The sequence below is a fragment of the Lytechinus pictus genome, chromosome 2 (genome assembly GCF_037042905.1).
Source record: "Lytechinus pictus isolate F3 Inbred chromosome 2, Lp3.0, whole genome shotgun sequence".
Classification (NCBI taxonomy): Eukaryota; Metazoa; Echinodermata; class Echinoidea; order Temnopleuroida; family Toxopneustidae; genus Lytechinus; species Lytechinus pictus.
Window position 1 is genome coordinate 35,093,470 of NC_087246.1, and position 135,862 is coordinate 35,229,331.

At 36.8% G+C, this 135,862-nt stretch overlaps 3 protein-coding genes and 1 long non-coding RNA gene across 4 annotated transcripts; 1 reads left to right on the plus strand and 3 right to left on the minus strand.

Annotated features, from left to right (window-relative positions):
- Window positions 1–40,036: 40,036 nt before the first annotated feature.
- LOC129254345 (probable ubiquitin-conjugating enzyme E2 7) lies at window positions 40,037–67,806 on the plus strand. The gene is made up of 6 exons (XM_054892802.2): window positions 40,037–40,195; window positions 46,650–46,752; window positions 48,409–48,506; window positions 53,167–53,345; window positions 54,227–54,349; window positions 59,709–67,806. Exons 1-5 carry the CDS (start codon window positions 40,147–40,149, stop codon window positions 54,305–54,307), a joined length of 510 nt encoding a protein of 169 aa, XP_054748777.1. The 5' UTR covers window positions 40,037–40,146; the 3' UTR covers window positions 54,308–54,349; window positions 59,709–67,806.
- Window positions 67,807–75,333: 7,527 nt separating this feature from the next.
- LOC129280930 (clathrin heavy chain 1-like) lies at window positions 75,334–90,956 on the minus strand. Its single transcript, XM_064115608.1, has 8 exons — window positions 90,792–90,956; window positions 85,961–86,085; window positions 84,460–84,633; window positions 83,851–83,964; window positions 81,894–82,067; window positions 79,775–81,481; window positions 78,402–79,436; window positions 75,334–77,803 (listed from the first exon to the last, which is right to left on the minus strand). Exons 1-6 carry the CDS (start codon window positions 90,886–90,888, stop codon window positions 81,371–81,373), a joined length of 795 nt encoding a protein of 264 aa, XP_063971678.1. The 5' UTR covers window positions 90,889–90,956; the 3' UTR covers window positions 75,334–77,803; window positions 78,402–79,436; window positions 79,775–81,370.
- A 9,264-nt stretch (window positions 90,957–100,220) lies between these two features.
- LOC135153295 (uncharacterized) lies at window positions 100,221–113,676 on the minus strand. The gene is made up of 2 exons (XR_010292750.1): window positions 113,512–113,676; window positions 100,221–105,182 (listed from the first exon to the last, which is right to left on the minus strand). It is a non-coding gene; the product is annotated as an uncharacterized LOC135153295 (long non-coding RNA).
- Window positions 113,677–119,669: 5,993 nt separating this feature from the next.
- On the minus strand, window positions 119,670–131,134 carry LOC129254344 (uncharacterized). Its single transcript, XM_054892801.2, has 2 exons — window positions 129,312–131,134; window positions 119,670–122,802 (listed from the first exon to the last, which is right to left on the minus strand). Exons 1-2 carry the CDS (start codon window positions 130,796–130,798, stop codon window positions 122,676–122,678), a joined length of 1,614 nt encoding a protein of 537 aa, XP_054748776.2. The 5' UTR covers window positions 130,799–131,134; the 3' UTR covers window positions 119,670–122,675.
- Window positions 131,135–135,862: the final 4,728 nt, after the last annotated feature.

Here is a 135,862-nt window from a genome sequence, read left to right on the forward strand (position 1 = left end):
AGTTCTCACGATAATGATGTGCATATAGATGCTGATTTTGTTTTGTCGTTCTTGGTTTTTCCTACTTGCTGAACTGCCTGTATGTTGCCAGAAAGAATAATCACATATGTCATTGAAGTAAACCACACCTCAGCGGGGGGGGGGGGGGGGGGGGGGGGGCCGGCAACTGTCCCAGAAATTGTTACAACTTGTATTTTACTGAAAATAACATATATATAATTGACAAAAGTAAGCACGACATCCTTAACTTTCACTTTACAAAATGCAAAAGGGCCCCAATTGTAAGCTCAGAACAGCACAGCACCAGAATTGTGTAATCCTTCTTGGCTCCAGAGATAGAGTAATGGTCAGAATATATCAAATCAGCATAATGACTGAAATAGTTATGCGAATAAAAGTAGACTTTGATCATGAAGAACTTGTGGAATTTAGCTAGTAAAAATGATTTGAAGATATCTTTTACCTTTTTAAACTTGTTTCCTTGCCCAAAACACTTCGAAGAGTGCATTGCGCCCCGCCACACTTCCCCCCCACACCGAGGCCATCGTGACAATATTTGCTTTACACTGAGCTGTGATTTACATGATTTTGTTAATCATTGTAAAGCTTGGGAAAGGTGTGGAGAAACAAGTATTAAATGAAAAATGAAAGTAAACCCACTTTAAATGATAACGACTTAGTGAAAAAATGCTAGAGATTTCTGATATAAACTTTTGTTCAGATTCAGTTTTGTCCTCAAATCAAGCTGCACAAAAAAGGGTAAAGGTTGTGCTTACTAAGTGTTGAACGTTCAATTTGGGTGGCAGAATTGTTACAAAATGCTTGAATGTATCCGTTTTATTTCAACTGACTAAAAGTGCAAGGGAAACGTATGAGAAATGTTTCGCAGGGTAAGTTTGATTTCGCCCATTCCCCTTGACACAGCGTGAAAACGAGCATTTCTGCGCAAACAGATTTCTGCGAGCTTTACAAAAATGAACAGTGCTCACTCAAGTGTAACATTCTGACAAAACTTTTACTTTCATTGGATAGATGAGACCCAAACCCAAGAATGTATGCCAAAAAATTACCCACATGTTGTATATTTTTTAATTCCCAGGGCTTTTTCAAAGTGTAAACTTTTTTATGATACGCACTGTATAATGTCTTCTTAGATAGCGACTTTTCAAAATAAAGAACCCACGAAAAATAAGACTTCTAAGATTCTAACCGCTTTTAGTGTATTTTGTCAACCAATGAAAGTTCGTTGACCTTTCCCTGACCTTGTCTTGACCCTTTATATCTTCTGGATAAGGACTTCTGAAGATGAACTTATCAAAATCGAAAATAAAATAGTACACACATGCAAAAAAACAAAAAAAAAAAACACGAAAAATAGCTTTCTTAACACCTTCAGTGTAATCTGCCATACAACAATTTTAAGTTTGTTGACCTTTTGACATTTCCGGTCATGACTTTTCAAGGGAAGGTCACGAGTACATGGTCGTGTATATTTTCTTGTTCAGTATAACAAGACAAAAAAATTAATGTGTCACTCGACAGAATTGAGGCAATTTAAAAAATTGACCCCTATTGACCCCTTAACATGGTCAAGATGACCATTAGAAATTTGTCACCAAGTTGAAACTTGTTCCTTGTGATGTCACCAATCACATAAAAGTGAAACATCGTACTTAGCCAATTTGTCGAAGTAGCCGGTAATTCATGACATATGCTGCCTGACTACATGGTCCTGTAAGAAAAATACGTGGGATCGACTGAAACTTTCAAGCAATGATCCACACTGGCTAATGATGTGTTAAATAATGATCTTTATTGGTAAAATTGCCACTTTACAGGGAACAATTTTCCTGGTATCGCATCGCAATTTGCTCCACATTTTTGAAAGACTGCTATGCAAAAAGTCTTTTGTAATTGTATAACATATTTTTACATACGACTGTACATTACTTAGTTGAGAGCTTTTCTCTTATGACCAAAAATGCTATTCAAATTTGTAAAGCAAAATTATTCCCTGCTTTAAAAAATGATTAGAAACCTTTGTGTCACAAGGCCCTGGACTATATATTTTTTTCTAGTGCTAAGCTTATTAGTAAATCCTTATCAATACATAATGTGATATTAAAGTGATTGGTTAACATTGTTTGACTTTAAAAAAATCTGAGCTAGAAGGTCACACTTGTCACCTGTGTCTGTGATATGTTACAAAAATGACGCCCAGAAAAAATTGCGTTCAAAAACAATTATTTAGTGCTTCAAAAATTGAAATATAAAGTGACCGAAAACACCATCTTAATTTCATCCCATACACTTATTTGTACTATTTAGGCGTCTATAAGACGCCTATTTACAAAATCGGGGTTTGCCTTGTAGTTTTAGCTTTTCATTCTCAATAATGGATATTTTCAGGGTTTATTAGTTCTAATACATGCACTTGTACACATGTTTCATCTTGGTTTGAGAATTTTTTAAATCGGCTGCTCACAAAGTTAAACAATACCTTTAATGAATATAATCATAATAACCCAATCTACAAGTTCAATTTACACTGTGGTCATAATGCAGAATATATGGCAAAGATGAGTAAGATTATTCCTTTTTTTCAGAATCCCATCAACAACAAAAAAAATAGAAAAATACATCTTTCAAATAAAGGATGCTCATTGTCAAGTATGTTCTCTTTGTAAGGAATTGTGCTCGATAATGTACATGTATGAACATGTACACTGTATGCATGAATTCAAGTTTATGTACAACTGGTGATATTGTAATTGTCCCTTGTATTTCAACATGGTTGAATTGAATTGAATTTAAAAATCAATAATGAAATGTTGAAAGCTAATAAACCTTGGGTTAAAATTCTTGAACGTTGAATGAAGGAAGATCTACAACGATATAAAGATTTTGAATCATTAAAGATTGTGATGGAAATCAAACAAATCAAGAATCGAATCTAGCCCCCAAGAACAAACTGTATTCCAATTACATGTACCTGATGTGTGAGGTTGCACCAGCTTTATAACCACTATTTCTAGTCTAAAATTTGATGAAGCTAAATTTCAAAGTTACACCTGACTTCACAAACATTGTGGACATGTTCTAGCGTGCTACATGTACATGTAAATGATTTCCAACTAGATCAAAGTTGACAACACATACATTATCATCTTTGTAATCTTGTTGTTGATAATGATTCTAATGCAAAGTTTATTATTTGTCAAAAATTGATTACAGCTATGGGATGTTATTAAAGTCCAACTTTGAAAGACACCATGGAAAATACATTCTCATTTTGCAGTTTGAACATGTTTCAGTCATTCGTATAAAAAACGGTCATGGATAGCATTCACTATGGGATCAAATAAAGGGGGAGACCAGGGTCAATTATCCAGGATATCTGTAATTCACAAAACACCGAGCCCCATATTGCACTCATTTAAGAACAATATTTTCTCTGGAAAGTAGATAATCATGCACATATGGATCTTTAATTTCAAGATGGGCAATTGACATACATGTAAGTTTCAGATCTAACTAGAGTTTCTTCATGGTGAAATGGTTGACGAGAGACACCCATGCGTCTATCCATGGATACGTCCAAGCGAATGCTAAGTGTGTCTTCCAGCATGCTGGACGGCCAACAAAAAATCCACTACTAAAAGAGTCGTGATTGATCCAATTAATCTCAACTCTATGGAAATCCACCCATACCATAATTTTTAGACAAGAAATTTGCAAAATCTCCTTATTAAACAAAAAGAATCACACTGAATCTTCAAGAGAACAATGAATGTATGAATATACATCATTGTCTAGAAAATATTTTGAACAAATTTGCATTTTAGATGGTGACGTTGCTGGCTGTCAAAAGTTGTGACTGATCGGATCAATCGCAACTCTTTGTAAGAAGGGGCCCAGGTGTGACAGTTTCTGATGTTTTGGAGCTCTAGATTTATTCAAACTTCGTTATGCAATTTTTCCCAAATTTGCTTTAAAGAAGGGGGGGGGGCGGTGAAAAGGGATCAAGAGGTACTTTTATTTTCTTTTTAAATGATAATGTTAGTTCTGTGGGTTCTAATAGCTGTTCCCCTTAATTTTGTTCTTTTTACCCCCCCCCCTTTATGTCAACATACACTGTACATGTACATATGTAAATGCAAAGCCACACTTTCAAGATTACATCCAATGGGTGATTTCAAGTACAGTGTTTGGTGTTGGTGCTGAGAGCGTAAAAAGGCAGCTGAACCGAGCTCCAACACAGAGGTGGGTTCAGAAGAACGATACTAATTGCGTTATCGATAGCTCATGACGTCATACTTCTGCGCTGTGCTGCTAAATCATCTCAACTTTACTTGAGAAGTCTTGACGACGAAAGTGAAATTTGAAAGATTTTCTGAGAAATTCTCATCGTACAGAATGCCAATGCTTTAATTAATTCAAGATTTTGAAAGAATAAACATCATTGTTTTATATCAAAATGTATAAAACTCAAAAATGATTTGTTCTCATCTGAACTGTAAAAGCTGATTTTACGGGGATGTTTCATTGTGTTCGCCGCCTGTTCGCGAGCTTGAGATCGCCAACACCAACATCGAATTTGAAATCATGAGGTCGATCCCAACACCAGCCTGATTTCAAGTACGGTGTTGGTGTTGTCACAACACCAACACCAGATTTTAACACCGTACTTGAAATCGCCCATTGTGCAAAGTGCCAAATGCAAACTGTATTTGGAAAAGGAGGGAGGGGGTAATTACATACAGGTACAATCCATTTCAGCAAAAGACCTGCCAACCTTCTACAACAAAAAAAGCTATTAAAGGAAAAAAAAGTATACAGAGTATTTTTAAAATTTGTCTCAACATAACTATCGCCAGCCTGTTGTAGTGAGATCGGTGAAAAAAAAAGTGAAATGACTCTACTTGAAAATTTGATAATTCACGCTTTTAAACATGTGCTCGTAGGCAAGAATTTACTTGTTCTTTTCATGCTACATGTTACTGGCCTGACAGTTATTTTTACCGGTCTGGGACTGTCGGACTGGCGCTAGTGTCACGCGCTGTGTATGATACATACTCCATGATCGGAAATTTTAAAAACAAGTAATAAATCATACAAAAAAGTATTGGTGCATTCATAGCAAAGAAGAGGAACAAATACTCTAACAAGTGGAATGCCTCTGGCCGTCTCACCTGCATCACGCGATTCAATATAGCAGCAGTGCTGATTTTGAAAACTACTATAACTTGCACAAGATGTTCAGTGATACTTGGATACTCTTATTTCCACGTTTTATGAACTAGACCAATACACTTATAGAGATATGATGGCAATTCAACAAATACCCCCAACGTGGCCAAAGTTCTTTGACCTTACATGACCTTTGACCTTGATCATGTGACCTGAAACTCGCACAGGATGTTCAGTGATACTTGATTACTATTATGTCCAAGTTTTATGAACTAGACCAACACACTTTCAAATTTATGGCTGTAATTCAACAAATACCCCAATTTGGCCAAAGTTCATTGACCCTAAATGACCTTTGACCTTGATCATATGACCTGAAACTTGCACAGGATGTTCAGTAATACTTGATTACTATTATGTCCAAGTTTCATGAATCAGATCCATAAACTTTCAAAGTTATGATGGTAATTCAACAGATACCCCCAATTCGGCCAAAGTTCATTGACCCTTAATGACCTTTGACCTTGGTCATGTGATGTGAAACTCATGCAGGATGTTCAGTGATACTTGATTAACCTTATGTATAAGTTTCATGAACTAGGTCCATATATTTTCTAAGTTATGATGACATTTCAAAAACTTAACCTTAGGTTAAGATTTTGATGTTGATTCCCCCAACATGGTCTAAGTTCATTGACCCTAAATGACCTTTGACCTTGGTCATGTGACATGAAACTCAGGCAGGATGTTCAGTAATACTTGATTAACCTTATGGCCAAGTTTCATGAACTAGGTCCATATACTTTCTAAGTTATGCTGTCATTTCAAAAACTTAACCTCAGGTTAAGATTTGGTGTTGACGCCGCCGCCGCCGTCGCCGCCGCCGTCGGAAAAGCGGCGCCTATAGTCTCACTCTGCTATGCAGGTGAGACAAAAAGGGAACGGTTGGCATGTCTGTACATGTAAGATAAGTATTTACCTCATAGAGGCTTCGTGGCCAAGGGGGTCCATGAGGAAGAGCTCTAATTTGAGATATATGTCTTCCAAGACTCCTGTGAACACTGCAACATTCATCACAGATCAAAACACCTCTGTTTAGAGATGCCCATCCGGGATCTAATATAAAGAAAAAAAGATAACAAACATTTTGTAATAAATACATGTACGTGGATATGTAGATTAAAGAGCAATTACATACCCCGGGGGGGCCAATAAAATACTTTGCTGTACACACGCGTGTTTTTTTTCAGTTTTGGACGTGGTCCATGCATGGACTCGTTAAGGGTGTCAAAAACACCACTTTCAAGAAAAAGGGTGGTTTTGAAAGACTGGTCAATGGTCAATCGCGGGTTCAAACGAACTTAGGGTATATTTTTTTCCACAAAGCTTTTTTTTTAAAGGCAAGCCAAATGTGTTCAGGGTATGTTTTTTTCCCAGAGGTCATATTTTGGCGACAACTTGTTAAGGGGCCAAAATGTGTAAATAAAGCCCGCGAAAAACTTGTTTAGGGGGTTATTTTGCACACAGAAAAACACTCTTTAGGGGGTGTTTGGAAATTACTTGGTCACGCGTGTGTACATCAATATATTTGACTGGCCCCCCCGGGTTACATACAGGGATTTATATGGTACCATTTAGAAATATTCCATTCCGAGGCTCATACTTGTAGTGTATGCAGATTGATAACGATTGCTTCAGAATGGTGATTTAGCCCATAAAGGAACCCACAATTTCACTTTTCACAGAAATATTTTGAATATGAACAAAATATAAATAAATACAAATAAAAACAAATAAAAATAAAACAATACCAACAAAAACCTTGATGATACTGCTTTGGCTGATATTGACGATAATAGAAATAATAATAAAAAATAATAACAATAATAATCATGATAATAATAATGATAATATAATAATCATTGTCATCATCATCATAATAATAATAGTAACAGCTAAAGCAAACAAGTGAAAGTAATAATAATAAAAAAACAATACTCAACCTAATAAATATTTCACAGACTTTTAATACCATACAGTACAATCACAGTCTCTTGAGACTCTATGCCATCTGAGTTCAAGTAGACGAGAATGTGATCCTTTCAACATCCAAAGCACTAGTCATTACATTTGGAATTTTAATGAAGTCAGCATCGATGCATTTAAGGTCAATGACGCATCTGGAAAGCAATTAAAGCACGTCTGTTGCTCATGCGTTGTATTATTTTGGACAAATTCAATTGAGATAAAGTGTACTTTAAGGAAGAATAGGGGAAGTTCAAATTGACATTTTGTACAGCAACAAATTTGTATAGGAGACAGTCATGAAAAAGCATTGTACATCTCTACAGTATTTTCCAAGGGGGGGGGGTTTATATATGATCAAAATTCTTTTTCAAGTTCATGGTTTCGCTATCATTATCACCAATCTCATTGCATAGAAGCTTTAGTGACAGAGCATCCACTTCATAAACATAATCACACTGAATAATAGTGTACATGATATAAAGCAAACTGGGATGGGAATCTCTAAACAAGTGGAATGCCTCTGGCCGTCTCACCTGCATCACGCGATTCAATATAGCAGCAGTGCTGATTTTGAAAACTACTATAACTTGCACAAGATGTTCAGTGATACTTGGTTACTCTTATTTCCACGTTTTATGAACTAGACCAATACACTTATAGAGATATGATGGCAATTCAACAAATACCCCCAACGTGGCCAAAGATCTTTGACCTTACATGACCTTTGACCTTGATCATGTGACCTGAAACTCGCACAGGATGTTCAGTGATACTTGATTACTATTATGTCCAAGTTTTATGAACTAGACCAACACACTTTCAAATTTATGGCTGTAATTCAACAAATACCCCAATTTGGCCAAAGTTCATTGACCCTAAATGACCTTTGACCTTGATCATGTGACCTGAAACTTGCACAGGATGTTCAGTAATACTTGATTACTATTATGTCCAAGTTTCATGAATCAGATCCATAAACTTTCAAAGTTATGATGGTAATTCAACAGATACCCCCAATTCGGCCAAAGTTCATTGACCCTAAATGACCTTTGACCTTGGTCATGTGATGTGAAACTCAAGCAGGATGTTCAGTGACACTTGATTAACCTTATGTATAAGTTTCATGAACTAGGTCCATATATTTTCTAAGTTATGATGACATTTCAAAAACTTAACCTTAGGTTAAGATTTTGATGTTGATTCCCCCAACATGGTCTAAGTTCATTGACCCTAAATGACCTTTGACCTTGGTCATGTGACATGAAACTCAGGCAGGATGTTCAGTAATACTTGATTAACCTTATGGCCAAGTTTCATGAACTAGGTCCATATACTTTCTAAGTTATGCTGTCATTTCAAAAACTTAACCTCAGGTTAAGATTTGGTGTTGACGCCGCCGCCGCCGCCGTCGCCGTCGGAAAAGCGGCGCCTATAGTCTCACTCTGCTATGCAGGTGAGACAAAAACAAAAGAACCAAGAATCGCCTCATATTCTTATTCAAATATGCTTTTCACACTGCACTTATTTTCCTTAACCCCGGGAAATAGGTGGGGCTAAGGGGGGGTTCTTAGCCCCACCGATTTCCCGGGGTTAAGCTTAGCCCACTTCATTTTCACACTATGTTTTAGCAAAGTGGGCTAGCACGGTAAATAGTACGGTACTATCTAGGCCTGCAAAAAAGCAGGGTTAGCACGAATGCGGTGGTAAAAGATGCAGTGTGAAACGAAACCGGGCTAAGGAAAAGTGGGGCTAAGCATCACAGAAGTCGAAATTGCATGTTAATCATGCTCTGTGTGGCAAGATCATCAATATTCATAAGCTGTGCAATTTTCCAGGGTTAAGGCATTAACCTGGGCTAAGCAAATAGTATGGGGTCAAGAATGACAGTGTGAAACCGAAAAAAAGATAGTATGGGGGGTTAAGGATAGTCCGGGGTTAAGGATAGTCCGGGGTTAAGGATGGTATGGGGTTAAGCAAATGCAGTGTGAAAAGCATACAAGAGATCCATCAAATCTAATATGGATCAGACAGCTTACAAAACACACTTCATCCACAAGCATTATGCTTTAAATGCACTGTAATCAGGGCTGACAAACATTGTTACAAATATTCCACATGTATCCGAGGACAATACAAGATTGGGATTCCTTTCCACAGGCAAAGTTAGAAACATTGAAATTAAAAATGCATATTAGCAGCTTCTGCATTGTGGCTTAAAAAGGAATAAATTTCTGTTCTAGATTTATGGATTTCAGACGTTTTCCCCTTTTTTCCCCCATCAATCACGGATGGCTAAATAATGCAATCATCCTTTGAGGGGATAGCATTCTTGACTTTCAAGGATTTAGACCAGACCTGCCAACCTCTGGGAATGAAAAATTGTATTCTGTGATTTAAAAAAACTTTATTTTCCCCAAAAAACTGTACATCATATTAAAATGCGTGGCGCGCGCCCATCGCGGCGCTCAAGCTGCATGCAAGCTAAAATGCGCACTGCTCTTGCAGATGAAAAAAAAACATTGAAACATGTGTATATCTCATCCTGGTTTTAACAAATTGATTGGAAAAAAAAACCAAGTACACCTGTAACCTGAAATAACATTGATCCAATAACTATAATTTGTGTAAGTTTCATGAAATAGAAACATATAGAGATAATAGTTCTCAATAAATTACGATTTTGTAAAAAGAAAAAAAACGTACTAAATACGCCCAAAACGTACTGGTTGGCAGTTCTGTTAGACCCCGTTCTCATTACGCTTTCTAAAACTAGTTTACTGGAAACCGATTCAGGAAACCAGTTTGGAAGATCGCTTTGCTAGTGTAGGGAACTAGTTTGTACATTATTCAAGTTTATTGCAGTTTTGTTTGTTTATTTCAGTTTGGGTTACAAGTTCATTACTTTTAAGCCAGAGTCCAAAGTTCTTTAACCCCTCTCTCATTTACAGGACATTGCTCTACTCTATAATAACCCTAATTCACATTCCCCTTTTCTTTAGTCTCCATCAGCCTTCTTGCCTTTGTTATCCCCCTCTCCTTTGTTATACATCTTAAACTTAAAGATTGATATAATTTCAATTATTATTACGCCTCACACACTCCTTGTAAATATTTGTAAATAGTTGTGGCACATATAATTTGTTTTTTGTGCGCAATCATTAGTTTTTAATTTTTAGTATTCTTTTATATATCCAAAGGTGTGACAACAGCTCAAGCATCTGCTTATATTGTCATACCACTGCATGTCTGCAGCCTTGGTTTAATCAGTTGTGTAAATGATCATAATTATACATTATTACTATGTAAAATTTAATGTGTTTAATGTTGTGATGGTCACACTATGTACATTGTCATGACATGCAGAAACGAATAAATAAATAAATAAAAATAAATAAATAAATCCTCATCCATCCTTCATTCCTTGCACCCCATACTTGACCATTCCTTTTGTTATCAAATTCCTTTATCTCTTGGTCCTCTCCTCAGCTATGTTAATTACTCCCCTCCTCTCAACCATGTGTGATTGGTTCTTATCCATGATGATGCGTTACTTTCTTATTGGTGGTTTCAAACCGCCTCGATCATAAGAATCCCCGTTAAATTACGAGAACTTTTTTAGGCTAAAAAATACCCATTAATTATTCCTGCATTCACACCGCCCCCAAACATACTCTTCGGGATAAGTTCCTGAAGTTATGAGCATGCGCAGTATGGTCTGATAAGAAGGCAAGGCGCGAGATTCAAAATCACTAGCCCAGCAGCCACCCACGGCGCCCGCACCCAACGACACGCCGGGCTAAAAGTTTTCGTAAATTGCTTTCACATTGCCAAAATACCTGTGGCCTTAGAAAAATCCCAGCGAAAGTTCTCATAAGTTCGCCAAGTACCTACTAGTTATCGGGTATTATGCGTAGTTTGCTTTCACATTACCAAAATACCTGGAACTGACGAACTTTGAGGCGGTCTGAAACCACCTATTGTCATCTTCCAAGTTAATTTGAATATGTATTGAAATCTAGTACCTTGTGCAAAGAAAGCCTAGAGAAGGAATGAAGAATAAAATATGCCCTGCCAAGCTCAGGCAGTTGAGCACCGACCCTCAAACCAGCAACATCTACCTCTTCATCTGTTTTTGTTCTCTGTTGAAAAAACCCGCGTATACTTAGAGCTAATAAAATATAAAATATGGCAGCTCTGTTAGACCTCGTTCTCATTACGCTTTCTAAAACTAGTTTACTGGAAACCAGTTTGGAAGATCGCTTTGCTAGCGTTCCCACTTGATCACACGGAAAGTGGTTTTCAAAATCACTTCACGTAAAATGACCTTGTTTCTATGGAAACGCTCTCATTGGAGTGACACGTTTCGCGCGAAATTCGAATCCGCAGCGTAGGCATTCTACACCTGTTGTGTGTAGTAGCGCGCTCAAAATGTGCGTAGATCGCTTCCCGAAGAACGGTCGAGTCCTTACTTACACTGAAACCAGTTTAACGAGGCAAAGCGATCTTGAAAACTACACCGCAACATGGTTTTCTGAACCGATTTGGAAGATCGCTTCCAAGATTGCTTTGACCGTTCTCACTACATGTTAAACTAGTTTTACTAGTTTCCAGTAAACTAATTTTAGGAAGGTAGTGAGAACGGTGTCTTAGATTCTAATTTATAGACCACGAATGATTTTGGATAGACTCATGCAATGGTCGGTCTTACTCCTAACATTGTCTTAGCATCCGACGCCCTGTTATGGATCTCTGTGGTGCCTGGTACTCTCTGCTGACTGCAGCTCAGTACCCCTACAAACATATTGTACATGCACAGAGCTCGGCCGAATCATTATGTTCTGCCATTGTGCGTATTGCTCAAGGATAAAATGCACCTTTTCAGACTTTTTTACACTCAAATATTACCTATGACTAAAACACTGACTAATAAAAATAGTATGATGCTAAAAGAAATCAGAATATATTCATGTATGAAAATATTAACTTGGCGAGAGAGGAAATTTTTAAATGAAATTTAACCCCACTACTAGAAAAAAGGGTTAAGTTTTATACCATTGAAATGACCCTTACAAATAAAATTTGAGAAGAAAAAATAAGGTTTTCCCCAAGTTTTCATGGTAACACAGTTAAAGTTTTCAAAGAAGACAAAATTTCATTTCACTGATCGAGGATACAGTTGTTCAAGACATTTGTTTACTTCTAGTGTACAAAACATATTATACCAGATCATAAATGAACTTCCAAAAAGTGCAAATTTTGCGAAGTTTCTTATGATTTCGGGCCATTTTCTATTCTATGCGTTTTAAAGACTAAATTTTTACAGACTTAGAAGGAGACATCATGGATCATTAATTATCTGGATGGAAATGAAAAGTGTAAAAATTCTGAATAAATTTTTGACATATATTTTTAAACATGATATGCTACTCTAACTTTGAGCCACAGTTATTACTTTTATGCAACACAGTGGTTACGTTTTCGGCAAATGTGTAGGGGCGATGACTCCCAGCGCCCCGAACCACTCACTAGTCCCGAGCTCTGCGCTGGATGTTTGATCAGGAAATCGGTGGGCTACATGCCGTTCGTGCCCTGGTGGAACAAGGGCTTACGTTACCTGTCACATTGAATTTTGAAAACATGAAAACTACCAGTGCCAGCTATTGGCATAATGGCATGGGAAGATGCCTGGTCTGACTCGGAGTCGGCAAGAGGCTACATTTTCTTTTCCACCTAACCAACAGTAAAAACGGCCTAATAACGCAAATGACCCCAGAGAAAAATGTATTTTGAACAGAATGATAGTAGGAAGTTGCCTACTAAATAAAACCTTTTTTCAAACTAAAAAGGGATGCCAATGGGTTATGGGATCAGGGCAAAGAGTTGGAAACTGTAAATCGCCCTTTTGCACCGAGTATAGTCAACAAATAAAAAATGCGAGTTGGCAAAGGCCTTAAAATAAATGCCTTTAATACTCTTCAGGCGGCCCTGGACGGCTGGACCCATCTGCAAAAAGATAATTACTTACATTCTTGAAAGTCACTGAAAAATATGATAGCATTCATTCACGAACCTTTCTCAATGTTGTACTTTTATGGTTTTTTATCAACATACTAATTTGTTCATGACCTCTTTTCAGTGCATGATTTGCTTTCATTTGTATGATTTTTTGTTTCAGCCATTCCATTGTGACTCGCATGACATTCACACAAAATCTCAACTTTGTAAGGCTACAGTAACGACTTGAAATTTTATCTTGGAGACCTGTTTTTCCTATTTATTTCAATCATAGTATTGACATTGTCAAACAATTTTTTTTGAATTTTCATCCCTTTTTGTAGGAAATATATAAGGAGTCAGTTGCGTGATCTAAAATATCAATTAAAATCATCCATTTTTAAAAATAATCTTCTCTGACTCTTCATTTGAAAAAAAAATTAACAACAATTTTAATAAGATGTATTTATTTAAAAAAGTTTTTCCCTTCTAAATTTGAATGTTTTTGACGACACAGTAATTGATCGCAAAGGTAATGATGGGGCCCGGAAGGTTTAGCAAAAAAAACTTGGGAGCAAACCACACAACACTGCCGCTGCAGCACCTAGAAGCCTATGTGCTAGACCTATGCCCTAGTGCACTTTAGCATCCTGCGATGTCAGCGAAATAACTTAACATAAATTTTTGTCCAAATCAATTCCCAAGTATCAATCTTAACCTGCAACCACATCGAGCATCAGGAACAGATTTATTTTGGCTTCGATCTTGATTTAATCGTTCAAATTTTCAGATTTAGGGTCTCGGTCCGCCGTATATATGCTTAAATTAGCGATTACATACATGTACGGCTAACACGAAGTCAACAGTGTTGCTGCCCTCTACGTTTGTCTGGCGAAAACTCGAACGAAGAAGTCAAGATCAAAGCCAAAATAATGCAGTTTCCGATGCTCAATAGGGCTGAAATTCATGTTAAGGATCAATTAAAGGACAAGTCCACCCCAACAAAAAGTTGATTTGAATAAAATGAGAAAATCCAACGAGCATAACACTGAAAATTTCATCAAAATTGGATGTAAAATAAGAAAGTTATGACATTTTAAAGTTTCACTTAATTTCACAAAACAGTTATATGCACATCCTGGCTGGTATGCAAATGAGGAGACTGACATCATCCACTCACTATTTCTTTTGTATTCTATTATATGAAATATTCGAATTTTCTCCTCATTGTCAAGTGATACAACGATTAATTCCTCCCTGAACATGTGGAATTAGCATTGTTTAATACTATATGGTTCAGTCAAGTTGGTCCTTATTGTCAAATCTATAAAAAATGAAATATTGTATAATTCAAACAATAAAAAAACAAAAGAAATAGTGAGTGATGGACATCATTGACTGACTCACCTAGTTGTGCATATCACCGTTTTGTGGAAAATAAGCGAAACTTTAAAATGTCATAACTTTCTTATTTTTCATCCGATTTTGATGAATTTTCAGCACTATGCTAGTTTGATTTTTCTCTATTTATTCAAGTCAGCATTTTCCTGGGGTGGACTTGACCTTTAAGTTGGATTATTTGGGAAAATATATGAGCTCAGTTCACACATGGAGGTAAATGGCCACATTATCTTATTCTTGCTATTTGGTATTTTTTCTAAGATATAACACCTTCCTATCTTTGCTGTCTTAGCACTCAACCAGGACTGGCTTGTCCCGGGGGAAATCCCCCCAACTCGCCGGTCTCCATGTTCCAGCCTGCCACGACTCCCATCATCACGCAAATGCGATGCAGATGGTCCGCTAAAATCAGTTCATTTAGAATTTACAGCTGACAGAGTAAGCAGTGCAGTGCAGTGGAGAGCGGATCCCCGGCCGTCTTCTAAATCCTTTTCAATTTTTATTATTATTATTCCACAAATAATAATTTTTTTTTAAATAACACATTCACCAAACTAAAAAGAATTAGGCCTAACATTACAAGTAACGTTAGGTCTATAAACTTAGGCTAGACTTCAGTTTCAGCCATGATTTAGATCTACACATTTTTTACTTAAATTGCTGGATTACTGGAACTTAGGAAACGTAAAATCCAAACGTGGAAAATCGAAGGTAAAGAAAGCCAAAGGTGCACAATCGATCCTAGACAGCTGGCAGCTGTCTGTTTCGAGGAGTTGTTTATCATTTTTAATTTGTTTTATTTCTCCTCGTACACAGACGGCTCGCTATCGTGCAGCCACCATTAGGCTAGGGGGTTAACAATGCAAAATCCCCCCGACGGAGCTCATAGATTTTTATCTTTATTTCATAAAAATATATTAAAAGAACTGTACCAAAATAAAGATTATTATATTATTCCGTTTTGGCCTGAAATGCACCAAAACGGGGAAAATTAACTTAAAAGGGGGAAAAAAACAGTGACTTACTTCGGCTTTCGCGCAACTTCACTTCCCTGTTTTATCTAACCCAGAGAGCTCCCGTCCGCGCAGCGGGCGGGAGCCCAGAAGCTCACAGTGTATTCTACCATTGCCACCGGACAAGGGTGATTTATGGTCTAAATATTTCTCCAAATGAATTGTGAAAACAAAAAGTGTACAATTACCACGATTATATGGATGAAGGTCTAGCGAGTGGCAGATTCCTGACATCTGAGCACAGTCTGGAACCTCAAAAAAACGAAAAGTTCTCTGCTTCTACCCCGTCTCGATCGGCCATTTTTGTTAAAAATCGTAACAAAACGGCCGATCGAGACTGGGTAGAAGGAGAGAACTTTTGGTTTTTTTGAGGTTCCAGACTGTGCTCAGATGTCAGGAATCTGCCACTCGCTAGACCTTCATCCATATAATCGTGGTAATTGTACACTTTTTGTTTTCACAATTCATTTGGAGAAATATTTAGACCATAAATCACCCTTGTTCGGTGGCAATGGTAGAATACACTGTGAGCTTCTGGGCTCCCGCCCGCTGCGCGGGCGGGAGCTCTCTGGGTTATGTTTTATCCAAACTTAATACATAAACATATGGCCATTGAGTCCCTGTACAGATCGAGCTAGAACTTCGGTCTTTGTATTTGGTGAGTGGAGCCAACGCCGGGCAACGGAGTTCAGCGGAACAACCAACATACAGTCACACTCACAGAGACCGAAGCTTTTGTTTTGGTCTAAATCGATCCTGGCTCCATGGAGAGTAAGTACACATTAGTGGATGATCTTAACTCTCTAGGAGCCTTCTGGCTACGCCTGGGTGCAGCTGTGGAGTGTGGGAGTGTTGCTTTAAAGTTCAGTTACATGTGTGAAATGAAGTGAGCCGGGCCGGGAACGACTTGCACACAGGCCTGGCCTGGCGCGATTCGCCAGAATTTACGGGAGGAGGCAGCGGACACCGTATGGTTCGTGGTGGGTAGGCAACGGCTGGCATCGACTTCTCAAAACGCATAAACTTCTCAAAAACATATCACCACATTTCTCATCTAAAATAAGCAGAATTTCTTAACGAACTGATATCATGTCGCAGCAGCCTTACCTGTCATTCCACAATCGGCACATATTTCTCCTGGACTTCGTTGTTTTCCTCTCATGTTTGAAACGATCAGGGAAGTGGATATGGTCTTATTATGGTGTATGGATTCCAGTGATTTTGCAGCGCGGCTGAGAAACCGGAAGTTAGATTGACGCACACTCCATATATCGCGCGCGCCGTATAGTAGTTTGCATACATGTACTTTGTTTATGAAATGATTTTGAGTAATGCTCTAGGACGTTCCACAGTTAAAGTGAAATCCATGTCATTTTCACCAAACTTTGCACATAGATACTTTAGAACCTTAATATTCGAAATAAGCAAAAATTAACATAGGTCCATGTGCTTGATTTTTTGCTATAGAGCTTCAAAGTTCACCCAAATTGATGTTTTTAAAAATTGCGCATTCAAAAGAATTTGGCATTTTTAGACCACCCAAGATTACTACAATGAGTTTAAACCTCTATTACTCAGTCAAAATACATGAAAAAGTCATCAAATTTTGCAAGAGAGTTAATAATTGTATCGTTAGAATGGAGAATCTATTTATAGTGCTATTTGTTTGCGATTTTAAGTTTAACAGCACTGCCATTTCTTAAAAATTGCGTAAAAGATAACAAAATCCCAATAAAAAAAATGTGAAATTTCAGTTACAAACTACAAACTTACAATAAATGCTGCACTTTATTCAAAATCCATGTCATTTTCACCAAAATTTGCAGAGTTGTAGAGGAAGGTATACCTAAGCGGTAAAAACATTAAAAAATAGGGGTTCATGTGCTTGTTTTTAAACTATCAGCATTTTTATTAGAGCAAATGTGCTTTTTAAAACACCAAAAATGCGCCGAATGCTTTGTATCTATGTGAAGAAAAAATCAAAACCACTCTACCATTTATTCAAACTCGGGGTAATATTCGTGATTCTTGGCAGCACTGCAGAGTAAAGTATTTTGAAATTGTAGAGAATGTTTTTTTGAATGGTCCATGGAATAATTCCACTTTATAGCTTCATGAAATAACACATCGGATCTGCAGTTAAAGTGCAGAAGATGAGAAAAATCAGCTCATACCCGCAGCTAATTAATCACCTGTTCATCCATTGTGACGTCAGCGCGCAGAGTGTAAACTATGCGCAGATCATAATGCGCACAAACATAACTGTGGAACGTCCTTAACGAAGGAAATTGCCAGCAAACTAAAATGGAACGTGCTAGGAAATTTCGGTTGTGATCACAATGTCATCAAGTGCTCACTGCACGAAATAGAATATGTAGATCATAATATCAATCATCATGAAAAGAATTGGTCCTTCAAGCATGTAAACTGGGAAATATATCGGGAAAAAATGAAACATAAATTTAGTAAAATAAAGATATTACAATTTTCACACGATCTGAATATTCAAGATAAATACAATTTGATTTTGCAGTTAATTAACGAAGTGGCAGAAGAAACCCTTCGCAAAGCAGGCCGAAATCGAAAAGCCAAAAACCCAGTTCCTTGGTGGACACTAGAATACCAAGAAGCAATTAAAGAAAGAAAGAAATATAGAAATCGATTAAATAGACATTTTAGAAAGGAGGACTTGGAAATGTATAGGAAAAAGAAAGCATATGCCCAAAAAATAAAGAGACGAACACAAAAGGAATACTGGTTAAATTACTGTCAGTCTTTGAAGAGAACATCCAACTTAGGAAAAGTATGGGAAATGGTAAAAGGACTACAAAATGGTTCTGTCTCAAAACATATATTTCCCAATTTATTAACAGAAAACAATACACCAGTAGCTAATGCTCAAGAAAAGGCAGAATTGGTTGCTAAGGCTTTTAAAACGATAGACAATCGATTAGACAATGACGAGATTATTAGAAGAAATTCATTTGAAAATTTAATACAAAATACGATCAAAGAAAGCTGCTCCTCTGAATCACCTCTTGATGATGAATTTACATATGATGAACTAACAAGCGCTGTTAAAGAAATGAAAAATTCTGCAGCAGGAACAGATGGAATCAAATCAATTATGATACAACACCTACCGAAAATAGCTCTTCAGTTCATATTAGTTTTAGTAAACAATATTTGGAATTCCTCAATTCTACCCTCAGATTGGCATTATTCTACCCAGATCCCTGTAATTCCAGGTAAAGACCCAACAAACCCTTCTTCATATCGACCTATTTCCTTGACATCAACTTTCTCCAAACTGATGGAAAGAATGGTTAAAAATAGACTTGTATGGTTCATGGAGCGATGCAGTATCCTGACACCAACACAGGCAGGATTTAGAAAAAATAGAAGTTCTTTAGACCAACTCCTTAGATTAGAAACGGACATACAGAAAGGATTAGCTAACAAGGAGTATGTCCTAGTTATTTTCATTGACCTTGAAAAGGCATACGACCTTTTATGGAGAAAGGGAATAGTATTTAAATGTCATCAAGCTGGTATAAAAGGAAAAATGTTACAGTGGATTAATTCATTTTTACAAGATCGATATTGCAAGGTAAAAATTAATGGCCAGTTATCTTCACAATTTGTTCTGGAAAATGGAACGCCCCAAGGTAGTGTTATTAGTCCAATTTTGTTCAATTTAATGTTGAATGATCTAAAACTGATAGAAAAATCTGTTAAAATCTCTATGTATGCCGATGATATTGCCGTATGGTGCTCAGGCAGAAATCTTGACTTTTTACAAAAGAAAATGCAGAAAGCTATAAAAGAAATTGAACAGTGGTGCTCAACCTGGAGTATGATTATTTCTCCTCAAAAGTCTGCTGTTATGATTTTTACCAATAGGCAGCATATAGAGGTAAATATTAAGGTTAAAGGTAACTCTATACCACAATACAAAGAATATAAGTTTCTGGGTATTTGGTTTGATGTGAAACTCACCTGGAAAAAGCACATCGATTATATAAAACTCAGATGTTCAAAAAGAATCAATTTGTTACGGTGTATAGCAGGAACAAGTTGGGGAAATAATAAAACGATTCTTTATATAATATACAAAGGTCTTATTAGATCCATATTAGACTACGGATGTGAGTTATACGACTCGGCTAGCCTTTCGCTAAAACAAGAATTAGATTCAATCCAATATCAGTCACTGAAAATAATAACTGGTGCAATATATAACCCTGCACTTGAAGCACTGCAGGTAGAATGTGGTGAAAGACCTTTACAACTAAGAAGAGAACTGTCTGTTGACAAATACATGTTTTATCTTTTAACAAACAGAGATAGTCATCATCCTACTTTAGAAATTATTGAACCTTCCTGGTATACTGATAAATTTACTTGGAAATCAGGTCGTGGACCCTTTGTAGTCAGAGCATGTAAGCCAAATGAAGAGATCCAAATTGAACAACTAAGCCAAAGAATATTACGAGAACCTTTTTGGTCATAATATGAAATACCTAGTATATCTTACTATATCCATAAGATTATCAATAAACAACGTAACTTAGTACAAGATATGAAAAACTGTGTCTCAGAAAGGATACATACAAGCCCGGGGGGGGGGGCCACTTACATTGACGAGTGGATACCATGCGCGACCAAAAAAACACGTAAAAAGGATGTCCTTTTCACGATAGGGCACGTTACGTACGTAACGTGATAAGGGTGTCAAAAACACAAAAATAATGAAAAAAAGGGTGTCTATTTCGCTAGGAAAATTACGTGTTTAGGGTCGAATTTGCGGGAATGATAAAACAAAATTAAAATGTTTTATAAAGGATGTCCATTTTGCCCCAACACTAAACAGTACACTTCGTGTTTAGAGTCCGATTTGCGCGAGGTGTAGAAAGTGGGGTCGTACTAAACCAAATAAGGTAAAGCCGACGACCGAAGGACCCGTAACAATAAAACATTTCTGTACTTGTTTAGGGGTTCATTTCAGGTAATATTTGCCAAGAGTATCGTTTTGTTTCCAATACTTGTTAATGGTAGGGTTTCACGCGCCAATACTTGTTAAGGGGTGCATTTTCAGAATATGGAAATTACGTGTTTAGGGTGCTTTTCGAGACCCCATGGTCGCGCATGGTATCCACTCGTGAATGGAAGTGGCCCCCCGGGCATACAAGATGGAAAGGTTACTTAAATATCTACACTGATGGATCAAAACAAGAAGACAAGAGAACCGGCTCTGCTTTTTATATACCAGAACTGGATATTAAAAGATTCTATAGATTAAATTCTGTAAGTATAATGAGAGCCGAATTAACAGCAATATTAATGGCACTTGATTGGCTAGGAGATAACAGAGGTATGTCCGTGGTAATTTTTACAGATTCGTTGTCTGCTCTTCAAGCACTTGAAAGCAATCGTATACAAAACAATCTTATTGTTGATATATTGTATAAAATCAAAGTTTTACAATTATCAGATATTTATGTCAATTTTGAATGGATACCATCCCATTGTGGTATTAACGGGAACGATGTGGCAGACCTTTTAGCAAAAAAAGGAACATCAAAAGAACAAGTTGAATTAAACATTCCATATACAGTATATCAAAGAGGAATGGAAAACCCACATGTCTTTGATTTATAAAGAAATCTGGCAGGCTCAATTGGTATCCTCATCTAAAGGAAGACATTTATTTAGCATCCAACCCAACGTGGCAGATACAATTAGTTATCAAGGTCTCATTCGGTTTGAAGAGACCATGATACACCGTTTAAGACTCGGAAAATGTAAATTGAATTATTATCTGTATAAATTTAATCAACATGAAAATGGTCTATGTTCCCATTGTCAGGTTCCTGAGACAATAGAACATTTTTACTACAATGTAAGAAATATGAAAGAGAAAGAAGAATTATGCAAAGAAGCCTGAAATTAAACAAGCCAATATCAGATCTGGCAACATTATTGGGAAGAAATGCAGATTATAAAGTCATCCTGAATTACGTGAAAAAAACAAAGAGATTCGAATAAGAATATTCCACTGATCTCTCTCCATCTCTTTCTCTCTCTCTCATCCTTTTGTTCTGATGATTAGTGATAATTCTTAGACTACTAAAATTGAGCTTCGACCTAGCTTCTTATATAAGTTTGCATACTATGAAGTACAAAAACGCACAATTTAATGGTGGTGGTAACTAATCATAATTATATTGCACCTCGCTATATGACAGGTCAGACTAGTCTAACGCCGAGGACATTGATGCGGGAATTAAGCAACTAACTCGGAAACGACCTGGCGCAGATAATCTACCAGATTGAAGAGCGCCAACTTAACTCCAACACCAACCAACCATGTTCTATGATAGTGTCCCCAATACCCGAATCAGGGTGACATGGGTAAATAAAATCAATGTCATTGTCATTGTAGCTTTGGTTCGGGGCCGTTCGGGGTCCTTGCCCCATCCCCTAAACAAAAAAAATAAATAAAAAAGATGTAGGTCAGCGGCCACCCTCGGGTTGTAAGAAATGAAATGAAATGAAAAAATAAGGGCGAAATTAAGAGAGCCGAGCGGAGAACAATATTCATGATTTTCTACTCCTATTCCTTATTAATTTTCATTTCATTTTTTTCTTACTTTAGTTCCTGTCTCCAGTGGCGTACGTACAGATGGGGGCGCTCGGGGCGCTTGCCCCTTTAAAAATTTTCACGACCAAGAAACAAAAAGAGAATGCTGGGGGAGGAAAAGAAAACTGTGCATTTTCTGAATCTCTCGCTCGCAACGTTTTATAAATTTTGCCCAAAGCACCTTATCTGCCCCCCTCATTTTTTGGGGGGCTATAATTATGCCACTGTCTGTCTCCCCTTCCTTCTCTAGTTCTATATGGCTACAAGAACTTAACTTCTTCTAGAGCTCTCTCAGTATTGTTTAATATATACAAGTACTTCATTAGAAGCCAAAAAAAAAACCCAAACTGAATAACTTATACACCAATGGAAGTAATAAGCTGCGTTAAAAAACAGTTTCAAGCATTTTGACAACTAAAATAATTACCTTGCAGTTGAGCAGTATATACGACCTAAACAGATATGGCTAGTAGCAGACTAACACTGACGTTGACCGAAATTAATATTGATCAGTTTTATCATTTCAGTATTGAAAACAAACATATTACCTCGACCCCGGCACCCCACTTCGATTTCTTTCATACCATTATGTTATTTTGGGCTCGCTTGCGAGTATGACTAATAACAAACAATACTGTACCCATATAGGTTTGGGGAAGGGGGTCGAGCGGGTTTAAGGGAGACAAAATAAAAGTTTTATCGTTAAAATTTTTCACAAATAGGCCGGAAAAAAATGATGCAAGAGCAAACTTGGGGCGCGAACCAATATTTTCTGCTATTCTTGCCTGAAAACAGTTCGCTGTTCGGGAATGACTGATGCCGAACACGGATGCCGAATAATCACCGACAGCCGGGAAAATGATACTGGTCAGTATGCAAATGAGGAGACTGATGACATCATCCACTCACTATTTATTTTGTACTTTATTATGTGAAATATGAAATATTCTTATTTTCTCCTCATTGTCAAGTGAAGCAAACAATTAATTCCTCCATGTATACATGGAATTAGCATTGTTTAATACTGCATGCATGGTTTAGTCAAGTTGGTCCTTATTGTCAAATCTGTAAAGAATGAAATATTATATGACACCTAGACAGATCCTTGTGATTGGATTGGTTGTTTGATATCGTTCATTCAGCTCAGCCCATTTTGCAATGACGTCATCAACCGTGCAATTTTGGATCCATACGATTTTGTCCATTGCACTCGCGCACCGAGACTGCAGCTCATGCACCATCAGTGCGCATGTTTTAATGACGTAACAATCAACAGACCGAACTCGCACTGCATGACCATGTTTTGCATCGAAATTTCAAGAATTTCATATGAAAACACAACATTTTTTAGGTGTCATATAAACCAAATAATGAATGTATTTTCATTCGTGCAATGGACAGAATACTTCATTCGGTGAAAGATGAAATAATGATCCATTCAACTAGGCTAACGCCTCGTTGAATCCCGGGGGGGGGGCACTCGACCAAAAAAGTGGTAGGGGTGTGCCGCGGGCGAGGCAAAAAACGGGGGCCTTGGAGCGGGCTTATTGTAAAAAGGAGGGTCCTCGGAACGGGCTTCGGAACTACAAATGTTTGTGAAAACGGGGTTCCTCGGAACGGATCTCCGTATCTCTGTGAGTGCGTATGCATCCCTATGGAACGGGCAATCGTGCACGACGCAGCTAGCGCGGCCTCCGCCGGGTGCGCTCGCGCTTAGGCGATGGTCGAAAAGCGCTCTACGGCCGCTTTTCACCAAAATTGTAGCAGATTAATGCGACCGGAACGGCGTAACGAAAAATATGCGAAGCTTTGGAGCGGATTTCTTTCTTCTTTTTTCTCGATAAGAAGGAAATGCTATGCCTTGGAGCGGCTTTCTTTGTTCTTTTTCTCAATAAGACAAAAATGCTATGCCTTGGAACGGAAATTTGAGTGTAAAAATGGGGGTCCCCTCCGCGGCACATACCCACTATGCATTATATACTGAGTGCCCCCCCCCCCCCGGGCGTTGAATAGAGCATATTTCTTTCACCTCATGCGAAATCTCGCACCATCGCACTCATGCCTATTCGCTATTTGTATATTATAAAATAGGTGTATTATTTCAAGCATCGCGATTGGCCAATACGCGTCACATGACATCCAACTTTTTTGGTGCATTGCACGGCAATATACTACCGGTCTTATATTTAGATTACCTGCCCCAGGGGAATGTGTACTAAGGAGAAAACAACAAATCCCTGGTAATTAAGTACATGGCCTATAGTAGGAAAGTTGTCATTGCCCCTTGTCATAATTTAGGCCTACTTGCCCAGTTGCCAAAAATAAATCTACATAGTCTTAGGTATCTCAATTCTAAAGCAGCCATAACTTTCTTATTGCTTGTCCGATTTCTTTCAAACTTTCAACATTCTGTTTTATTTAATTTTCTTCCTTCCAACACAACATTTTACGTCTAAGGCTGGATTCCCACAGGGGGATATGGGATTAAAGTTTCACTGATGGCGCTGTGCAGATTCTGCTGTCACTCAAATAAGGGAAATGACTTCTTCAGAATTTTCTGACAATATAAAGCCCTCCCCTCAGTGCCCAAAGTTCCTCCCTTTAGAACCGCGCCTGCTTCTCGGGTATACACAAGTCCAGTGAAGGGTATACAAGATCTGGGCCCCGTTTCATAAAGGACTTGCAACTGTTGTAACTTTGCAATTATATGGCAACTGCCATCATGGCCATGGAAACCTTGATTATGATTGGCTGCTGAGCCCTGTTACCATGGTAGTTGTCATTATGGCAAAGTTACAACAGTTGCAAGTCCTTTATGAAATGGGCCCCTGGCTTTTGTAGGAGGCGGGGCGGACCAGGACCAAAATGTGTTGTGCATCGTCTGATCCTTCCCAGAGTCACCACAGTCGCACTCTATCCCTGCTTTAGCCCCATTTCTGCTTAATACATAGGAGAATGAAACTCTTGGAGCAAGTTAGCGTTTGTGAAAGCAGAAAAATCAAAGGATAGGATCAACAAAAGTTTGAGTAAAATAGGACTAGCAATAGAAGAGTTATGAGCATTTGAATGTCGAGATCACTAATGCTATGGAGATCCTCCCATTGGCAATGCGACCAAGATCTATGATGTCACAAATGAACAACTCTCCCCTTTTGGACACTGAAAATATACCCCAAAACATCTCTTTTTGCTCATTCTAATCATATGACAAACGATTCATCAATGATATAATGTTGTGAAACCTCTGTACTTGTCCTCTCATAATGAGAACACCTCACCTTGTGATAGACTCTATAAAAGTGAGAATATAAGTGAAATAAGTACTAAAGTAATGAGGGAGTTGTACGTGTGTGACATCACAGATCTTGGTCGCATTGCCAATGGGAGGATCTACATGGCATTAGTGTTCTCAATATTCAAATGCTAATAACTTTCTTATTATTCATTCAATCTTCCTCAAACTTTCAACAATATGTTTCTTTGATTTTTCTCTTTGATATGGATTCAGCTGGTTTCAAGGGTTTCATTCTCCTTTGTCCTGTTCCAGACCGTATATAGCCAGGTTGGCCATTCCCTGAAACTATATTTTTGGGAATGTGAAAGTGTGTTGAGATTTGTATAATGTTGACTTAAAAACTGTCCAATTCTGCATGAGGGATTTTTATATTTTGAAACTGTTAGTATACAACATTTCGCCCTATTTCAGGACATGATTAGGCTTAAGTTTAATTGAGATTTATTTCGTCATGTCTTTAATATCAAAATTTTGTGATTAAAGGTCAAGTCCACCCCAGAAAAAATGTTGATTTAAATCAATAGAGAAAAATCAGACAAGCATAATGCTGAATATTTCATCAAAATCGGATGTAAAATAAGAAAGTTATGACATTTTTATGTTTCGCTTATTTTTCACAAATTAGTTATATGCACAATTTATTCACAGTCATGCAAATGAGAGAATCGATGATGAACCTAATTCACTATTTGTTTTGTTTTTTATTGTTTGAATTATACAATATCTTAATTTTCACAAATTTGACAAGAAGGACCAACTTGACTGAGCCATAAAATGTTGAACAAGGGTTATCCCACATGTTCAGGGAGAAATAAAACTTTGTTTTACAGGACAATGAGGAGGAAATTAGAATATATCATATGTCATCAAGCGAAACTTAAAAATGTCATAACTTTCTTATTTTTCATTGACCTTAACTGACCTTTGACCTTGGTTTTGGGACCTGAAACTCACAGGGGATGTTCAGTGATACTTGATTACTCTTATATCCCAAGTTTTATGAAATAGATCCATAAACTTCAGAGTTAGGATGGTAATTCAACAAATACCCCCAACACGGCCAAAGTTCATTGACCTTAAATGACCTTTGACCATGGTCATGTGACCTGAAACTCGCACAGAATATTCAGTGGTAATTGATTAACCTAATGTCCAAGTTTCATGAACTAGATCCATAAATTTTCAAAGTTATGAAGGTAATTCAACAAATACCCCCAACTTGGCCAAAGTTCATTGACCCTAAATGACCTTTGACCTTGGTCATGTGACCTGAAACTCGTGCAGGATGTTTACTAATACTTGATTAACCTTATGCCCAAGTTTCATGAACTAGGTTCATATACCTTCTAAGTTATGATGTCATTTCAAAAACTTAACCTTCGGTTAAGATTTTGAAAATAATTCTCCCAACATGGTCTAAGTTCATTGACCCTAAATGACCTTTGACCTTGGTCATGTGACATGAAACTCAGACAGGATGTTTAGTAATACTTGATTGACCTTATGTTCAAGTTTCATGAACTAGGTCCATAGACTTTCTAAGTTATGATGTCATTTCAAAAACTTAACCTTAGGTTAAGATTTGATGTTGACGCCGCTGCCGTCGCCGCCGTCGGAAAAGCGGCGCCTATAGTCTCGCTCTGCTATGCAGGCGAGACAAAAAGGGGGAAATCAGATTTTGGCGGCTGCGACGGGGAAAATGTGACTTGAAAATAGTTTCCCGCCCCCTCCCATTGGATCTGTCCCTGGGTATGAAAGAAAATGTGACTGAGGAGAATTAGATAGGGATCTCTCCGGGATCTCTATAACCATGACTCATCGTCGTCGGACGTCGGTAATCGGTTACGATATTTGTCGGTAATCAGGGCCTCGATCCACCCACCCCACCCCCCCTCCAACTGGAAAACGCAAAGCGACGCCCCTGAGTGCACCTGGGCATTCTTTTGTACTTCTTTAGAAATCGAAAGCTACATATAAATTAATTTGCATTTGGTTGTCAGTGAATTGTCACTCCCTCCTTTTTCATCCATGGGATATACGAAATACGTGGCCTGCATGGGGTCGATCGAACCCCACCTCTGCATCACTTTGCAACTCATTCCCGAATCCCACGTAGTTTGGTTTCAGAGGCGTACCGGCGTACCTCATGTGGCGCCCAGTTGCCCGAGGGGGGGGGGGCAGTCAAATATATTGCTGTACACATGCGTGACAAAAAAGGGGGGTGTTTTTTCAGTATTGGACACCAACCGCGTATAGCCAGGATTTAATTTTGGAGGGGGCGGTAAGTGCACGCAAAGCGTGCCACCACTTACAGATCGCGCGAAGCGCGCTCCCCAGGGGGGAGGGTGCAGGGAGGGGGGAGTTTCCCCCTTCCCTGGCGGAGCGCGAAGTTTTTTATATCTCATCAAATTCAAATCAAAAGAAGGCGTCTCTTGTGTCTCTAGTACCCTTATCAACTCGAATATTGACTTGCTGTGATTAAAACAAATTTGTTTTCGAAAGAAATCATGAGCGCCCCAAAATGGGGAAAGACTGAAGAATTTGAAATAATTCCGCTTACCGCGAGAAGCGCGGAAGCTAAAAACGTTTTATAAAGATAGAGAACAAAAATAATACAATTATGCCTACCTTGGTCACATCAGATTTAAATTATAAAAAGTTTATCCACATTAAATTTCGTTAAAGGGAAATGAAACCTTTGGAACAAATATGCTTGTGTCGAAACAGAAAAATCAAAGAATAAGAACAAAGAAAGTTTGAGAAAAAATCGAAAAAATAATGAGAAAGTTATGAGCATTTGAATATTGCAATCACTAATGCATTGGAGATCCTCCAATTCTCCTTTAACTCGACCAAGTCGCGAAACAGAGTAGAAGACGGTTATATAATGACGAAGGAAATAGGCCATATTCCTTCCCGCGAATGGCGTTGAAGCTCTGAATTTTGGAAATTTCTCCGAAACTTGTTTAATTTTGATATTTCTTAAAGTATATTTAACTCGATTAAGAAGAAAAACGAGCTCAAAATGTGAAAGGGATGATGCAAGCTAGAAGAATTACTTTTTCTTTCCCATGCTCATGAAGCACGGAAACCTTTGTGATTTATTTTGGAAGAAAAAAAATTGTGTAATTTCGCTCATATTAAGTGCTTCCTTTTGTTTGATTAAGAAAGTTCAGTGATGTTCAAAATTTCAAATCAATGGCGCAAAACAAGACAGGAGATGGATGAGCAGCGATAAAGAATAAAGTTTGATATCGTACATACTTTTGCATATAGAACGGCACGAATTTAATGCCTCCCCCTTTGAGCAGATACTTTGCAAAAAACTACTTGCTGAAAAGTGGAAGAAATAGCATTTGGGGACTCGGGGAGTGACGGTAATGTTTACCCGCTCCGAACAGAAGAGCCAAATTTTTGTGTCATTGTAATTTAAAGAGATATATATTTTTCACACTCTTTACATTTATGTATACTTTATAATTTTTGGCAAGAATATACGATCCCCACAGCCGGGAAGGGGAAAAACAGAGTAGAAAAAGGACGTGGGAAACAAAAGGTGATGGCAATTTTGATATTTTCCCGATGGAAGCGGAAGCAAAATTTTGTACGAAGAGAGAAGAATGTCGATCTATAGTTAGGTTTTTATTCTTTTCACCAAAAAAAGAAGGAAAAAAGAAACCAACAAAGCTATACCTTTCTTCCCTTTTCTCTTTTCGTTTTTTTTCTCCTTGTCCCCTTCTTTTTTGGGGAGCATTTTTTTTTTTTTTTTTTTTTTTTTTTGGGGGGGGGCGACCGCCCCACCGCCCCCCTGGCTACGCGCCTGTTGGACACGGGGTGTGTGTGTGTGTGTGTGTATATTTGAGTTTGGTATCAATCAGAAATGATTATTGACGTCTGGGACCGACCTTTAACGTCACAATCCAAAAGACGTGACCAGGGCTCGAACCTCTGCATCAATTTGTAACTTGGACCCCACAGCTTGGACTACAGGCGCATGCACGCCACAGCCCAGAGGGCCAGACAAGGCCGGGCCGCGCGTGCACTCGTTATTAAAGGGTATCAAAAACACCGATTAAGATAAAGGGTGGTTTTGAAAGGCGGGTCAATAAGATGGTCAATCGCGGGGTCAAGCGTATTTAGCAGGGGCCGCGGAACCGGGGGGCTGCATGGGGGGGGGGGGCTTCAGCCCCCCACTTTTTTCCAAAACCGTGTACAAAAACGTAAAAATGACCATATGATTGTGATTTTTAGCATGGTCAGCCCCCCCCCCCACTTTGAAAACCGTTCCGCGGCCCCTGTTTAGCATGGACCTGGGAAGCGGGGGTGCTGGGGGTGCTGGGGGTGCTGAAGCACCCCAAGATTTTCTCAGGTGGTGCTGCGTGCATTATTTTCCATAGGCAGCACCCCCTGGAATTCTGGTTGGTGTGTCACATAGGAGAAATTTATGGAAAATGACCAACATCTTGTGTTGACCCCCCCCCCCTTTGGCTTATCAAATTCTTGGCACCAAACGACCTTCATTTTGTAGTGAAACCTTGTTTTGCTTGTCAAATTTACCGCAGGCGGATTCAGGGGGCCCAGGACTCCCTATTGGCGGAGTAAAAAAAAAAGGCAGGGGAAGGCATTAAAAAAAAAGAAAAAGAAGGAAAATTAACCCATATTTTCCCCGATCGGCTGCTCAAAGTTGATTTTTATTTGTTTCTTTGCCGGGTAGTCATAACAATCACTTCTTTGCTTTATTCTCACAAAACAAAAATAAGTAATAATCTCATATAAGTCCTAATTGAATAGTACGACCGCGAAGCGCAAGCTAATTTTTTAGGAAATTTCATGCATTTTGTCCTGAAAATTGAACATTCTGAGCAATGATCGAGAAGAAGATGTGTATCTAACAAAATAATCACTGCGAATCGCGAGCAGGAATTTTTAAAGGAGAATGAAACCCTTGAAACCAGCTGAATCCATATCAAAGAGAAAAATCAAAGAAACTATTGTTGAAAGTTTGAGGAAGATTGAATGAATAATAAGAAAGTTATGAGCTTTTGAATATTGAGATCACTAATGCCATGTAGATCCTCCCATTGGCAATGCGACCAAGATCTGTGATGTCACACACGTACAACTCCCTCATTACTTTAGTACTTATTTCACTTATATTCTCACTTTTATAGAGTCTATCACAAGGTGAGGTGTTCTCTTTATGAGAGGACAAGTACAGAGGTTTTACAACAGTATATCATTGATGAATCGTTTGTCATATGATTAGAATGAGCAAAAAGAGATGTTTTGGGGTATATTTTCAGTGTCCAAAAGGGGAGAGTTGTTCATCTGTGACATCATAGATCTTGGTCGCATTGCCAATAGGAGGATCTCCATAGCATTAGTGATCTCGACATTCAAATGCTCATAACTCTTCTATTGCTATAGTCCTATTTTACTCAAACTTTTGTTGATCGTATTCTTTGATTTTTCTGCTTTCACAAAAGCTAACTTGCTCCAAGAGTTTCATTCTCCTTTAATATATGTTCTGGCCTGATGGAAAACAGACCTTAAGGACTGTTTGCAGTTACCAATGAAAAAATGCGAGCGCGAAGCGCGAGCTGAAAAAATTGACATTTTGACCTGAAAATTGTAAGCACTTTCTGTAATCACAAACTGGATAGGTATATAACTACATTTCATGCGAACGCGAAGCGCGAGCGATAAAAATGAGATTTAGACCTAAAAACGGGACACACTATTCATGATTCGTAAATCACGAAAAGGATGACTAATTGGGTATCTTCCTACATTAATAATGCGAGCGCGAAGCGCGAGAAGAAAATTGTTGATATTCTGATATGAAACTGGATAATTCAAGCACGTTTTGAATAAGGAACAACCTGTGTATCTATTGTGTGCGCGTGTTTTTTAGATTTAGACCTAGAATCTGGGCATTCTAAATACATTTCTTTTATTATGAAATCAATAATGCGCGAGCGCGAGCTGAAAAACAAAATGGTGTGGCGATCTGAAGAGGGTCAATTTCAAGCATCGTAGGAAAATTGTGGAGTGGATATGGAAAAATGATGCAAGCGCGAAGCGCGAGCCGATTTTTAAAAATCAATATTTAAATCAGGCACTCGGGAAAATTGTAAGGACAATTTGTCATTGTGAAAATGACTATTTTCCTATTTCTCTTCCTATGCGTGAGATGAAACTTGTCGATATCGATATTCCATTCTGAAAAAAGGGACAATTTCATTAGGAATTCATGAAACTGACTACCTTATTCAATCTAATATTAATGAGAGCTCGAAATCTGTTGATATTAATGCCTGAAAACCGGACATTTTAAGCATTTTTTTTTGGAAATATTGTTATACGGCCTACTTGTGCGCATATCGTAATCCTCATGTGCAGAGCTTATCGGCCGTTGATGGATTGCAGGAGACCCGTGTGCAGGAGAATGTCTTGATGCGCGCCGGTATATGGTCTGCCTCTGCCTACATGTGAACCAACAGAATGCGGTGCCACTGCGATTACATGTAGGCTGTGGGGATCGGACCGGCCGTTACGAGGCCGTAAATTAAACATGGGTATAATACATTCTTCGTACTTTTCTTTCTGTTTTTCAGCGTTTCTCTCAAAAAGGACATTTTTTTGGTTGTCAAAAAATAGGGGGGCGGGGCCGGCTCGCCCTCCCCCCTTGGATCCGCGCCTGGTCATTGTGTGTTTTATAGTAATTAAGTAGAGAAAAGCCTTTTGAAGTGAAGTGTTTGTTTTGTTTCTTTGAAAGGGTAGTCCTAACAGTCAATAATTAGCTTTATTCTTATAAAATAAATTAAATATGTAATAATATCATAAGCCCTTTTTAAATAATGCGAGCCCGAAGCGCGAGCTATAATTTTACTTTTTTTTTAAAATATGATGGGCAATATGTTTGTGATCTTCAAAACAAGATGCCTATGTAACTAGAGAACATGCGAGCAAGAAGCGCGAGCAGAAATTTTAAATATGAGCTCTGACCTGATCTAAAAGGGACATGTTAAGGAATTGTTGCAGTTAGCCATGAAGACGATACATTTCAACCACGGGCGGTGGAACGTATTTTCCGTTGGGGGGGGGGGCAAAGCCAAAAAGGTGCACTTATATGCCAAGACGGGCATATTGGTGCAAACGGATATTTTCACCATGAGATTATCATCTGTGTAAAGAAACTGTGTGTTTTGTAGTAATTAAGTTGAGCAAAGTTATTTGAATCGATTTCTGATTGATAAGATATTTATTTAGGTTCTATTTTTCGCGAGCAAGCGGTTGGAAAAAAAAATCAAATTTGAAGTTGTAAATTTCGCTTTTTCGTCGATAATGGACCTAATTACTGTTAAAAGGCCATCCTTGTGAGATGTTGCGAGCGAATCACGAGCTCAAACTTTGGACATTTCATGTAGGCCTAATGATAATAATAATAATGGTATTATTTACCAAGGGAAGCCACTTCAGTTCTGAAAACTGTTCTCGCTGCGGGCCCTGCTATTATTATTACCCCGGCTTTGGCTAGGCTGCCTAGGCGCCCAAAGGAAGGCATTTAATGAATTTCTTCCTACCGGGTACCCATTCACCTCACATGGGTTGAGTGCAGCAGCACAGTGTGGATACATTTCTTGCTGAAGGAAATTACGCCATGGCTGGGATTCAAACCTACGACCCTCTGTTTCATAGTCAGAAGACTAATCCACTAGGCCACAACTCCCCACATAAAAAAAAAAACATTCCGAGCATTTTTTGTAATCATGAAAAAGGATTAACATTGTTAACACTAGGCGTAACGATCAATAAACTTGTATTAACATTTATATTCTTTATTACCATTTTTATTATGATCATCGTTTGGATTATTATGATCATCATTAGTATTATTTTTATTTTTATTACCAGCAGAAGCTCTTATTAAAAATGACATCCCCTCCAATACAAATCCTATTATCTGGAGGTTACTCGCGCGCGACCAACACACTTAAGTTCTTGTTACCAAAATGAATTAATTTCATTTTCGGAAATATGAACCTTATCTAATTTTCGGATTAACGAACCTTATTTCGTTTTCGGACTAAGGAACCTTCGGATTAACGAACCCTATTTCGTTTCCGGACTAATGAACCTTCGGAATTACGAACCTCATTTCACTTTCGGACTAACGAACCTTCGGAATTACGAACCTCATTTCGTTTTCGGATTAACGAACCTTCGGAATTACGAACCTTTGGAAATATACGAACCTTCGGAATAACGAACCTTCGGAATATCCGAACCTTCGGAATATCGAAGCTTCGGAATTACGAATGTATGTGGATAAGGTTTGACATATTGTCCAAAAATGAAATAAAAAAAAGCGTGCTAAATTTTCGAAATCTGACAGTGACTGGAGTCTTATACAGAAAACTTAGAAATACTGTTACAGATATGGGCGTTTTCACCACAGATGGACACAGAGGCAAACAAATCAAATTGATATTCATGTCAAATGCTTTATGTTTTTCAGTAATACAAGACCTGAAATTTCTGGGACAATTTTTTTCCGACTCTGGCAGCCATTTTTTATTCTAAAATGGCTGCCAAAATATGGATACAAATTAGTGTTGATAATGGTATATTGATACATATTTTGTTTTGACAGAGTTTTAAAGAATAGGTTTGATCATGATGTTTTCCCTTGTGATTTAGCTTGCTATTATAACACTTTATAAACTCCCATAGAAAGAAACACCAGTAATTCATTAATCTGATAAAAAAAATATTGATGAAGTATGTGATATGGTATGTAACGTCAGTTACCAAAAACATGAACTTTATTTTCTCATTTCCCAAGCAGAAAAGAGGATATATTATATGAAACTTGGTAGATTTCCTCGTTAGGTAACACCCCTCCCTTCTACACCAAAATTAATGATAATCAATTTTCAATCAAGCCATATGGTACCATTACATATGTGTAACGTCAGTTACCAAGTGGAAAATGCAATGTCAGTTACCGAGATGTAATGTCAGTTACCATGATAAAACGTTGGTTACCAATAGTGCAATGCAAATGTGGTCGATTTTATGGTGAAGAAATAATGTATACTTGTTATTTAAGTCTTTCACTTAATTAAATCACACCAAAAGGAGCTTGCTATTGACTTTTAAAAGGTATAGCTCACAAGGAATACTATATAAAATTATGAAGGAAGATGCATTCCCATCGTGCAAAAAAAATTAATATAAAATTGTTTTGCATTTCTGCATGTACTTACCAAGTACTTAATTGTTTGTATCAGACAAAAATATATATATATATTTTTGGTTTTCGGGGGAGGGGGTAATTTTTCAACCTATTGCCTAAATCTGCAACTTTTGATAAGCTTAACATTGCGATGAAGGGGGGTTTCAAGGGCCCTTTTTTTTAGTTTCTAGTATTCTTTTGAGCATTGCCGGGCTAAAAGTTAATTCCTGGTTTTTATATACCTGTTAAAGGTGTAGATGTGTTATACATTTTTTTTTAACTGTGTCTTTTTTCTAATTTACAAATAGTTCAGTTTCAGTTTAGAAGCTGGAGTTTATTTTTTGACAGCTTAAAAAAGAAATTAGCAAAGAGAATGAACACATTATGAAGAAAATTGAAATCCGACCGATAGGAACAAGTATTGCTTGCACTGACCAGAATAGAAATCAATTAAACTGTATAGCTGGATAAGATTTGGGGGAGGTATAGCCTAGGGGAGGAGACCCTTATTCATTTTTTGAGGGGAGGGGGAGGTTGGAGAAGGAAAATGTTTAAAAAGTCAATATAAACCTGATGAATGTAAACCTGATGAATGTAAATGAGTGTATAGTCAGAAAAATATATGTGTACAGTCAATGCAATATCAAATTACTATAGGAATACATGTAGCTGCTATGACACCCCCATACATTTCTTATCTTTTGATAATTTAAAATGTGAAGTATTATGAAACTTTTATGATTTTAAAAAGCCTTACATATAAGAACCAAGAAAATTATGCCTTTGAAAATCATATAGCACTGGTAAATGTTAATGTGTAATGTCAGTTACCAACAAGTAATAATAAAATGTTCAAATCAAAGAAAAGGAATTAAGAAAAAGTTTTTTCGTTGAAATATTCCTAGAAACTCGGGTATACTTCCACATCAAGCTCACATGTGAAACCCTGCACGGAAGATACAATGCAATGATTCCAAACATTTAATTTCCATGTGTTATCTCTATGGCAAATTAAGTGTAACGTCAGTTACCGTAATGTCAGTTACCAGCATGGTCGTGGAAAAATTATCATAGCCCACAAAACACAAAAACAAATTATTTAATATTTTGACACATCTTAACCTAGTAACGAAGGTATATTAACATATTCAAATTATTACTCTATCTACTGAGGGACATGAGATATTTCAATTTCACTCACTGAACACCCTGAAACTGCGTGTCCTTTTTGCGTAACGTCAGTTACCGACACATTTTTGCTTGCTGATGCGTAACAAATGTGGTTACATTGAAAAACTTAGTATCAGAGTATACAGCTACATGTAGGTTCACTTTATTAACTTTATCAAAAGCAAATTCCCATCAATTGTTGTTTTAGAGATACACACACTGAAAGGCAAAACAGGCTATATATGTCAGAGATAATCTTGAACAACATTTAGGGAATTGTTCAGCTTCGTGGAAATCTTTACGATGTATGCCTACTAATAAAAAACACAAAAAGTTAATCCAAAAATTGTCTTTTAATGGTAAAGATTTTTTGGGACTTAAGGAAATTGCCACACGCTTAAATTATCACTTTGTTGACCTGGCAGCTAAACGCAAAGAAATATTTATTTGACGACAACATGGATCAATACTTAAACCACTTTCAGTTTTAAGCCGATCTCGTGTCGAGATGCTAAAAAACACATCACTGAAATTGCAAGTAATAAGGCCACTGCATGGCCTGGATCAAATTCCAGTGCATGATGTATTCAAAGAAGTTAAGGGGCCATTCCACAGAGAGCAAGACCGCTGAAAGACCTTTCAAAGACCATGAATTTTGGTCGATCTTACAGAGGTCTCTCAATGAACCTACAATGGTCTTTGAGGTCTTACACAAGTCCTGACCAATCTTTCAGCGGTCTTTGTGGTCTTCATGGGCTCCAAAACTTTTTGAAACGGTTCAAAACAGTCTTACAACGGTCTTACAAGAAAATGGTCTTTCATTTGTCTTTCATTTGTCTTTCAGCAGTCTTTCGATGAACTTTCAAAGGTCTTAATAGTCTTTCAATGATCTTTCGGCAGTCTCTCAAGATTTTTGCGGAGATCACTGTAAGACTCCTGAGAGATCATTGAAAGATCATTGAAAGACCATTGAAAGACCAGACAAAGTCCATGGAAAGAATTCTGAAAGATCACTTGTTGCATAAAAGATCTCTGAAAGACCATTGAAAGATCTCTGTAAGACTACTCTAAGACCAGTAAGACAAGAAATATTCATCAGTCTTTCAGAGTTCTTTGAGGGGTCTTTCTGAGCCATTCCACAGAGATGACAAATTTCAGTGATCTTGAAGACCGCTGTAAGACCTCATCAATTCTAAGTCTTTCAGTGGTCTTTCAACGGTCTCCGTTCTGTGGAATGGGGGCCTTATTGACTACATCATTACGCCATGCATGTCAATACTTCACTGTCCACAGGAATGATTCCTGATGCATGGAAAAGGGCGCCAATCTTCAAAAGAAGTGACAATACTAATCCGTCAAACTATAGACCAAGCTCAGTACTCCCGGTTTTGTCTAAAGTCTTATAAAAGATTGTGTTTAATCAAGTGGATAACTTCCTGTCAAAGAGCGTCTCTAAGTTCTATAAAACAGGGCACTGAAATCTGTCTTAGAAGTAAACAGTCGATTTAGTATAGTGAATATACATGTATATGCAATTTGATCAAGGTTGATCAACCGAACAAGAGATGGGACAATCAGTCAATTTTTACCATTTTTAAATTAGTCAATAATCTAGCTCCATCTGTCCTTTGTCACACTTAAATCACGAGAATATCTTCTAAGAAAAATAGACCGACAAATTCAATTCTCAAAGCCTCACTATAATTATCTATAAAAAAACACCACACCCCCTTTATTCAGCTTCTAAATTATTCAATAACCTACCCGCAATAACCCGATTAGCATGATTTGAAAGACCCCGACTACATTTGCACGTATCATATCTCTTTCTTAATTCAATCCTCCACCCGACCAACCTTGTTGATACTGCATTATACCATCACTTTTTTATTTTAATGTTTAATTTTGACATAACTTTGTATATTATTTCGTCTATTTATTTTTCATTTTTGTTTACTCCTATTCAATTTTATTTTTGCCAATTGTATTTTATTCATTTTATGTTTTTCGTTGTTCTTATTTTTGTAAGCTTATTTTATGTTTGTATTATTTGTTATTATCATTTGTTCACGGCCTTGCTGAAAAGCAGCTTCTAGCTGAAAGCAGGCTTTTTAACCGTGATTAAATAAATACAATACAATACAATTTCTAATTTTCAGGTTTGATTGTCAAAAACTATCAACCTGCGCGCTCGCATTTTGATTGGTGAGTAATGTATACCTCAATGATTTCCTCAATAATAAGCAATTCTAAAACAAACTACTTAAAATCCCCTTTTCATGACATCGCGATTAGCACTCTATTTAAGTTGTTAAAAATGTATTAACCCATGCATCCTATTCATAATTACATTAAGTGCTTAAAATATCAAGTTTTCAGGAATATCAGCAAATTTCAAGCTGTCATTAGGCTTATTAGATTTAATCTACATTTTTATGAATTCTTAATAATTAAATTGTCGTTTTTACAGATGGAATATTTCGCGCTTAGGAAGAGGGATAGAAGAAAGTCATCATTTGTATAATGTCTTAGAATGTCGAGGTCCTATATAACTCAAAATAAAAATTATGAAAATATCAGCTAGCGTTTCGCGCTCACATCATTTATTAAGAGCGATCCATAATACTCACTTTTCCTACACAGTGCTTGAATTAGTGCTTAAATTGACTCTTTTTCAGATAGGAATATCAAATATTTTCAGCTCGCGCTTCGCGATCACATTATTGATTTTCATGATAAAAAAAATTATTTAGAATGCACAGATACTAGGTATAAATCTTAAACACATGCACGCATGTTTATTGAGATACACAGCTTGTTCTTTATTTAAAACATGCATAAATTATCAAATTTCATACTAAAATTTTCTGCTCGCGCTTCGCGCTCACATTATTGATTTAAGATACCAAATTACCCATTCTTTTCATGATTTACAAAACATGAATAGAGTGACCCGTTTTTAGGTCTAAATCTAATTTTTTCCCACTCACGCTTCGCGCTCGCATTGTTTAGTTATATGCCCATCCTGCCCATGATTACAAAATATATGCTTGGAATTTCAATTTTTTTAGGTTGGAATGTCAAAAATTTTCAGCTCGGGCTTCGCGCTCACTTTATTTGATTATTGAATATGTATCGCTTTATGGCTAACTACAAACAGTCCTCAACAGGTCCCTTTTCGATCACTTATATACTGATTTTGTTCAGGATCACAAACATTGCCCAGAATGTTCGATTCTCCGAATAAGATACATGAAATTTCCCCCAAAATTAGCTCGCGCTTCGACACTCGCACTATTTGAATATGGCTTATAAGATTACTATGTTTTATAAGAATATACGTGGCCGATCGGGGAAAATATGGGTGAATTTTTTTGCCCCCCCCCCCCTTATTGGCGAAAGCTGGATCCGCCCCTGAATTTAGGCATACTTCAGCACCCCCAGCCAAAAAATCGTTCCCAGGGCCCTGCTGTTTAGGGTATATTTCCCCAAAGCTTTTATTTAAAGACTAGCCAAACGTGTTTAGGGTATGTTTTTCCCCCAAGCTCTTTCCTCGGGGCCATATTCTGGCGACAACTTGTTGAGGGACAATGTGTAAATAAAGCCTGCGAAAAATTGTATAGGGGGTTAATTTTGCACACACAGAAAAAAAACTCGTGTAGGTGGTGTTCGGAAATAATTTTGTCACGCATGTGTACAGCAATACATTTGACTGGCCCCCAGGGCCCAGTTGTGGGCCGACATATAATTGTTTCAGCTGGAGGCCTATATACGGGCCCAATTTTTTCCGGGGTATCCTCGTCATAGACTTAATATTCCAAAATGAGGAAAAATGTCAAAATCATGATTATTTAAGCTAAATATTTTCTTTAAAATAAAAATAATATTTGAATATTTGAAATTAACAAATGAAAAAAAAATCAACTCGACAAATTTCCCCAAACCCCACCTTATTTTTTAGAGTGGTCACAAAATTCGAGCGGAGTTGACCTTCCTTAGATCTATAGAGCATGCAACACGCTTGTGTGTTGCTGCCCTCTACGTTCGTTGGTATATACCGTATAGAAAAATCAGAAATTGTGTATGCAAAAACTGCGCATGTCTCGAGCTAGCTGTGTTGGACGACAACAAATAAAGTTACATTTCTTTCGATGTTCCAGTTTAGCTGAAAATGAATCAATCAGAACAGGCATCGTTATTGCTGAAAAGACAGCTACAAGGTATAATTTCATAAATTGTCGATTATTCATCATATTTTAAAGTAGAAGATTTTTTAATCCATGATGTTTGGTAATTACGTTGTCGAATAGATTCGCAGCTGTGCACAATGTGAATACCGGTACGTGCGAGTATCAATGAATGAACTGCTGCTCCTGCTAGTAGTAGTATGCTACAGCCAGCAACTGTGCTTCGCCTGCGCCCTTCCCGTCTTAGCTTGCGTAGCTGCTGCAGTGCCGGTGGTGTGTGTAACGAGTCGATGGATGTGCGCACCGTGTACGTCCTCGTACCTGTGTGATCAAGTGTTTTTCTTTGTTCAGTTTTAAAGCCAGTTTTAAAAGGGCCTTTAAAACGTATGAAAATGGTATTTTCTTGAAATTTATTTGATATCAGTTATCATGATAAGATAATTATGGGACTCTCAAGTCTATTTGTACTTGTAGAGTAAGCTGCAGCTGCACAGAATTCGACATGTTAAGCCAAAGGCTAAGCTAATTTTTATTATTTATTAAATTTAAAATGTCTTTTCACAAACTGAAATTTGCATCAATGTTTGTTGAATATATTTGTCTTTTTAATTTGGACCCCATATCGAATGAAGGCCTGCCGCTACCAATATAGTGAGACCACCACATATATACCACCTCTTTTAAAACCGACCACCTTGCGCGCATTAAAATTATTGCGTATTACAAACGATACGCGCGTGAGAGTAGGCGGAGTGTCCATAGGAACGGTAAGAATAGATTTTATGAGAGAAAAAGAAGGGGAAAAGGGTACAAATTTAGTAGAATTTATCAAAATTGTTTTGACTAGACCCGGCCCGGACAGTCCGGACTAGACCCGAACCCGCCCCGTTTCCGATAGGAAACGGCTGTAGAACAAATATCGGTCGTCAATCGTCGAATCATGTGCCGGAGCTCGCAATGGAAGTAGTGAGACGATGATTTAGCATGTTGACATCATAGAACTGATTTGGAAGAGTCAAAATATTTCGCCACCGCGACAAGAATCTGCCGTAAACTTAGTGTATCGCGGGTGGTCGGTTTCAAAAGAAGGGTGCAAATGAGCAAATGTAAAACCGTCGTATTCGTTGTTCGCTGATATATACGCGAATTGAATCGGAATCGCCGATCGAAACATGGGAAACTGATCTGCTTAATTTTCTGCACAAATGAGACGAAAACTAGGTAAAACTGATAAATATTTTCGCAGATATGATGTTAGATGGTCGATAAGGGGTAGTTCCAACCATACATGCAGTCAACTTAATTTCTGTGCAAATTCAATGCAGTATAATTTTTCAATTGGTCATTTTAAAGATGCAATCCTCAATTTACAAAAAACGTTCCTGAAAGCGGAACAAAACCCCAGATTTCTTCGTTTTTAGCACATTTTTCAGTGACCCCGCTTCGTAAATCTGAGCTAAGCCGCCGTCGATTCCTGGGCGCGCGCGCGTTACTCTACATGTAGATATACAAATCCTCCCTGCTTAAAAAAAGCGAATTTCACCATTCCCATACAGTGATGTGATGGAACTAGACTGAAAAGTCCTCTGTTTCGTATGAGTTTTTTAGAAACATTTTCTGATTTTTTTTCAGTCCTCCTCCTCCACAGACAAAAGACTTCCATAGGACTCGTACATATAGCTTGAGCATACAAATGCACCAGCCAATCGCGTTCGTGTTACCATTTTTAGTTCATAAATAAACATTTTGTCAAAGAGCTCCCAACGGCAATGGCGTCTGCAGCACAGATGCAGTTTTGCACTGGCCGACTTTGAGCAAATTTCCCCACCGTAACTGTTCGCAAATGTCATATGTAACAAGCCCCCCGGGGGGGGGGGGGCACTTGCATTGACGAGTGGATACCGTGCGCGACCAAAAAAACATGTAAAAAGGATGTCTTTTTCAAGATAGGGCACGTTACGTACGTAACGTAATAACGGTGCCAAAACACTAAAATAATGAAAAAAAATTATCTATTTCGCTAGGAAAGCTACGTGTTAAAGGTCAAATTTGAGAGGGTATAAAAAAAAAAACTAAACTGTTTTATAAAGGATGTACTTTTTTCCCCAACACTACATGTTTAAAGTCTGATTTTGCGCGACTGAGGTGTGGGAGGTGGGGCCGTACCACCCATGGGTGCACCCAAGGTGCATCGCTGCCGCCGTGCACGGTAAATTCAAGGCACGATGCATGCAACTCTTCTCTATGAGCTGATCCTTCCACAGAATTTGGAGATTCCTGGAGTCCAGATAAACCACTTCCATGCACTTGCACGAATCGATATTGCTTCATATATTATAATTTCATATAATTATTCCATTTCACTTACCGATCACTGATCTCTCCCTTATCTGGATGGGAACAATAACGCTGATTGGCCTATTCCGTGTTGAAGCACCGGAAGTTGGTACCTCCGCACGCCGAGTTCCCCCCAAAAAGCCAAAATCGAAGTACATGTAGAGTCTGGTTCACGGCAATAGTGTAAATTCTTAATTATACTTACCAGATCAACTCTTATTACAGCACTTTTCAATGTGAATTTATACCTGATACAAAGTTAAAGATGCCGTCCTGTGCCGCGTATGATTGCACTAATCGGGACGACCGTGGAAAGAGGTTGTTTGTACCAAATACGCTTTTTGCCACATTGGGAGCTCTCATAACAATTTTTAGTCAAGTCAAAAGATGGAAAGGGATTGGGGTATTAACCGACCTTTAGTATAGGCTTTAGTATGCCAAACCTTGAGAACAATGTCTCCTCTATCTTAAAGGTCAAGTCCACCCCAGAAAATTGTTGATTTTAATCGATAGAGAAAAATCAAACAAACATAACGCTGCAAATTTCATCGAAATCGGATATAAAATAAGAAAGTTATGACATTTTTAAGTTTCGCTTATTTTTTACGAAACAGTTAAATGCACAACTCAGCGATATGCAAATGAGAGAGTCGATGATGTCCATCACTCACTATTTCTTTTGTTTTTTATTGTTTGAATTATACAATATTTCAATTTTTACAGATTTGACAATAAGGACCAACTTAACTTAACCATAAACTGTTAAAATAATGGTAATTCCACATGTTCAGGGAGAAATAAAACTTTGTTTCACTTGACAAGGAGGAGAAAATTAGAATATTTCAAATTTCATATAATGAAATACAAAAGAAATAGTGAGTGGGTGACGTCATCAGTCTGCCAATTTGCATACCGACCAGGATGTGCATATAACTGTTTTGTGAAATTACGCGAAACTTTAAAATGTCATAACTTTCTTATTTTACATCTGATTTTGATGAAATTTTCAGTGTTTTGCTTGTTGGATTTTTCTCCTTTTTTTCAAATCAACTTTTTGTTGGGGTGGACGTTTCCTTTAAAAAGGTCAAGTCCACCCCAGAAAAATGTTAATATCAATCAATAGAGAAAATCAAAATGTCATCAAAATAGGATGTAAATTAAGAAAGGTATGGCATTTTTAAGTTTTGCTTATTTAACACAAAACAGTTAATGCATTACTCAGTGACATGCAAATGAGAGAGTCCATGATGTCCCTCTCTATTTCTTTTGTTTTTTATTGTTGTCTCGCCCACCAGAGGTGAAGGCGAGACTTAAGGCCACCTCACACCTTACGACCCGACTGGTCTACGACTGGCTTGCGACTGAGTGGGGGAGATGTGACGTCACAGATCTTGTCAGCTTGATAGTTGCAGACCGGTCAGAGACAAGTCGCAAGGAAAATCGGAAGGATTTGACATGTCGAATCCTTATGACTGGATCGCAAGCTCAATCCAACTTCCAGCCAATCGGACAGAAGAGTTGTACGACGCGTATATGATAAACAACGCGCATACGAAGTAGTAAGCGCATTTTCAGTCGTTATGGCAAAAAAGCAAAAAGCGCATGCGTGAGTCGCAGACAGCGTGGTAGTCGGATCGCAAGGTGTGCGGTGTCGAGGCTTATGACTACCTTGTGATTCATCTCCCCTCACTCAGTCGCAAGCCAGTCGCAGACCAGTCGAGTCGTAAGGTGTGCGGTGGCCTTTAGGGATCCAAATGTCGTCCGTCGTCCGTCCGTCACAAACCTAATGACACATAACTCCACAACCATGAGTCGCTTTTCAACCAAACTTGGATTGTAGATGGACTTGAGGGACCTGCGTAATGCTGCAGTCGGAGGTCACACGGTAAGGTCAAAGGTCATTTTCAGGTCAACGTTAAAGTTTACATGCAAGACTCTCTCATGACACCTAACTCCGCAACCGTAAGTCGCTTTTCAACCAAACTTGGATGGTAGATGGACTTAGGGGACCTGCATGCAATGCTGCAGTCGGAAGTTACATGATAAGGTCAAAGGTCATTTTCAGGTCAACGTTAAAGTTTACATGCAAGACTCTCTTATGACACCTAACTCCGCAACCGTAAGTCACTTTTCAACCAAACTTAAATGGTGGATGTACTTGGGGGACCTGCATGTGATGCTGCAGTCAGAGGTCACATGGTAAGGTCAAAGGTCATTTTCAGGTCAACGTTAAAGTTTACATGCAAGACTCTCTTATGACACCTAACTCCGCAACCGTAGGTCACTTTCCAACCAAACTTGGATGGTAGGTGGACTTGGGGGACCTGCATGTTATGCTGCAGTCAGAGGTCACATGGTTAGGTCAAAGGTTATTTTCAGGTCAATGTTAAAGATTACATGCAAGACTCTCTTATGACACCTAACTCCACAACCGTAAGTCACTTTTCAACAAAACTTGGATGGTAGATGTACTTAGGCGACCTGCATGTTATGCTGCAGTCGGAGGTCACATGGTAAGGTCAAAGGTCATTGTCAGGTCAACATTAAAGTTTACGTGCAAGGCTCTTATGACAAGTGTTATTCCATCCCAGTCATATCACAATGAAGTTTTGATAGAATTCTGTTGCGTGCCTTCGCAAATCACGATATTTCTGGTTATTTTCATAAGTGGGCGAGATACAAAATCGCTTTTGCCTTGTTTGAATTAAACAATATTTCAATTTTTACAGATTTGACAAGGTCCAACTTGACTGAACCACAAAATGTTAAAACAATGGTATATTCCACATGTTCAGGGAGGGATTAAACTTTGTTTCACAGGACAATGAAGAGAATATTAGAATATTTCATATTTCAAATGAAATACAGTACATAAATAGTGAATGAGTGACATCATTAGTTCGCTCATTTGGATACAGACAAGGATGTGCATAACTGTTGTGTGAAACTTTAAAATGTCATAACTTTCTTATTTTACATCTGATTTTGAAATTTCCAGTGTTAGGCTGGTGTAATTTTTCCCTTTTTTTAAATTCAAATCAACTTTTTATTGGGGTGGACTTGTTCTTTAAAAAAAGTTAATGAAAATAAAAGCTGCTTTACTATGTAACATAATTGCACTTTTACAGATGAGGGCTCCATTAAGATTATATTTTCAACATAAAGTGTCAAAAGTAACGAATGGATGGGGCAATTACAGCAGGCCCCCATAGGGATCTTTTCATGCAACATGTTAACAATGTCTCCTCTATATTTTCAAGAGGACAATAAAAACTAATGCTTGAACATGTGTGTATCAGACATGCCAACCATTCCCTTTTTAGAGTATTTGTTCCTCTTTTTGCTATGAATACACCAATACTTTTTTTGTATGATTAGTTACTTTTTTTAATTTCCAATCATGGAGTATGTATTATACACAGCGCGTGACACTAGCTCCGATCCGACGGTCCCAGACCGGTAAAAATCACTGTTGGGCCAGTAACTTTTTGCATGAAAAGAACAAGTAAATTCTTGCCTAGGAGCACATGTTTAAAAGGGTGAATATCAAGTTTTCAAGTAGAGTCATTTACATGTTTTTTCACCAATCTCACTACAACAGGCTGGCGATTGTTCATTTAGACAATTTTTTGTCAAAAAATACTTTTTTTCCTTCTAAGTTTTTAGAATACTTTTTTTAGCTGTAGAAGGTTGGAAGGTCTGGTGTATACATTTTATTTAGGGATTTGTGAAATTGTAATATGAGAAACTTTTTCAAGACAGGCTCTCATCATGGTTATTTAGTACAAATTGCCATTTTGTTGTTGTGTCCACAGCTCAGTGAAGTGATGTAGATCATATTTATGTATGATGAACTTGCGAAAGGGTAGCACATGCCGGGTTTGGGAAAGTCAGGAAAAAAATAGTTATCTCTGATTCCTCTGAATAATAATGAATATGATCATCTCTATCCAATATTTTATATCATTTTTTCAACAATTTGAATATTTGATTTATCCATCTCTTCATTCTCTTTCTCTTTTTTTGTATAATCGTCTCTTGAAAGATGGAAATTCATAACTTTTGAATGAATGGAGCTTTTCCGCACTGACCTCTGTCTGGATTTACCTGTTTGATTTCTAATTGATATCTTACCTTATTCTCTGTATAGATTTAGCTAAACAACCTGTGGATGGATTTTCTGCTGGACTTGTAGATGATGATGATCTTTTCAAATGGGAGGTGTTGGTCATAGGACCTCCTGATACATTCTAGTAAGTGAAACTCATTACATGCTTCAGAATTTTAAAGATTAAAACTTACCTCTTTAACTAATTTTATCAATGAATTTCTTTTACTTGTGTGCCTTGAGCATCTTTTTACGAGATGGATATGGCGTCTAACAAATTGCATATTATGATGGTGACTCTTGGTTGCTTTCGGATAAATTGCATTTCATTCATTAAAAGTGGTCGCATATTGTCCGAGTTCCATTAAAATGTCCATTATAAACTCCTCAAAAAAAGTTCGGAAATCTGACTTTGATCGATAATTCCTCCCTAAGTTTTAGTAAATATCAATGTGTAATTAATATTAATGAATAGAGCATCTAATCCTCTTTAAAATGATACCCTACATGATATGATTATGCTTCACATGGAGGTGCACTGCCTTGGAATGTGGCGCAAGGTCAAAATTCAAAAGTTGCAAAATGACAGAATATTGAAAGTCACTGTTCTTTTTTCTGTGGTGATGAGTGATTTTCTCAGCGGTTTCTTTTGAATTTGATCGATAATTCCTCATCAATTTGAGTAAATATCACTTTGTAATTAATATCAATGAATAGATCATTTAATTTTCTGTAAAATCATACCCTACATGATGTGATTATCGTTCACATGGAGGTGTAGTGCCTTGAAATGTGGGGGCAAGGTCAAAATTCAAAAGTTGCAAAATTACACGATATTGAAAGTCACTGTTCTTTTTTCAGTGGTGATGAGTGAGTTTCTCATCGGTTTCTTTTAATTATTTTCATGCACCTTTAACGTCAGCATTAACATGGAATCAAACACACCTCTGCACAAGCAAACACATAAAAAACAAACATGCATGGGTATTTCAATCCACGACTCAAACCATGTTCTCACAGTCACAGAACCATCACTCCAGAAGCAGGGGCTTGATTTGAATGGATTTTCATCTCTATTAACACAGACAAAAGAATCATGTTCTGTATTGACCCTTCATGACTATTTCTGCTCGTTTTGCAGCTTTTCAATTTAGACCTCATCCATTACTTTTGAATCCTGCTCTTTTCGTGATGGCATGATCATAACAAGCATGGTATCATTTTAAAGAGAATTAAATGATCTGTTGAATGATATCAAATATGCAATGTGTAAAATTGGGAGTTGGGAGAAATTAATGGCCAAACACAGATTTCCAAACTTTTTTTGCTCATTTTGCAGCTTTTAAATCAGACCTCATCCAACAATTTTGAATCCTGCTCTTTTCGTGATGGCATGATCATAACAAGCATGGTATCATTTTAAAGAGAATTAAATGATCTTTTGAATGATAATGGATGTAAAATATGCATTGTGTAAAATTGGGAGATGGGAGAAATTAATGGCCAAACACAGATTTCCAAACATTTGACATTCTGCACACTATAGTCTGGTGACATTTTAGTTTATATAATTATTTCACATATCAAGGGTCTCTGTCTACGCAGTGCAGGGCATAGAAAAATTTTGGGGAACTTTTTTTTTTTTTTGGGGGGGGGGCATTCTTGTGCAACTTATTGCACAGGTGTTGGAGTGTTAAACAACGTGGATAAAAAAAAATACACATGTTTGCTATGGAATCTTATTAATGTGATGATATTACATTCCTCATACTTAAAAGTATCTATTTTTCTTTCTTGACAGTGAGGGTGGATACTTCAAAGCAAATTTAAATTTTCCAAAGGAATACCCGCAGAAGCCACCTAAAATGAAATTCATCTCAGATATTTGGCATCCAAATAGTAAGTATATATATATATATATGTGTCAAGAGTGAAGGGGAAGGGGGGGGTATCATAGAATGAGTATCTTTTGGACTGTGGCTTTGGTATGATACTCTTGCATTGATGAAAGCATAATTAGCAGGTGGGTGTTTCATAAAGCTGTTCGTAACTTAAGAGCGACTTTAAGAAAGACTGTGGTAAGTGATATTTACCATTAAATCTTCATTGATTATTATTTATATAAGAAAGGTTCACCAGTCGTTCCTAAAGTCGCTCTTAACTTATTAACAGCTTTATGAAACGGCCCCAGGGTTTTATCTTGCCTGCATAGCAGAGCAAGACTAAAGGCGCCGCTTTTCCGGCGGTGGCGGCAGGGTTGTCAACATAACTAAGGAAGTATGCGGACCTAGTTCATAAAACTTGGACATAAGGGTAATCTAGAATCAGTGTTAATCTTACATGAGTTTCAGGTCCCATGATGAAGGTCATAGGGTCAATGAACTCTTACCATGTTTGGGTTGTCAACATTGAAATTGTAACCAAGGTTGAATTTTTGTCTTGCCTGCATAGCAGAGCAAGACTAAAGGCTCTGCTTTCCCGATATTGGCATAGTCAACATTTGAAATCTTAACCAATGTTTTTTTTTTGTCTCGCCTGCATAGCAGAGCGAGACTATAGGCGCCGCTTTTCCGACGGCGGCGGCGGCGGCGTCAACATCAAATCTTAACCTAAGGTTAAGTTTTTGAAATGACATTATAACTTAGAAAGTATATGGACCTAGTTCATGAAACTTAGACATAAGGTTAATCAAGTATTACTGAACATCCTGCTTGAGTTTCAGGTCACATGACTAAGGTCAAAGGTCATTTAGGGTCAATGAACTTAGACCATGTTGGGAGAATTATTTTCAAAATCTTAACCAAAGGTTAAGTTTTTGAAATGACATCATAACTTAGAAAGTATATGGACCTAGTTCATGAAACTTGGGCATAAGGTTGATCAAGTATTAGTGAACATCCTGCTCGAGTTTCAGGTCACATGACCAAGGTCAAAGGTCATTTAGGGTCAATGAACTTTGGTCAAGTTTGGGGTATTTGTTGAAGTACTATCATAACTTTGAAAATTTATGGATGTAGTTCATGAAACGTGGACATAAGGTTAATCAAGTATTAGTGAACATCCTGCCTGAGTTTCAGGTCACATGGCCAAGGTCAAAGGTCATTTAGGGTCAATGAACTTTGGCCAAGTTGGGGGTATTTGTTGAATTACCTTCATAACTTTGAAAATTTATGGATCTAGTTCATGAAACTTGGACATTAGGTTAATCAAGTACCACTGAATATCCTGTGCAAGTTTCAGGTCACATGACCATGGTCAATGGTCATTTAAGGTCAATGAACTTTAGCCGTGTTGGGAGTCTTTGTTAAATTACCATCCTAACTCTGAAGGTTTATGGATCTAGTTCATAAAACTTGGACATTAGGTTAATCAAGTACCACTGAATATCCTGTGCAAGTTTCAGGTCACATGACCATGGTCAATGGTCATTTAAGGTCAATGAACTTTAGCCGTGTTGGGAGTCTGTTAAATTACCATCCTAACTCTGAAGGTTTATGGATCTAGTTCATAAAACTTGGACATAAGAGTAATCGAGTATCACTGAACATCCTGTACGAGTTTCAGGTCACATGACCATGGTCAAAGGTCATTTAAGGTCAATGAACTTTGGCCGTGTTGGGGGTATTTGTTGAATTACCATCCTAACTCTGAAGTTTATGGATCTACATGTATTTCATAAAACTTGGGATATAAGAGTAATCAAGTATCACTAAACATCCCCTGTGAGTTTCAGGTCACAAAACCAAGGTCAAAGGTCAGTTAGGGTCAATAAACTTAGGCCATGTTGGGGTAATTGTTGAATTGCCATCACAACTTTGAAAGTTTATGGATAGAGTGAATGAAATGTGGACATGGGTGTATTTGACCATATGAATGGTGTTTTTGTGAATGATTATTTTATAGTAGTTTTCAAAGTTAGCACTGCTGCTATATTAAATTGCGTAATGCAGGCGAGACTGCCAGAGACGTTCCACTTGTTTAATTTCATCATAATTTAGAAAGTATATGGCCCTAATTCATGAAACTTGGACATAAGGTAATCAAATATCACTTATTATGTTTCAGGTCACATGACTAGGGTGAAAGGTCAATAAGGTCAACAAATTTTGACCATGTTGGGGTATCTTTTTTTAATGTCATAACTTTGAAAGTAAATGGATCTATTGCATGAAGCTTGGACGTAAGGGTAATCAAGTATAACTTATCATTTTGCATGAGGTCAGAGGTCATATAGGATCAATGAACTTAGATTTTTTGTTATCATATCAATGGCATTTTTTGTGTTAATAATAATTCATCTTAATTTTTGTCTCGCCTGCATAGCAGAGCGAGACTATAGGCGCCGCTTTTCCGACGGCGGCGGCGGCGTCAACATCAAATCTTAACCTAAGGTTAAGTTTTTGAAATGACATCATAACTTAAAAGGTATATGGACCTAGTTCATGAAACTTGGGCATAAGGTTAATCAAGTATTAGTGAACATCCTGCTCGAGTTTCAGGTCACATGACCAAGGTCAAAGGTCATTTAGGGTCAATGAACTTTGGTCAAGTTGGGGGTATTTGTTGAATTACTATCATAACTTTGAAAATGTATGTACCTAGTTCATGAAACTTGGACATAAGGTTAATCAAGTATTAGTGAACATCCTGCCTGAGTTTCAGGTCACATGACCAAGGTCAAAGGTCATTTAGGGTCAATGAACTTTGGCCAAGTTGGGGGTATTTGTTGAATTACCATCATAACTTTGAAAATGTATGGATCTAGTTCATGAAACTTGGACATTAGGTTAATCAAGTACCATTGAATATCCTGTGCAAGTTTCAGGTCACATGACCATGGTCAATGGTCATTTAAGGTCAATGAACTTTGGCCGTGTTGGGGGTATTTGTTAAATTACCATCCTAACTTTGAAAGTTTATGGATCTAGTTCATAAAACTTGGGATACAAGAGTAATCAAGTATCACTGAACATCCCCTGTGAGTTTCAGGTCACAGAACCAAGGTCAAAGGTCAGTTAAGGTCAATAAACTTAGGCCATGTTGGGGTAATTGTTGAATTGCAATCAAGTTTATGGATAGAGTGAATGAAATGTGGACATGGGTGTAGTTGACAAGTCTTAAGTCACCGTTCAAATGTCATTTATGGTCAATGAATGTGGTATTATGTCATTATATGAATGGTGTTTTTGTGAATGATTATTTTATAGTAGTTTTCAAAGTTAGCACTGCTGCTATATTAAATCGCGTAATGCAGGCGAGACTGCCAGAGGCGTTCCACTTGTTTTCAAAGTCAGCACTGTTGCTACATTGAATCGTGTAATGCAGTTGAGACTGGAAGAGGCATGCCACTTGTTTAAAATGGCATGTTAAGGCCCCAGTCATGAAACTTGGACAAAGGGTAATCAAGGTATCACTGATAATCTGATAGCCTTTTAGGGGACAAAAACATGCATGAAGGTACAGAATGACATAATCTTCGCCACTGCATAGGTTAATTGCATATGAATTTTATATGAATTCATTATGCTAATTTATTTATGAAATCATACTTTTTGCCCTAATTCACTATATAAAGCTCCTAGAAAGTAATTTTCGGTGAAAATATTCTTTGTGGCATTCCTAATAACTACATGTACAAATGAAAAAGAAAATCCGCTACCAAAATCAATTTATGTATTTCATTGTTTTTTAATTTTGTGTATTTATTTGTTTTTTTATCTCTTTATTTTTATTATATTTTATTTTAATAAGTCATGAATACATGAAACATCACATCAAATGACTCTTGTCAATTAAAGTGAGAATAATCACTCATTTATGAATTCTAGATGAAACAGATATGATATATACGTTTTGGGGCAATTTTGGTCTGACATGCACTTACATAATGTTGAAAAAGCCCCCCTACCCCTGTATTAAAGGACAAGTCCACCCCAACAAAAAGATAATTTGAATAGAAAGAGAAAAATCAAACAACACAGAAAATTTCATCAAAATCAGATCTGAAATAAGAAAGTTATGACATAAAACGGTTATATACACATCCTGGTCAGTATGCAAATGAGGGGACCGATGACATCACCCACTCACTTTTCTTTTGTATTCTATTATATGAAATATGACATATATGAATTTTCTCATTGTCATGCAGAAAATTTTTCATTCCTCCCTGAACATGTGGAATTCTATTGTTTTAACATTTTGTGGCTCAAACAAGATGGTCATAATTTTCAAATCTGTAAAAAATGAAATATTGTATAATTCAAACAATGAAAAACAAAAGAAATAGTGAGTGAGTGACATCAACTCTCTCATTTGCATATCACTGAGTTGAGCATAGAACTGTTCAGTGCAAAATAAGCGACACTTTAAAATGTCATAACTCTCCTATTTTCCATCCGATTTTGATGAAGTTTTCAGCATTATTCTTGTTTGATTTTTCTCTATTTATTCAAGTCAACTTTATTCTGGGGTGGACTTGACCTTTAAGTTAGGGTCAAACAAGTAATTGGAGCACAATGTGATTTATTTTTTTATTGTATTTATAACCTCTGTTCAGTTGGCAAGGATGGTGATGTATGTATCTCAATACTCCATGATCCCGGTGAAGACAAGTGGGGTTACGAGAGGCCTTCAGAACGCTGGTTACCAATTCACACGGTCGAGACCATACTCATCAGTGTAATTTCAATGTTAGCAGACCCCAACGATGAATCACCCGCAAATGTAGATGCTGCTGTGAGTATCATGCTGGCGAATTATACATATTTGTGTTTGATATAGGTTTGATTTTAATCCTTTGCAACTCTTTGTAAGAGTAAAGGCCACAACACACCTTAATATTGGTCCGTGGTCCCATTTTGGAACAAAACACATATTGCTTATTTTCTAAAAATGTGAATGAAAAATATCGTTTTATTTGAGGTTCAAATTAACTGAAAGAATGATAATTTTGGATGATTGCAAGTCTTATTTTGGAGCTAAGACCAAAATAATTTCAAATCGAAGCTAATCGTACGATTGCTATCATGTCATTACAACTAGATTAAATTCGCCTTTATTCTATGAAGGATGATAGCATAGTCACAGATTTGAACATACATGTATGTATGTAGTGTAGGTATTTGTATGGTGATTTAGAACATTACACAGTAAGATATTCCATTTCTCAATATTAGCACCAAATTCTACTACGTTATATTCCAAAATCGGGTCGCAGGCCAAGCGTAAGGTGTGCAGTGGCCTTAAGACGACCCCCTATGAAATATTTTCAGGCGTTCTTTCATAAAGTATCGTAGTGTTACTTGAAATGGCACTGGAATGCCCAGTTGCGTGCGATATACAATGCGTCATTGTATTGGGGAGATCATAATAGAGGGTCTCATGCTACCATCTGATTTACATTCTGATGTACTGCTTTGACCCTCGCCTTGTAATCAGGACTTGTGTTTGAATCCATCTGCAGCGTAGTATCCCATGTGCTATCACTGTCATTTTCACTGTTTTATGCAATAAATTTATAGTTGTATTTAAAGGAGAATTTCAGCACGACCCCTTTTATGTGTATGCTTACATTTTTTAAAGGAAAAAAAAAACGTGTTTGTATTTACATTTAACAGAAAGACTGGAGGTCAGACTACCATGGGGCCTTCAAGGCGAATGTGAAACGGTGTGTGAGAAAAAGTCAGGACTTGATTTAAAGCTTCGAAAATCTTTATATATTTCTTTTCTCTTACCTGAAGGTGAGTATTCTACCGTTTTCTGAAATATTTTTGTTTTGAAGCATTATGTTATGTTTTTTTATTTATGAAGCATCGTGATAAGTCTTGTAAAGCATATCACATGGCTTTTTTTGTTGTTAGCGCAACACACTACCGAGCAAAAAGTGTGCAATGGAAAATGGTAACTACCGTGATAACAGTGCTCAACAACCAATCAATTGGATAGCAAAGTTACTGTTCATAGTAGCCTTTATGTACCAGGGCCAAATTCTCCCATTGTGGTGAGAAGACACGAAAATGCACTGTAAGACCTTTTATGGAATGCTATTTTTTTTATCTAGCAAATAATGCATATGACTTGTGTGTAATAATAAATGCATTGAAAACTATATATGGGCAATTCCATAGGTTGGTGGACATGAGCTCAATGTGTCTTTGTACATATAGCCCATCTGAACCGTAACGTGAGTAACCACTTTATCTGCACCCCTAGTAAAAACCATGTGTTCTTTGTTTTTTGAATTATATACAAATTTGTCTCTATAATATACTTCTTTAAAATGGATATAATCAACTTTCATAAAAGCCTTGCATGAGGACACTTTTCACTTATGTCCACTTTTCATTTTATGCATGTCCAAATCATGTAACATGAGTAACCAACACATTTCAAAGATTTGCCAGGAGCATAATGAAATTTCCCAAGTTTTGTTTTAATACAAAGGATAGTCAGACTGCGTACTATGTTGTGATAAAGAGATGTTTAGTTCCTATCAATAATAATGGAGTTACAGCTCCAAGTATGAGTCAAGGTGTCTCCAAATGTAACGTGAGTAACCGTGGAATAGCCCATATATAGATGATTCACATTAGGCAGGACTCTCCATGTGGCTCATATAGGGACAGTGATTTTCCGTTTCAAAAAATTGCTTTTTCCGTTTCAGAAAATCTCAAATTCCGTTTCAGCATGTCAGAAAACGGAAATTCCGTTTCCCCATAGACTTTGTACTCACGGAAAAGTGACAATTCCGTTTACACACTCGCACTGGTCAAAATTTGTATCTGCTACTGTACCAAAATAAAATCCGTTCTAATCGGATCTATGCGGGTGCATAAAATATTTTTACACACCCATTTTGCATGCATACATCCTCACCTTTGATATTATTAGCATTATTTCACGGTGAAATGATATTTCATCGATAATTTTGGGGTTTTTTGGACATCGTTATCATCAGTCAACGGCTATTGCCAATCCGCCATCTTGGATTTTAAGACCACGGTATCGTGCTGTTACATCTTCAAACGTAGAGGGCAGCAACACACGACCGTGTAAGGAGTTGAACGATATGTGTGCATGTGAAGCCCAACCCGGCCGGCCGGGTACGGGTACGGTGCGGGGTACAATCGAGTGTGCTGATGTCGAGTGCAGTCACGATGTGTGAATTGTCATGATAGTAGCGAAGTGAGATCGTGTTTTCTGTTTTTTTTTTGGCCATTTAATATTCTCATTTTGTTGTGATTTTGGAGTAATTTCTGTTGCTATTCTGTGTATTTTGAGGGAAAATACGTTTTCTGTGATTTTCCGTTTGAAATGCCACTTTCCGTTTCAAAAGGCCCTTTCCGTGAATTCCGTCCGTTTTCCGCGATCGTGGAAAATCACTGTCCCTACTCATACAGAGATCTATGCCAACCATTAGAAACTTTGAATGCTAGGACTAAGTTTTCTTCAATGATATTTTCACGCAAAATGTGGATTTTGCCACACTACAAATGTAGGTAGACGCCATATATCTACACTATAGTCTACAGGTTTCTCGAGTGATGTCAACAGTTTGTGTCCATATTAAAGAGGGTTTATCCATTATTCACGCATTCGAATGGACCCCCTAAATTGCATTGAAAAAGTTCATCAACAACGTGTAAAGAGCTCAGCAAAGTTATGCAAAAGGATTATGTATGATACAAGACATACAAATATTTCTGCAAGAAATGGGTCATAAAACATTCATGAAAATGTTCCCTGCTCGTCTCCACATCTTTTTTACATGTGGCTTATGGCTGATACGATGTGAACATTGCTTCATGTATTTTGACGATAAGCCATCGGGGACATATCTTGGTATTACAATTGGCGATGAAGAATGCCCAACTTTGTTGCACCGAAGTCTGAATTATAAACAATTTCTGAATCTAGTCTTGTTCTGGGACCCATTACATAAAGATTTGCAATCAAATGCAACTCCCAAAGTCAATTGCAAGTTGATATTCAATCAGTCATGAGTAGGGGAAGGCGGGGTAAGTTGTGACACTTTTGCTTTTTGCATGTTAAAATTGATATAATAACAATAGTGTATATTTGTAGAGCGCGCACACCGTCAGTAGACGCTCATGGCGCTAGCCGAGCAACAGTTCTCTTTTACAATGGAAAAATGAGATTTTATAGAAATTTATATAAATACTACACAAGAACCATGAACAAGTACAATGTAAGAATAATAATTTCACATCTGCTTCATTCACCCCAACCCATCCATCAGCCCATCATCATGCGGAACCCAGTGCCCTCTAGCTGCCCCGTTCACTGACAATTTAAGGGGTAAACCCAGTCAGTACATAACTCACAGGAGCTCTAGCAATCTGAGGACACCGGGTCCCACATGAACAGCCAGTGAACGGGAAGGGATGAATCATCTTTCTTATAATCATAAATGGAATACAACAAAATACATTTAAAAATCAGTTACAACTTAAATAGGTATGTCTTAAGGTGATCTTTGAAAGTAGTATATGTCTTGATGGAGCGAAGTGAGAGAGGAAGCATATTCCATAACCTGGCTGCTGCATTCGAGAAAGCATGGTCTCCCCAGGAATGATAGGTACGGGGAGTTTGAAGCAGCTTACAATCTGTAGATCGTAAAGTGCGGGTAGGATTGTATGGCCTAAGGGAATCCTGGATATATTGCGGTGACAATCCATTGAGGGCTCGATATACAAATAATAAAAGTTTAAACTGAACTCGTTTGTGGACAGGAAGCCAATGTAGAGAATGTAAAACTGGTGTGATTGGGGTAAAGGTAAGGAGTCTGGCACTTGAATTTTGAAGAGATTGCAGTCTATTAAGTTGTTGTTTTGTGAGTCCATAGAAAAGAGAATTACAAAAATCGAGGCGAGATGTGATTAAAGCATGAATTAATTGTTCACATGCTTGTTTGTTTAAGAATTTTCGAATAAACCCTAGGTTCCGCAATTGATATCTAACATACTTTGATGTGCTAGATATATGTTCAACAAAAGACATATTGGTATCAAATACTACACCTAGGTTACGTACCTTAGAAACTGGCCTTATAACTTTATCGTCAATATGTACAAGCAAGCGATCATGGTTAATTTTCACAATAGACTTTTTCGAACCGAAAACAATGAATTCACTTTTATTTTCATTAAGTTTAAGACTATTTGAATCCATCCAGCACTTCATGTCATGGATGCAGGCATCTAAGACTCTTAACCCTAATTCTCCCGGGGGGGGGGGGGCAAAATTGTTTAACCTCGCCGCTCACTGACTTTTTACTTTCAAGTCTCGCGCAAATTTTGAGACCAAATATGTGACGCCCGGGTACGCGGTTACGACATTACGCAACATTTTGTAAGTGCATGTCAGACCCAAAATTGCTCATAAACGTGATTTCATGTACAAATCCAATGCAAATTGTGTATTTGGCCAGACTTCATAAATGTATCATTATTTCTACTTTTACCGATTAAACTTAATTAATTTTGCCTTGTTTATGATCAGAATTAAGTCTGGAACGATTTCCATCGAAAAAACAATAAAAAACAAAAAGTAAAAAAACAAAGAAATACATAAGAAATTAAAAAAACAATAAAATACATAAGAAATTGGTCTTGGTACCAGAATTTTTTTCATTCACAATTGTTAGGAATGCTATAAAGAATATTTTCACCAAAAAATAGCATTCTAGGAGCTTTATTTAGTGAATCAGAGCAAAAAGTATGATTTCATGAATAAATTAGCATAATTAATTCATATAAAATAAAAATATATGAATTCAGTGAAATTTACCAATGCAACTGCGTAGATTACGTCATTCTCTACCATCATGCAAATTTTCGTTGTGATCGCGCAATCAACGGCTGAGATCTTAAGGGGGGGCCATTATGGCCCCCCCCCCCCCCCCCCGGGAATGACAAGAATCAAAATACCCCGGGAGATTGAGGGTTAAAGCACTGGCAATCGCATCAGGGGAAGGATGTACAGAAATGAATAGCTGAATGTCATCAGCATAGCAATAATACTTAATAATATGTTTTTTAATAATTGTGCTGATAGGCTGAAGGTAAACAGAACATTAATGGGCCACCTACAGACCCTTGTGGCACACCATACGAAAGGAGAGTTTTAATAATCTTGTAGAAATAAGTACCTGGCCTTAAAATCTTATTCTTCTGAAATATTTTTCACCTATATGTAACTTTCTACCCCTACACTGAAAGTCATTGTCACCTTTGAAAAAAGCGATGTCAAATGGCTCAACTTGCCCCATCTGTGGGGTAAGTTGAGCCACAAAATCTATGTACAAAATGTATGGGGGAAGCACCAGCATGTCAATTTTTTATTCAAAGTCTTTTCACTTGCTAATTTTCTATAAATACTAACATCCTCTAAAAGGAAAAGAACAGTCACGTAAATTTGCTCCTTTCTGCCTGCATATCGATGGCTTTTTAAGGTTTGTTTGTTTTTTATATATGGTATTACCATAAGAACTACCCTGGCTCAACTTGCCCCATGTTGGCTTGCTCAACTTACCCCAGTCCGAACTTCATGCAACAATTTCGCATCACACATTTCTTATGCATCCATCATGTAAAAGGCTATGACAAGAATGAAGATCCATACCTGGACTAACAATGTTGTTCTTATGTCTTTATCATATCTAAAGACGTGTGTGTGTGTAGAAAGCACTTATCTATTTCATACCCTTTTTTACTTTTTTGGCTGAAATTTGTATATTTCCCTCTAAAAAAGTACTTTTTGTATCAAAGTTGAAAACAATGTGGTGGGGTTAGGGGTTATGCAATGGGTCATCAATACATGACACCACCACAATGTCTGACTCATTCATTATTGGCCTGGGGCTGGTGGCTCAACTTGCCCCTATGCTCAACTTACCCCGCCTTCCCCTACATATTTAAGCCTTGGGTTCGATTTTCTGAATTGTTTAGAAACCTGTCTCTTTCTACAATAGGCCATTGGTGAATGATGGGTAGATTGTATTGTAGCTATGCAGACAGGATTAGTTGTTTCAAATTAATCGAATCAAATTTGTTTTCTGTTCCCTCGTTCTTATTTCAGGTTATGTTACTTCAGTGCATACCACAGAAAGAGAAACATTGACAAAATAACCTAGATCCAAATTTTTAGGTTTGGAAAGGACAAATAGGGATATGTTTTGGACTGATATGCTGCTACTGGAAGAGATGTTTTATGAAGTAGGGATTGGCAAGAGGATCCCTGCTTTGGTGCACCAAAGTGTGTCTAGATACCTGGCCTTATCAACTTGATCATCACAGAAGGATACAGATGACATTCTTGTGCACAATAGCCAGTCTTCTAGTAGGTATAGATCATTGAAAGATAAGACACGAGGTGAAACATACGGAGGAACAGATGCTAATTATAAGTGTGGCTCCTACCAGCTCGGAGAGACGTGTGAGATTTCATGTAGAAGCCGTCAGCAACTTAGCATATTCCCTTCTCGTAGGTTTCATATGGTTTGATTTGTAATGAGATAAGAATATTTAAGAGCACTTTAAATTCATGGGAATACATTTGATTTGGTGTGTTCATCTTCATTCAATCCTGTAAATATGACGATGATGATTTCGAGAATGCCTGTCCCCCTTCCAAATCGTCTGCAATATGTTCTTTTCGAGGTGATTTGCCTTGGATCTGTAGCGTAATATTGAATTCTTCATTGTAAATGAAAACCAGTGAATGTTGTGTATAATGCAGGCACGTCAGGAGTCTTTGCACATCAAATGGTTGTCTTTGCCGGAACCGTCCACGTAGTTACAGCCAAACCAGGGAAAATGAGTTTATCCCGTTTTATTCTTCTGATTACTAACTTGGTGAGGGGCATAATCTGTATATGTTTATAACGACTACCCAGGGGAAGGTGTTTGATATGGCCATGAATTCAATTTGATATGAATTCTCCCAAACTTTAATTGATGTCATATATGCTTCTTTTATTATGGTGAAACGGCACAATCCCAGTATTCAAGGCAGCATTCAAAATGTCATTTTATGCTTAGTAGACAGACACACACAGTATGTTTTACAATGTTTACACAGATCCCTTATTCTTAATGCCTGAACAATCCTGATATACTTTTGCTGAATTACGATGATCACAGTTCGGCCCATGATTCAGCAAGTGTTCAAAATCAGGGGCCCGTCTTACAAAGACTTGCAATTGATCCGATCGCAACTATGGAAAGCCAGCAAAAGCAACATATAAAATGCATGTTTGCTCAATTTTTTTTCTAGATATGGGGATTATAAATGTATATCCATAAATTCATTGATTTCTTGACAGTTCAGTGTGTTCTTCTTTGTTTACAAAGGACATTTTGCACATTTCCTGTTGAAAAAATAATGACACTGATGGATTTCCATAGAGTTACGCTTGATTGGATCAGTCGTAACTCTTTGTATGTAAGACGGGGCCCTGGTTGACATAGCCCATCTCTCAGATACTGTGCAAATTATAGCAACGTACTGTGGTGATGGTACTTTCTCATCGGATAAAGAAGTGAAGGGCCAAACTATCTTGATATGCAATGGCTTGCCCCTTCAAACCTTTCCTTGATCGGGATGTTCCAGTAACACTGTACAATAAAGTCATGCATCCAATGTACAGTGTAGCTATTTCTTCTTCATGAAGGGAAAGTCTAGAGATCTCGTCAGCTCATCTGGAGGTGGGAGTTTCCCCATTCTCCTGATGACTGATTGCTAGATCATCGTATGGCATGCTGTTCAAGCAATTTAAGCAAACTGCAGCCATGTGAACTGACGTACTCTTCATTGGTATTGGTGTGTGCATATTATTGTCTTCAATCTTCGTATTGAATAAGCCAGTGAGTATGTCGTTAGCAACGTGGAGACTGGGATGGTGCCTTTCATGCAGAAAAAAGTTATCGATTTGTTTGTACCTTTATGTTGATTTGATCAGAAATGCTGAAAGCATTCTTGGTGAAAAGCTGACCATGTTTGTTTGTTTTGTTTTTTTAACCAAAATTATTTCTTTGTGTACTTCATCTACCCATATGAACACACACACACACAAGGGAACTCCTCTCCTTTTTCCTAAATAATTTTTTTTTTCCTTCAAAAAATGCTATGAGCAAACTAATTAGGCAGGAGCGTTTCTGCACTCCTTGACTAATGCTTTGTGAATATGAGATTGAGTCGAACATGATGTGAAATTTAAATAGGCCCATAAATTGAAAGGTATTACTATGTTGATAAATTTTGTTTATTGTTGGATAGAATATGTAGTGGAACATTCATTGTGCCAATGCATAGAGGGTTGGTATTAGGAAGGCTGTAACTCAAAAGTAGTGATTTTGAGAAAAACATTTTCCTCATATTCAAATCTGTTTAAGTGTTCAAGTGTTACTTACTTCAGTATGCAGTAGGAAGTTGAATTGAGCTGGCTTTATGGTTTTCAGAATCTGCAGGTGTTGCTGATTATTTTGGTGCCAAAATCTCAAAATGGATAAAAAAGTGAGTTACACCCTTCTGTCTTTCAGCCCTTGACACCGTTGCACACTCATTGCACCGCATGATTTTCAAAACTCATGTACATAATAAGAACGGCAATCAAAGAAAACTTGATTTCCAGATATCTTCCACGTAATTTGGTCCAGCTCTAGATGAATCTCTACCTCTTTAATGTTTTTTTTCCCAAAAAACTTTAGTGGATTTTCATCATTAAATATACCGTATTTTGACCGATTCCATACTGTAATGGAAACTATATTTGATTTTAAGAATATTTTTCTCCAAATGGTAAATTCATAAGTCTTTATTGAAATTCTTGTACCCTTTAAAGGGAAAAGTTCACTCTGAAGAAGAGTTTGTTGTAAAAACAGCCGAAAAAAATGATAAAAAATATTGGTGAAGGACTGAGGATAGTCCACTGATTATTAAGAATGTTATAAGAATTTGAAGTGTTGGATTTGTGACATCATAAATGAGCAGCTGTCGCATACGTTATGTAATATGAAATGCATACATTTCAATTTTTCAATGGTTCTTGATGACATATTTTTATTTTCTCTTTAGGAACGGTTGTGAAATAATTTGTCTATTGATATTTCAAAGGTGCATTAATAACCATTTTCAATCTTCTGAGAAAATGACATTTCATTGATATTTTTACCATGATATGTACATGTAGGAAAGCTGCTCGCATATTACGCCAAAAAAAATGATTTCTAATAAATTTGTTATTCTTTGATGGATTTTTCTCAAAACTTAGGCGACATTTTTTTTCTCTGCTAATTTTACAACCAACTTTTTCTCAGGGTGAACTTCGCCTTTAACAATGAGGGTTTTTTCCCCTTCTTTTTGTCCAAAAGAATGTTTCTCAACAGTGTTTTGTGTCATATGTTAAGAATTCAATGAATATTACTGGACAAAGACATGATTACATTTGCCTTGTTTACATTGCAGTATCATACTAAAATGGACCTGAAAGCTGGTTGTGTGCGTAGCTATATTTCTTTCCACCCTCTCTTTTGATCCATAAAGTGTTATATTTCATTAGTAGGTTGACGAGGCCGTAAACTTTGATGTTACTAGGGCAAGGCTTGTTTTTGATAGGGGCTATTCCTGTATTACAGCACAAGGGGAATATTCCTGTGCCATTGAGGGGGGGGGGGCACCGATGACAGTCAAAAAGATGTCAATGGCCTTCGCTGAATTTTATCCATGAACATTCATGAAAAAAATGAAATGAGAACTCCCGTTTTAAGGTGGCAAATTCCACCATTAAAGAGTCCTGAAGTCCTTTCCATGTCTTTTGAAGAATGGTATCATTTGCAAAAGATGTTCACGGCAAGATTTGCTCTTTGGATGCCTTCAAAACGCACAAACCAATTGAAATGTTGGTGTCGGACATTTATGTGTAGTCCCATCCCATCATTATCGACAGTTTTGGTGATTCCAAAATCTTACAGTGCATACTTGTTCTTAAGTGTAGGATAATAATCACTTCCTAGTTCCTAATCACTTTGACATAGTTTCCTCTACAATTTGATCTCATCACCAAAACTCATCCTCAACTTGAAATGTTTTGGGGTTACCTGTTGTAATATTTCTGTGTCTTCCGAAGGCTACGAATGATTGCATTTTTTCAATCTGAACAGAGGGCACAGTGTCTCCCCCAGAGAAGTGAATGTTATATTTTGTGGACGCATGATGTAACTAACCATGATTTTTCAACCGCCACCAATGCCATGTCCCTCGTTTTCCATGGTTTACAAGAATATGACAAGAGTACCAAAGTGTGATGGCATTACTCTTTTTAATGTGTTTCAGCAATTTCATGCCCATGTATTTCGGTAGAGCGTGATGAAAAGAAAAACCTCCAAACACCGAATTTGACATGGATCGGTCCATGGTGATCCAAGGTATGGCCACATGAATACCTTATCTCCATTGAAATCAGTGGAAATTAGCTTGGTTCATTTTACAACCAGGGCAGGTTACACCGATTTCTGTGGGGTCAGCAGCCAGTACAGTAGGTATTCTTGTGGCCATATCTTATGTACCCTTGATCCAGTTTTCTTGAAAGTTTGATAATGCCCCATTGACATATGGTATCCCAAATGCAGACATGAAAAAAAAAATAATGTGATGCGACTGCTTCCATAAATAAGAATGTTTTTATCAAATGAGACTTAGAAACAAACACAGGCCTCTCTTCTATTACCCTGACAGATTGAAGTTTCTTTTTTAAATCTTGGATTGTTGGTACATGTATGTACTCTGAGCATGGAGGTACTATTTGCACTGTATGTACAAATTGTAACACAAGAAACATACTTTTATTATCTTTCGAATGCACTCGGATTGTTCAACATGAGATCAGAATTTTCTTCGCTGAGAAATGAATTTAAAGTGTTTCTGAATGAATTGAATTTTCAACATTTTAAAAGTGATTTACGAGTATTTAAAATTTGCAATCACTCTCTGCGGATGGTCAGTAAATACTATACATGTAGATATAATGGGCTGTGTGGTGATGGCTAGTGTAAGGAAGGTCAATTCATTTCATTGTTGGTATTTAAACTGTCATTTCCCCAAGAAGCGTCAAGTTGCTTTTACAGTGTTTTGCTGTTTAATATATGACATCTGTTGTCTGTTCACTGATCTTGCATCGAATAAGTACGACACATATCTTTTTAATATTGAATTATATATCCAATTTTCAGTGATGAAGTATTTTCAGAATTTATTCACAAATCTTTAAAAAGAATTTATTCTCTTTCTCACTTTGAAGCATGTATTTCTGGTCCATATCCAATGCAATAAAATACGCGAACTTGTGATTAAAAGAGATTTGTAAGATGACGTTTTGATGGGTTCATGTTATGGGGCCTGTGACATAAAAGAGATACAATCAGTATTTACAATGGATAGCCTATTTTCACTTGTTTTGCCATATCATTAAAAGTTATGATTGATTGTAGAATTGGTTGTATTCCTCGTGTTTACAGGGCCCCATTGTGACAGTAAAGGTAGCCAAACCAAATGTTTCGTGTGTTTAGTGTGAATTTGTGAAATTCACAACCGCCAAAACTGAACGTTTCATACAAAAGTGTAATTAAGATAAAAGAAACCTTTATATTCATGTTAAAGTAATATAAGCAAATAATTTATTCCTATTTTTCATGTATTTATGAGGTATTGCCAGATTATTGCAACATTTTCTCTGACTACCAATGCACTATTTCAGGGTGGCTTGGCTTAAAGAGTCCATGTACATGACTAGAGAAGTCATCATTACGTAGATGAATTCGCATTGCGTTGCATTTGCTTCGTTCTGCTTGAGTAGCTGTTGATTTGACATTTTAAGACCATGGATCTGTAACACAAAGCTTAGAAGCAATTGATCTTATAACAATTTTATGATTGATAGCTTTGATCCCAATTATAGACGATCATTTGTGCTAATCAATTGGACAGGCAGTTTCAAAGCATTGTGTTACATGACCCTTATGTTGTACTTGTGTAATTCAGATACATGTGTATTTTTCAAACAGGTTTTTTTTTTTTTAGTATTATTATCTCCAGCTTGATATTGAACATTGCCTTTATCCATAAAATATATCATTCAATTACTACCCCCGCCCAACCCCCCCCCCTCCCCCCCAAAAAAAAAAACCACAGCAAAAATGATCTGGATAATCAGATGTGTGGTTAGTTAATGCAGATTAGAATGATTTTCCTGCTGAGCAATTTCTAAAACAATGAAATTATCAAATAGAGCAATTAAATACATCTGTTCCTAATGGTAAACAGAGCCAGCGATACCCCCTATGGTTTCAAGCGATCAACTTTCCCCCAAAAAAATCTTTCTCATTCCCATATTTAAGTACGTTGTATTTCTGTGTCACACTTTTTTGAATGAATTCCCTGAAAAGCAAGTATGCATATTAGATGCTGTTATTGGAAGCTTTTTTGGTCACTCTCTGTTGCTTTATCTTGTATTTTGCGCACAAGGTTTGTCATGTTTTCAATGTTTTACCACTATTTTTTTTTCAGAACGGAGTTTATCGTTGCCGAGACTTTGAATTTGACATGTATAGATCTGTAGTTTGTTTAAAAAAATTGTGGCCTTTATTTTGTCAGATCTTTTTAAAGGAAGAGATAAAAAGAGGATTCCAGCAAAAACTATGGCCCAATTTACCCTCGAAATACTGGTTTCCTCCCATATCTTTTCTTGCTTTTGAAAATTTAGGGGGTTCAATCGAACCTCCCTCCCCCCCCCCCGAACCCACACACAACATAATTTCATTTTATAGACCTTTGGTTCAGGTTACCTCGGGCATTAGGTTCAATAGAATATACATAGCTCTTTATCTAAACATTGGCTTGCATGTTGAACGTCTGGTTCAAGTTAGGCTATGGACTAAACTCTGTTGTAAAATTATGGAAAGCCAATATAAAATAATTTCAAAATTGTATGTACATTGTATGTCTTTACCTTTCCTTATTCCTCATGTTTTATCAACATGCAAAACTATTTTAGTAATTATTCCTAGTCAGTTCAAGTTGTGAATGAGTTTAGTGTCAAATGAGCTGACAAAATTGAACTCGTACTGTCAGAGGGTTCCATGATATTTGCTCCGGTGACAATTGCTCCGATGGAAAATGTGCACGTTAAGCGAAACATAAAACCTAACCTACAAAACTAAATAAACCCTAATCAAAATCTTTACATTGTTCTGAACCAAAAACTCTATTACAATCCTAGGTCTAACCCTATGCCTTTTGAGAGACATTAAGACCGGAGCAATCGTCGCAGTAGCAAATGTCGTGTCACCTGTTAGAGATGCCCGTCACAATTGGCTGTCCATAGTTAACGCTACAGCTTTAGACCAGGGTTTGAATTAAACCCAATCAGAATATGGGCCATTGTGTTGAAAATATTCAGTCAATTTTACTATTATGGTATGAATATGCATGTGGCAGCATACACTAGGAGTACTGTGATTATTTTGGAAATTATGATTATTTGTAATAACCCATGTTAGTCACTCATTTTCTTCCTACATGTATGGACTTCCATGTTTTGGGGAGTGATACAAACAAGGATAAGATAGATAATGAGCTCTTGGATTACTTCAAAGAATTCACAAATAGTATTTTTTGAAAACACTCGGAATGAAATGTGTGAACTCATTTTTTTCCAATTCATGTTGTTACATGTGTACATTATCTGTGTTGTATTAATTCACTTTATTTCTCTTTTATTCTCCTGATTTTCATGCCCTCTTCTCTTGCTATCAAACTTCGTTTTTATAAAAATCATACTCTCAGCTGACTTTGAAAATGTCCGCATTTGATGCTTATTTTGTCCTGTTTACCCAAAATTGGTTGTCAAACATTCTTTTCCATTGATTTGACGAATATTTTTATTTAGATCACAATGCATGTCGGGATATTTTGTAATTTTGTAGAAATGTGTAGATGTTAGTCTGTTGTACATGTATGTTGGGTTTCATTATCTCAGAGATTTAACATGGAGTGAGTGATATTATGATACCATGTTTGTAGGTCGAACAGAGGGAAGACAATTGATATTAAAAAAAAAAAATACTGACTCTGATACGATTGTACATTTGTAATAAACCATATTGACTGTCAGAAGTTCAAATACTATGTCAAAGTATTTTGTGTTCTTTCCAGTCTTATTGTTTTAATTCGATTTTAAGAGACACAGGGGGGGGGGTATTTCACTAAGAATTAGTGACTGAATGTCACGCTTAAATACTAACGCGGTCATGAAAGATAATGCGCAATCTTATTAATACGCAGTTGCATAAATCCTCTCAGCATGCTTTGACCAATGTGGTGCCTTTTGTACCTCACACGAGTCACACATAAATCTTTGTGAAACACTCTCCCCCCCCCCCCCTCCTGGGTTTCGTAACACAGAACCAAGTATTTGATTATAGGGCTGATATTTACAAATGGATAATATGCAATCCATCATATGAATCAGCCCCACATTGAGCTCTATGTTATGACAGAGCCCAGGTTTTTTTTTCACAAATTTAAATGTAATGCAGATTGTATTCAATCCACCAGCCTTAGTGATAGTTATGCATAACGGCGTACTCTGACCAAGCATGCTATGACCAATGCGGTATTACATTGTGTACCCCACACAACTAGGCAACGAGCAACCAAAATCAGTTTTTAAATCTTTGAGAAATGCACCCCATTCTTTTCACTTTAAGGTCTAACATTTATATCTACCTTTCAATATGGTCCATTTATGCCATTTTCTGTTTGATTAGAGTGGATATACTTTTACATTAAACTTTGAAAAGGAAAAATAAAGGATCATATTGGACCATTGTCATTTGCCAAATGCTCAGAAATCTAATACCATTAATCCGTCAATATATCATACATGTTTATCTTCTGTTCAAGCCCTTTAAATCAAAACCCCCATTGCTGCTGATTCTTCTATTGGTGGAAGCTTACACATGTCATTAATAAATTGACCAATGACATTCAATATCATTATCAATAACATTATCATGTTAAGCAGGGCCCGCTGGTAGAACAGTTTTCAGAACTGAAGTGGCTACCCTGGGTAAAATATGACAATACTATTATGGGCAATTCCATAGGTTGGTGGACATGAGCTCAATGTGTCTTTGTACATATAGCCCATCTGAACCGTAACGTGAGTAACCACTTTATCTGCACCCCTAGTAAAAACCATGTGTTTTTTATTTTTTTAATTATATACAAATTTGTCTCCCTAATATACTTCTTTGAAATGGATATAATCGGCTTTCATAAAAGCCTTGCATGAGGACACTTTTCACTTATGTCCACATTTCATTTTACGCATGTCCAAATCATGTAACATGAGTAACCGACACATTTCAAAGATTTGCCAGGAGCATAATGAAATTTCCCAAGTTTTGTTTTTATACAAAGGATAGTCAGACTGCGTACTATGTTGTGATAAAGAGATGTTTAGTTCCTATCAATAACAATGGAGTTACAGCTCCAAGTATGAGTCAAGGTGTCTCCAAATGTAACGTGAGTAACCGTGGAATAGCCCTTATAATTAACATTGGTCAACATATCATACAAAAGGTGCCTTCAAGTGGTTTTGATTCAATTCAATGGCTTATGATCCTTAATATATTCAAACTTTCAGACAAAAATGAGACCGACCCAGATCATTTGTAGCAAAAGATGTTTATATTTTCACTTCTTACATCGCCGCTCATGCCATATTACATATATCAAAGACCCTACTTCACATTTGAGTTCTTTTCAATAATCACATAACATTGAATGTCTTCACAACCATTCATGTCATACAAAATGTACATGTACCTTGTTCGTAGATTACAAAGAAATGTAAACACTAGATACATGCATGACAGTTAAAACAGCAAAACAATACAATCTTATCAAAATTCTCCAAATTATTGACATGGTAATTCAGAGTTTTGTGCTGCATTGGATTTCAAGGGTTTTGATTCATTATAGCTATAACACAAAAATAATTATTCATTAGACCTGCAGTTACATTTTTTCAAAATCTTTGAACCATAAGAAATGCATGCTACATGGGACTCATCTTATCTCAAGAAGGACTGGCTTTATGATAGCAAGGAATGCAAATTATCAAGTCATGAATCCTACAACATATGTTATCAACATAGATGAATAATAAAAATAACACCATTTAACAATAAAACTCATTAAAAATAAAACATGGTTTGGATTGAAGCTAATGCCAAAATGCAGCCCGTATAAAAATGATTTTTCATACATCGTACACGATTACTGTAGCCAAGCACATAACTGCAACATAACAAAATAAATAGCTTAGGAAAATTTGAGAAGATTCATAGATAGCAAGAAAACTCAGAATTGTCAAGGAATAAATTACTTGCAACAATGTTCTCGTATCGCTTTGATTTAAGAATTTAAAAATGATAGTATACTTTCTTAACGTCAATCTGCCACAAGTCGAATAATCACCTTTATTTTTCCTGACCAGAAATTGCAAACGTGTGTTCTTTAAATTTCTATCAAGTTGACTTTTGCCCATGTTGAACAGATTTCTTAGGTTCCAAAGATTCAACTTGGATAAATATACCTGTACTTTCACAACACCTTCACCATATTCCAATGCTGTACTTTCAGTGTCAGTGTTTAGGGCATTAATGAGGCTGCCCAATGTAGCACTAACACTGAATGCAAACATTTACAATCATGAGACCGATCTTAGGTTCCAAAGATTCAACTTGGAATCTTGGATAAATATACCTGTACTTTCACAACACCTTCATCATATTCCAACGCTGTACTTTCAGTGTCAGTGTTTAGAGCATTAATTAGGCTGCCCAATGTAGCACTAACACTGAATGCAAACATTTACAATCATGAGATCGATCTTAGGTTCCAAAGATTCAACTTGGAATCTTGGATAAATATACCTGTACTTTCACAACACCTTCACCATATTCCAACGCTGTACTTTCAGTGTCGGTGTTTAGGGCATTAATTAGGCTGCCTAATGTAGCACTAACACTGAATGCAAACATTTACAATCATGAGATCGATCTTAGGTTCCAAAGATTCAACTTGGAATCTTGGATAAATATACCTGTACTTTCACAACACCTTCACAATATTCCAACGCTGTACTTTCAGTGTCGGTGTTTAGGGCATTAATTAGGCTGCCCAATGTAGCACTAACACTGAATGCAAACATTTTCAATCCTGACACCGATCACATTCAAGCTCATAACCTAGTGATGTCAGAGCCACTAGTCTCTCATCAAGTTTGATGCTGATGTTGGTGTTAAAACTAGCCCATGTTGTTGAAACGCTCTCCTGTTATACTCCATTGTTTAGATCACTTCCAGCATAATTCATAGATCTAGATCAATGTGTGACTTTATATCAGTTCCACAATTTAAAGGTATTGTTTAACTTTGTGAGCAGCCGATTTAAAAAATTCTCAAACCAAGATGAAAAATGTGTACAAGTGCATGTATTAGAACTAATAAACCCTGAAAACAACCATTATTGAGAATGAAAAGCTAAAACTACAAGGCAAACCCCGATTTTGTAAATAGTCGTCTTATAGACGCCTAAATAGTACACATAAGTGTATGGGATGAAATTAAGATGGTGTTTTCGGTCACTTTATATTTCAATTTTTGAAGCACTAAATAATTATTTTCGAACGCAATATTTTCTGGGCTTCATTTTTGTAACATATCACAGACACAGGTGACAAGTGTGACCTTCTAGCTCAGATTTTTTAAAAGTCAAACCAATGTTAACCAATCACTTTAAGTTGAGAACAAAGTTACAAAAGCTGCTTCATGAAGCATACCATAATACATCAGAGATAAGAAAGACCTTTCCTTAATACAAGAACCTGTCGTAAAGGAGAGTGTTACTATGTATCTCACTATTTTACACAACGGTATACATGTACATATCTACAGATCTACACGTCTATCAGGAACGAATATATTCTACAAATGAAAATTGCACACAAAAAGAAACAAGTACAAACATTGCACTGATACACAGTAATTCAACAAAAATTCAAGTTGATAATATGACTTCACAACTATTTTATTATTCATCCAGTAGTTTCATGAACCATGCCTATAGGATTTGTAACCTTCATGTTACTATTAGAAATTCAAATCTTTAAAATTATATCAACTGAAAGCTGAAGTGACAGGTAGTTGAGGAAATACAAAGTATTTCACAAGCAAAACTGAATGATCATGACATGCACTTATTCTCTGATAGGAAAATAAAGAAGACTTGTATCATTGGGCCCCTCAAATATATTGCTGTACACATGCCCAACCAACGGTCTCCAGGGCCCCGTCTTACAAAGAGTTGAGATTGATCTGATCAACCCAACTATGGAAAGCCAGCAAAGTCAGCATGTTTGTTCAAAAAAGTTTCTAGATATAAATGTATATCCATAAATTCTTTGATTTCTTGACAATTTGGTGTGTTCTTCTTTGTAAACAAAGGACATTTTGCAAATTTCCTTACACAAAAATGTTTGACACTGATGGATTTCCATAGAGTTACGATCGATTGGTTCAATCATAACTCTTTGTAAGACCCATAACCATCCCTAAAAATGACATTATTATACATTTTATTGGTCACATTTGCACCCCATTTCATGTATTTCCATATTTTTCTTCTTTGTAAAAGCCTGATGTACCACTAGTGAGGTGTAATGTTAACCAACCCTTTATCTATCCTCGGCAGACATGCTGGCCATTATTGGCTTTCATGTAAAAAATAAATCACAAATGACGAACAAATTGTTATTGTAAACCCAAATATTTCAAAAGGTCAGCGCACACCTTACAACTGTTACACAATCCAATTTTGGAACAAATCACATTTTGCTAATTTTTCTGAAAATGTGAATGAATAGTGTCTTTTAATTTGTTTAATTTGAAGTGCAAATTATTAGAAAGAATAATAATATAACAATTTTGGATGACTTCAAGTCTTTATTTTGGAATAAAGGCCAAATCGTAGCCAATTGAACGATTGCTATGATGTCATTACGACTGAATATTAAATTAACTTAATTTTATAAGGATTAATAGCATCGTCACAGATTTGAAGATAGGTATTCATAAGATGATTAAGAACATTACACACATTAAGATATTCCATGTCTCAATATAAGCATCAAATTCTACTATGTTTTATTCCAAAATCGGGTCGCAGACCAATCGTAAGGTGTGCGGTGACCTATCATGTATGACCTACATTCAAGCAAGGAGGTTCAATTGTAACCTAAAGTAAAGTTATCCGCACTCTTGTTCAATAGATTGCCTCTCAACCAACTTAACTTTTTCTGATCATGTACAATGTAAATTCTAAATCATGAAATTGTATAATAGTGTGTTTCATTTCTTATAGGAATTCTTTTCCCCATTCAATATGAAGAAAATTAAGTACAAGTTACTGTTAAGTAATAAATGGAGCTAGTTGTTCTAATATTTGGCATTTTATATACAGTACATTGTTCTGAATATGACCTTTACAATCCCAAGTGATGTTGATTTGTTTGTGAAGATTCTACCAAATTCTAAACCATGATTAGTTTACAAACATCTGCAGGTCAATTCCAATAGAATGTTTGTACACAAATTATTGGAAATTCATTACTTTTTCAAATGATATCATATGTTCCTAATCATTCCTTAAACAAACATTCTTCTGAAATGTACCTGAGCTCTATTCTCGACCTCTATGTTTTTGTTTATTTTGTTTATTTTGTTTGTTTAAATAAGAGGATGAATCCCTTGTCCTTTTCTTTAAAAAAAATTCCATGTAAGCATGCAATGAATGATAGATATTTCAAAAACTACAATCATCCTTTAAACTTTGATGTATTTTAATCATGTTATACATAATTCTCTATGAAATAATGATTGATTGATGATGCATGATTGGCACCACAACATTTTATATTGCCAAGAATGCAATGCAGAGAAAAGGTAGAATACAAGGTAGAAAAATCACCTAAGCGCATTGTTATTACTATTTCTTTTACAACAAATATACTGCACCTTGAAATGGATAATTTCAAGCTCTACCAATTGCTAGGAAATTTGTGATTTGATATAATGACTTTGCAGGGCATGATTATAATTTGCTTAGAAATATATTAAAATATATGAAACTTATTGCACATAAGAGAATAAATAACATCAATATACAATGAAATCAATCATGTTCAATATAAATTACAAATTATGCCTACAAGGGGGGGGGGGGTGGTGAACTGCTGTTGAGTGCCAATAGACCATGAACACAGCTTTTGGGGTGATTCCATGCTAGAAATATCTGCCATTTTCACACCATTTTCAATCTGCTGTCCAAACAAACAACTTCAATTTGTTTTGTGGTAATAATAAAATACTACTGGGTAGTCTTGTAAAAAAAATGACAACCAACAAAAATATGTTGTCCATTGGTGAATTAGAGATGAAATGTTGCGTGTCGAACGGGACATTTCTGAGTCCCATGCGAAACACAACCTTTTCACCTTTAATTCACCCATAACCAAAGCTTTTTTATTGGTTATCAGTCTTTCACATGACTACTTTCAATAACCTTTTCATTGACATAAAAGAAAATTTTACTTCTCAAGTTTTTAGCTACGAGACAAGAACTTGTTGTTGAAATGTTCTGAACAACAGGTATGGAATCACCCCTTTAAAGATTTCATTGGTATCTGAGATGCTCCATGCCTCCACGCATTCACCTACAATCCTATAACCTGAATGGTCAGGAAGAACTCTCTTACCACTCCCCTCGAGCGAGAGGGAAACTAAGGGAGGAGAGAGCAACCTTGGGTGAGGAATCAATGAGGTACAGCTGTTCTCATTGAATCTTCACTGTAAGCATGAAATATGGTATAGGAATACCATGCCATTCAGAGGATGTTTGACCAATATATACATTACTTGCTCATTTCCTCCCAACAAGCTCAGAGACTGTCTCACGCCGGAGACGGGTGTGAATAATGGCTGACACGACATTTGCTCCTGCGACTATTGCTCCGGGCTTTATTTCGTCTCAGATATAGAGTTAGGATAAGGGTTGCAATAGGGTTTTATTTTAGGTTTAGGGTTAGGGTAAGGATTGGGTATAGTGTTTAATCCAGGGATGAAGTTGGCGATTCCATTAGTGTGTGGAATTTCCAGTGGAGCAATTGTCGCCAGAGCAAATGTCATGGGACTGAATAATAATGGGGGGGGGGGGGCACTGTCTCCTCCCTTCATACACTGAATGTAAATCCAGTGTATATTGCACGATAGTGTACTTCAAAGAACACACCGGTGCTCATATGTTGTATATTTCAACAACATAAAGTCCTAATATTTGTATATCATGTGGCCACAATCCACATATTACAACCATGATTAAACTTGACCAAGCAAATGGATATAATGACCACATATTTGTAATTCATCATCCTTGGATTGATATAGACTTATTTCATCTTTGTATCTTAGGGTGTGTTCCATTAAGCTTGTTATCGATTGTACCCTTAAGTCTCTTATAGGTTTAAACAAATCAGAATATCAATTCATCAAACTTGATCACTAAATTGGTATCACAATTGATCTTCATTGTTTATCTGCCTGTGTTTCTTCATGTTATACATGTATCATACCTTTTAAGAAATTGATCTATTAATTAATGCAAATATCTCACTAATCATATCATTGCTGATTACTAACAAGTATTATATAAAAAAGAGACACACTTGAATCACGAGGAAAATTTTATAAGAAGAAATTCACAAGGTTTTTATGATCAATGAATATGAAGAGCATGATGATGGAGCTCTTTATGTATTTCACAAAGTACATACCAATATTTGTCTTTCTTTTAAAAACAGCACCATATCTTTGACACTCCTCTTGAGACTATTAACATCAATACATAAATGAAAATAGGTGGTGTAAATTCTTTGACAAACTTTGGACAATATACACGTTTTCATGGTCATGATTGGTACATACTTACAATAGACATAACAAATCTAGATTATACAACATAATGGGGGTATACTACCCATATCTTCAATCAAAATTGCACACAATATTTTCTATATACATGATAATCGAGTCTCGCAGTAATACTTGATCATTTCATCACCTTTCCTTACTACAACAGTCCATGATTCAGTCCTTCCTTTCTGACTGATTTAACATTGCGTCTTCTCAGCTGTAATACCTCTATTTAAACCATGACCCCTCACTCTATTACCATCAATAAACAATATGAAAAGAAATAACAAAAGCCAAAACCGGAGGAGACTGAGCCTGTATATGCACTGTGCGTCCCACAAAAAAGGAAACCCGCTTTCAGAGATAAATTTCACAATTATTAAAGGTCAAGTTCACCCCAGAAAAATTATGATATGAATAAATAGAGAAAAATCAAACTAGCAAAACATTAAAAATTTCATCAAAATCGGATGTAAAATATGAAAGTTTTGACATTTTAGAGTTTTGCTTATTTTTCATAAAACAGTTATATGCACATCTCAGTGGCATGCAAATGAGACAGTCGATGATGCCCATCACTCACTATTTCTTTTGTTTTTTATTGTTTGAATTATATAATATATAATTTTTTTACAGATTTGACAATAAGGAGCAACTTGACTGAACCATATAGTATTAAAGCAATGCTAATTTCACATGTTCAGGGAGGAATTAATCTTTGTTTCACTTGACAATGAGGAGAAAATTAGAATATTTCATATTACATATAATAAAATACAAAATAAATAGTGAGTGGATGACGTCACCAGTCTCCTTGTTTACATACCAACAAGGATGTGCGCCTAACTGTTTTGTGAAATTAAGTGAAACTTTAATATTTCTTAACTTTCTTATTTTACTACCGATTTTGATGAAATTTTCAGTATTATGCTTGTTGGATTTTTCTCTTTTTATTCATATCAACTTATGGTTGGGGTGGACTTGTCCTTTACATATGTTTTTACTATAAAGTTGATACTTATGGTACGAGTGGAATCTTATCTTTAATTTGAGACCAACAGCTTAGAAAATCATTCACGCATGGCAGGTTACAAACAATAAATATTGAGGCCTATCAGAAACGATTTGCGCAGAAACTCGCGAAAAGATCTGAATAGACTCTCGTTTTAGGGATCAGTGACAGAAACTTCACAAAGAATACAAAAGAAATGCTAATGAGTCAATCGTCGAATGAGCACGGTTGTCGCATCACAAACCAATCGTGTCCAAATTTTCTGCGCAGCCTGATTTTGACATTAAAATTTCAAACTCGTGTTGTTCATTAATGCGTGAAGCGTTTGTTGCATATTAGGTATCAAAATGTAGAGGAATAATTGAATAATATGATGATATAAATGGAATATCATAATTAATTTGCCTTTGAAGAAAAAAGATGTGGGAGTTCCGGTTTCCTTTTTTCTGGGCACACTGTATATGCAGGATGAAATGATGGTACTATTATAATCTACAGTAGAGCTTAAAACATTACAACATCTCTCACTTTACAGATATATTATTATCTCAGTCATAAGATCCTGGCTTGCCCACAAACAATATGTCGTGGCTGGGCTGAAAAATCCTTGAATCTAAAAATTAAACAAGTTTGAGGGCAGCATAGAAAAAGCTGTATTAAAAAAATAGAGCAGTGGTGGCAGTTTCATATTGTCTGAAAACAGTCTCCTGATGCATGTGAAGAACTCTTTCGAGGCAAAAGAAGGTTGCTACCCATGTTATAACTCTAAAAATCTAGCTTATTCCTTAATAGCCGTCATGCAAATATTAACATTTTGAGATACGAGGTTTTATCAGCGCAGCCACGATACGTGCATTTTCCGTTCCCTGGGGAACATTCCAATAAGAGTTTCCAAACTCGATTGCTAGGCATTCTACACCTGGATGGAGAGTGACGAAGTGTGGATTGATGCCTTACACATGCCTTCTCTGATTACTAGGCAATAGTCAGAATCGTTAAACCACAACACTTCCACTCCGATTGAAAATGCATGTTACAGCCGAATTAGCCAGTCTCCAATGGATTAATAACTTAAAGGACAAGTCCACCCCAACAAAAATTTGATTTGAAAAAAAGGAGAAAAATCCAACAAGCAAAGCACTGAAAATGTCATCAAAATCGGATGTAAAATAAGAAAGTTATGACATTTTAAAGTTTCGCTTAATTTCACAAAATAGTTAGATGCACATCCTGGTCGGTATGCAAATTGGCAGATTGATGACGTCACCCACTCACTATTTCTTTTGTATTTTATTATATGAAATATTATAATTTTCTCCTCCTTGTCAAGTGAAACAAAATTGTATTTCTCCCTGAACATGTGGAATTACCATTATTTTAACAGTTTATGGTTAAGTTAAGTTGGTCCTTATTGTCAAATTTGTAAAAATTGAAATATTGTATTATTCAAACAATAAAAAAAAAGAAATAGTAAGTGATGGACATCATCGACTCTCTCATTTGCATATCGCTGAGTTGTGCATTTAACAGTTTTGTGAAAAATAAGCGAAACTTAAAAATGTCATAACTTTCTTATTTTACATCCGATTTCGATGACATTTGCAGCGTTATGTTTGTTTGATTTTTCTCTATCGATTCAAATCAACAATTTTCTGGGGTGGACTTGACCTTTAAAAGCATAAGCAGTGACAGCTAATATTTAGCATATACAAACTATTAACAAATACATGTAGTTTAGCTTCATCAAAGTAAACTCAAAATAACAAAATAAACCCTGCATCAATTTACTTTGTGCCTCACAGCAATGTAGTGGATGATAACCTCGTGAAACAAATGAGATTTCAATATCTCCACAACACTACAATAGAAAAATAAAACATCAATCTTCTTTAATAATCTCCAATCTTGAATTAATTGCAATTATTATTTTTTCAACAGTAAAATTAAAGCCAAACCACTGCAAGGTTATGCTTCGGTAAGCTTACGCAGAGGATATATTCATGATTTTGAAACTGCATATCACAGCAGATGATTTGTAAAGTTACTCATCTGTGTACATGTACATTTACCATGTGGTATGTAACATCTACCACATAGATAAAGCCTTCCGTGGAAGGATGGACATATAGTTAGATACATTATGTGTGTTTATAAATCATTTAGCAAGTTTCCAAACTAAATGCATGCAAGCTTGGACAAATAGCAAAAGGAAAATGAAAAAAAAAAAATAGGAAGGGCTTTCCACGTTTACATCTCTTTGGCTTAAAAAATGGGTATTACATCATTACACAAAAATTACAATGTTAATCTATTGGACTACAAGATTCTTGCACACTCCCACTTGACAGAAAACAATAGGTGATTTCAAGTTTGGTGTTGGTAGCATAAATCAAGGATCAATTAACACAGAATTATGCAATCAATCGCTAAAATGCCAATGACTATTGTTGATCATTGTTGCATACATATTTTGCACAACCAGGATATAATTAGGGTTATATTTTCTTATTTGAAATACTGCATACATTGCAAGCCTCTGTATTAAGGGGTCAAGATTGCCTGACCTGGCTCCAACACCAATCACCCCAATGACAGCGTAACACCTATTACATCATTACAAGCATCAGTCCAAATTCAATTTTTGGTGCTCTGGTTGGTGTAAACATCAGTCAATCACCAACACCAGGGTCCCGTAACACAAAGCTTAGCGATTAATCGTACGCTTGATTTTCGCGATTGATTGTGCATTGTAGTCAATGCAATCAATCGTAGAAAAATGTTCTAAGATCATTGCTAAGTTTTGTGGTACGGGCCCCAGGGGCCCATTTCATAAAGGACTTGCAACTGTTGTAACTTTGCCATTATGGCAACTACCATGGTAACCTTGATTATGATTGGCTGCTGAGCCCTGTTGCCATGGTAGTTGCCATTATGGCAAAGTTACAACAGTTGCAAGTGATTTATGAAACGGGCCCCAGGTGTCAACACTGAACTTAAAAACACCCATTATCAGGTCATGATGCCACTTCATAATAAAATACTATAAAATAAACAGAAAATGTAAAAAAAAAAGAAAAAAAGAGGACAGTCATCAGTTGATAAAAAACGAATGAGAAACAACGGAATCCATTGCAAATATATAAAGTTTGATATGCATTTTAAATATGAATACAAATAATAATACTACTCATCAAGAAGTCTTTAAATCCCTGGGAACATTTCTTGAGTGATTTTGTCGGTGTTTTTCACAGACTAGTTTTGTCTGGGCCAATAAGACGCAAGGATTTGCAGTAGCTGATACCAATAGTCAATGAAAATCACTATTTTTTTCATAAAATGCTCCGTTTTTAATACAAAGAGTTACAATTGATCCGAACAACGACAACTATGGAAAACCAGCAACTTCAACATCTAAAATGCATGTTTGTTCAAAATATACTCTAAATATGTGAGGTATAATCATACATTTATTGTTTTCTTGAAAATTCAGTGTGCTTCTCCAGGGAACAATTTTCCTGGTATCGCATCGCAATTTGCTCCACATTTTTGAAAGACTGCTATGCATAAAGTCTTTTAATTGTATAGCATATTTTTACATAGGACTGTACATTACTTAGTTGAGAGCTTTGCTCTTAATACCTAAAATGCTAGTCACATTTGTAAAGCAAAATTATTCCCTGCTATTCTTTTTGTTTACAAAGGACATCATACACATGTCTTGGAGGAAAAAAAAAACGACATTGTTGGATTTCCATATAGTGTAAGATAATCAGATCAATTGTAGCTCTTTGTAAGACGGGGCCCTGGTTACTTCCCAACATCATCCACAAAAATACAGACTGTAAATTGCAAACATACTTTCTATGCCTTTGAAACACCCTTAAAGGTTATTCGGCTTATTCCTCCTAAATCTGGCAAGTAAGACTCTGAGATCTCTCTCACTGCAGCACAGTCAGTGATCGATTACAAATGATATTTGGTACATTTTCCACTATTCCATTTCTCTCTGACCCTTTTCACATAATTAGGGCTAATCTGGGTTCAACCCAAGATAATCCCTTGGTGTGAAAGCAGCCATGGGTGAATCACATTTGAGTCAAACCTAGGCAGACCATGGTAGAAACCTTGACTATTCAGGATGATACGCCAACTCGAGTTTTGGATTGATTAATGTGAAAGATGCTATGTCTCATTGATCCCAGGCTTGAGCAATAACAATTCAGGGTCGGTCTTGACTTGAACGTAAAATCATAAGCAGAGGTCTAGTAGCACAGCAAACATGCCAATCTCCTGTGCATTCTCCACCTGAGGATGAGTTTCCCACTCGCAACAGTCGAATTCATCTAGAAAGCCATAGAAGGTCAGCCCCTTGACGAAAGTCTGGCAATGACCACCATGACGTCTTGACTTGAAGGTAACCACTTACATACCCACCTTCCTTTTGCGTCGTTCATCTCCATCTTCTATATGAAAAGCTCTATGCTCGCTTCCCTTACATCAGTCCCACCCATCCATTTTTATGCAGTGTCTAATCTCACTTCATGCACTAGATATATATATGATCTTGACTGAAGGTTCATGTTGTATGCCTGCACACACACTTTGAATGTTTCACATAATAAAAGGCAAGATTGGTATCAGAGTGTTTCTGAGAACGTCCTCTCTAATCTGTCTGCTATTGCAGGTCGTTTCAGAACAGTCCGTACGTGAGAGACCAACGCTTTCTCCTTCACACCCATGGATAAGAGCTACATAAGGGGAAGAAAAAGATCAAAAGATAGGCACCTTGAAAATCTGTTTACATTAGAAACATACATGTAATAGCCAATATACTGTAAATTCAAACTCAAAACACAATGCTATGTTCATTTTAATAAAAATATTCTGAGCAGCAAATTTTTGAAGCCAAAACCAATGTGAAAGTTTATTTTGGACATTTCAATACGTGCGTCTCATTCATATTGAGTTTGCTCTACTACAATATGACTCATTACCAAAAATTTGGGGCTCATTTCAGCAGCTAGTAAGAAGGAGAGAAATCTCTGAATGCCCTCAGCTATGCCTGTGGCGTGTTAGAACGGTTCCAAAGGTACTTAGTGCGTGTGATTTTTACTTATGCCCCCGATGGTGCATATAATTTTACACTAATAATCAACCTACCCTGCCACATCGACTGATTCCTAAGACTCTCTTTCCATCGGTGTCTGGCATGCAGGTAAAGACGGTGAGATGTGATGCTCTACAGCTGCTGAGGAATGTACCTGTCTCAAGGTCACACAGCTTCAACCGGCCCATCTTTGTCAGGATGTAGACAAGACCATGTGATGAACTCACCTAATGGAAGCAATCACGCAAAGTAAAGTGTGCCGGTCACACTGTGTAATAATAATAATCTTGTTTCTATATTACACAAATATTGGCTGCTAATGAGGATGACTGTGTAAATTATCATTCCCCAGGTCTATCATCCCAAGGCCTTGACCAAGGGGTATTAGACGGGCCGGTAAGCACCAAGGGAGTGACAATATCCACTGTCATCCGAATACAAAGCAGTCCATATTTGTTTTATATCGCTCATTGTTAATCACATAACTCACTAGTGTAACCCTAATCCTAATTTGATTTGCTAAATCACTATAATTCAAACGCGCTGCACTGCTGAGCAACCGACACATCCAGCTAGTTGTGCATACATGACCGAGCAGCAGCAGCACAGCAAATCACAGCCAGCTAACTCTAGCCAGCTAGATGCGCGTGTAGCTACACAACTGGTGGCCCCGCCCTCAGGGGTTACGAGTACTATCAGAGGGTTTGATAGAAGAAATTAAAAGTAAGTCAAACCCCTGAGATGATGATAAGGAGGAATAGCACTGTGTCACATGATGCAGTTTTGACCAATCAGTGATAACAATCTTAGTATGAGGTATATAAAGCACATTTCAGACCTGTAAGGACTCTCAAAGAGCCTTACAGATATAAAATCAACATTATAAATTGAAACAGTGGAAGTTAGTAAATATTACACTTAATTAATCACTTAATATAATACCAACAACAGTAATCAGTTACATATGGCTATTAAAGTACAAGGAATAATCTAATTGAATTCTTCATTAAAGAGATCTGTTTTGAATTGGGTTTTAAAAAGTCCAGGATTATTTTGTGATCAGAGATTTCTAGGGAGAGAATTCCAAAGAGTGGGGCCACCGGAGGTGAAGGACCTTTCACCATGCGTCTCGGTTCTTTGTCTTGGTAGTTGAAGGAGTTGTTGGGTTGACAATCTTAGTGTCCTTGAGGGGGTGTATGGAGAGATGAGTGCAGATTTATATTGAGGGGCAAGCATTAAATGTTATTAGAATGACTTTGAAGCAAATTTGTGATTTGATGGGTAGCCAGTGAAGTTCTTTGAGGATGGGTGCGATGTGGTTGTGTTTCTTGGACCTAGAGACAATTCTTGCGGCTGAATTCTAAAACACTGAGTTTTCTTAATAATATTGGATTTATATAACACACGTATCCACCTTGTTAGATAATCAAGGCACTCCTATACTACCCCAGCTAAGCTAGTCTACTGATTCCGGGCTCACAGCTTTTTGAGGAATTACTTCCTGCCGGTACCCATTTACCTCATCTGGGTTAAGTGCAGCACAATGTGGGTAAATTTCGTGCTAAAGGAAAACATGCCATTGCCGGGAAATCGAACCCACGTCCTTCAGATTGAAAGACGAGAGTCTTAACCACTAGACCACGATGTCATCATCGGGATGGAGAGCCATGAAAAGTAGAGCATTTCATGGAACAAATATCAAGCGATTTTCACTAGCGATTTTTACTAGCGATTTTCACGAGTGATTTTCACTAATGATTTTCACTAGCGATTTTCACGAGTGAATTTCACTAGCCATTTTCACTAGCGATTTCCACTAGCGGTTTTCACTAGTGATTTTCACGAGTGACTTTCACTAGCGATTTTCACTAGCGATTTTCACTGACTATTGTTATAAGCTACTGTACAGCATATCCTTGCACTGATTGGCTGAATGCAAATTATTAAGTGAAAACCAGTGACTAAACATTTCATGAAACATTTGTAAAAACAAAAAAAAATAATAATTACCTGAATTGAGACCGGAAAGTCGTATCTCTCCTCATCATCAAAGTTGACCTGTTCTGAATGATTGGTCAGGGAACAGTTACCATCTAAGTGAGGACCCAGCTCAATGATGTGTAGCTAGTATAAAGAACATTAACACAAAAAGTGAGGACTCATTAATAGGGCACTCCAGAATAGTGTGATGTAACATAAGACGTCAACTACACAATGGTCATAAGAATATAATCCAAGTAAAAATAATGGCTGTACAGAATGCGGGGATCAAACTTGAGATACGCTCAGGCCATTTACATTTTACTCATTAACACCTTGTGTCTGCTGTATAAAACCTTCCACAATATACAAAAGTTCTTGTTAGTACAATGGTTCCCTCACTCCTGGATTCATGCAACAGGGTCCTGGATGGAGTTTCACAAATGAAGAATTTTTTTTTTTTCAAATGGAGTTGGTGTGACTGTGATAGCAGGATCAAAACGAAAAAATCAAACTTCGCTACTCAATAGTCCCCTGTTGTCATATCCACTACACCCTGCCATTTCTATGAGCAGCCACAAGTGCATATCAGGAAATAAGCGCACTTCAAAATGCCATTGAAGTTCATATACACCATACCTTTCCTTGCAGGCCTGCCTGCCTATTTACAATGATAAGGACGGAATTGATACTCTTGTTGTCGCTGCGGCGGTAGGAGGCAAAGTTAATGGCTTGAGCATCGATGCACTGGCTTCTATCTACAGTGGCCGAATAGATCTGGACGACACCCGACACCGAGTTTGAGTCACCATCCTGCAAAATACAAACAAAAAGATGTTTTAGATTACAGGTTGCAGTCAAACAAGCTTTGGATCTCCCTGCCACCATTACATGCTTGTCACACTGCATTTCCTTAACCCCATACTATCCTTAACCCCAGACTATCCTTAACCCCATACTATCTTTTTTTTTGGTTTCACACTGTCTTTCTTAACCCCATACTATTTGCTTAGCCGGGGTTAATGCCTTAACCCCGGACTATCGCACAGCTCATGAATATTGATAATTTTGCCACACAGAGTGTGATTAACATGCAATTTTGACTTCTGTGATTGGCTAATGCTTAGCCCCACTTTTCCTTAGCCCGGTTTTGTTTCACACTGCATCTCCAAGCACTGCAATTGTGGTGCTAGCACAGCAATAAGCCGGCTAACCCTGCTTTTTTGCAGGGCCAGATAGTATCGTACTATTTACCGTGCTAGCCCACTATGCTAAAACGTAGTGTGAAACCAAAGTGGGCTAAGCTTAACCCCGGAAAATTGGTGGGGCTAAGACCCCCCCCCCCTTAGCCCCATCAATTTCCCCGGGTTAAGGAAAATATGTGCAGTGTGAAAAGCATATTGATGCTTTCATGTCAGCGAAATCCCTAACAGAGGAGTGTTCATCTTGTCAGAGATTTTCACTGTAAAATTTGCTCTGAGCCAATCAGATGAAAGGACTTCAGTAGCTTATAAGAATAAGCAGTGAAAATCGCTGACTATTTGTTCCATGAAATTCTCGCCAGATTCTTGGTTGTTGGCTAGTGTGAAAGCAAGTATTTGAATATCCCTATCCAAAAATTTTAGATTTTTTTCTGGGATTTTTTTTAAAAACAAAGGTTGTGAAGAGTTTTGTAGTGTAGAAGTAAATTATGATGAATTTCTAGGTAATGCAAGAGGAATGTGCATCATTTGCAAAACGGAATCTGAGGGTCTTGTTGTTGGCTATATGTGAACTTTAACTGGTTCTGGAAGAACTGAGTAAGTGCACAAAAGAAATCATTATAAGATACATGTGCTGCGCCTGACCAAGTTTTTGGAACTCACTGATATTTATTTGGTAAAAGGAAATTATGATACATTTCTAGGTAATACAAGAATAATGTGCATCATTTGCAAACAGAAATCTGAGGGTCTTGCTGTAGGCTAATAAATATGTGAACTTTATCGGGTTCTGGGAGAACTGAGTAGATCTGTGAAATAAATCGATAGATACAGTACATGTATTTGAGGCCTGAGCAAGTTCTTGTATCTCACTGATATTTCTGTGATCTAACAGTGCGAATATGTCAAGAGAAATAGAAATAAGCTCTGATACTAACCTCATAATCTTTATAGAGACCTAGTACAGCAAACCATCTAAATGAAGGATCTGCCTTGTAGCCTACAATCTGACAAAAGTTTAGTCGTCCATGGCGGGGAAAAGCCTTCATTGGACATGAAAATCCTGTACAAATGAACAATTTCAAACAAAGTTATGATATTATTGCAATATTAAACCTTAGATGACATTGTAGTTCAGGCCTATAAAATATAAGTAACATTTTATATTTTGAGTAGTTCAATCAATAGCAAAGGACAATTTTTTTCTCCCAAGAATATATATTTCATAGAACACTAAATAACCAAACATGAATACAAAATAATATTAATATGATAAAATAGCACAATATTAATTTTCAAAGGGATGATAGAGAAATTTACGTGAGAATCCCCCTGAAAATGATACTGAGTTCAAAATGAAGTTTTATCTGGCATTACTACATGTAGCAGATGGGGGTCTGGGGGCTCTAAAAAATATGTGTTTTTCATTGCATGGAGCCCATTATTATAAAGAAATTCAAGTAGAAAGTACAATTTGCTTCCCACAAACTGATTCATAGTAATCACATGAAAAAAAAAACACACACTAATATTATAAAAAAAGAACTACTCTTTTACATTACGTAAAAAAACAAAATCTACATTGAATGGATGATCTAGGCCTACACTTTGTACAAAAAAGGGAAAGAATGCACAGAGAAATAAACATCTCCTTCCCATGAAATCTTGTACTGGTGCCGAAGAAAATAAAATAACAATAACACAGTGTGATAATGTGATTCTTTAGATTCATACTATGTCCTGTAAAAAAAAAACAAATAAAAGGTGACCTAATTTACTGAAATCAATGTTTATGTACACATACATGTAGGCCTACACATTTATACATGTATGTACTTTCAAAATGCAAGGAATTCAATGTACCTGCATGTACATGAACTTGTACACATATCCTCATTCCATAGTTTTCAGTGCCATGGCAAGTCATACTGATTTAGTTTCATATTATCAGTAAATGATATCAGTGAGCAAGTATCATTTTCATTTTTGGCCCAGTTTATGTAGTACTCCTCTGTTCAACCCTGAATTTCAAGATAACAAATACTGTCCTTTCCCCTTGGGTTTTTACAAAATAAGTTTCTATTTCCTGTTTAAAGATTAATTTCTTTTAATTACTGATAGTAATGGTTTGAGATTGTATGAAGTGGATATGTAGAGCATATTATATTCATTTACTTCCTCATTTCTTGACTTCATATTGCACTTACACTTTCACTCTGAAGTTTTAGTGTAACTGGAAATTGAAAGTTATTTAGAGACCAAACCCCCCAAAAAAAGAAAGAAAGAAACATCCCTATTAAAATATTTAAACAAATTTTCGGCATTACTCTTATTTGTTTAAGATCGCTATGCTCGATCTGTAATGAAAATCATGTCAGAATCAAGTCAGAAAAAAAATGGAACCAGTGGGATTTGAACCAGTGGAACCAGTGGGATCGAGGGTATTTGAATTCCAGTTTATCGTGGCTTAGCTGTGAACCAGAATAGCCTGGTGGTTAAGTCGCTGCCTGGAAAGCAGTAGATGGCAGGTTCGAATCCCACTGGTTCCAATTTTTTCTGACTTATGATTTTCATTACAGATCGAGCATAGTGATCTTTATAAACAAATAGGAGTAATGCCGAAAATTTGTTAACAAATTATAATCTCCTCCTATTAAAAGCCTCTTTATTTACCATCCCTAAATAAATAATACAAATCTATTCAGACCCTGGAAGTCTTTTGACCTACCCCACCCCCTTAAAAAATAAAGCAGGTATTTAATTTCATCCATAGATTCACATACGTGTATTAAATAAGAAAATTCCAGTTCATGTCTGATTTAAGCCCCTTTCACAATTGGTGGTACGACTGCTTAAAACCGTTGCGATTGTGTGCAACATATATTGTGACCAAATGATCGCAACGATCGCACAAGCAATTGTGAAAGCCCCTGTAGGCAGATAAATCTGCTATTGGTTATGATAGTTTCTGGAGGTAAGATCATTTGTACCAATATGCTCACATGACACTCACAAGGTAGGCAGTCACTCACTGATAACAATTTGAATCACAGTCAACATCCAGGACTAAAATAGAAAACTGGATGTCGAGTTTGATACTTCTCTGAAGAACATATGCCAAGAATAATCAATAAGTAAAAAGTAACAAGTGACTATTAAAAATACCATCTAATGTACTGGATTAGTAAACATAGTCAGGGAATTTACACCATTTAAACGTACAGTACAGGTAGCATTAATATTCAAGGATGACTCCTCTAAATGCTCCACAGATAAGTACTATGAAGTATTTATTACCCTCGTAATCTGATGCTGGCTTGCCTACACACAATGTACAATAAGACACCGTTCTCACTACGTTCCTAAAACAAGTTTACTGGAAACTAATTTAGTGGAAACTAGTTTAATGCGTAGTGAGAACGGTTGGAGCGATCTTGGAAGCGATCTTCCAAACCGGTTTAGAAAACCACCTCACGATGTAGTTTTCAAGATCGCTTTGCCTCGGTAAACTGGTTTTAGCGAAAGTGAGGACACAACCGTTCTTTGTGAAGCGATCTTCGCACATTTTGAGCGCGCTACTCCAAACGACAGGTTAGAATGCGTACGCTGCGGTTTCAAATTTCCATAGCAACAAGATCGCTTTGCGTGAAGTGATTTTGAAAACGACTTTCGTGTGATTAAGTGGGAACGCTAGCAAAGCGATCTTCCAAACTGGTTTCCTGAACCGGTTTCCAGTAAACTAGTTTTAGAAAGCGTAATGAGAATGGCCTCTTAATTATACACCTTTTCCACTCCCTGTGGAACATTCCAGTAAGATCTTTCAAGCTCAAAAGCTTAAATATGACATTGGCTTTCACATCCCACAAGTTATCCTTTATTCTGGGCAGAGAGTGGCTTTGTATCGATTGATGCATTGTCACTGGAAGCCAGTGCTATGGTGGGTTTTGAACAGAGGCCCTTTAATTACAACACAAAAGTCAGGACCATTTTTTTAGTTACACTTTAAAAGGATGTATCATTACGAATAAGATATCAATTCATCCATAGTCATTGAACAGAGATTAGTCCCCTTTTCTTCCATTTTTGTTAACAAACAGTTTCAAGTTTTGAACAGAGGCCCTTTGATTACAACACAAAAGTCAGAACCATTTTTTTAGTTACACTTTAAAAGGAGGTATCATATATCAATTCATCTATAGATAGTCATTAAACAGAGATTAGTCCCCTTTTTTTCTTCCATTTTGGTTAACAATCGATTACGAGAAATGTCTATGGTCTGCAAAATGCTCTATAGCCCTAGCAATATAGGTTTGACAGCACCTACTGACTGTTTCTCTCATAAAAAATCTCTTGAAGTCATGTTGATCCACAATGCTAATTGTTGGGATGGAGGGTAGTATAGTAATGTGAAAAAAATTCAAGTCAAAGGAACTGCCATCATCGGACCCCATCTCCATCAGCTTGAGTTTCGAATCATCCCACTATTTCTGATTTTGGCATATCATTATATGAGTACCATCTCAATCAAGACATAATTAGTGGGTCGTTTTGTTGCCAGGCAGGCATTAGGGTGTGAACTCTCACGCACACTGGGTGTTGTACATTTTGTGTAGCATGCACTTCCCTATGCCGGCTGCATAGGAATTGAAAATCGCCATGCATGTTAACTACAATGTACCGCCCCCTGCTAGCCAGGTGATAATTTGCTAGGATAATCAGAAGAATACAATCCCTCATCAACTTACAATCATTTGCAAAACACCCTGACAAAACAGCAAGAGAATTATCAAACTAATTAAACAGCGAAGATGCACTCTGATTTTGGCAAAGAATAATTCACGTTTGGTATGATACCATCACACACTTATGGAGCCCAAAGTACTGTGTATGCTCTCCATTGCAAGGTTACTGTACCTTCAATAATCAAGCAAGAATTCTCCCACTAAGGCTGATGGAAAGAGGTTTAGTGTAAAAATCAACATTTCTTCAGGGAGTGGCTGATTGCTGCTTAGAAGTCCATCAATTGTGTTCTCACATTGCAATGCACTTTGACCAATGGGCAGAAATATGATTTGACGGCCCAGGGGGCCACTTCCATTGACGAGTGGATACCATGTAGTCAATCATTTCTGATGATTTTTCAAGTATTTTCAAGAAGTTTTAGCCACAACTCAGAAAGATGTTCTTTTGTATTAAAATCTCAAGACTGAGTATAGTTAGGCTGATAGAGAGCCACGGCCACCTATGTTGTAGAGCAATCATTGTGGTACACAAAAAGTGACATGTCAGACACCAAATCATATGTTGTCTTTCCTAACAATCTTCAAAAGATACAAATGCCTGGAAAAATAATCCAATATGCATCTATGTAAACATCTGCTTAATATGTTGCTCAGATTGTATTGCAGGGGGGGGGGGGGGGCTGTCACTCAATTATTTTTTTCTATGCACACCCTTGCATGTCAACAGATTTATAAAAAAACACCTTAAAAATGTTTCTAAAGCATCATGCATCCTAATACTACCCTTTTAAATACTTTCTTGGCCGCGTGTGTGTGTGTGCGTAACTGAGCTACGCAAATGCCCCAAGGTATTGGATAAAAAAGTCAATCATTTCTGATAAAAAACCATTAGGGATGTATCCATAAATAATTTTGTCAGAGAAACAAACTTTCTCCATGATGGGGCTATTCCTTCTTAATTGATTTTTTTCAAAGATAATTCTACATGATTTTTCGACATTCATGTTTGCTTTTTTAGTGATCTTACCTAAAGGAGAGAGGTCCCAGTGGTAGATGAACTTTGACCCGACAATGCCGATGACGTCATCGTTGAGCCAGCTCCAATATTGCACTTCGTCTTTCATGGTGCAGCGGTACAGCTGCTTCTCCGCTACGATGTTGAAGATTTGAAAATGTTTACCAGCTGTTGAACGATAGACAAACAGCAAGGAGGGCCATTAGTGAATATTTGCTTGATAAATAAACTGTAAACTATGCACACAATTCAAAGTATTCAGAACATTTTCAAATAGAGTAACTGAGTAACCATATGAAAGAGCATTCAACTTTGAATGAAACACTCAGGTCCGTATTCTGAAGTCAGGTTTAGATTAAACCATGGTTTAAAGTTGTGGTTTAAGTATGGAGAGCCAATAGGGGCACAAATCCTTAACTGTACACATCCAATTTATTAACTCATATGACACACAAATTATTCATAATTGTCTGGGAATGATAAATGAGGTATTTTGAAGTATTTTTCTTCATTATGAAAGCAAAATAGTAAACATAAGAAATATACAAGAGAAACAGAATTTTTGAATTGTTGGCTCCCCATAATTTTAGCACAGACTTTATAGACCGTGGTCTAAGTTAAACCTGACTTCAGAATACGGGCCTCAGTATCTATGTACCTCTCTCATGTCATATTTTGGGGGTTTTGCCGTTACAATGCATCTTGATTTTATTTTTCCGCAGGGATTTTTCCACATTAATCCCTTCTGCTTTCTCTATACCCTTTAAAAAAGAAAATCCTCTGGATTACTAGACGTAACAGTTTGGAGATGTATTTATTTTTCCAATGTCATGCACATGTATACTCTGAAATTCAGCAATTTGAAATACCGATTAGCTTATAAAATTTTAAACCACCAAATAATCTTTGGATTTAGATATAGATCAAAAAGATTTGAATTAAGTTCATTTGCTATTCAATAATCAATCTTTACGATCTAAATAATATTGCAACATTTGACCAGTCACTAACCACATAAACGTGCTCAGGTTTAAGCCCTGTAATTTAGAATGTATTAATGTATGTTGTCTTACTGTACATTTTAATTCTTTCATATTCAATGAAAGTTTTTTTTTTTTAAAGCAAAATATATCAATCTTCCAATTCCATATACCTGTACTGTAGTATCATAGACAATACTGTCATTACCATTAATATTACAACAATGAACAATTCATGTTTTGAGTGTTACATATTTGTTTAAATATTTAAAAAGTAACATTTTGGAATGTCTTTGTGTAATTCTATATTCTCACATGTGAGTCTATTTTACAATAAAGTTCAGGGTTGAGTTCAAATGTTTTATCTGCTGTTTTTATGCAGGGGCCTGTGGCAATAATTCAGGGTCAATATAAAATCAAATCATAAACAGGAACAATTTTAAAGGTCTGGGTGTTTTTTTTGAGTTGTGGGAGGTTATTTTTTTATATTAAATCTTGAATCAGGTATGTAAACAGTACAAAGATAATTGACATGCATTATCAGATTATCCACTAATTTCACCTGATATTTGGCTTGATTGATTGGTTGACATTATAGAAGAAAATTGGTTGAGAGTTCATTTCTCAAGGGGAATCCCCTGTTTGGTTTCACTATCTGATACATACCACGATGATATTCATCTTTGGAATTTTCTAAACTCCTCCTACATGTATTTCAATTGGATAAATGATTGCAAATCAGAATGAGCAGCTGAGATATACAGCCTTTTAATAGACGATACCATGAAGCAAACAAAAGAAAAATTCTTATAGTTTAGGAATTGGCTATCAAAGCCCAGATAGGAAGACTTTTTATTATACAGACTGGGAAAGGGATGGGGACAAATCAACCAAACATTTGAATCAAAGATGAGAGAAAGAGGACAAACAAATCATGTTATCACGAAAATGAGTTCACTATTAAAGTAAACATTGACAAAGCAAACACTTGTGCATTATTGAAGACAAATGGGAATAAAAAACATGAATAAAATCAAAACTGGAGATAGTTTGGGATGTAAGAAATTAAACACAAGATAAGCTGGTAAATATTAAGCATGATCCCTATCATTATCATCACCATGGTCTTCATAGTCATGCTCATGGTCACTGTCATCATCATCATTATCATCATCATCATCATCACCATCAACATCATCAACATTATCATCATCATACCATCATCACCATCAACATCATCACCATCATCATCATCATCACCATCACCATCATCATCATCATCATCATCATCATCATCATCATCATCATCATCATCATCATCATCACCATCGTCATCATCATCCTGATCATCATCATTGTAAATATCCATCATCAATATACATACATGCACATTTTTATTTCTTTAGTTTCCTAAAGTAATTAAGATAACTACATGTAGTAGAATATGTGTACAAATGATATTAAACCAGACTGAGAGTGAGTTTTAGAAGGAAGCTCAATTTCTTTAGTCTCCGCAGTAATAAAGATAACTACATGTAGTAGTATATGTGTACAAATGATATTAAACCAGACTGAGATTGAGTTCTAGAAGGAAGCTCAATTTCTTTAGTCTCCCCAGTAATAAAGATAACTACATGCAGTAGTATATGTGTACAAATGATATTAAACCAGACTGAGAGTGAGCTTTAGAAGGAAGCTCAGAGGAGGAAAGAGAGAAGGTTTGAGAGTGAGAGTGAATTAAAAGAGCAAGGTCAGAGTCAAGTCCTTACTGAGAATGTCTTCAAACTTGGATTCTCACAGGACTGCTCTATTCATACACCTGTAGATGTGTCTTACAAACTCTTTGGAAAGTTTAGACATGGAAACCCAAACAAACCCCTTTCCCAAATATTGGCTCATTGGGATAATTGAATCATACTGACCTTAATGATGGCTATGTGTGTGTGTGTTTGTTTGGATATTTTTTTCAGGGTAGGGGGATCTAGTGTTTGGTTTACATGGTTTCTCTATTGACTAGCTATATTATCACAATTTGTTTTATATAAAGGTACATTTATTACTTTTGTTTTGGCTCACATCCATCCTATCACAAAAATTCTGATAGGAGTTTACGTCTCAAAATAATTGGTACACATGTCATTTATTCTTTTTTTACATTTCACACCCACTTTTATGAGCTACATGTGTAATTGTTTGCAGAAACACAAGTCTAGCATTCATATAAAAAGAAGACACAAATTTCTTGCCTTACAATTTTACATCTAAAGTTCTCAAAAAATTGGAAAGTAGGACAACCTACAAACTTCTTTGGGGGATATTATGAGTAGGCCTACTTTGCTTTCATTCTGGCAAAATACCTCTTATTTTCTGATCTTTGTAGAATTATGAATCAGAGAAAATATTAATAACAATATGAAGATTTTCGACATGAGCATTAATCTTTGCAGCAAATGTCAGAGATTTTGACAGCCATGTGAAAGGGGCTTTAGACTGCTATGGATACGGAAGCATCTCAAAGTGTCTACGAAGAGAGACTAAAGAGAAAGTGCTGTTGGCTAGCAACAACAATGAAATTAATCAGTTTGCTCTTACTTTCACAAAAGAAAATGGAGAAAATACTCCTGGGAAAGTACCGTAAACTTGTTCTGCTCCTTTCAAAGAAACAATATGAAATTTTGCACTACATACAGACAGTACAATGCAATAGCAATATGAGGTTATGTTACTTTAACCTTCAACATACATGTACAGTACAAGGTTGATCGTAGAAGGACCATTTTTCTTCATATATTCCAGACTCGGAATGAACATTTTTTCTGACCCTTGAAGAAGTACATACAATATATCTAACAAAAACGGTGGGTGATTTCAATTCTGTGTTGACCTGTTGGTGTCGACACACAGAATCAAAACAACAATAAGCCCGGTCTTTGTGACAAGTCTCACTCGTTGCTGGGCTATCAATATTGAAATCTGGAATATCTCTGTAAACTCAGATTAGGTGTTGAAGCTATGGAGGGGAATCTAGATTGTGCTTCAAAATACCAAGACCAGCTCCAAACTCAAATCACCTGGTGCTGCAGGCAAGCACTAAAACATCTCCTTCTAATGTTCCAATTTCTGAAGCCAAGACTTGTGCCAAAAGACTTCTTTTCTTAATAATTTTCAAGGGTTTTGATTTTTTTTCATTCTCCCCCTCTAATCCTCTATGATTTATTTCTATTCGTCCCCTGAAAGTGGCCCCCACCGGCATGTAGACTCCCCCACCCCCTAGATATATCTTTGGAGTCTAAACATGTACTGTACTGTACATATTCAGCTGTTATTATAATGTACCCGTGCCTGGTAGGACGATTACAATTACCTTTGCCTGTCCTCCTCTAGTAACTTTAACAACCTAAAAAGTACATAGCTGTATTCCAGTAAAAAATTATGTCTGACGATTATATCAGATTTTTAGCTGAATTGCAAGACTATTGTCTTGAACTTACAATGACTTGTTCAGGTCTACAGTGTATGTTTTATAATTATTATTATATTATCATTATAATACTCTTCAATTTGAATAAATGAATAAATTATATAGGATTTGTATAGCACACGTATCCACCTTGTTAGGTGCTCAAGGCGCTCCTATTTTACCCCGGCTAAGCTAGTCTATCGATTCCGGTGCTCACAGCTTTTTGAGGAATTACTTCCTGCCGGTGCCCATTTACCTCACCTGGGTTGAGTGCAGCACAATGCAGGTAAATTTCTTGCTGAAGGAAAACAAGCCATGGTTGGGAATCAAACCCATGTCCCTCAGATTTAAAGACGAGAGTCTCAACCACTAGACCACGATGCCCCCAATGTGAGTATTCTTTCTTTGTCGATTCCATTGATTGTTTCAAAGTTGTTTTCAAATATTGGAGGGGCCCTTCCGCAATACCGATGCATGGAATTTTTGATTTAGTGCAAACCACTTACTATCTAATGGGGCACTTACATAGAATTGCCCGAGAGACTCTTTGGCATGTAAACAGCCATCCACTTCAATTTATCTTATTATGAGTACGCTCCCTCCACAACACACATGTGACAGTGAGCTTGCATGCCTGATGGTAGACATACATGTAGAAAAAAAAATCACTGCTAGCTCTGCGGCACACATGATCATGAACATTCCGGAAGATAATGGGCGAAGGCAAGATGAAGGCCAACTTGCAATCTTCACATCTCATCCTCTCACTTCAATCATCCCTTCCTTCGGCTGTGTTCAATCCACGCCTTTTTTTTACCCCAGTCCCTCTTTGTTCTAATGTAGTAGAAACACAGCTTTTCATAGATAGATAGAAACACGGCTTTCATAGAAAGATAGTCTAGCTCAAATGATGGTGGCTATCAAATTATTTTTCGCCAATTGTGAAGATCAGGATTTTGAAATCTGAAGTGCTTAAAAAGGTACCCTTTGATAGCAATTCTGCTGAATAAATGAAAATTCTAATCAATGCAAAGAATGGGCATTGTTGTTCGGAATTTCGTAAATTCCAAGTTAACATACATTTACATGTACTTCCTAATATTACTACCTAGGGGGATGACACTCCACTCAAAACTCTGTAAATATTCATCAAAGCAACCATATAAAGTAAAATTTTGTGCAACACACAGTCTTTACGGGTGAAGATCGCTTCTAAGTTTCTGAAATGGTACTTGTGAGTTTTATGATTTTTCACAAAGTTAAATAGCAAAACAATCGCAATAGTGGAAGAGCCGTGGTGTAGTGGTTCTGACTCTCGCCTTGTAAACAGAGGGTCGTGTGTTCGAATCCCACCGGGGTCTAGCGTCCTTTGGCAAGGCGTTAATCCACACTTTGCCACTCTCGACCCAGGTGCTAAATGGGTACCCGGTAGGATGCGAAAGATATTGTATGTTTGATTTTGCCAGCGCCATAATGAGGCTGCGATGAATGCAAGGAATGCTCCCCAGGGAGTGGAAATTGTGCACTTTTCATGCGGGATTGAAATGAATCCAATGACCGGGGTAATAATATGCTGTAACGCGCTTTGAGCCATTCTGGGAAAAGCGCTTTATAAAAATTGGCTATTATTATTATTATTATTAGTAGTAGTAACATCACAAGATGGTCTTGTTTGTTTTAGTTATTGCTAGTGAATTTGGATCGCATGGAGTCTCCCAAAACCAATTCCCACCAAATTGTTTGAACAGAAACTGATTCAGGAAAGAACTGACTGTAAAGTGTGAACAGATTCAAAGCATGGCTGTACGCAACATTGGAGGTCGGGGCTGTCCCCAAGAATGGTAGAGACCTATAATTCTGCAAATTTACTTCCAATTTAAGAATGTCCCAGATCCTTCAACTTCAATCATCAAATAAACTAAGTAATTTTGCTTCCCCAATTATTCTTTAAAAACAGATGAAACTGAACACCAATTTTATCTACTATCAGTATTTCATCTACATGTACATGGAACACTGATGATATTGCTCATAAATATTCCTGACTAGAATATTGAATTGAATACCAATCCAAATCCTCGGTATGAAAGTCAGCCCTCTCCATTCTCCTCCTTCCTCTATGATGTTCCCTGGATGTTTTTCTCCTTTTAATACGTACATACGAGTTTCCCCAGGGTTTGCTTCACAAACAACCACACAAACTATGCATGAATCTCAACTCTATTCCTACATTAGGGCCGTCTGCACCAGCCCGAGTTTTCAAATACCTGTAATCGCGTTATTTCTGATCAGGCAAACAAACCCCCATTAATTTACACATACAGTTCAGCAGCCAGGGCCACCTGAAAGCGTGCGATGCCGAGGTAGTACAATAGAGCTTAATTGATGACGCATCCAATTGCGCAAGCCAAGGATCACGTCACTCCAAAAAGCCAACCTCGGTCCACTTTGTGTTTACACATACAAGAAGGCACCTTCAAGCCGCCTCGAAGGCAACCTCAAACCACCTCCAGAGGTGGACCGAAATTGAGGCGGCTTCAAGGTGGCGTCAGTCCACTTGGGTGTTTTACAAATAGGTTCAAGGCGGCATGAGGCCGGCTTCACGCCGCCTTCACTCGTATACATGTGTAAATGGGCTCAAAGAAATCAATGGTGGAAAGATGCAGGTACCCATAATTGTATCCGTCTGTGTTATGTACTTGGTACTGTACAAGTACATTTCCCCAGTTCCAGCAAAAGCATACCCCACCCAATTCCCTTAATAAATAATAATATTTCCTTTCCATCTTGATAAATTTACAGAATATGTAGATGCTCTAGCCTATATGCACTAGCCTATATGCACCTCAAAGCTAATTAATACAGGCCCCAAACTTGAAAATTATTAATGAATGAATGATCTGTCAAAAATCCCTGAATATACAGGTGTATCTTAAAGGTCAAGTCCACCCCAGAAAAAAAGTTGATTTGAATAAATAGAGAAAAAAAATCAAATTAGCATAACACTGAAAGTTTCATCAAAATTGGATGTGAAAAAAGAAAGTTATGACATTTTAAAGTTTCGCTTTAATATTTTTCATAAAACAGTTACATGTACAATGTATATACATGTACACTGTATGCACAACTCATTGACATGCAAATGAGAGTCAATGATGTCCCTCACAATTTCTTCTGTTTTTTATTGTTTGAATTATAGATTATCTCATTTTTTACAGATTTGACATTAAGGACCAACCTGACTGAACCATATAGTAAATTGGTATCAAAACAATGCCAATTCCACATGTTCAGGGAGTAATTAATCTTTGTTTCACTTGACAAGGAGGATAAAATTAGAATATTTCATAATTCATATAATAAAATACAAAATAGTGAGTGGATTGCATCATCAGTCTCCTCATTTGCATACTGACCAGGATGTGCATACATGTATACTGTTTTGTGAAATTAAGTAAAACTTTAAAATGTTGTGACTTTCTTAATTTACATCCGATTTTGATAACATTTTCAGTGTTATGCTTGTCGGATTTTCTCTTTTTTAATCAAATCAACTTTTTGTTCCCCCTTGCATAATGCTCTGTCCCAATTTCACTGCACTAGCTCTTGCTTCCCAATAAAAACAGTCCAACTTTGTTTATCCAGTCATTATCAATCCATGCTCCTCTATTAGCTCACCACATCTCAAAGCCAGCAAGCCCTTTTAAAAATAATTCATCTAACACACAAATTGGGAGTGCACATGATGTACATGTATGTCCAAACTGGGAAGGGTCCACAGTAGAATCAAATTCAGATCTCCAGAGCATTGTCTTACATGTCATATTCGATGACCACAGTTCGGCAGAATCGCTTTAATCAAATGAATACTTTCTCATCTTTCCATGTTGAAATATGCATGTCCGATGAAAAAAATTTGCATACAGAGTGCAACAGTAGTTTATTGAATGCAGACATACATGCGTAGAAAATACCCCCAGGATTTCAGTTTGTATCAAACCTACTAGACAAATCTTCATTAGATGTTAAAACATTGGTGTAAAATTACACCATAAGAGAGTAATGCACTCTCTCCACATTTTGTGACATGAAGTAAATGAAATTCAAGATTTGTCTCTTTACTCAGGGCAAAATGGCTTTAAAACTGCTCTCTTTTATTTTCCCCACTTTTGTACAAGATCAGAAATATTCTAATTTCTCAAATTCAACTTTAAGTTACAGACTTTTCTGCTACATGAAATTTTGTATGTTGAGTAGGCCTACAGCATTAAAAGATACTGTACATAGCAAAAAAATCAGTCATACAAATATCAATTGTAAAATTACTCCCTGCCAGATAAAGAAAATTAAAATATGGCACTGTAAAAAGCTGCCAAAGTACAAATTTATGAGAGAATAATACACAAAGGCCTACATACAGAAATATGTAGGAAACTTACATACATACATGTAGTTCATAGTTCATTACCATGTATTGCACAGATGCTATGACAGAGAATGTGCGAGAGAAATCTTTTTGTATCTTTAGCGGCTATACATGTACTCAAGCCTTAAGGCAATCTTGGCATGGTCTTGTACTTTTGTCGGATAAGATCGTGTATAACAGATTATATTTCACAACACTAACAAGATCATCATTGCTTCAGGCTCTCACAACCAAAATGACATTCATTTGTTTTTGCCTTTGAAGGTAGCCTACATGTACATGTACAGTAAAGTGCACTTTGGATATTTGATGTCTTGAAAACCGAACAAATTTTGGTGGCATATATGTTTTTTTCATATTACTTAATGACCAGGAAGCTTTGATCCTCTTTTTTGTTAGCATTTTACATTTCTGCCCCTTATATGCCCTCCCCCAGGGGGGGGGGGGGGCAAAATCATCTATAATCTCTGGCAGAAAGTATAAAATTGTACAATCGCTGAAGAGATACATGTAAGTACTGCGGAATTCTGTTTTTTTTTTCTATAGTACTTTATACAGTACAGCATATATATTCCTATTTATTTATTTTTGTGAACAGGCTGTAAGGGCCTACTAATTGATTGAATTCCAACTTTTAAAGAACACTTCAATTATTGCTGAAGGGAAACTGCAGAATTCTGTTTCCTGGTTTCTTTTTCTACAGTATGCACATCATACTATATGTTTTGTAGGGGCAAAAATCCCTAATAGCACTGTACATGTACATGTAATGTAAATGAAGAAGTAGAAACATATCCTCTGTTCCTTGATATTTGTACTCATTTTACACCCAGTATACAAAGGATTTCAACTATCCAGTAACCTTGCTTTGCAGAAGGGGAAGGCAAAAGCACTACGTTTAGGATAAATTTAGAACAGGATATGACAGATAGTCAGGGATTTCAAATCATCTATAAAACCCCCTCCCACAGATCTCTCCTACTCTCTCTCCACACATGTATAGGCCTACATGCTATGATGAACTACAGTACATAATATACAGCACAAAAATAAGACTGTACTAGTGCATACCATACAGTATGTAAAGCAGTAATGCACATTCACAGCATTGCAAAAGAATAGGTAAACTATGATCGAATAAAAAAAAAAATCTTAATCGAACTACATGTATGCTGACTAGCATAGAATGAAATCTTATAAATGACAAAAATATATAAAATATTTTATAATTTACTTGCAGTAGAAGTAGAATGTACATACAGTATGTAGATATCTAATACCCCTTTCATACACCCATCCTCCAATTATCCGCCTAAGAGTAATGCGGATAATTCAATAAAAATTGCATTCACAAACTCCGAAAATAATCCGCACTATTTTTTACGAGCGCCCGACCTGAAAAAGGCGGATAATTGTCATGGCAACTGCACACACCCCCCTCCGATGGGGTTGTGTTGGAAAAAGGTGACCTTGTGACCGCACCATGGCAATTATCCGCATTAGTTTGGAAATGCGTTCATAAAGTCAAAATCTGGTCCCGATGCCGCTATTATGCGGATAATTGCAGCATCGAAATAATGCGGATAATTCTGGTCCCGCTCCGATTTTACGACCAAATTATGCGGATATTATCCGCACAATTGGGTTTATGAAAGGGGTATCAAGGATATTAAAATGTTCCAGAATACTGAGGTAAAAGATTATTGTGTGAAGAAGGCTGAAATCTCATTACTGTCTAAACTGATGAAACACTTCATGTAGTCATACAATCTAGCATGACTAATGAACACACTGCTAACCAGGTTACTATCTTGATTGGCTTAATCGCCAATTGCTATAGGCATGAAACATGCATACATAATGTACTTAAATGGTACATGTACATTGTTCTTGTTGATGAACCACCCCCCCCCTCCCAAAAAAAAAATTAGTCCTACGAGACTATATATACCTGTATAATCAAACTATAAAATTGTTGTGTACTCATGTTATAATTTGTATGCATGTCTTAACTCTTGCCTTTGTTTTTGAAAAATTACATTTTCTGATAATTTGCCAGTTGGTCAGAAACTATTTGTACATATATATGTTTATGTACCATTTAAAAATAATTCTTTTGAAATTTGAAAACATTGAACTTGAATTTGCTTGAAATTGCTTAAATTAGAATGGAATACATGTATATTAGAGAGTAAAAATCACAGAACACAACCATACCAGCTTAATGAACATTTTGAAAACCATGTTTCTGTGGTAAAAAGTGGTGTCTGAATGCAGCCAGAGAGTGACAAACATCACTCTCCCATCTTTAATAAGCTACTGTACACTGTCTTGTGATAGATGATACTGTAGGGAGTTATGTGGTCTTGTGCACTATTTAGTAGAGGTCATCGTCACAGTTGTGTGCGCACTAAACCTTTGCCAAGGCCTATCAAATGCATGCAAGGATGAAGGCTGTCATGTTTGTGAGAAAATGTGACCTACATGTGCATGTATTTTTATTACACTACATGTACTGCCACTAGTTACATCATATTTTAATGGTTCATGTACATCCATGTTTGCCACCCCAGGTGTGTTTTGACAATTTTAAGAATGCAACAACATTTGAGAGCTGATTTTATATCATTAACAGCAAGTTTGCTGTGGTAGAATTTATGCTTTTTTAATTCATTCATCATTTGAATCATGAATAATCAGTACTAGGTATAGATATGATATGGATTTATCATTATTCACAACACGACTATATGCAGTACACATATGGTTCCTGACAGACAGACACAATGTACCTAGTGTCTCTCTACATGTTATGGGACTGCTTCCACTTTGTACGTACTGCGGGCCTACTGAAACTTCATTTTGTTTTAAGATGGGAATTTCACAAGATGTCACTTTATTATTAGAAATTATTTCCTGAAATTTTTTTGAATCTCTTGTCAGTCTTGTGAACATATACATTCGATTTTTTGTTTTCATTTTTTAATTTGATTATGTCCACGCATACATTCAATTCAGTTTAATATGAATACCAGGCGTACTAGTATATGAAATGAAAATCACCAATCAATACCATTGCTGAAGTCAATATCACTCCATCATATTGACGAACTGCGACATGAGGTAATTAATGAACATAGAATCAGCCGGCAGTGCTTTAATTGAGAGCTTTCCTGTCTTAGTCATCAGCCAACCAGTATGGAGAGTTGCGTAACGGACAAGGCTACTTGATACATGTACCTCACACAAACACGATAACAATTTAATTTGCATTTAGATTAGAATGAAGTTTAATACGTTGATTTACGCATGTTCGTTTGTAAAAGGTACATGTACAGTTGTACACTGCTGTATAAAGGGAAACTCCCATAAAAAAAAACTGCCTAGAGCTTTGGTAGAGGTTCAATAATGTGAATTACATAGTGGTGTATCATCAAACTTTCAAATCTTACAAAAGTGAAGTGAATACAATATTTTATTTCATCCCTTAATTATTTGTAAAAATTTGAATTTTACATTTGAGGATGTCACTCTCAGTAATGTTTTCATTCTTCTTTCAAAAAATGTTCTTTGACCGTTTGACGAACACATTTCTTACAGCATTTGATACCCAATAGCTGCAGATGAAGATTAATTTTAAGCCAATCCCATGAATTCAGAAATGGTTTTGAATATATAAGGATTTTCCTACTATCAAAAATCGTTGTGAATTTCAAACTCGAAATGATTAATTTCTTCCTGTTCAGTATTTAGGAATATATTTTTTAAAGTTACATTTCAAATGCTCTCCAGATACCCAAATAGTATGTATACTGTACAATGTACCAGGCTGACATTTTATGCACATTCACTTCTTTCTGCAGTTCATGTGATTTTCAGCAGAATTGAGACAAATACATGTGGTTATCTTTTTGGAAATTCAAACAAAAGATATCTAGACGCATTATAAACAATAATTCACAAATCACAAGCACAAACAAACACCTTCCTCCACTATCTAAACTCATTGCCAAACTACAGAACTTCATAATAAAGTTCTATTACTTTGCAGTTTGCACATAGCTATGTTATATGTAAAATTGAACTATTATTATTGTTTTCATGAGTTGTTTACCGATGAGGAAACTGTAGGTTGACATTAATCATTCCAAATCCAATGGAAATCAAAATAAACATACACCCCTATACTTCATTTTCAGGTTGCAAAAAATATTATTGCAATATTGTATGTTGATATTAGTTTTGTTTTTTACAAAACGACAAAGCAAATGGTGAAAAAAAACGGATTTAACTGAAATTATTCTTTCATACCAACGAAATGAACAAAACTTTATTTCACTGTTGGATTAATAAACTAATGGAACATACATTAACTGTTTGGATTAACCTTTTTTATTTTCAGACTAATGCATAACATACATGTATCTTTGCAATAAGGAACTTTCAGGGTATACAGATTTTTAGTGAATGTCACCCCATAGTTTCAGTGTAATAGTTTGCTACATGTAATTCAGTTTGACACAACTGCTTGATCTACTAAAATTAATTTAGATTTCCCTTTTAAAGCAAGCAAGTTATTAATTGCATTTCTTTGTTTAATAATCTGTACCTTTTGATATGATGAATTTGGAGAACCCTTTAATAAGCTTGACTTCCCTTGGGTCTGTGAAAATTGCCATGACTTTGTTGTCCTATTCACATATTATAATCGTGTTTTGTATCGATAAATGAATGTAACTACATGTAGTTCTGAATAACCCAAATAATTAAACCAGTGCCCAAACCTCAATGCTTTCATAGCATCAACTACTACATAATCATTATAGTGAAAATCTGACATAATAATTAATAATGATAATAGGCATTTATATAGCGCCATCTATCTAGAAATATTCTATTCCGAGGCGCAAAAGAAAAAGAAAGAATAAGAGAGTTTGGATGAGTGTCAAAGTGCCAATAACGTTACTGTTGTTAGGAAAGATAAGACTTACCGGTAAGCTAATAGATTTGAAAGTCTCCAGTGATGATATAATTCTTAAATTCAACAGCAAATTACATGTATTCAAGAGAGAAGATGCTGAGGCAGAGAAAGCTCGCACACCATATCCTATACATGTTTTGGGAGTCTTAAGGAGATGCTGGTGTGATGATCTCAGGCTAAGAGATGGTCATGACAAGGTGTTGTCAATATATTGGTGCCATACCATTTATAACTTTCCAAGTGAGAAGAAGAATTTTAAATTCTATGTAGGATCAATCAATAAAGCTACATGTATGCATTTTAACGAGAACCTGATAAATTCAAAAGTGGATGTACCTTTGAGAGCAAGCCAAGGTTTGCGAGGATTCATCATGGCCGAATCCGCTGAACATGGCCAAGTGAGGGCGCGTGGCGTCCGGCGCGTCAGGTTGATGGCCGTCACGCAGTTGTCTCTCTTCTTCTTCTTGCTGGTGTGACGGCAGCAGATCCATCGATGTGATGACGCCGTCACTCGAGGGAATGTTACTTGCCCTGATTTGACTCCATAAGATGAGAGCTGTGAATAGTAGAAGTTGGAGATGAATTAACAAGACGAAAATACACAAATTGGCTTGGTAAGTTAGTATACTAAAACAAGTGGAACGCCTCTGGCAGTCTCGCCTGCATTACGCAATTTAATATAGCAGCAGTGCTAACTTTGTAAACTACTATAGAATAATCATTTACAAAAACATCATTCATATAATGACATAATACCACGTTCATTGACCATAAATGACATTTGAACAGAGACTTAAGACTGTCAACTACACCCATGTCCACATTTCATTCACTCTATCCATAAACTTTCAAAGTTATGATGGCACTTCAACAATTACCCCAACATGGCCTAAGTTTATTGACCTTAACTGACCTTTGACTTGGTTTTGTGACCTGAAACTCACAGGGGATGTTCAGTGATGCTTGATTACTCTTATATCCCAAGTTTTATGAACTAGATCCATAAACTTTCACAGTTAGGATGGTAATTCAATAAATACCCCCAACACGGCCAAAGTTCATTGACCTTTAATGACCTTTGACCATGGTCATGTGACCTGAAACTCGTACAGGATGTTCAGTGATACTTGATTACTCTTATGTCCAAGTTTTATGAACTAGATCCATAAACTTTCAGAGTTAGGATGGTAATTTAACATATACCCCCAACACGGCCAAAGTTCATTGACCTTAAATGACCATTGACCATGGTCATGTGACCTGAAACTCGAGCAGGATGTTCATTAATACTTGATCAACCTTATGCCCAAGTTTCATGAACTAGGTCCATATACTTTCTAAGTTATGATGTAATTTCAAAAACTTAACCTTCGGTTAAGATTTTGAAAATAATTTTCCCAACATGGTCTAAGTTCATTGACCCTAAATGACCTTTGACCTTGGTCATGTGACCTAAAACTCAGGCAGGATGTTCAGTAATACTTGATTAACCTTATGTCCAAGTTTCATGAACTAGGTCCATATACTTTCTAAGTTATGATGTCATTTCAAAAACTTAACCTTAGGTTAAGATTTGATGTTGACGCCGCCGCCGCCGTCGGAAAAGCGGCGCCTATAGTCTCGCTCTGCTATGCAGGCGAGACAAAAACTCCTAGTTTAGCTCAACAATAAATATACCTACATGTATTGTTGTTTAGATAACAGAGGTCATTGAACTACATGCAGGGCTTGACATTGGCAGTGGCCCAGGGCAACCAACAATAAGAGTCGGGCCACCAAATTTCTGTAAAAGCCCACACTTGGTTGCTCGGCCGGGCTACCAAAGTTTTGATGAATTGCAATGTTTTCTTTTGTTTGAAGGCCACCAAATCTGCTTTGCATGCCACCAAGAATATGAAATTGATGATTCTGGTGGACCGATCGGGCCACCAAGAAAACATTTAGTGTGGAGCCTTGCTATAAAATGTATCTTTAAAAGTTGACAAATAATTTAAGTTCACAATACACCATGCAAGGGTGGGTTGCGTCAACTTCTACAAAGTCATGGGAATCATGAAATTTCTACAGCGATCTTGCGACTTGAGATAAAAGATTTTGAGAGAGAGTTGACTAATACCCTTTTTACACAGGATTTTCTTAGCCCCGGACTATCGCTAACCCCGTACTATCCTTAACCCCGTACTATTTTTTTTTCCTTTTCACACATGCCAAATTTTTATTTCTAACCCCGGATAAGGAATGCTTGCTTTTCACACACGAAACTCGCTAACCCCGGACTAGTGGTTTTTGTCGATCATTCGTAGTACAAGTACTTCACTCGTACCTTTTTTACACACGCTAAAATGTCCTTAACCCCGTACTATAGGTGGGGCCAAATTGCCATTTAGCCCCACCTATAGTACGGGATTAAGCTTAGCCCACTTTCGTTTTACACTAGCGATCTTAACCCCGTACTATCGCTCTTAGCACCGCAATTGCTGGGATAACCCTGCTTTTTTGCAGGGCCAAATAATCCCGTACTAAAGGTAGGGTTAGCCCACTTTGCAAAAATGCTGTGTAAAAAGAAAGTGGGCTAAGCTTAACCCCATACTATACATGTAGGTGGGGCTAAATATCAATTTAGCCCCACCTATAGTATGGGGTTAAGGAAATTTTAGCGTGTGTAAAAAGGGTATAGGGAAGTCACAAAATGTTTTGTTATGCATCATTGCTGTGTATTTAAATTGCAAATAGTGATACTGATAGTGATTCACTACTTGCCTTTACTGCATGGATATGGATGACCAAATCAAAGAAAAATGTTCTCAAATATATATTTTACAAATTAATAATAAATTCCTCAAGTGGGAGAGGAGAAGACAAGCATGAGGGGATTTTTCCGTATCATTTGGGATTTTGGGAATTAAAGAGATTATCTGCAATGGATGGCCCCTCACATGTCCCATAAATTCTTAAAACAAAACCAAAAAAATAAAAATAAACAGCAGCAGTGATTAAGACAAGCATTTATATCTTGTGAAAGCTGCCAAACTGAACAAGATCATTTCAGTAATCTAACAGCTAAAAAAATCAGTATTTTGATGAGGAAAACGGTATTTTCAAAGAATTGCCATATGTAGGCCAACATACAAAACTAGACCTTTATGTAGAAATCAATATTTTGCATGGAATAATTAATATACTTCTTATTTTTCAGAACTAATTACTAATAGTCTGATAGTTTCATACATCCTATGTGCAGTAATGTCACTCGGCACTTGCAGAAAACTGTAGTAAATTTCTTCAGGATCACTTACATGGAGGTGGGCAATTCCAAAATCTCACAGGAAACAATTATGATTTAATCATCACTGTTGACAGTGAAATTGAATTAAAGACAGCTCATGACTGGAACTAATTTTTTTTTTAATTTAGTAATTCATTTCAATGTCAAGTTAATACTCATTTCCATTGACGAAGAATGACGAATTCTAATAAAAACGTTGACCGGATTGTTTTATCACACAGATTATCATACAATGTAAACAAAACATTATTTGCATAACATTGCTCACTCAAAAACACAAACAAAACATTGTACCTGACTGGAATTCATAATTGTGATATTATACATACATACATGTACACATTTTAATCCAAAAGTTCAGTCTGTACAAGAGATCATTTCTGACTCAATTTTGAGAACCAGGACACTGACACTCTCACAAGACTTGTGCATACATGTACACAGACAACATTACAATGCTGCAATAAAGTAAAATTCATTGGTTTTAATGGGGTACTAGGGTTTTTACTAACAGGGAAATACATGATCAATCTGAATAAAATGAGTATTAGATCTAATCATAAAAAGTATTACAACAAACATTTGTGTACAAAAGCATGCACAATTTGGTATAAAATATACTCAGTATTATGCTTTACATATAGATACTTGGTTGAATATAATACAAAGTGCAGATATTAATGCTATTAAAGACTACATACTTTACCGGTAGTACTCAGCCAGAAATTATCCAAGATTTTTTCTTTAAATTATAAAAGGAATTAAACATGAGAGTTTCATGTAGACTGGACTTTCATTGTCTCCATGATACTAACCCTACAAAATACAATTCTGTGTTGTCAGAGCACTATTCTTACTAGAGCGACAAGTATGGATTCACACAAGTCTGAGCTTCCATGCCATATTCTCACTGTATTGTATTCACATTCACATTGTGCACAGCAAAGTGACAGTCACAACTCAACCTCTTACTTCTGCCTTGCGAGTCTCTTCTGCCACATGTTGGTGGCATGTGGTCAGCAACAATAGAGGGGGAAACTTTTTTTGATTTATGCATTGATTGCTAATAAACGACATCTTATTACAAATAAGAATTTAAACATGAATGAAACTCATGTAACTTGTCCAAAATCATACCTGCCATTCTAGTATTAAGAAAATTTCATATTTTTCAAAATGAGATCTAATTATTTTATCAAGACACAAGATTTTCAAATATTTTGTTAAATTTCTATGTATGTTGTTTACATTAGAATAGTTTTGGGATGAAATAAAAGGCCTCATATGTAAAAGCTGGGGGTGGGGGGGGTGGAGAGGGGTCTGCCCCCTCAGGGACCCTATCACAAGGCCCCTGTGTTAGGCTTTGCTCCCTACACATTATTAGTAGCATATTACAGAATTACAAATATGGCACTCCAACAAAACCAATTGAAAACCCCTATTCTACAATGTAAGTCAGAGTTCAAACCCATATTAATACCTTTGTTAGAATTCTTTGCCAGCGGAATGGATTGCTTTCTTTCAATCGTGCGTCTGGACCACTCTTGCTTCCCAACAGTGTATGATATTGGGACTTTAAAAGATATTTTAAAGAAATTTGAATATAAAAAGCAGATGGTCTTACTCTCAATTTGGGGTAAATAATTGTAACACCATTACCCAAGAAGAAAAAATATTACATAAGAATCTCTAAAAAGAAAATTCTACCATATTTTCTAAACATCTCTTGAGATTGCTGCCAGATTTTAAAGGGGTCCTACATGTATAATCGTGCAAAGAAAATTTCCTGTCTAAATTTTCAAAATATACGTACAGTATACACTGTATGTACAGTAGAGGCACACAGTCAATATGGGAGATTATTACCTTTACAGGTCATTTTAGGAGATAAATAAAAGTCACATTTTGCTCGCTACTTTCGATCCGAGACCAACGAGGTATTGCCATGTTGCCCTCCCCGGGCTTTGCCTATAGGAATCCTGTACAAAACAGAGGGCAATATTGGGCAATTTCGATCGCTAATTTCAGTATTTCAGAAATCTGGCTGGAACAAGTTTATAAACCAACGCATTGTAGATAATGCGCGGCGCGGCCAGTGCATACACAAACGTAACCCAAGCGCAAGATTTCTACGCGTTGAGTGTATGCGTGTGCGCGCCATGCATGATTCGCGACTGCAAGGGTAACAATTACCGGTAAGTCACAATTGCTTATTAAGGGTTACTTCGCTAATGTCGTGAATAATCTGAAATCAGAAGTAGTGATAAGCAAACAGGCATATAAATTGTTCCAAATACATGTTGTAGTAGCTTGAATTACACATTGTACAGCCGTAGGTAATAATATTAATAATATTATTGACTGGCTTTTCTTTCAGGAAACATCAAATATGTTGCCCTTAAAAGAACCATATTGCCCTCGTCTAAAGACTCAGGCCAATATGATTCTGTTGCGAGCGACATATTTGATGTTCCCCTCAAGGCCAGTCAATATTATATAACTTTTCCAACGCGAGATAGGGGGCCTACTATATCCAATATCAGAGACTTTTGCAAAGCATTTTGGTATCAAATTTTCTTTACATTTACTGCAAAAAGGATTATCTTGGCAGCGAGTGGAAATGTGATACAGTAAAGCACATTCCACATTTATAATAATTACTCATTTTCACTATCTACTTAAAACATGCATCGTCTACTTTTGTTTTCATATTAAGATTTTTGTTCTCATCCAATGAATGGGCTTTTGATGTCAGTGTAAAAAATGTTTGCTTACAAACTTCTATTTTCTGTTATCCGTTCGCAAAAGCAAGTCTCCAATATGAGAGATTGGCCATGCACATCTGCCACAGAAATAAAAGGGGAAGGCTTGTAGTTGTACCCGTCCACAATGCACGCGTCAGTCCGTCGCTAATTCAATGGCCCGACGTTTCACTTCAGCACAAAACAAAACAGCACACCGCAGCCATCTTGATAATAATAATAATAATAATAATAATAATAAACAGTTCTTGTATAGCGCATATCACGATTATGAATAATGTCTCTATGCGCTTCCAAAGGACTTGGATATTATTACCCCAGCTGTAGCTTGGCAGCCGTAATTACTAAGATTACAGCGCACACGCATTTCAAGGAATAGATTCCTGCCAGGTACCCATTCACCTCACCTGGGTTGAGTGCAGCACAATGTGGATAAATTTCTTGCCGAAGGAAATTACGCCATGGCTGGGATTCGAACCCACAACCCTCTGTTTCAAAGTCCGGAGACTAATCCACTGGGCCACAACGCTCCACACTGATATTCCCCTAGAGTGTCGGATCGTACTGTGCATGAACGTAGCTTGAATTTCAGTGCAGAATAAGAAAACAGTCCCAAGCGAAGATTCTCTTCTCAGAATCTCAGAAAGGGTAATCCAGACATCGCTTAGAAGCACTATCGTCTAGATGTGATGTCGCTTCCGTGCAATGTGCAATTTACTCTGGTGAATGACACCTTTCGAGGTATGATTTGAAGGACTGTGTGGAATTGAGGTTTTTTATCCCTGGTGGGAGATTATTCCAGTCTTTTATTGTATTTGGTAGAAAACTATTGAGGTAAGCTTTTGTTCTACATTGAAGTGGTACCAATCGGCTGGTGTTGGCTCTTACTGATCTTGGCGCTTCCACCACATATTCAGGGATGTTTACAGCGGCTTCCTTATGGTCAGCTTTGTAGAATAAGGTTAGTCTGCTGTCCTTTCTTCGTTGTTTAAGAGAAGGCCATTTAAGTGATCTGATTAATTCAGAGACACTTGTAGTGTGACGATAATCATTGCAGACAAACCGTGCTGCCCTTCTTTGAACCATCTCCAATTTATCTACAAGGCATGCTTGATGTGGATCCCATACGGTTGATGCATATTCAAGTTTGGGAAGTACCAGTGCTTTATACGCAGCAACTTTAACTTAACTATCACATCTGGATAAATTCCTACGAATGAACCCAAGAATCTTGTTTGCATCACTTGCGATATGGTTGACGTGGCTGTTCCAAGACATATCACTAGAAAGATGAACTCCAAGGTAGGTGGTTTGCTTGACAGATGACAAACTAACTCCATTCATTCTGTACGAAAAAGCCCTTGGTTTTCTACTCCGAGTCACTTGCATCGTTTGGCACTTAGATGGATTGAATTTCATTTGCCATGAAGTTGACCATTCTTTTAGAGAATCTAGGTCCTTTTGAAGTTGGACCTGGTCTTCATCCCCTCGAATGTGACGAAAAAGGATACAATCGTCAGCGAATAATTTAATCCTTGTTTCTGCACTAACTTGATCTCCAATGTCGTTGATGTACAAGAGAAACATAAGGGGACCGAGCACGGTCCCTTGCGGCACTCCGGAGGTGACAGGGATCGGTTGGGATTTTTCTCCATCTACAAGAACTTGTTGACTACGACCAGTAAGCCAAGTGCCAATCCATCGAAGGGTCGAATCCTGTATCCCATAATGATTTATTTTACGCAGGAGTTTAGGATGCGACACAACATCAAAAGCTTTACTGAAATCCAATATCTGCATGTCTACCTGACTACCAGGAGCAGAGTCGAGACAACGCATGATTTCTTCAACTGTGTTTATAAGCTGGGTCTCACAAGAATGGGCTTTTAAAAAGCCATGCTGATAATGTTTCAAAATTGAGTGGCTATCGATATGTGCCATAACATGATGAAATATTATATGTTCCAGTATTTTGCAAGGAATTGATGTCAAAGATACAGGCCTATAGTTTACAGCAAGTGATTGATCACCCTTCTTGAATACAGGACAGACGTTTGCTGTTAGCCAGTCAGCTGGTAATTTCCCCTCTTTCAATGATTGGTTGAAGATTCCTGTGAGAACTGGTGTCAGGATTTCTGCACATTCTTTCAAGATGTATGTGGGAATCTCATCAGGACCTCGTGCTTTACGGGTATCCAACCCTTCTAGAAGTTTAAGCACTCCATTGCCATTGACTCTAATAGCAGGCATAGCCGGGTAGGGGGTAAAGTTGATGTGTTGGTCAGTTGAGGGATCATCCTTGGTGAATACTCTTATTTCATACATTTTTCTATTGTTAAAATATTTTATTTATCTCTGAAAATTTCAAATACATGTAAGATCACTGACTTTGTTATAACCTCACTTTTAGTAACAAAGAAATAAAATACAAAATGCATCGCTAAACAGAAAGGTAATCTTTTTGCTCATTTTCGTGTGTGGAGGTTGTGTTTTGGAACATTCGGTCTACATATACCGGGTAGGCCTACTCCTAATGGCACTGTTACAGGGGTTTTAAAATTATTGTCTTTTTCTGTTTCTGCTATTCTTTTTTAATTTTAAAACTTTTTTGGGGGGGGAATTAATTTCCCTATTTAATCTAATAATTTTGAGAAAATCCAGGACAAAACATGTTTTTTATCTTCAAAGTGCCCGGACAATGGGACCCCCATCCTACATCATACCACCCCGACCTTACCCGCAAGACGTCCTTCGGCACTCCGTCCAACGGATCGAAACAAAGTCAAAGGAAAACATTTGATGAAAAAAATAAACCATCGTTATATTTCAGTACGTACCTGGAAAACTTGCTGAATACTCAAAAGAGGTCCTTCTCCAGCTCTATCCATCGTTTCTTATTATTTCCTAATTTACACCATCATCTGTAAATCAACGTTTAACAGACCGGTATTTATTCTCCAACAAAAGAAGCTTCGCTTCGGAGTACGAGTCGAGTGCAGTGTGCGAGCTGAGCTAGCTATCCGGCACTGCAATTTTATCGGATATCTGAAACGCCCTCATTAGCTCAAAGATTTAGAACAACAACAAAAAAATGACAAAGGGGAAAGACAAAGATTCAAGAGAAATGAAAAGGAATGGAATAAAAAAATAAATAAATTAAAAGAAAAACCATGACCAATTGGAATTCATCCAGCGACAACATAGGACAAAAAAAGTTATGGAAAATTGAAGGTGGATGGAGGGTGGGGGGGGGGGGGGGCTGAAAAAATTTAAAATTATGTTTCCCCTTCTGTCATCATGAAAAAGTAGATCAATTCCAGAAGGTGCACTGGAAGAGATGGCAGCAGGTGGCGGTTGTCCCATATTATAAAAATGTGTGGGGGATATAAGGCACTTTCACCTCACCCAATCCCCCCCCCCCCACAAAAAAAGAGTAGGGGAAGGAGAATAAACTAAACAATAATAGGAAATGACGTTTTTATGCCTATACCTCTTCATCCATTTTTTCTGCAGTCTAATTCAGCCATGCCATTTTTTCTCAGTTGTTGGTTCAATCCTCCACACTGATGAGGAAGAAGAAGAAGAAGAAGGAGAAGAAGTAGAAGACAAAAAATTTAGTTTAAACCACAAAAAAAAGAAAAACACTAAACGCGACCACGCCCAGTATCCACAAGGATCACAGGAAGAAATATAGAAGAAATATTAGACCCTAGCTTAAAATTTTGACATAGGCCCAGAATTATTTTCTTTCTTCTTCTCCTCCTTCTTCTATGATTTAGGTCTATAATACATTTCACCCTCTGGTACTATGAGAAAGAGCGCCATCTTTAAAGTCTAAACATTGTTTCTTGTTCACTTCTGCACCATAATTGGGCACACCGAAAGTTTTATACCCGACTCAATTCAATTCAATTTATTTCATTTCATTTTCAACAGAACAAAGTAATGTGGTCAAAATAGTTACAGTGAACTTATACAGACAAAATAAATTCAGGCATGTACAGTATATGATATTCATCTATAAGTAAAAGCAAAAAACAAAACAGAGTATTATATATAAGCAAAATATCATAACCATTTTAAAATAAAATTCGGAGAAAATGGAGGGATCCACTAAAAAGCAGTGCTTCTGTGCTTGTATTGTGTGGACCCCTCTAAATAATTATTTTAGAATTGCCTACGAAGACAGACACGAAGATGACATAACAGGGAACAGCAAAACAAAAAAACAAAGAACAAGAAACAAGAAAACATGGAAGCACACACATGGGAAAGCACACCCCCCCCCCACACACACTATCTCCATTTATTTTAGTCTCTCTCCCCCCTCTCTCCCTCTCTCTTCTTCTCTCTTTCCATCTCTTTCTCTCTCTCTCTTTCTAGTGTCACTCACTATTTTGTTTTTGCATTTTATGGTATGATATAATTAGTGAGAGAATTTGACAAGAAGAAAACTTTTCATCGTAGTTCACAACAATGACAATTACACAGCAAGTTTCGGGAGGAATTAAAATTTGATTCACATTAAAAGAGGAGGAAAAAAATACATACAATAAAATACAAATGAAAAAGTGACTGTTGACGTCAGTTTCCCATTTTGCGTACTGACCGGGACGTGCAGCAATGTTTGGTAAAATAAAGCGTATATCTTAAATATCATCACTTTTGTAAAAATTTTACATCCCAGGGGCGGATCCAGCTTCCGCCAATAAGGGGGGGGGCGAATTTTTTTAAAACCCATATTTTCCGCGATCGGCCGCTCAAAGTTGATTTTTGTTTGTTTATTTGAAGGGGACCCAAGGGTGTAATAAGCCAAACATTTTGAGGGGGCTCGATATGGCGTATCGCGTAAAATTGATAAGAAGTTGCGAGCAAGCGAGCAAAAATTTCGACATTTTTATTACAAAAATCCCAGTTTGTGATAGATTTTGACATAACATTTAGAAAATAATATCATATTTCACCCTTATCCCTTTCCCTTTCTCTTTTTGTTTTCTTGGTCGTGAAAATGGGGGGGGGGGGGGGGGCAAAACGCCCATGTCCTTACACAGTCATTTCTTAGCTTTATTCTTATAAAACAACATAAAATAATCTCATAAGCCTTATTTAAATAAGGCGAATGCGAAGCGCGAGCTAAATTTTTTTTTAATTTCATATATTTTGTCCTGAAAATTGAACATTCTGGGGCAATGTTTGTGAACCTGAACAAGATGCATATGTAACTAGATAATTACTGCGAGCGCGAAGCACGAGCAGAAATTGTTAATATGCTTTCTGGCCTGATCGAAAAGGGACATTTTAAGGACGTTTTGCAATTAGTCATTAGACAATACATATTTCAACGATTAAATTATGCGAGCGTGGCGTGAAGCGCGAGCTGAAAATTTTTGACATTTCGACCTAAAAATTGACATTCTTAATCTAAGCACATTCTGTAATCATTAACGGTATAAGTATATAACCAAACAATTGATGCGAGCGCGAAGCGCGAACGGAAAAAAAAAAATCAGATTTCTGACCTAAAAATGGGACACTCTATTAATGTTTGGAAATCATGAAAAAGGATAAGTAATTTGGTATTTTCCTACATTGATAATGCGAGCGCAAAGCGCGAGCAGAAAAATTTTGATATTTTGATCAGAAACTAGATAATTTTAGCACGTTTTAAATAAAGATCAAGCTGCGTATCTCAATTAACGTGCGTGCGCGTGTTTTAGAGTTAGACAGAATCTGGGCATTCTGAATACATTTCATTTTTATAATGAAAATCAATAATGCGAGCGCGAAGCGCGAGCTGAAAATATTTGATATTCCGGTATCAAAAGGGTAAATTTAAGCACTGTTTAAAGCACTGTTGTAGGGAAATTGTTATAGAGGATGTGGATAGCAATTCTAAAATGATGCAAGCGCGAAGCTCGAGCTGATATTTTTATCATCCTTTTGACCTAGGACCGGGACATTCTAGGCCTAAGAACATCATAAGCGCAATATGAAACTTGTCCGCCTATGCATCCGATTAGTTTGTTTGATTTGTTCTCTTCTCATTTTATTCAACCTATTCTGCTGTAGTTGTGGGGAGGTATTTTATGCTATTTATATACATGTTTTGCTTTTGACTAAAATCGATTATTATGTATAACATACATATATACATATTTTTTTATTCAAGTTAGCCAGGACATGTTTTAGTAATATACTTCATCTCGATCTCGTCAGAAAATGGAATCTAGTAAATTACTGACAGAAAGAAGATGATATCATATCGCATCAATAAAATCGGTCCTACTGAGTAAAAATGGTAACTGGTTATTAGGTCTGAGAGGGACACAAAGACGACTTAATAATAATAATAATATTCCGCATTCATATAGCCCTTAATACATCGAATTTTGAATTATCTTTTTTTTGTCACATCATGGGCACTGACGAAGAGTGTGACTTTGCCTTTCATTTTTTAGAGCTATGCTCCTTTTAAAATCTACGATTTTATTGCCACGGCATTTACTAAACCTTTTGTGATTACTTTATATATATATATATATATTTACTTACAGACATATAGTTTTTTTCTCAATTGATATACAGAGGCGATTATCATGTAGAGTTATACGAGACCAGACCCCCCCTTCTCTCTCTCTCTCTCTCTCTCTAATCTTCTTACCTCTTCTTTACCATGTTTATCTTTTTCGCTTTTTTTCAGGATATACTTGAAAATCATAGAGGGTGGTCGCATCCTGCCCTCACAATGAGCCCCTGGAACCAATCGTGATAATGATTCATTAATACCACGATTTATGAAATCAAATGTCCTTTTAATTAATCCCTCCCCCATCAAGCTCGACCTCACATCAATAATAACATTCAAACAGTCCAGGGCTTTGGATTGATATTATTTGATATTCTGGTAATTTTGTTTATTATGAAATGGCTTGAATAGGGGAGCACGACATTACATGGCTGCAGTCTCACAAGGAAAAGGCAGTAATAGGATACATTTCAGTAAAAGCAATTTATAAAAAAAATATATTGGGAGCATTTATGAAGCAAATACCAACTGATTTTCATTGACTGTAGTTTTAAGCTACATGCATATATAAGCATATATGATTAAGTCGACAATATTTTTCATTTCCAAGGGGGGTCCACACTTTACAAGCTTTGCTTTTAGTGGACCCCCCTCATTTCCATTTATGCTCAATTTTATACTGTTTTTTTACGAAGTAAGAATGTTCATCTTTATAATTGTATCTGATTTATATTATTTTGTATTTATGTTTTGAATGGAAATGAAATAAAGAATTGAATTGAATTGAAAAAGCTACTGACAATCTTAGCATCTGATTGGTTCAGAGCAGGTTTTGTCAGTGAAAAGCACCCACTCTTTCTTTCATGAAACAGTCCCCTATTCATATATGCAATCTCTTATATCACAATGGCTGTAATGGCGATAATCAGTAAGCTTCTTGTCCCCAAGGGAAGACAATGAAACATACTGAATACTGATATAAACGAGTATATCTTTTAATGATATTATGGTAAATATCATAATTCATTACACGACTTCTAATATTGTCATGATTGTGTCACAAAATAACTTTTACCGTCTTTTAATTATCATAGAAATAAATGACAGGTGTTTTAGCCAATACATTAATTTAACACGTGTTGATTTATGACCGTGAAATCAAAGTTTTAAATCTTTGAATTGTCTGGATGACTGCACGTTAGATATGATAGATCATTACTTTCGGCTGAGATATATTACGACAGGAAAATGATGCTTTATAAATAATAAAAGTTATCGTTCTGTAAACATTTTTTGTTGCAAGTTCACTAACTAACAGATGCTCAGTGATTTTTTTTATCCTAATGAAATTTAAAAAAAATTTCCTACAACGTAAAATACGGTGATACAATTTATCATAAAATGCCAACCCTGCATGTGCAATTGCATAAGAATTTACTGGAGGTAAAATAAAAACTGGTGGGTGTTTCATAAAGCTGTTCGAAAGTCAGAGCGACTGTAAGAACGACTGGTGAACATTTTTGAACATATCATTTACCACAAGAAAGGATCACCAGTCGCTCTTAAACTTACGAACTGCAGCTTAAAGGACAAGTCCACCCCCCAAAAAATTTTGATTTGAATAAATAGAGAAAAATCAAACTAGCATAACACTGAAAATTTTATCAAAATCGGATGTAAAATAAGAAAGTTATGGCATTTTAAAGTTTCGCTTATTTTTCACAAAACAGTGATATGCACAACTCAGTGACATGCAAATGAGTCAGTCGATGATGTCTATCACTCACTATTTCTTTTGTTTTCTATTGTTTGAATTATACAATATTTCATTTTTTACAGATTTGACCATAGGGACCGACTTGACTGAACCATATAGTATTAAACAATGCTAATTCCAGATGTATAGGGAGGAATTAATCAATTTTTCACTTGACAATGAAGAGAAAATGAGAATATTTCATATTTCATATAATAAAATACAAAAGAAATGGTGAGTGGATGACGTCATCAGTCTCCTCATTTGCATACTGACCAGGATGTGCATATAACTGTTTTGTGAAATTAAGTGAAATTTTGAAATGTCATAACTTTCTTATTTTACATCCGATTTTGATGAAATTTTCAGTGTTACGCTTGTTGGATTTTTCTCTTTTTATTCAAATAATTTTTTTTGTTGGGGTGGACTTGTCCTTTAATGAAACGGCCCCAGATGTCATTATACATGTATTATACTTGCAAATCTCATGCAGCTTAGTGGTAATAATCACGAAATTAATTTGAATAGAGTCGAACCACCGAACATTTATATATATTTTAAATAGACTGAACAATAGGCACAATGGCAATTACTACTAATATCAACTAAAATAGTATAATGGTCCTCTCGAATTTTACCCATAATATTTTCATATTTTACGTACACATCTAAAAAAAAAACAAATGAGCCTCGTTTCATATAAAAATATTCCATTCACTGATGGATATAACAATAATGATATTCTAAATTTTAATTCATAATCCTTATTTTAATATTTACTTTAACACAATGCTACATTATACAATGTTACTTGAACATGCAACATGCCATTTTTTCAATAGATTTACTTTGTAGTTGAATCCGTCCCCGTTGCAATAGCGAAAACTCGCTATACCGTCTCCTAGTTTGCACACGACTTTCAGCCTTTGTCATAATAAGTTACAATACACTGTCAATTTTCTGTAAATATAGGACTATTACATTTAAAGGTTAAGTCAACCCCAGAAAATGTTGATTTGAATAAATATAGAAAAATCAAACAAGCACAACATTGAAAATTTTATCAAAATCGGATGTAAAATATGACATTTTAAAGATTCGCTTATTTTTCACAAACAGTTTTATATGCACAACTCAACTAGATGTGCAAATGAGAGTCCATGATGTCCCTCATCCACTATTTCTTTTGTTTTTTTATTGTTTGCATTATACAATATTGCATTTTTTTAGCGATGTGACAATAAATAAGGATCAACTTGACTGAACCATAATATTTTAAAGAATGGTAATTCTTCATGTTCAGGGAGGAACAAAGCTTTGTTTCCCAGGAAAATGAGAAAAATAAGAACATTTCATAATTCATATAATAATTTACAAAAGAAATAGTGAGCCTCACCCAGGGTGACGTCATTAGTCACCTCATTCGCATTCCAACCATGATGTGTATAATACTGTTTTGTGAAATTAAGCGAAACTTCAAAATATCATAACTTTATTATTTTACATCCAATTTTGATAAAATTTTCAGTGTAATGCTTGTATGATTTTTCTCTTTTTATTCGAATCAACTTTTTGTTGGGGTGGACATGTCCTTTAAAGAAATATTCATTAGACCATTCTTATTTCAATTCGTATATACTATAAGTGAGAAAGAACTCTTATTAACAAAATGATAATGATGATCATTGACTACACTATGATAAATGCTTTCCTATTCAACGCAATTTTTCTAAATAATAATTACTCCTTTCAAAACACTAATTATCAGCAACATTTTGATACTAACGAAAATTTGAGGAAGTTGCGTTTTCGAATACATTCGACAGAAAATAAAAGGAAATCGATCACAACTTTACTGACAGTATGGTTAAAGACCCCACAATTTCAATAATCATTAATTGAATATATTAAAGGATAATGCATTTATCAAAATAAACTTCTCATCAACAAATCACATTTTATATGAAAATAAGTTATAGGAAATATACATCGCATATAATAACATTTAACAGTACCACACTTACACAGAGTGTGATGAATATTATCTCAATGTCTGCAATGATCCAATGGAGCCCGTAAACACATCGTATCTTTCTATTACGAAATCAAGCTCTGAATGTACGATTATATCGTAGGCAAGCTACGACCCCGTCGCAAGGCAACTCGCCGTTCAGCGTGTAAATTGACTCTATTGCTGTATGATAGGCACACCTATCGATTTATGCGTGGCCTATATGGATGCTGAGAAAACCGCAGGGCAATCGCATGATCCTCGTACGATATTGCACAGCCGTTTTATACGGCCATCCTCCTAAAAGGTTTATAAAAATCAAATGTACGATGCGATGCGAACACATAGAGCGTATACCCATCTACAACGCCATTATATCGTACGAAAATCGTAAAGTATGCATTCATGATTCGAATCGACAAACTTAAGTAGAGCGACCGCCTAAAGATCACCACCCTTCGAATTGGTTAACCGAATTTCCATTCTTGTTTTATATCTTGTTCTAAAAATGATGAATATTGGCTTGTCGATCTAAGGGAAGACCGTTTTATAGGCTTATACCTCGGTCGCATTTGCTCTGCGGCGGCCGTACGGCGAGTCGAAAACAGCCGTTTTATTCATTTTTATTCAAACCACCTTTATTTAGCTGGTACAAAAAATCTTAAAACGACTGTTTTCGACTCGCCGTATGGCCGCCGTAGAGTAAATGTGACCGAGGTATTAAGGTCCGACATTCATATTTTTTATTGTTCCTGAGCAGATTAGGAAATGAAATTGCCATCGCACAAATATTACTGTTAAAATAATTTAGTTAAATAAACATCATTAACATAACAAATGCCGTACATTAGTTATACCAAATCGTGAAAATAATCAATTTTGAACCATAAACGATCATTTCAAGATAACACTACCGGCAATCTCGTTTCAATAGAGCAGCATTTTCAACAGGTCATTATATCTCATCCAAATACAAATTGAAATGTTTGAATTTGCATAAAAAATTATAACCTTCTATCACATTGTAAATTGTCAGTAGAGGAACTTATAGTATTTTCTTAAGAAATTTAAGCATCGAATGAAGAAACCCTGATACATTATTGAAAGAAGAGAGAGGTTTGTACTACTCAAGAATCTATTTCTAAATTCTTGTTTTCTAATATTCCTCTTTCTACTTATGTTGAGATTATCGTGATTATGGTGAGATTTTATGCCGTTCATTAAACGTTTTGGATCAAGGCACATGGATCCGTTGTTAAACAGGAACAAAAAGTAAAAGATTTTTTCCTATCCTCATCCTTTTCATGTGAACCAATTATCACGCGATTAAAACCGTTGAAGATGAAAAAAAAAGGATTTAATTCCCCAAAATGGTTTCACATAAGCCAGTTTAGTGATAAAGATTGCAGTATTGACACAGTTATTTGATTTGGAGAGAATAGTCTGAACGGCAACGGTTAAATTATACTTTTAAAATATGTTCAAATGACCATGCTCCAGTTAACTTGATGATCTAATGTAATGGTGCAAAATTCCAGAAAGTAAACGGATGACATCGATAAAAAACTGACACATAGGAAATATATAGACCTAGATCTGTTATGACCATGACGACGAAGATCGTAAAGCAATATCGACGGCTTTGATAACCACTCCGTCTTCTTAATGGTCGTTGGCAAGAAATAGTCAAATCGAGATCGTGCGATCGTTATACATCCGTATGGTCGACGTCGTCGACCGCTGCAACCTTCGATGTCGACCCTTGATCATCCTCCTTTGTTTCCTTCCGGGTGACTACTCCATTCTGATCAATAGACATCTTGAAGTAGATTTTACTAAAAGAAACAAAAAACAGAGGAAAGAAACAGAGAAAGAAATCAATGATACATGTATAGACCCCGATACTGGCGTAAAGGGGGGGGGGGACTTGACCCACCCCTACACAAAGTCTCGACGACCAACCAGAAGAAGAAAACAAATGAAAGGCAAGTAAAATATGAAAAATAACATATATATATGCTGAATAATATGTCACAATCTACATGATCTTTAACAAAAGATAAATAAATTTTGCCACACACGCCGCGTAAGGCCCATTGAAATTTCGACTCATTTACGTCACTGGAGAAATATCGAGAAATAAATCCATGATCTGCTACCGTAATGTCTTTGTTAATGCACATTGAACCATGTATTTTAGTAATTAGCAATGTTCGGCATATACATAATAAAGATGATATAGGAGGATTATATTGAAAAAGGAAGACAAAACGAAGATTAATGACTTTTTAGTTAATAAACAATCATCCATTTATCGTCATTAGGTTAAATTTGTCCAGACACGGTGAAGGTATTGCATCGATAGACTACAAGACGATAGTAGTATATTGAAGAAATAAATAAAGCTGAATGCAAGAATTATAGAATCATACAACTGGATATACCAATGACTATGATTTAAAGAGCGTTTTAAATACAAATTCCTTGCTCGATCTATAAAGCTTTGCGCAGCATTTAAGGGGTGAGGAGAAATACACATAGCTTAAGCAAACTATATATGCTTCCAGTTCTTAAACAAAGTACTCGAAAGGTGGATTATAGAGGCCTAAAATTAACAATGTACAGTATATGGCTTCTAAGGTAGTATTGTACTGCAGAGGTAGATACGGGGAGGGGAGGGGGTGCGGAGCTTGATTATATACAATGTATGGCTATGGGGAGTACAGTGTGCCCCTCCCCCGTCCGGATTAGTAATGAACTTTAATGGGGGGGGGGGGGGTGGGGGTCCGAGTTCTTCCTTTTTCTGGTGCTTGCTTGCTAGTCCAATGTCTTGGGAAGAGTTGCCATTTTGGCGATACCCCCACCTTTCTTGGCTTTTAATAAACTTGCCTGACAAAGAAGAACATAGTGAGAAATAAGGATTCACATTTTAACCCGAGTTTTTGGTACAATAGCAGCACACCGATCAAGGGGCGCTAAACATGCTATTACGCACATTGATTTATGCATATTTACTAACGCATAAAGCTACATTATGCAGCCTAAATGGCGCAGATGAAATGTACAACATTTCAAAACATGGAAAAGTTGCAAAAAGAACCTTTTATGGTGCAGACGTGCATATCCGGGTGCAAACAATCACAGATAAGGTGCATTTTGACCTTTTCACACTAAAGCTGCATGGATACCAATGAAGGTGATGTCAGTGTTCTAAAGGGTGCAGACTTGATCCTTTATACCTCAAAGGGAACGAGTTTCCCGTCCTCACTAGTGGTATACTGTTCTGCTTATATAAAGCACATTATTGTGAATGATTCGTATTGAAGCATGCTGTACAACGAAAGTGGTTTGCAAACGAAATCCATTAAGGGTGGGACGCCTTCTTCAAAGCTCGGTTTAAAGTGTCTATAAGTTAAATGATGAAAGATTCTTACATACTCTAAAAGCATAATTATGTTCAAATGTACGAAAATGCTTTAAAATGATCGAAATGAAAAAAAAAAAGTTCTCGAAGTTGTCTCTGCCTTTATAACCCCTTTGCACGTTCTATATAGGAATAAATAAATGGCGTTGAAAATAACATCATAGGGCAGAATTGTTTACTCTCAAACAATACTATAAAGCTACACTCGCCATAGTTTACTCAAATATGATATGGCGCGTGTAAAAAAGGAGTTGCCTTAATTCACTCTTTGTTTGCTTGTATCAGTCTCCCTTTTTCTCACAATCCTAGATTAGCCTTTACACCCATGAGCAAATAAAATTATAAAATATTACAAAAATTCCATGTCACTCCATTTGTTTAATCAAGCGTTGTGTGTCTGTTTATGTGTGTGTCGGGGGGGGGGGGCTGCAAAAATAACCTTCCGTCGAATTGTACTTAACTTAAACGTCAGTAAAATGTATAATGGTGCATGTCAAATGAGCATTGGATATGAAGAAGTTAATTTAATGCACATTCCTAACATTAGTTGAGTGAATGTATTAGCTTGCTTGTTGAGTAGTTTTCCTGCATGGGGGCCGTTTCATAAAGCTGTTCGTAAGTTAAAAGCGACTTTAAGAACGACTGGTGATCCTTTCTTGTGTTAAATGGTGTACTCCAAAATGTTCATTGGCGATGGTTTAGCGCGTATGATAGGATCACCAGTCGTTCTTAAAGTCGCTCTTAACTTACGAACAGCTTTATGAAACGGCCCCTGGTCTATTTAGCCCAAGTGATTATTCATTGTGTATATTATTGTTATTAGAATTTGTGTATTATTATCAATATTATTATTATTATAACTATTATCATTATTATCATTATCATCATCATCATCATCATCATGATCATGATCATTATTATTATTATTATCATTATTATTATTATTATTATCATTATTATTATTATTATTATTATTATCATTATTATTATTATTATAACTATTATCATTATTATCATTATCATCATCATCATCATCATCATGATCATTATTATTATTATTATCATTATTATTATTATTATTATTATTATTATTATTATTATCTTTATTAATATCATAATTATTATCATTATTATTTTCATCATCGGTATCACTATCGTTATCATCAGCATCATCAACCAACACATTTCGTTTTTGTCGTCTTGAAATCATACAGATTTTTTTTTCAGTAAGGTCGGTCAAGTATTCAACTTGAAATACATCAAATAATGGAAATATGTGGAAATAATTTGCACATTGATTTCTTGTTATGTTATCATTAATTATCGGTTTCGTAGAGATATTTTACTCTTCCACAATAATCTCGTCACACGTGCCTACAATTTTATATCAACCTGGGTGTGTTAACTACTAACATCTAGCTAAGTTTTTCAGTTTTTTTTCCTTCCCCAGTCTAAAATTCCACCGAGCGATTTACAATTGAAAATTTGTAAAGGGTGTGGTGAGAATTTAAGATTTGGTGCCATTTCTTCTTTTATTCTATACCAATTTATGAAATTATTATACATTCAGGCTTCGACATTCTTTTGTTACTGTTTAATATTCCTCCCTCACACTAGTATAATGATTTGGAATAGCAATGATATTCACGTTTGCAGACTTCATTGTACGGGTCCTACTGGCATGCGACGGAATACAATGTATGACGTCTTCGGATATTTACTTTCGAGCTCCGCCCAAATTCCTTTTTTTGTCAAATAGGGGGTTTCTGCAACTTATCTAAATATGTATATGATTATGCCTTCTTGTTTGATTTTATATCAGCTGGTATCATCCTTTTCAAATATGTCAGAAGGAAATTTTAGACAACATTTGGACCATTCTATTATCTTGTTTGATAGTGTTTTTGGGGCTTTTGGTTTATGGCTTTTGACCGAAATGTTGTATTTGTTGCTTTTCTTGAATAAAGAAAATTTATATCAAGAATACAAAATATATTATCTGTCGTTTACAATCGGTTAAACTGTGTAAAATCTGTGTAAATGTTTTAAAAAGGTCCATTGAGGAAATCAGTTTCGAAAAGAAAATGCAAACTTATGATTAAGAAAAATCCACCTACAATAGAAATATAAGAGAATATATATTTCTCTATAAAATTAAGCATTGTCGAGCTGTTTTAGTTGTGTGAACACTATAATTTTGTTTCCCATGCATAAGAATCATGTGAGGCAATTTTGCAATCTTTTCGACGGGGGGGGGGGGGGTGTGAAGACCCCCTTCCAACGGCTGTTGTACGGAAATCGAAATTCGTCAGAAAGGGATCGCCGCCCATAATGAGAATGATGAGGAAAAGACAGTAGTTACATTTTATAAACTTCTGTTTCTAAGCGCTTTACATTGTAATCATTATTACCTCAATCATCTGCAGATCCTGGCATACCCACACGCATTGTATGCACTATCTCCATTCATTGGGGAGCATTCCAACAACAATCCCAATACCCACATCTTGGTGGAGAGTGGTAAAGTGTGGATGGGATTTGAAAACGCGATCCTCTGATTACAAGACGAGAGTCACAACCGCTATCATAAACGACGCGTTGTGTCGCTTATATGATAATAATGATGATGATGATGATGAGTATGATATTAATGTTAATGATAATAATAATATGATGATAATGAACATCTAAACATTTACAAAGGATGTTATTGCTATTGATGAAAATGGTGGTGGTGGTGGTGATGATGATGATGGTAATAATAATAAACGTTTGTAACGCACTTGACCCATAAGAGAGGTCGGACTGTATACTTAAATGTTATGTTGCTTTTAATTGCAGTACTACCAGCTTAACTTACTAAAGCCTATATGATATTGTTTCCTGGTGAAGGCATGCTAAATATTTTTAAAAAAATGTTTATATACTCTAGCAAATAAGTCATTTCATTCAGAATTTATATGTTCATTTCTTTTGGGGATAGTTAATTTTATTAGCTACGCCCATCTCAGATGCACTGAGTATTGATACCTGGCGATGCACACACACACAACAAAATATGAATACATAAAAAATAAACACTCCACGGAGATCACCAAATTTGCAGCCACGCATAACAAACGTGACCACCGTATAATCGTTTATTATTTGCAATATAATATCATAACTGATCATAAATGACCTTGACCCGGGTATAAAAGAACGTGGCAAAACAAAATTAGGAACTCATATTGAAAACTGTCAAAAGTTGCAGTGCAAGGATGTGGGCCTCCCATCTCAATCAACAATTACTTGAACTCTGTACTTTTTTATGCAACCATGCAATTTGATGGCTTCCACTCGGATGCGTATATACAGCCATTTGATGTGCTTGATTAAGAAATATTTCAAATACGCAGTAAAAATACAAATATATATATATATATATATATTGGTAATAGCATTGTAGTCGATATGATGACACTAACGAATATTGATGGGGCTTTGGGACCCCCCCCCCAAAAAAAAAAAACTTCACGACTAAGAAAAAACATAGACATAGAAAGAAAATGAATGGAAAACATGTGAAATATTTACTATTTTTTTATAAGGTCAAAATCTATTACGGGCTTTTTTTCCTTTTATAAAGGCAAAAAAAAGGGGGGCCACCAGCGATTTCGCCCCATACACGGGCGTAGATAATATGTGGATTGGGTGGGACTCATGCCACACAAAATGTACTGAAACCAAGGGGGAAAGAAAAGGAGAAAAGGAAAGAAAAGAGAGGCAAAGAGTGAAAACTGATTTTATTTGTTGAATATTATGCCTAATTCTATCAAAAAATAAGAATTCATTTAAAAAAAGGCCAAACACTTTGCCCATGCACTCGCTTCGATCGCTCGTGGCCTTTTAGAATATACCCTCACGTATGTCATGTTCTGCGTTCTAATTTTTTTAGGCCACTTTGAAACTATGTTGTGAGATAACTTGATTGTTGTGCAGTGGAAGAATTCCAATAATATTTCAATTGGCAGTTTACCATGAATTGTTAATTACGTTTACCTTCCAATCATTGCCACTGACAAGAATTTGATACACGATCTATGAAAAGGTTAATTTATGAAATGACTGGATGATATACGACCTAAGTTAAATGTTAGTAGTAGTAGTAGGAGGAGGAGTATTAGAAGTAGTAGTATAGTAGTAGTAGTAGTAGTAGTAGTATACACTGTAGTAGTGGTAGTAGTAGTGGTACATGTAGTAGTAGTAGTAGTAGTAGTAGTAGTAGTGTCTAGAAGTAGTAGTAGTAGTAGTAGTAGTAGTAGTAGTAGTAGTAGTAGTATACAGTGTAGTAGTAGTAGTAGTAGTAGTAGTAGTGGTAGTAGTAGTAGTAGTAGTAGTAGTAGTAGTAGTAGTAGTAGTAGTAGTAGTAGTCGTCGTCGTAAAAATAGTAGTGGCAGAAGTAATAGAAGTAGTAATAGAAATAGGGGTAGCAGTAGTAGTCGTAGAATCAGGAGGAGAAAGGGTAGGTGCAGAAGTTATTTTAGAATTGCTAGTTGAAAAAACAGGCATATTAGTAGCTGTAGCAAGCACTTTGACATACTTATATTAGTAATTATAGTCGTAGTAGTCATTCACAGAATAAGCAGAATTGTTATAATCAGCAGCAGATGCTGTAGCAGTAATCATGACAATAGTAATAGTAGTAGCAACCTTAGGGCAGCCTTTCAAATGTGCAGTTTTAATCATTGAATTATGTGACAGACGTATATACAGAGTACATGTATCCTTGTAGTGTCCCTTTTCATCCTGTGTAAATGTTTTAATACCAAAAATAAATGAAGAAATCATTAAACAAAGTTCCAATGTTTGGTGTTACAATAAGAAGCGAAAGGTGTCAGTTTGAATAAGAGATTGATAAAGATGAATGAGAGTTCTTACCGTGATAATGTAGGGTATTCATTGATCATGAGATCTTTGAGTTTCTCAGCATCCATCTCCACCAGATTCTGAAGTTCACTTATCCTGTTCTCAAAAGATGAAGTCCTGTTCGTATCAGACTCGCTCGTCCTTCGAGGAGCAATACCAGGGAATACCGGTCCCGGCGTCACCGGAGACGACTTCGGTGCCGTTGCTGACGTCGGTGAGAATGAGATGGCGAACTCGTCTTCCCCTTCACCGTATGCTGAATCCCTGGAGTTGGTCCTACCGTTCTGACCAGTTGCAGGAGGTCCACCAACATTGGGTTGTGTCAACGCCAGTGGTGGTCCTCGGAGCTGAGGAGGGGGGCCCCGTTTTGGTGCTGGTGGCCACACATCAGTCTTCATCTTACCAGGGTTTTGCTTTTTAGACATCTGAACAACATCTTGTACTTCATCCTTGTCTGGTGTCTTCCGCTCTGCTGTTGGGGTTACCCTGGAAGATGATGACGCCGATGATGAGGAGGATGACGTGATTGATGCCGCAGAGTTCGTTCGTTTCGGTTTAACTGCAGGGCCTTTGGGAGATGCAGGGCTTTTGAGAGATGCTGGGCTAGGAGAAGCAGGAGGATTTTTGTGTTTGCTATTGTTAGTAGAGCTATCACTACTACCACCACTGTTACCAATATCAGGACTAGGCCTAATGCTTGCAGGGGAAGGGGTATCACCACTGGTCCCTGGCCCCGGAGGTATAGGTGGGCCGTGCATTGCTTGTTTTCTTCTTTGTTTCAGCATCTTTTTCCTCTTCAGATCTTCAAAGGCTTCGATATAAGCCTGAAGTTGCCAGTATGTCAACCCCTGAGCGTCCTCCGTCTTATCGCACAGGAAAGCATGAAGTACGAGAACCTGGTTGGCCGGTGAAGGGTCATCCGTCATCTTGCTGATGATGGCAAAGACTTGGGGATGCGTCAAAGATGCTACCCCATAGGTGATATGATGTAGAGGGATGAAGAAGGTTAACCCTTCCTTCTTAGGTTTATAGAAAGGACCAGACACTTCACGGCACATCATTCCGTCAACATTAAAGGCTAGGAGTGTCTTTTGCAGTTTCTGTTTCTCGCGAAGCTTGCATAGTTGGTGAACAGGGTCCTCTACCGCCTCTCGCCCATACTCGGCATCGGCTGGCATCCTTCCTAAATAGTGAACAATAAAGACAGGGTACTCATTTGGACTTGTCATCACCATGCCAGACATGTCTTTGAATTTTCTTCTCTCCCGCTCCTTCCTCTCTGCTTCTTTTTTCTTTTGCAACCCTCGATCCTCGACGATCGAATCATCTTTGGGTTGGACGTCGATTGCGACATCCGGCGTGCTCCTCTTACCACTAACATGAACGCTGTGGCGTTTCGCCCTCTTCATTTCCTTCGCCTTCTCCTTCTCTTCTTTTTTCCTCAACTCCTCCTCTAGGTCCACGCTCTTCTGTTTATTAAACTTCTTCAGGAACGACATGGTGCTAACGTGTTGTGTCACTGCATATGCGTCAATCACCCTTCCTTCAGTTCAACGTTAATGTATCTCATTCGAAAGCGCAAATAACCAACATACTTCGATAAAGCAGGTCCTCTGTACAGTTAACATTGCAAACTATTTCATATGACCGAGTCTTTTTGGAACTTAAGTGTCAAGTCCTGCCTTTCCCACGACCTTGACTGGTCGACGAAACACTAAAACAGCAAAGTTTTACCAAGTGCATAAAAGCGTGCTGCGCTGTTATATTCGCCGGGGAAAGTAGGACTGTTATACCAACTACTGTATACGTATTACATTTGGGTCCCTCTCTCATTCTCTCTCTATCTCTCTGCTTTATTGTTAGCACACAAAAGAAACCTCACCTACGCAAAGAGTCAACAATGGAGCGCCAGTAGAGCACAAAAAACAGTTTTGTTCGCAATAAGAACAAGATCGAGCGCCAATCACCAACCCTTATACCCTTCAGGGTATTGGTGTCTCCCCGATGGTAGATCAAACGTCAAACTCTCTTCACGCGTGGTAACACGTGGAATACTAGTATAAAACATATACTTGAAAATATTTTTTAAAAACTGTAATTTCTCCCTTTCTGGATATGAAAAAGGATAGGCTATACATGTTTCACATCATCATAAGATCTCTCGCTTTATACACGGCGGTATATAACAAGCGTGAAACCCTAGTACATTGTACGAGACGATTGGGAACTAGCGGTGCGTGACTTGAGACTAAAGTCTGAACAAGATCATGTGGATTAGTATGCATTGTGATGGTATGACAAATTCTACCCTCTATACATTAAAATACAAATTTGGGGGTTCAACTCCTTTCAGCGCAGTAAAAATAATACGAAGTATGAGTGGACAAAGAAAGAATCAAGACATACAGTATTGTATTCAATGTGAGCGAAATATAGTAGTTTTACTTTCTTTTTTGATACTTTCATGCTTGTATGCACAGGCGTAAACCCCACGGCGCGGGGGAATATCACATAATTTTCAGGTAAGGGGGGTATATAGGTGTATACCGGCTGAACAAACAACCCCCTCAAAATCCTCATACTTTTCAAGAAAGAAAGTTATATTTTGATCTTGTTAATTGAACTACAAATTCCTACGTATGAATTTATTTTCAACTTTCCCTAGAGTATGGTTAGGAGTCATTTACTTGATACTTCGCCACATATTATACTCTGGGCCTGGGGTCATGGGGGGGGGGGGGGGTGGCTATCATTATGATCATAGCACGTTTGTGTAGCAAGGTAGGAGAGGGTGGCTTGGATAAATTTTTCCATGCTATGATTTAATTATCCACTTCTGTAACCTTTTACTTTCCCTCATTTTCTGGACATTATTGTACAGAGACCGAATGCAAGTCTTAAAACGCTTACCCACTTCTCATTCTCGAAGTATAAAAAATTGATATATTTGAAGGACTTGTTCACAGTATCTTAACCATACCCACACCCCTTGTAAGACGTAGGCCTATTGGATATCATGCAATTTCCAACTATAGGCCCGAGAAAGTTTGCTTCTCCTCTTCGCTTTGTCGCGTAGGTGTAGATGAGTTCTGAGCAATTAACAAGTCGCTCTTTATTCTGAAGAAATTACCTACATTTTTTTTGCTGGTGAGAGCAGCGTGACACATCATGCACAGTGTGTTCACACGGCGAACTATGAGATGATTTCATTCTGTGGACACCTGTACAATGTGAGTGTTCATCTTGTGTTCACATATTGAATGGGTTTATCAATACTTGATGTGAAAACGCTGTGGTATAGTGTCACTTTCATTCAGCATGAGTATTGCTGCACTCTATCCGGGAGCCGTTTCATAAAGCTGTTCGTAAGTTATAACGACTGGTGAACTCAGGGGCGGCGGAGCGAAGTTGAAAGGGGACACAGGGAAAAAAGGGCACCTTTTCTTTCTAAATGGCACTATATCTTAAAAATGCATGGCCGTATGCAATAATATTTCGCGGGGGGGGGGGGGGGGTAGCACGCGTAAACTTTTCGGAAAAACTCAAAGCGAGGGAACGAAGCGATCGAGCTTATCATTGATAGGCGCTTTTGCCTTTTAAGTGAAAATGATGGATTTTGTGCATACTTTTGGTGAATTTTGTGAAAATCTGCAGTAAAAAAAGGTGAGTTTTCACATTTTAACTGCCCTCCTGCCGCCTCCCCGCTGCTTACGGCCATGATCTTAAAGCAAAGAAAAAAGAAAGAATTATCTACCCCCACTCACCTGACTCATGAAACTGAAGGCACGTAAGATTATTTTTACAAGTTTTTTTATGCAGTTGCAGAAGGAAGCAGGACGGCGCTAAATAAACATGATAAAGAAACCAGGCGCTCATCTGGGAAGAAAGGAGTGGCTTTTCAGGACAACTTATCTGATGTGAAGAACAGGCACCTATGAGAAGGCAAAGGGGCACTCGTTAACACATAAATCAGGTCCTTCTCAGGTGAAAGTGGCACAGAATACATTCATGGGTGGGCACTTTTCTTGGGTAAAAAGGGGCACTGATACGAGAAAGGGCACCTATGAGAAGGCAAGGGGCACTTGCTAACGGCATAAAACGGATCCTTCTCAGGTAAAGGGGCAGAGGACATATTCCTGAGGGGCACTTTCTTGGGTAAAAAGGGGCACTGATACGAGAAAGGGCACCTATGAGAAGGCAAGGGGCACTTGCTAACGGCATAAAACGGATCCTTCTCAGGTAAAGGGGCAGAGGACATATTCCTGAGGGGCACTTTCTTGGGTAAAAAGGGGCACTGATTGGAGAAAGGGCACTTACACGAAGGCAAGGGAGCACTTGCTCAGACGTAAAACGGGTACTTCTCAGGTGAAAAGGGCACAGAAAACGCCCAAGAGGGGGCATATTTTGGAGACAAAAATGGCACTTATTAGATAAAGGGCACATGCCAACGGCATAAAACGGGTCCTCTTCCGATTCAAAGGGCACAGAACACGTCCGTGAGTGGGCATTTTAGGGAAAGATTGGTACTTATCATACGGGAATACCTAAACGGTTCCTCTTCCGATGAAAGGGGCACAGTACACGTTCGTAAGGGGGGATTTTTCTTGCGTAAAAAATGACATCTTTTCAGTGCTTCAAAAAGTTGGGGCACTGTGCCCACCGGCCCCCCAGGATCGCCGCCCCTGGGTGAACCTTTCTAGTGGTAAATGATGTTCACCATTATTTAGCGCGTAAGAAAGGTTCACCAGTCGTTCTTAACTTACGAACAGCTTCATGAAACACCCACCAGGACTGGTGAATTGAATGGGCAACTCGTAGGGTTGATTCATCGAATGCTTTAAATATCGCCTTTTGGGTCGTCCAACTACTGATATAGTAACAATATCACACATTGTGCGTTCTATAAAAGGACACATTTAATGGAAATGAAATCTTCAATTTGGCTGCTCTGTACAAATAATGATTTTTTTTAATACTCAGATTGGAACATCGACAGGCACCATCGAATGTGTCAAATTAGATTCCGAGAAAGAGTGCACAAATATTTGTTTTTCTCCCAAATTATATTCGAAAAAAAAAACATTAAAGAATCACCCATGCTTGAGAACGAAACAAAGAGTTGGTATGTCGACAACTCAAGGCCTTTCTTGAAAGCAAGACACAGAAAATACTACACTGTAAAAATGAGGTGCTGATTAACACATACAGTGCTTGTATAGTGACTGCACAACAAGTGCTGATTTTCTAGTTTAAATTTGAACTAGAAAATCAGCACTCGTAGTGCAGTCACTATAAAAGCACTGTAAGTGCTAAATTAGCACTTCATTTTTACAGGGTAAAAGAAATATCTTCACCACAGAGCCACAATTAACCCATTTGGCAATCATGCATGACTGCAGGTGCAGTTGAGTACTTTAAGTAGTTTGTGCAGTGTACACTCCAATGAAATTAAACATCTAGATGCAATATCTTCAAAATAATAGGAAAAATGTTACAGAATATTTCATTCAACAGAATGGGTGTGTATATGATGAACGCATTTCTCAGAGAAACAAAATATTCAGAATTCATTCAATGAAAAAACGTGATTTTTCCCCATTTATTCTTGCATAGACTGATGAATATATTCGTTTTCAACTTCTCGTCATCCTTAAAGGGTAAGTTCACCCTTACAAAAACTTTATTTTAAAAACAGCCAAAAAATAAAAAAAAGGAAAAAATATTGCCGAAGGTTTGATAAAAATCCGTCAAAGAATAAAAAAGGTTATTAGAATTCTAATTATTTGATTTGTGACGTCATATGCGAGCAGCTTTCCTACATAATTATCGTATGGTGAAAAAAAATCAATGAAACGTCATTTTCTCAGAAAATTGAAAATGGTTTTTACTGTATACCTTCAGTATATCAATTGACAAATTATTTCGCACTCTTTCCTAAAACGAAAACAAAACTAAGTCATCATGAACCATTACAGATTTGAAATTTATGCATTTTATATTACATAACATACGGGGCAGCTGCTCGTTTGTGACGTCATAAATCAAAAATTTAAAATTCCAATAACTTTCTTAATCTTGAATGGATTTTCCTCAAAACTTCACCAATATTTGTTATCCCTTTTCTGCTATTTTTGCAACAAACTTTTATTCAGGGCGAAGTTCCCCTTTAATTGGTTAATCATGCTTATCTGCTAATATCATAATATATGATATGTAACAAGCATAAATCTTCAGCAGTTTACAAAATTGGAACATGAAATAGTGCATCGTAAAGATATGTCAGGAGATCTTTGAGTCTCAATCTGATTTGAAACAAATATCGGCAAATGATATCTATGAATTATATTTTGTAATACCGAAGTATAGCCATGTGCTATCAAAATGAAAAGTTCTTTTTTTGGTGATAAAATATTTATAGTGCCTCTATGACTTTAGGTCTCCTTTTACTTCTAGATTGTTTTTAGAGCGAAGGTTTGTTATTTTTAGAGGTCATTTCTCCCTCGTTTATTACGAATTCTTTCTAGATTATATGTGATGTACCTGTATTCTTGATATCTCTGAGT

Bases quoted from the DNA above. Each gene is read 5' to 3' on its own strand.
- LOC129254345 (XM_054892802.2), top strand. From the start codon at position 40,147: ATGAATCAATCAGAACAGGCATCGTTATTGCTGAAAAGACAGCTACAA. The intron at 40,196-46,649 runs GTATAATTTCAT...TTCTCTGTATAG, and splicing joins GCTGAAAAGACAGCTACAAG to ATTTAGCTAAACAACCTGTG. The intron at 46,753-48,408 runs GTAAGTGAAACT...CTTTCTTGACAG, and splicing joins GGACCTCCTGATACATTCTA to TGAGGGTGGATACTTCAAAG.
- LOC129280930 (XM_064115608.1), bottom strand. From the start codon at position 90,888: ATGAAAGACGAAGTGCAATATTGGAGCTGGCTCAACGATGACGTCATC. The intron at 83,965-84,459 runs GTATGGTGTATA...TCTTTATACTAG, and splicing joins AGGCAGGCCTGCAAGGAAAG to CTACACATCATTGAGCTGGG. The intron at 82,068-83,850 runs GTAATTATTATT...TGCTTCCATTAG, and splicing joins ACTTTCCGGTCTCAATTCAG to GTGAGTTCATCACATGGTCT.
- LOC129254344 (XM_054892801.2), bottom strand. From the start codon at position 130,798: ATGTCGTTCCTGAAGAAGTTTAATAAACAGAAGAGCGTGGACCTAGAG. The intron at 122,803-129,311 runs GTAAGAACTCTC...TGTTTCTTTTAG, and splicing joins GAATACCCTACATTATCACG to TAAAATCTACTTCAAGATGT.